Raw genomic sequence first — 109,673 nt, forward strand, 5'->3', positions numbered from 1 at the left:
AAACTGACCAGTGGGTCCTACCTGTCATAGACAGTGGACTAACAGAAGATTAAACTAACTAAATTTAGATTAGTTAACTACTGGACCCCACCTGTCATTGTCTAATCAACTAAACTAATTAGTTTTAATTACAGGATTAAGCGGTGGGGCCCGCACGTCAGTGGCCGGGGCCTGCCCAGTCAGCAGTTGACTGGGTCAACCTAGTCAACTGGGACCCACTGGCAGTGGCTCTGGGGTGGCCCCAGGCCAGCCACGTCGGCGGCCGGTGCCGGAGCGACTCCGGCGACCAAAACAGAGGCGGCCCCTCGCCGGAGTTGGCCGGAATCGCGCTACGGGGCTCGGGGAGGAGTGGGGCTAGGCTCATTCGAAGGCCCGCGTCGTGGCACATTGAATGGAGGTGGTGGCTTGGTCGGAGGAGGGCCGCAGCGTCGCCGGCGACGAGCGAGGCGGACGCCGGGGCTCGGGTGAGTTTGATGGCGAGGCTGCGGGGCTGGGCGCGTTCGAACGCAGAGACGAAGCCGCGCCGAACGGTAGCGACACCGTGGCCGGAGAGGCTGTGTAGCGACGGCGACGAGTGGCGCGGCGGACGCCGGCGTTCGGCCGCGAGAGGGAACGGCGGTGCCACGCGTTAATGGGCAAACGGGAGGGCTAGTCGGGCCCTACTCGACGCGGCGAGTTCAATGGCAACACGCCCGTGTCCATTTGGTCACCGAAGACTCGTCGGCGACGAGCTCCGCGGCGCTGCGTTCGGGCGCTTCGGCGGCAACTAGCTAGGGCGCACGAGAGAGAGAGAGAGAGGAGGAAGCAGGGGCTCAGCGAGCGGTGCACACGGTGGCCCTTGGGGGTTTAGTAGCTGCAGGGGCGCGGCCAGAGTTGGTGAAGAGCGGCGGCGGAGCTTGTCGGAGCAGAGGAGGAAGACGGCGACGTCGGGGAGGGGGGCGTTGCGGTGGCTCCGGTCTCCAACGGGCTGCACCAGTCGAAGCAGCGGGTGACGGCGGCCCTTGGAGACACGGTGGGGCGGTTTGGTGGGCACGGTGGCCGTGGCTAGGCCGGAGGCATGGCGGCGGTGGCGTTCGGATGCGAAGGGGAAGGAGAGGGCGAGGTGGATCCGAGGGAGGAGGGAGAGGCGCAGGAACCGAGGGCGAGAGTGGGGGCGATTGGGAGGCGTGATCGAGGGGCGGAGCGTGGCGGCCTTATCCTCCCCCGTCGCCGGCGAGGGGGTGCGGCGGGGACGTGCCCCTGTTCCGACCCCGGTCGGGGGAACAGGGAAGGGGGAGGGAGCGACCGAGCGAGGTGGGCCAGGCCGGCTGGATGGGCCGGCCGGTGGTGAGTTGGGCCGTCTGGTCCAATAGAGAGAGGGGGGGTCTTTTGTTTTAAATTTCACTTTTTCCTTTTATTTATTTTATTTTCTGTTTCAATTCAATTTAAATTATTTAGGCATTTTATAAAAATATGTTTTCTTTACTATAATTACCCTTGTAATATTCGGCACCCACCGAACATTTTGTTTCAATTTTGAAAAACTTTTATTGTTAATATTAATTTGAATTTGAATTTTGAAACGGTTTGACCTAACGGTAGATTAGCAACAGTAACTGTGGTGACGTGGCACCATTAGCGTGGGATTACTGTAGCTTGATTATCCGGGCGTTACAGAGAACATTGAAAGTTGGACATGGTTCTTGAGGCAGTTGAAAATATCAGTTGTGAAGGAGAAGCCCAATGTGTGCATCCTTCATGACAGGCATGTAGGTATACTCAGTGCGATAAGGACACTGACAAACCCAGGCCCTGAGGAACAAGTTCCATGGCAGGACTTGCAGAGCCGTTGGTGCATGCGCCATCCGGGGGCTAATTTCTTCTCGCAGTTTAGAAATAAGAACCTGATGAATCTGTTCAAAAAACTCTGCAGGCAGAACCAGTTATGGAGGTACAATTTGATACGCGACAGACTTAATGTGTGCACGCAGAGACACGTGAGGGACAGGAAAGCTGCAAGAGATGCAGTGGTGAGGGCACATGTTGAAGCAGTAGCTGCACAGTTGGCAACAGGAACAACGGCCGTGGAGGAGGAGCCTGTTGGGCTATGTGACCTGCCAGGCTTTGACCCACCTGGTACTAGGAGAAGGCTCGGGAGGTCGATTAAAACCTTCGAGCAGTGGATAGAGCATGAGCCTCTGGAGAGGTGGTCTTTGCTACATGACACACATGGAGCAAGGTACGGTGTCATGACAACGAACCTCGCGGAAACATACAACTTTGTCCTCAGAGGAAACCGGGCATTGCCACTTACAGCCATCGTTGAGGGTATTTTCTATGGCACCGTCAAGTATTTCAGAGATAGACGTCAAAAAGCAGAGCAGCATATCTTGAACAACCCAAATACACGGTACTGTGAAAGAGTCACGGAGTACATGGACAACAAGATGCAAAAAAGCTAGGTCACACTCTGTAGTCGCCATCGGTAATCAAGAAAGAAGGTTTGAGGTCCGCTTAGCCAACAACAAATTCGGATGTGCAAATGAGTTGAGGACGCATGAGGTGAAAATTGGCAATGAAGCCTGGCCAACGTGTGAGTGCACATGCAATAAACCGAAATTGCTTCACCTACCTTACTCACATGTACTTGCTGCTTGCGGGCAGCTTGGAATGGACGCAATATCGTTTGTGTCTCCATTTTTTCTGAAAGAGTCTGTCCTCAATACCTGGACAGGTGAGCTGATGGGTTTTCGATCAATGGGTAATTTCAACAGCGTCAACCCCGCCGAAAGGCGTTACATTCCAAACCCAGAGCATATGCGTACAAGTAGAGGCAGACGGCAGTGTCAGCGCATCCGAAATGATATGGATGAATCTGAAGCAGGAGGTCCGACTAGGCAATGCATTCTATGCAATGAATTTGGCCATAGGGACACTAATTGTCCCACTTTCGTCACTGGGCGTGGACGAGGCAACCGGGGAAGAAGAGGAGGTAGAGGCAGTAGAGGAGTAAGGGCGAGAGGAAGAAGCTAAGCTAGCAGTAGTATGTTCTGAATTTGTATTAAGTGTGGCACTATGTTCTGAATTTGTATTAAGTGTGGCACTATGTTCTAAATTTGTATTAAGTGTGGCACTATGTTCTGAATTTGTATTAAGTGTGGCACTATGTTCTGAATTTTTATTAAGTGTGGCACTATATTCTGAATTTGTAATAAGTGTGACACTATGTTCTGAATTTTTATTAAGTGTGACACTATGTTCTGAATTTGTATGCATGCGGCGCTTGAGAGGAGATTTGTATTAAGTGTGACACTATGTTCTGAATTTTGTATGTGCAGGAATGTCGGGATTGTGGTTGCTGAATGGGGACATTGATAGGGGTCATCGTGCTGCGATATGGTATGAGCGCAAGCTTGAGCCTCTGGTCACTCGCACTCCTAAGGAAAACTGGAAGATACACTCAGGATGGCTTCAGCAGTACATGCTTTATTAATTTGCACACTGACATGCATATTAATGGTTGAAATGGGAGACACTAACTGAAATGTTCTCTGATGAAGGTTGAAATGGGCCGGCCTTTTACCTTTCGCGCGTCTGGTTGAGTCTATCCCGGGTGAGAAACGCCTCACCATCGATGGGTCTTTGCTGAGTTGCTTAGTGGACCGTTGGAGGCCAGAGACCCACACGTTTCACTTCAGATGGGGAGAGATGGCTCCTACTCTGGAGGATGTGTCACTTTTGCTCGGACTACCGTTGGCAGGTCATGCCGTAGGACCGTTGGACGCACCGGCTGGTTGGGAGCGAGCTCTTACACAACGTTTTCATGGTGTTTTTCCGGATGCTCCGGATCCGGTATGGGAGCATCACGGACCTAAGTATGAGTGGTTGCTAAATTTCCGGGTAATTTCCCCTACCTATTATCTTCAAGTTATCGTGCATACAGTTTTACAGAAAATAATTGCGGCTTACTAAAACTTTCTCTTCGCTTAATGCAGATCCAGAACTTCCGGGCGCCGTTGACTGCGGAACAGATCACTCGGAGCCTGGAGGCCTACTTATTGTGGCTTTTCGGCAAGGTGATGTTCACGGAGAACCATGTCACCACTATTAGCGCGCTCTACATCCCTATGGCACTCGAGATAGCGAGCGCTCAGACGGCGGATCAGATCAGACAGAGGAGTTGGGGTTCGGCGGTCTTAGCGGCTACATACCGAGGTATGTGCAACGGTTGCCAGCTTACATCGAGAAAGCCAGCCCTTCTTGGATGCTCTCTATTCCTACAGCTGTGGTCGTGGGAGAGGTTCTCTATAGGGCGACCAGATGTACGTGTTCATGAGCCTATAGACGCCATGTTTGATGTTGACGGCATCGACATGCCTACTTTCGGTCTGTGTTGGACACGTCGCGAGGTATGCACCGTGTTGTAGTTTAATGCAACTTTTTTCTCCACAAGAGATAGTTCGATGCTAGCGGCTACTAATTTTTCTTCTCTGCAGAGACGATTTGCTAGTGATCAGACCAGGAAGGCATACACAGCATTGAACGAGCATTTCGATGCGTACACCGGGGTCATCTGGCAGCCCTACACGGAAGCAGCCATACAAGCGAAATACCCTGGTGGTATGTCTGTGCTATGCACAAGGGACCGAGATTACTGGATGACAAAATCTAAGATCATCTTCGATGTCTTCGTCGAGGAGATGGCACAACAGAGGGTTATGAGGCAATTTGGTCTTCTGCAGTTGGAGCTACCTCCCCCTATAGAGAACCCGGTGCCAGCACACATCCACAGGTATTAACCAGTTTTTCAATGTTGCATTATCTTTCATAGTACTCCATTCGAAGCTTTAGGTAATTGTTGAACACACACCACAATTTTAGGACGACAAGGAAGGGACCAGGACAACTGCTGACTGGCTAGTTAGACTAGAGCCGTATGTTATAGAATGGGAGACAGCAAACACAAATCTATGGCACGAGAATCACAATTTCGATCTCGATGAATTCAATCTCTATTTGCGGCGCTACATGACCGGAACACGGTTACACATTGTTGAGTATTCCCACCCAGAGGAGATACCGGATCCTACTCCGTCGGATATGTACCCGAGCTATGATACTTCGGGCTCTAGGCAGTACGCGGTAAGATATATTTTCTTTACGTAATGTTGTTACATACTTTGACGTGCAAGAGACAGACATTATTAATCGTCATGGAAATTTGCAGGCTACCTTGACACGCGAACTCTACGACGACGTGACCACCTTTGGACGATCACTATCGTCTGGACCTCTTCTTCAGCATCGTCCAGTGCTACAGCCCTTCTTGGAAAGAATTCAGAATAAGATACGGACTGTGTACGAGGCTATCACGTGCACCCGGAGAACCGATGTTGTTCAGCACCAGCAGGAGCAGCCGCGTCACTCCATGCACCGACATCAACCACGTCCACGTCTAGCACATCAGCCGACAACCAGGCCACCCCGTCCTGACCAACCTGGCAGTTCTACGTGGCACCCGCAGCACTATGGTCCCACGTCGAGCTTCGTGTTTTCTCCACAGCCACAGCAACACGGTCCCTCGTCGAGCTTCGTGTTATCTCCACAACCACAGCAGCACGGTCCCTCGTCCAGTTTCGTGTTTGAGCCAGAGCAGACGTCACAGCTAGCAGGTATGTGTCTTCATATTTATTGTTTTCAATATTAATTGACGCGACCTCATTCTTCATGATGAAACGTTCCATCGCGTAGGAGCCTACGGATATCAGGCGTCTATGTCGGCATCACATGATACGTGGGGGAGTGATCAACATCCCGAGGAGAACATACAGGCTTAGATGTCGCAGCACATCCAGTGGATGAACATGTTTTCGACTCCTCCACCAGGCCCCACACAGGATACACAGCATGACCAGGGAGAGTCTGAGATTCCTCCTCGTCACATTAGGGCACCCGACAGGTTGGGATGGTCGCCGCTTCCAGATCCGCCTCCCCGCCAGGCCAGACGTCGTCACTGACGCTTCTATCTATCAGTAGAGACATTACCATCTATTTCTGTGTGAGACTTATGTCTATTCTATGTATGAGACAAATGACTATGTACTTATGTACGAGACATATGCCTACTCTATTTTAGTTCTCTGTTATCCGAACTACAAGATCATATTTAGATAGAACATAATACTCATACAACGAGACATTACAAACAACTAGATAGAACTACATCTAAATTAAATGGTACGTAACTGAACTCACAACATACAGCATAAAAACTACATGAAGTCATCATCGTCATCCTCGATCGATGCAGAACTCTTGCCCTTCGACGATGAAGAACTCTTGCCCTTCGACGATGCAGAAACATTGCCCTTCGATGATGAAGAACTCTTGCCCTTCGACGATGCAGAACCCAGAAGCGGCGGCATGAAGATATCATCTTCGTCCTCGCTCTCCTCAGTCCATAAACATGGATTATTTGCTGCAATCCTTCTAAAAGTTTCACTCTTCGGCACCACTACCTTCTTCCACCTGTCATGCAACCTAAGAAGTTCTTTACGTACCTCCTCATAGGTCCTTTCAGGCCACCCAGACCTACGTAATTGGTGAGCCAACTCATTCATTATGGTGTCACTACCGGTGAGTTCGTCCCATGGAACTATCCTATTATCCATCCTGAAATCGGTAGCTAGCCTCAGAAGAGTCCTGCTCATCCCAGGGTGAAAACTACGATCGAAAGGATAATGGGACATCTCAACTACACTACACTGCAATGCTTATCCACCTCCGTCTGAAGGGGGTTTTATAGGTAGAGAGGAGAAAATGGCGGGAAAGAACGACTGCGGTATGGCGGGAAAGGGTTGGCGGGTAATGGGTGGCGGGAAACGGGTGGCGGGAAATAGTTGGCGCGAACATATGGCGGGAAAGGGTTGTGCGGAATACGTCATAGTTTTACAAAAAAACCAGGGATCGTTCGGGAAAAAAAATGGTGGCATGCACCAGTCGGCCCACAGCAGGCCAATTAGTCCTTGTCGGCCAACTGCAGGCCGACTGGACCCTGTCGGCCAACTGCAGGCCGACTGGACTTGATCTAGTGGCCGACAGCCCAATCGGCCAGCAGCAACCAGATGGGCCACCAGTCGGCCTGCTGTGGGCTGACTAGGCTCAGTCGGCCTGCAACGGGCCGACGGTGTATTATTTTTGAAAATTATTTTTTCAGCGTAATATTTCTGTAATTTAATAAAAAATGTATTATTTTAAAAAAATTAGCGATAACAACCGTATAGATATTAACCTAACCGCATCCGGAGCTTATATGGGCCGCAGATAGTACGACCCATTCTACATCTGTTCCTTTTTAAAAATTATTTGTAAAACGGAATTAAGAAAAGTTATGTTCAAATATTTGTGTGGTACAAATAACATTTAAATATACATCCGTGTATGATATAAAAAGTAGACATTTAGTAAAAATTATAAAATGTTTAATGAGTACATAAATACTCCATATTATACAACCGTGGCTCATATTTAAATTATACAAAATGAATATTCATATGAACAGTTTAAATTACAAATTAAGAATATTTTTATTATAAATTATGCAAACATTTCTATAATTCATAAATATTATTTAAATATATGAGTATTTTATATTAATATGTGAACAATATGCCAAAATAATTTATTCTGTTTTACGTAAAATATTTATAAAAACAAATATTCATTAGTTATCTTTATTACTAAGATTATAATTATTATAATTTATATACTTTGTACAGAAAAATTTAAAAAACTAACAGGTGCAAAACGGGCCGAAAGATCTGTAGCCCGTTTGACCTCCTCCTGCACGGATGTGACATACATAGAAGTAGTTATACAAATTTGGTAAATAGGTCGTGCTCGGTGGAGTTTTTTTAAGCATGTGTACAATACGGGTGTAGCAGTGTCCCTCGCATGAGTTAAACTCTCGTACATATTCTCCTCGAGCCTTTTTTTTTTGTTTCTCATTTTGTTTATTTATTTTTTGCTTTTCTGTTTTAATTTTTTAATTTGTAATTTTATGAACTTTTTGTAATTTGATTTCTCCTCCTTTTTATTTTTATTTTTTCCATTTTCCAGTTTGTGATATTTTGAGTATGCGAGCACTTATTAAAATAAGTGAATTTTAAATTTGTGACAATTTTTTGAATTTTGATTTTCCTAAATTCATTGGTATTTTTATAATATTTGAACACTTTAACAGTGTCCCATCTAAGTTGTGGTATGTCCGATCTATTTGTTGTATTTTTTGATCCAAATTCGATCTTGCTTAGTTTTTGTTGCACGTGTCCCGTCTCGTCGCAATGTCCCATTGTCGACCATTTTTGTTTGCCCTCTTTTTTTTCCTGGTCATTTTATGGTTTTTCTTGTCATTTGTTATTGGTCTGCTTTCTAGAGCGAAATAGGTAGGGTGCTCTCCTTGCTGTTCTTTTAATCACCTTTATTCTACGGCTGCTTTTCCTCTCTCTATTTTCTCTTTGTTTTGCATTAGTTTGACACCTTTTTTGTGCGGTCGTTTTTTGTTGTTTTTGCCTCAGTTGCAAGTCCACCCTCAACTTCCAATCGAACCAATCAATTTTTCTCCTTAATTGCAAGTTCACTATTAAATTGCAAGTGGGCCCAACCTCTTTTTTCTCCTGTTGCAAAATCCACCTTCGACTTGTAACTGGGCTTGATGTTTCCTTTGCATCAGCACTGATCCCGATTTTGTTTTGGCATCAGTTGCAAGTCCTACCTCAACTTGCAACTAGGTTAGTTTTTTTTCCGCCTCAGTTGCAAGTCCATCATCGACTCGCAACGAGGGGCTGAATTTTTTGGTCCCAGTTGCAAGTCAACCACCAACTCGCAACTAGGCCCGTCCTTTTTGTTATCTAAGTTGCAGGACAACTATCAACTCGCAATTGGGCTCTTGATTTTTTTGCTGCAGTTGCAAGTCCACCAACGACTCGTAATTGGACAAGTGTCTGTTTTTTCGTCCTAGTTGCAAGTCCATCATTCACATGCAACTCGGCTCTTAATCATTTCTTTTCCGCAGTTGCAAGTTCATCTTTGACTCGCAACTAGACTCGACGTTTTTTTTTGTCTTCAGCTGCAAGTCGACCTCGACTTGCATCTGGGTTTGATGTTTCTTTTGTGTCGCAACTGGGCCTGACTTTTTTATGCCTCAAATGCAAGTTCATTGTTGACACGCAACTGGACCAACCCGTTTTTGCCCGAGTTACAAGTCCACTAACTTGCAACTGGGTCCAACCTTTGTTTCTTCAGTAGCAAGTCCACATTCGACTCGTAACTGGCTCGATGTTTCCTTTGTATCACAACTGAGCCCGTATCTTTTATTTTTTCATCAGTTGCAAGTGCAACCTCAACTTGCAACTGGGTCAGCTTTTTCCATCTCAGTTGCAAGTCCACTGTCAACTCGCAACTAGGGTTGACTTTTTTTTGTCCCAGTTGCAAGTCAACCATCGACTCGTAACTGGGTCTGCCCCTTTGTTTATCCAAGTTGCAAGTCAACTATCAACTCACAATTGGGCTCTTGATTATTTTATTGCCGTTGTTGCAAGTCAACCAACGACTCGTAATTGGGCCAGACCCTTTTTTCCATCCCAGTTGCAAGTCCATCATTGACATGCAACTTGGCCCTTGATCATTTCTTTTCCCCAGTTGCAAGTCCATCATTGACTCGCAACTAGGCTTGTTTTTTTTTTCTTTTCAATAGTGCTCCTTCCAGCCCATGCAATGCAAGGTATGGTTGTATGTTGTTCGATCGATCCAGATCTATCCGTGTACGAATGCACACTGGGTGCATGCAGATGAAACAACAACTCGTGCCACTAGAAGAGCGCCTACATAACCTGACTGTCGTATGCATATCACGAGTCCGACGAATCATGCACCATCACTCGATGATAAACAACAAAGAAAGAAAACGCTACCTAGCTCGCTCATCATACGTGATGCACGTACAAGCAAACTGGGAAGATGAGAGGATTGGTGACATGCACGGTTGACTGTACGCATAAGAAAAAAAAACAAATATGAGGTGAGAGGGGTTACTTATAGGGGAGCTCTATGGATCAGACTACTCATATTTAGTTTCCCATCAGACTAGTAGTCCACCGTTGGATTGATGCATCCTGGAACGTGCGATTGGAGAGGTGGGTGTAAGTAGTTACTACAGTTTGCATGCAGCGCGCTAATTGCAATTTGTTTCCCGTCAACTACTCCCAGAAATCACGTTAGATCTACATTATTTTGGCAATAACCGCCTCCTTAGTTGCTTCATCGTACGTACTTTGAAATCTGCACTGAAGTACGAGAAACCGGTGCATCTGATGCATGTTGTTCGCTAGTATTCTTGACATGTAAGCACATAGTACAATATATGGAAACACGTTATAGCACTTGAGAAATTCATTTTGCATCTATTTCATAGCAAATTTGCTTCCATATCAACATGAGATTGTTTATCTGGTGAAAATTTTGTCTAGATCAACCATTTATTTTGTTTATACATAAGATATTGTTTGCTTCGAATTGACCATGGAACTGTCTCCAGTGTAACAATAAAATGCTTCCAACAATACCCACACACACACACACACACACACACACACACATATATATATATATATACCCTACCAGGTGCTATCGGAACCCTTGGTTGGCATCAAGATCCGAACTTATGTATGGATAAGGTTCTGAACTGTTGCATTATTGGAGATCACATTTACAGAAGAGGAAAGCATGTGGAGGGGGGGGGGGGGGGGGGTGTCTTTCTGGGCTGTTGACCGAAATGGCAAGCTAGGTTCTGAAAATGGCAGACTTATAACTGGAATTGGGGCAGCTGCTTTCCAGCAATGGTCAGCTACCATGCTCTATTTTGGGAAGAGCTATTGTCTAGGTTTTGTTGCTTTGCTGGCTCTCAAAGGTTCCATACATTTCGTAGTTTTTGTCTCAAAGGTTCGGCACCTTTTTGCTTCTCCTGCAAGCTGCTGCATTGGTTCCGGCTGTCCCTGTTGTCAGCATGTTATTTGTTCTGGTGTTGAAAAACACGAGTCATTGGGGAACTTGCAAACTATGCTAGCCACTGCCCGCTATGCATCCGAAAGGGCCATCTAATTCACGGAAAACAAAATTGTTCGTGGTCAAGATGGCCATTTATTTGGTTGCAGTGCCAGCCCGTAGCCATTACTGCACCCCTTAAGTTAGACTGCTTGAAACGCGAATACATACCGCTGCACCCTTTCCTCGGAATTGAACAAGCTGCATTCTGTACGATGGCAGGGCTGGGTGATGGAAAAGGTACCATTGGAGGATCATCCAGCATTATTTCTGAGGTTGAAGATCATTTTGGAGAGGGCATCATGCTGCCCTGTGATGTTCTGTTGCTGGACGAGGCGATGTTGTCCAGTGCAGCGACGTTCAGGTAAAGATCAACTTTATCTTTGGCATTTAGGCTCGACTTCGTACTAAACTGATGGATTTATGCAACATCTTGATCTCCCTAACAACCTTGTTCCTTTGACGGTAAAACAAATAACAATGCTCGCTCCTTGAACGCAATATGGAGGTGTGCTGAGTCTCCATGGGATGCCAACCAACACTGTAAGAAAAACATATACCATAAGCTTGCTCAGTTCAGTTCAAAATTGAAACTTTAAATATATAACGATGCCATTTCTTTATGAAGGGACGTTTCGTTGGTGTGATGCAAAATCGACATGAATTGGACAACGAAATTCTGTTTTTTTTTTAACATAGACGCTAGCTGCGTCCGGCTTTAACTTAATAAAGCCACCAGGCAGAATCCACACATAGAGTCTTACAAGCCAAATAAAGACAGTCAAACGAGCACATGGCTCAAGATATAGCTAAGGAGATCGCAGCCACAAGTTCGATATCACAAATGCGAAACATCAAGGCTAAAGCTAGCAAAACGAGGAGGTTCATGGTGCAGCCATCATCCCTTGCCGCGCCTTCATCATGGTTGTCTTGATCAGCTCCATAGTCTCTTTCATGCGCTCGATGTCACGCTTCTTCCCCAGCGGTGCCCATACCTGAAGGAAAATATGGCATTTGAAGATAATATCAGCGGGGTGGGCCGGGAACTTGTGTTCAATCGTAATTTTGTTTCGAACCGTCCAGAGGGACCAAAGTAGCGCCCCGACGCATCTCCACACAATCCTAGCATTGGCCCCTCTTTGCGCCGTTAAGATAGACAACATGTCGTGGCTAGATTGTGGGTTCCAATTTTGATTGAAGGCGTCTCTCACCGCACTCCACGCAAATCTAGCGAGCACACAACCAAAGAACACGTGGTTCGCGTTTTCCCCTAAACCGCAAGTGGTGCACGTGCCGTCCGCCGGCCCATTTCGTTTGGCAACGTTGTCCGACGTACGTAAGCGGTTGCGAAACATTTGCCATAGGAAAATCTTGATTTTGAGAGGAATGTCAGCCTTCCATAGCCCCCTCGCTATATCTAACGTAGTACCCTCAGATAGCTTGTCATATAGGGACTTGATCGTAAATCTCTTAGAAGCGGTCAACTTCCACGAGATCGTGTCCGCCCCATTACTACGGGTCAGCCCTCCCAAGTTAGCCGACAAAGCGTCCCAGCTAGCGGCCTCCCTAGTCTCTAGATTCCTAATGAAAGAGATGGCTGGAGGTTGGACGCGCAAAGCATCGGCCACCATGATGTTGGTGTCCGTTGCCAATTGGTACAGTTCCGGATGAGATTGCCATAACGGCTCCTGACCCCACCAGTGGTCGAGCCAGAAGCGTGTGGACTTGCCGTTGTTTACCCGGAACTGCGCACCTACTGAAAACGCCGGTCGAACCGCTTGGATCCCGTTCCAAAAGGCCGAGCCGTTGATTTTAGCCTTGAACAAATTCCCCTCCGGAAAATATTTAGCTCGGAGGATGTCTGCCCAGAGCCCCGACTCGTTTTGGGCAAGACGCCACCACCACTTAGTTAGCAGGGCCACATTCATGAGTTTAGAATTCGTAATACCTAGGCCGCCAAATTTTTTTGGCCTACACGCCGCTGCCCATTTCACTAAGTGGTACTTGCGCTTGGTCCCGGCTCCTTCCCAAAAGAACCAGGAACGAGGAGTATCGAGTCTTGTGTGAACCCCATCCGCTAGTAGGAACATCCCCATTGTGAATATAGGAAGGGACGATAAGCTCGAGTTGGTTAGGATGAGCCTCGCCGCCGAGGACATAAACCTACCCCTCCAAGGGCTCACTCTGTTAGCGACCTTCCCATACAGCGGTTCCCATTCCGCTATGGTAAGTTTCTTGGTCGATATCGGGAGGCCCAAGTATTTAATCGGAAAGCTCCCTAGCTTGCAATTAAGTAGATTCGCAACCCGCGAGCTAGCTAGATCATCCATCCCAATGGTGATCACTTCGCTCTTCAGAAAGTTGATCTTAAGCCCTGATAAGATCTCGAACGCAAGCAGAAGTAGCTTGGTGGTAGCTATGCTGTGGTCATCGGGTTCGAATAAGAGCATCGTATCGTCTGCGTATTGCAGATGCGTGACCCCACCCGGAATCAGATGAGCTACGAGCCCTTTAATGTGTCCCGCTGCCCTTGCTTTATTAATCATGGCCGCTAGGGCATCCGCAACAAAGTTAAAGATGAGCGGGGAGCTTGGGTCTCCCTGACGGAGACCACGCTTGTTACGAAAGAACTTGCCCGTTGTGCCGTTGATATTGACCGCCGTGTGCCCACTACACACGAGGTGCATGATGCGATGTACGAATCCTGCCTCAAAACCTTTTTTGAGGAGGACTTCTCGCACGAACTCCCAGTTAACGCGATCGTACGCTTTCTCGAAATCTAATTTGAGTAGCACTCCCTGTGCCTTGGTCCTTTTCAACTCGTGAACGATCTCTTGTAGCGCAATTGGTCCCTCGAGGATGTTGCGGTGTTTGAGGAAACCCGTTTGACTAGAGCTAATCACTCGTTGAGCGACCGGAGCCAAGCGCGAGGCATACGCTTTCGCACAAATTTTGAACGGTACGTTGATCAAGGTAATGGGTCTAAAAAGCTTAATGTTATCCGCCCCTTTCACCTTAGGAATAAGGCTAATGGCTCCATAGTTCAACCGGGAAAGGTCCACCGTGCCTAAAGCGAAGCCGTTGACAATATCGTAAAACAAGTGCTTAAGGCAGGGCCAAAACTGCTTAAAGAACTCCACCGGCCACCCGTCCGACCCAGGCGCCGTGCTCGTTTTCATGCCGTGTAAGGCCTGGTCTATTTCCTCAGGAAGGAAAGCAAGGGCTAACCTATCATTCTCTTCCTGCGAGACACGCTCCGCGGTATCCCACAAATCACCGCGCAGGCGTAAAGGTTTTTCAACGGCCGTCCCCAAAAGGCCTATGAAAAACTCGTAGATATGAGCCATGATTTGGTCCTGCGCCAACAGGACACCTTGGTCTGATTGGAGATGCAGAATGGTGCATTTCCTTTTCCTCCCGTTCGCATAGGCATGGAAATATCCTGTGTTTGCGTCTCCTTTCGTGACCCATTTGACTCCGCCCCTGCGTCGCCAATATTCCTCTTCCGCGCGCAAAATCGCCGTTACTTGATTTTCTAATGCGTACCTATGCGCCCACTCGGCCTCCGAGAAGGGCCGGCGATCTGCCTCCATATCTAACAACGCAATAGACTAAACTATGCGCGCGCGCTCTTTCTTGGACTCACTACCGTGGTTGGCGCCCCACCCTCGCAGGAAGGCACGCAGCTTGCCAGCAGCCGCGACCCAGCTCTCTGCTGGGCCGCGTTGGGGCCCCAGATGAGAACAAATCGCGCCCCAACGCTCTACCACCATCTGGGCAAATCCCTCTGCTTCGAACCACGCCGTTTCGAAGTAGAACCTAGGGCTACGGTGGATGAGCTCCTCCCCTGAGGAAAATATGAGCGGAACGTGGTCTGATCCGATGCGCGTCTCCGCCACGAGGGAGCACATGGGGAACAGTACCTCCCATTCCGGTGTAAAGAAGACCCTATCCAGCACGCTACGGACCGGCTGCATTTGCTTGTTAGTCCAGGTATATCTGGCACCAGTCCGTGCTGCTTCCCGCAATGCTGTTGCCGCAATGGCATTATTGAATAAGGACACCCTCGTCCAGTCAATATTAGCATTATTCTTATCCACCCCCGAGCGAATTAAGTTAAAGTCGCCCCCTACCACCACAAGGAGGTTGATTGCCCTTTTGGCCCCAACCAGGTTGGTCAGTTCTAACAGGAACGCTGGCGATCTGGAGTGGTCGGCCGACCCATAGACACAAACGACCACCCACGACAAACCAGAAACACGATGTTTAATAGTAGCAGATAAAAGGAAAACACCAACATCCCAATGCAGAACATCACATACATCCTTATTACAACCCAACAGAATGCCACCAGAATGACCGACAGAGGGAACCCAATGCCAAACAAAACGTTGTAGAGGATCATAAGCAAGCAATTCTCTGAAGGTAAAATCAGATTTAATCGTCTCTTGTAGCGCAACCACGTCAATATGTTCTTTGGCCATGTATTCTCTAAGCTGCGTGCGCCGACCACTGTGGCCACAACCACGGATATTCCAGAACATGTATCGCATCTAAATCACCCTGTTACGTAGGCGCACACCTCGAGAGGTCACCGCCTTCGCCACTCTCTTCCTAGCCGTCACTCGGCCATTAGAAGGAAGGACACCAGCTTCCCTAGCTGTCACCTCGTCGGGCACTCTCTCGTCACCAGCCTCTACTGGCACAATGGCTAACACGTTGTTGCTAGCACAGCGCACGGCAGCGGCCGCCAGCGCAGCCTGCGCCTCTTCCCTAGCGTGCACAAGTGGTATAATTTCGGACTGCGACCCTCGGGTCTCCACCCCACAGTCATCTAGAATGCTCACCAGGTGTTCATCCGAGAAGGCATTAAGAATGCGGAAAGATGGCAAGGGGTTACCTGCGGCGTCCATGTTCTTGTCGGCGATGCGGAGTTTGGCGCTCTCCAAGGAAGAGAGATCGCCGAGCTTGGCCTTGGCCCGAACGCTAGGGGCGCGCTGCACCACCGGGATCGCCTTGGTGCGCCTGGCCTTGTTGTTAGTCCCCGTCGTCCCTAGCGCTGCTCCCAACTCACCACCAAGGTCAGAATTCTCCACCTCCGTCACCACCGTCGCCTGCTTGTTCGCCGGTTTCCTCCCTGCCGTTTTCTTAGGTTGCCTGTCCCCGCTGTTGGAACCCCGACGCGGAGCAGGCGTAAGGTCAGCAGGCTCGATCACCACGCACCCAGAGTCCGCCCCCACGGCCACTGGAGAGGAAGAGGTTGGAAGAGAGGCAGCAGAGGAGACCCCGCCCGCGCCAGTCAGAGTCGCCGCCACCTGGGGCGGGGCAAGGTTGGTCCCGTACTCGTTGAAGGAGAGCTCCAGCGACCTGGCTAGCGGGGGCCCGCTCATCGCTGTGTCCTGAGTCGCCACCCCCATGGCACCAATCTCAGCCGACAGCGCACCCAACTTGTCCCAAGTTTTCGTGTCAATGGACGTGTCCTGGATGCTGTCGTCTTGATCCTCTCCCCTGTCTTGCATCTTGGTATCCTGGTTCTCCGCACCACGAGGGCCGCCCTCGCACCCTTGCGGTTCCTTGCCTGGTTCGGCCCTGCCGTGTTTTCCATGCCCAGCGTCCGAGCGCCCGGATTCGCGTCCTTGTCAGGAGGGTTGGCAGGGCCTGCTCCCAGCACGGCCCGCTCACCACCCCTTTTGGGAAGGGACTCGCGCTCCACCTTGATTTGGTATCCCTCGTGGTTGAACCACACCTCGACGACACCATTCAGCTTCTCCGGGGCTTTGCAAGCAAGCTTCATCCGAACAAGCCCGAACCTGAGAAAGTTCATCGACCACAATTGGCCGGCCCAGCATCCGGAACCCCTCCCTGATGCGATCTTCACGCCTATGTTTCTTTGGGATGCCATGGAGCCACACCCAAGTCTCCGGCATCACCATGGGCTGGACCTCCTCGTGTAACATGTCGCGCACCCGCGCAGTGATGTCATTGATGGACAGAAACAACTTACCACTAGACTTCGCCATGTGTAACAGATCTGCAGAAGGAAAGACCACCACGAAGTCGTCATCACCCAGTTGTGTTACCTGCCAATCCCAGTCTCCAGTCACCATGTGCTTCAGTTCTTGTTTGAGGATCCGAAGATTCAGCTTTCCCGGCTCCGCAGATAAGATGGCCGCGTTCTTGATGCGAGCATCGATGGGGGCTTCGGTCTCGTCCGCGTCCTCGAACTCTAGGCAGAAAAATCCTTCCCCAGATATGGCGCTTCCCATGATCTGAAGGTGAAGCTGCCGGCCCCTCGTCGGACAGTGAGCGGACGTGTGCCCTTCTTCCTTGCAGAGCACACAAAGGGGCAAGAACTTGCACTGGGATTGGAAGTGGCCGGGGCGCCCGCACTTGAAGCACTCCACGTCCGGTGCCACCTCCATTGGGATGGGTTCCTCCGCCGTACCCTTAGGTGCAGAGGGCAGCGCCACCGCCAGTGGATCTGCACGCGGCTTCTTGGCCATTGTGTCCCCGTGGCCCCCACCACAGTTGGGGTGCGGCTCATGCTTCCTCTCAAGCTCTCGTCGCCGCTGCTGAACCTTCTTTTTCTTCTTGCGCTCCTGCTGCTAGATCCACCACGGGGGAGGAGGACCCCAATCCCCCTCACGCCCGCCCTGGTCGCGAGATCCGCCTCGCTCTTCTCTGGCTTCGCGGCCACCCGAACGCTCGCGCATCACTCGCTTCGCCTTGTCACGTAGTTCCCGCTCCCTACGCCGTTCCGCCTCCGGATCTGACACCTCCATCGGCCGCTTGTCCGCACGCCTATCTCCCATCACCACCGCCGCGAAAGAATGGAGAAGGGGGGGAGGATGGGGGCAGATCTGGATCGTGCGGGCGGAGTGAGCAAGGCGCCGCACCTCGCGAGTGGTGGCTGGAAACCCTAAACGGGGATCCAGGCAACCCCTCCTCACCCACTTATATCCAGTGGTCGGGCCAGTGCCGGGCCGCGGCGCGTTGGGCCGTTGGGTTACCTGAGGTCGCGGGTCCGAGGTCGTCTCCAGTCCTAATCCCACTGGAGGGTCGGAGAACGCCCCAGCCTGTCCCCCCAGCCCAGGCCCAGAACCCTCATCCAGCCCCGCGCCCGACGCCAGCCCAGGAAGGGCCCCCACCAACGGCCCATCCGGCCCAACCCTAGGGCCCGGTGCCGAGCGCATCGTCTCCGGACCGCACGGCGCCCCCGCCGCCTCCGCCACCGCCGCCACAGGGGGCGCCGGCAGGCACGGCCAGTCCTCCCTGGACAGCTCCGTCTGCTCCACCATCAGGCTCGCCGCCGCCTTGGCTCGAATACACGTCGCCGCCCCCGACGAACCGCCAGCACCCGAGCCCGAGCTGTACTCCCGCGACGGCAGCCAGATGCGTGAGGCCATGGATCTGGAGCCACGGCCGCCCGGCGCGAAGCGTCTCCCACGCCCCGAGCGCGAAGCTACACCGCTCTGCTTCGCTGCCAAAGCCACAAAATCTCCAATCGACGGCCCTGCCGGCACCGCGCGCAGGCCCCGCTCCGGATCCAGCTCCCCGCCTTCGTCCTCCTCTTCCGAGTCCTCCGCCGCCAGCGCCCAGAAGCGGTTGTGGCGACCGCCGACCCCCGCTGCAGGTGAGCCGGCGCGGCCCTCCCGGCCGCTCACCTATAGTACGCTCGCGTTGCGCCGGACCACAGACCAGCCCTCCGTCCCCGCCACGGCTGGCTGCCACACCGCAGCAGGCGCGTCGCCCAAGCTGTCGCCCAAGCTCGTAACCATTTTTGTTGGGGTTCAGATCAGAAGACTAGTCCACTGATCTGCAAATCAAGCAAGGGCTACGGCCATGGATGTGTTGAGATGAACAGGATTTTATCCATACCTGTATGTTCTTCGAGCTCGAGCGCTGCGCACTGTTGAAGGAGCTCGAGTCGACTGGGTTCCGGCCGGTCGGCAGCCTTGCGTCGTCGATCGAGATTGGTGAGGCTCCGGGAGAAAGGGGATTCGGCTTGGCTTCGGGGGGAGAATGTGAGCTGTTGAGGAGAGACTGCTCAGTGCAGGGATGTAATAACGCTCTCTCACTCTGGTAGCAGCATGTTCCCCGGCCGCCCACCCAACCGCCCACCGGAGGATTCCCGGGCGTGATTGGACGGGTGGTGTAATGCTGGACTGGCTCCCTTCTGGTGTGCACGAACACGATGGCGAATAGAATACGAGCTCGCCACCGCCCAGAAGGTGGACTACCTCCAAGTTTTGCGCCAACGAAATTCTGTTTGACTTCGATGACGGTACAGGCAGGATTCAGGGCAGGATATGGTATTATTTTTAACTAATATTTTTTGTGTTAAAAGAAGGACCTTCCTTGGTCTGAACTAATCCACAAATCGCTGCTTTCAGGACGGTGGAGTCGGAGTTCATGCGTTCGGTGAGCACTGCTAAGTAATGTCTTTGGCTGTCTGCTGTTTTGTTCTTGCTATTATGATCGTTGTCACATTTACAGGATGTGATGTTCAATTTTCCCAAACGGGGAAATGGTGACTATGTTGTTCTGAATGGGGGTATCAGGGGTCGTACTCTTGACATGCACATACGCGTATACTCCGTAAGGTACGTTTGTTTTTGTAAGCTGTGACCACTTAGACAGTAATTCGCTCAAAATGTCGTTCATTCAGCTGCTCGTTTGATGTTCGTTCCTGCGATGCAATACGGAGGTGCTCTGTCCCTCCATGGGGTGCCAGTCAGTACAGTAAGAAAGTTACAGTATGAGGCAGCTCCCGCGACTAGGCAGCTAGGGTTCCCCCTCCTCTCCTCCCTCGACCGCCGGCCCTCCCGCCGCCGCCGGCCGCCGGCCTCGCGCCCCGCCTCCGTCCCCTTCAGCCCTCCCCCTTTCCCCGTCCAGATCCGCCTCACGCCGCCTCCCCGGGAGGTGGCCGGGGCGGAGCTCGAGCTCCTCACCCGCGGGCCCCCTCCTCCCCCGTCTTCCCCCGCCGCCGCCGGTGGTCGCCCCCGGCGCTGGCCCGGGTGGTACCGGCGGCGGTGGGCCTTCTTGTCCCCGCGCGCGCGTGCTCCCTTTCCGGGGCAGGGAGGCGGCGGCAGTGCAGCCCTGCTTGGCTGCGGTCCGGCGGCAGGCGTGGTGTCGGCGGCGCTCCTTGGCAGCGGGGCAGCGTGGTGGTGCTGGGTGGCCGACGTCGCGACCCCGGTCCAGATCTGGTGTAACACCCCGGATGTAACTTTCCATATTTGTAATTCCAACTCTTCATTTTCGGCTATGTGTTATGATATTCCCTCCGTGTTGGGTTTTGTCTTTCGTTTTGCAATTTGTTCATGTCATGCATCTCATATCATGTTATCATGCGCATCTCATTTGCATACGTGTTCGTCTCATGCATCCGAGCATTTTCCCCGTTGTCCGTTTTGCAATCCGACACTCCCACATGCACCGGCGCACCCCTCTTGTCTCTTTTCGTGAGCGGGTGTTAAACGTTCTCGGAATGGACCGAGGTTTGCCAAGTGACCTTGGTATACCACCGGTAGACCACCTGTCAAGTTTCGTTCCATTTGGAGCTCGTTTGATGCTCCAACGGTTAACCGAGTAACCGCAAAGGCCTTTTGTGTGTTGCAGCCAAACCCCCTCCAAACAGCCCAATAACACATCTAAGTCTCCTCCATGCTCTCGGTCGTTCGATCACGATCGTGTGGGCGAAAACCGCACTCCATTTGGAGTCTCCTAGCTCCCCTAGCTATAAATATGTCCTCCTCATCCAAATCCGGGTCCAAACCCTAGTCTTCCCTTCCTCCGCGCGCCGGACACGTCCGCCCGGCGCCGGACGAATCGCCGCGCCACATGGCTCCGTGCCGCCCCCGCCGCCGAAGCCCGTCGGGCCCGTCCACCGGCCCCTGCGGCCCGTACGTCTTCGCGCCTCCTCCCGCGCGCGCCTCCGCCCCGCGCGGCTCCCCGCCACCGCCGCCGTTCCCGCTCCTCGCCGTCTCGTCGCCGGCCGCGCGTGTGGCCGCCGCCGCCCGCATCGTCGCCGGTGCCGCCGTCCTCGCCCGTCCCCGCCGATCTCGCCGCCGGTGCCGCCTCCCCCGACCTCGCCGGCAACGAGCTCCGGTTGTCCTTCCTCGATCTCCGGCGAGCCGCCCCGCCTCGGCATCCATGCCAAGAACCCTAGATCTGAGAGAGCTTGATCCCGATTTTCCTCTTAAGTCTTTTCTTCTGTCATTTTATGTTGCCCTGTTGATCGCACCATAACTCATTGCATACTGCTTCGTTTTGCGTGCATGATATATCGAAATATTCATCATGAAATGATCTTCATTTTGTTCCATTGTTGTTGAGGATATAGACCTTAGAGTCACCCGCCAGGAGGGGCCGGGTTACTCGTAGGGTCGTTGCCAGAAGCCCGGAGCCAAGTTTCAAGATAATGGGCCAGAGATGGGCTGAGACCCAGATATGGCTTAAAGCCCGTAGTTATCATCATTGTTATAGTAGACTTGTAGTGTAAGGCAAGTATTGTTTAGAGTCCGAGCCGGACGCTCTTATGAGCCGGCCGGGACTCTAAGGGCTGCTGGGCGTCAGCCTCCCTATATAAAGGGAGGACCCGGCAGCGGCTTAAGGGGCAACAACAACCTCATCGAGAACCGGGCATAGCTGTTTAGCTCCCTGGCGATCGTAACCCTAATCAATAACACCTCGAACTGGACGTAAGCTTTTACCTTCACCGTAAGGGGCTGAACCAGTATAAACCTCGTGTTCCTTGTCCCGCATAACCCCTTCAAGCTTCCTAGTTGCGATGGCTCCACGACTAAGTCCTAGCTTAAGGACATCTGCCGTGACAATTCCACGACAGTTGGCGCCCACCGTGGGGCTAGCGCACGGTGGATTTGAGTTCTTGAAGGGCAGCTTCGAAGGGCTCAAGGGATACGCCGTAGGCCGGATGACCAAGAGTCGTCGCGGCAAGCTCTACATCGACGACAAGGACTGGGGCCCCGACGCCGGCTCAATTGAGTACGGGTACCGGGTCCCCTTTGGCGCAATTCATGTCTTCATTGGCAAGGTTGGTGAGCCGGGCCCCGAGCCGGATCTCTGCGCCGATCTCGTCGAAACGGCTCAGCGCGCACGACCCGCTCGGGCCCGGCCTGCCTTAAGGCGCGCTTTTGTGGGATGTATCCATGGAGGGGCCTCTGATCCTTCCGGGTCTCGTGATGAGGCGGCGGCCGGCTCTGACGGCGGGTCGGCCACCGATGAATCAAACTCGTTGTACCAACTCCAAGATAGCAGGCTCATGGGTTGTTCCGATGGCGACAGTATTCCGGACCTTTTTGAGCCGCCAAGTCAGGTTGGAGTTTTTATGGCCGGTGTGCAGCCTATTCAGAACCCCGCTGCTGGAGCGGGAAACCCGGTGCCTTCTCCGGCCCAGGTGCTGATGGATCTCACGGACAAGATGACGGCCCTGTTAACCGCCACGGTCGACCCGGCGGATCAAGCTCAGCATGATGCGGAGGTGGCGCAGTTAAAATTAGATCTGATAAAGGCTAAAGAGGATCTCGCAGCGGAAGGAATTAGGCTGGCTGCGGAGCGGGCGGCCCTCGATGCCCGGACTCAGCTAATTCAGGCGCAGTCCGTCCAACTAACGATGGACCAGAACGCGGCCAACGAGGTTATGAGAAGGAGGCATCAGAAGGCCCAGTCTCGACTCCCGCCGGTCTACGATCCGCGCAATCTCTTTAACACGCCGGGTGCAGGGTCTAGTAACCCGCCAGGAGTCATTGCGCCCGGGTCTGGACCCCTTATTCAGCCACGAATGATGGGGCCTCCCCAGGTGCCCCCTGCCCCGCCTCAGTATGTGCCAATACCCCCGGGTCATTATGATAACCCGCTAGAGAACATGGTGGCTGCAGCAGCACGACTGGCGGCTCTCCCAGTTGACGGCGATTCTCCGGCGGCCATCGAAACCCGCCGGGTCAGGGAACTCCTGCAGACGGCGCTAGCACAGCAAGAGGCATACTCCTACAGCCGGGACAGGATCCACTCAACCCCTCGTCCAGGCCAGAGCCCGAGTTACAGCCGGCACATGGTCTCAGCGACCGGCTCAAGTAATGTCCGACGCCACGACCCGCCCCCTGGTCATGGTCCGGCTCATAATGGAGCCTTCTACGCAACAACTCAAGCACGGCAAGAGGCGGAGCAGGCGCCTCAATTGACGGCCTATCAGACCCCCCGGCTTATCCGACGACGTCCGTTGATGTGGGAATTTCTACCAGGACTGGGGGAGTCCCTTGTTTGGTACCAGCCATCCGTAATGAACGTCTACCTAAGGATTTCAAGGGCCCTAGGAAGGTGCCTAACTATACAGCAGACTTACAGCCTGCAGCCTGGATTGAGAGTTATGAGATGGCTATGGAATTGCTGGAGGTCAGTGAGGCGGCCATGGCCAAATATTTCACCATGATGTTAGATGGAACTGCCCGCACATGGTTGAAAGGATTACCGCCGAACTCCATTGGGTCTTGGGCTGAGCTGAAGGCCCGGTTCATTCAAAACTTGAAAGATACCTGCAGGCAGTCTATGTCAATTGTGGATTTGACTAACTGTAAGCAGCAGGAGGGTGAGTCCATGACCCATTGGGTTCGCCGGGTCAAGGAGATCATACATTCATCAGATAAGATGGATGCTGGCTCTGCAGTCTTAATGTTGGAACAGAACTGTCGCTTTGTGCCTCTTAAGATGAAGCTTGGGCGGCTCAAGCGCGACTGCACCGACATGGGTACCCTAATGGCGGCTCTTGTCAAGTACGCCGATTCCGATGGTACCAAGGATCCCCCTTCAGATGATGAAAGGGCAGGGAAGGGAAAGAAGAATGGCAACGGCAAGGGTCCTCCGTTTAACCCGGGGTACCAAGGAGGAGGCAAGCGTAAGGCCGATGGCAACCTAGAGTTTGTGGCCAACACCAACTCTCAAGGTAATAACCAGCGGCGCAAGGGGAGGCCCCCTCCCCGAGGCGGCGGGTCAGGACCTTCTCTGGAGCAGCTATTGAACGAACCTTGCCCGAGACACGGCTCCAGAGAGAAGCCAGTGACTCACCTGTGGAAGGATTGTGCTATCATGAAGGCCTTTAAAAACTACAATGGACCGGATGGCGGTTCAGGCGCCGGCGGCTTAGGTGACGGCGGCTTTCATGGCCCGGGCGGTGGTTCAAATTCCGGTCCTCAGAACGGCCAAGGGGGCTTTAATCAACAGTCTGGTCAGGGTCATCAACAGCAGCAGGGGGGTTATCAGACCAACCCGAAGCAGCTTAGCGGTGGACAGTATCACGTGTTCACCACTAGCTTGTGCAAACGAGACGAGAAGCTTCACAAGAGGGCTGTTAATGCTGTTGAGCCGGCAGTTCCACGCTATTTACGGTGGTCTGAGCAGCCCATAGTGTGGAGTAGGGAGGATTACCCCCCCGGGTGGATAACCCGGGCCACCTGGCCTTAGTGGTGGCCCCTCAGGTGGGAGGTTATAAGTTCACAAAAGTACTCATGGATGGAGGCAGCAGCATCAACATCCTCTATTATAAGACGTTCCGTCGTATGGGGCTGGTCGATAAGAACCTCAGCCAGTCAAATACTATCTTCCATGGTGTGGTACCTGGTAAGTCGGCTTATCCAGTCGGCAAGATCGAATTGGAAGTGGATTTTGGTGATGAGAACAACTACAGGGCGGAGAAATTGACCTTTGAGGTGGTCAAGATACGAAGTCCATACCACGCTATATTCGGACGGCCGGCTTACGCCAAGTTCATGGCACGACCGTGTTATGTGTACTTACAGCTCAAGATGCCGGGTCACAACGGGACCATTACGGTTCACGGCAGCCGGAAAGTGGCTCTGGAGTGTGAGGAAGGTGACGCGGCTTATGCAGAGTCTGTTTGTGCCACAGAAGAGTTGAAATTTTATAAAGACAATGTTGACCCGACAGATATGACCTCTCTGAAAAAGCCAACCACAGAGAATGAACCAGAAATGAAATTTAAATCAGCTGATGGGACTAAGCTTGTTGATTTTGTTCCAGGTGACTCATCTCAGCAGTTTAGCATCAGTGCAAATCTGGACCCGAAATAGGAAAGCGCGCTCATCGAGTTCATCCGTGAGAATAGGGACATCTTCGCGTGGAAACCTTCTGACATGCCAGGTGTACCTAGAGAACTCGCTGAGCACCCTCTCAATATTGATCCAAAATTTAAACCGGTCAGACAGTTCCTTCGACAGTTTAACGAAGAGAGGCGGAAAGCTATCGGTGAAGAAGTGGCCCGGCTCTTGGCGGCTGGGTTCATTGTTGAGGTTTTTCACCCGGAGTGGTTGGCTAACCCGGTGCTCGTACTCAAGAAGAACGGCACCTGGCGGATGTGTGTGGACTACACGGACTTGAACAAGGCGTGTCCGGCTGATCCGTTTGCTCTCCCCCGTATTGATCAAATCATTGATGCTACGGCAGGTTGTGCACGCTTAAGTTTCTTGGATGCCTATTCCGGGTATCATCAGATTAAGATGGCAGTTAAGGACCAGGAGAAGACGGCGTTCATCACTCCCTTTGGAGCCTTCTGCTATGTGTCTATGCCTTTTGGACTCAAGTGTGCACAGGCGACTTACCAGCGTTGTGTGCAGAATTGTCTTCATAAACAGATCGGGCGCAATGTTCACGCCTACGTGGATGATATTGTGGTTAAATCCATTAAGGAGGAAACCCTGATAGATGATTTAAGGGAAACCTTCGATAATCTCCGGGTCTACAAGATGATGCTTAACCCAGCCAAGTGTGTTTTTGGTGTTCCGGCAGGCAAACTATTGGGCTTCTTGGTTTCTGACAGAGGCATTGAGGCTAACCCGGAGAAGATCAAGGCTATCACCTCCCTGGCTAAGCCGGCATGTATAAATGATGTTCAGCGTTTGGCGGGTCGCATCGCTGCTTTAAGCCGGTTTATAAGCCGTTTGGGTGAGAAGGCTATGCCCTTATATCAGTTAATGAAGAAAACTGACAACTTTGTCTGGAATGATGCAGCTAATACTGCTTTTGAGGATTTAAAAAAGCAACTGGCAGAGCCCCCCGTCCTTGCTGCTCCGATTGATAAGGAGCCCTTGCTACTATATGTAGCGGCAAATGCACGAGCTGTCAGCGTGGTTATTGTTGTGGAGCGCAAGGAGGCGGGTAAGGAGCATCCGGTTCAGCGGCCGGTTTATTATGTCAGCGAGGTGCTCATTGAGTCCAAGCAGCGGTACCCGCATTGGCAGAAACTCGTATACGGTGTGTTCATGGCGAGCCGGAAGCTCAAGCATTATTTTCAGGGTCATCCCATCACTGTGGTCAGTTCTGCCCCCCTTGGTGATATTATCCAGAACAGAGAGGCTACAGGGAGAATCGCTAAGTGGGCTATAGAACTTGGACCTCATGGCCTCAAATATGTGCCACGCACGGCTGTTAAATCTCAGGCTTTGGTGGATTTCATCAATGATTGGACAGAGTCTCAAGTGCCTGAACAAAAGCCGGATAACACTTATTGGACTATCCACTTTGACGGGTCCAGACAGTTGGAGGGCTCGGGGGCTGGTGTTGTATTGGCTTCCCCAAAAGGTGACAAGTTCCATTATGTGCTACGGTTGATGTTTCCTTGCACTAACAATGCGGCTGAATACGAAGCTTTGCTCCACGGTCTTCGGGTGGCTAAGGAGATGAGCTTAAGCCGGGTAAGATGCTTTGGGGACTCGGATTTGGTGGCTCAACAAGTGTCGGGCACCTGGGATTCTAAGGATCCTCTAATGGCGGCTTATCGCCGTGAGGTTGATGCCATTGCTGGGCACTTCCAGGGATACCAGGTGGAGCATATTGATCGCAGGAGGAACGAGGCGGCTGATGCTTTAAGCCGGTTAGGCTCTCAGCGAAAGCCGGTGCCGCCTAACACTTTCCTGGATGTCCTGTATAACCCTTCGGTCAAGTTGCCTACCGAGGAGGACTTGGCCATCCCTGACCCGGAGGCACGTCTGGTGGCGGCTCTTCATGTCATACCAGACTGGACAATGCCATATCTGGCTTATATAACCCGGGGAGAGTTGCCTGAGGATGAAACTCTGGCCAGGCAAGTAACCCGGTGGGCTAAGTCAATGGTTGTCATTGATGGCGAGTTGCATCATCGCAGTGTTTCAGGGGCGTTTCAGCGTTGTATCTCCCCTGAGGAAGGTCAAGAGATCTTGCGCCAGATCCATGAAGGGGATTGTGGCCATCATGCCGGTTCAAAATCTCTTGTAGCCAAGGCTTTCCGTCATGGTTTTTATTGGCTAACGGCTCACGCTGATGCGGAGGACTTGGTCAGTAAGTGTGATGGTTGCCAAAGGTTCTCACGACGGGCTCATGTGCCGGCTCAGGAGTTGAGGATGATCCCAATCACTTGGCCCTTTGCGGTCTGGGGGCTTGATATGGTTGGACCTTTTAAACGATCCAAGGATAAGAAGACCCACCTCTTGGTGGCAGTTGACAAATTCACAAAGTGGGTGGAGGCTGAGCCAGTTAGCAAGTGCGATGCAGCCACGGCGGTTCAATTTATGAAAAAGGTGATTTTCCGCTTTGGCTTTCCGCACAGCATCATAACTAACAATGGCACCAATTTATCCAAGGGCGCTATGGAAAAATTTTGTCAACGGGAGCATATCCGACTTGATGTTTCCTCAGTAGCTCATCCCCAATCCAATGGTCAAGCTGAGAGGACTAACCAGGAGATTCTGAAGGGCATCAAACCCCGGCTTTTGGTCCCTTTGCAACGGACGCCGGGTTGTTGGGTGGAGGAGTTGCCTTCCGTCTTATGGAGCATCAACACTACTCCTAACAGGTCTACTGGCTTCACGCCTTTCTTCATGGTTTACGGAGCAGAAGCAGTCCTCCCCAGCGACATCCGTCACGATTCGCCTCGTGTGGCGGCTTATGTTGAGACGGATAATGAACAAGCGCGCCAAGATGCTCTGGACTTGTTGGACGAACAACGTGATGTGGCGGTAGCCCATTCCGCGATTTACCAACAAGACCTGCGTCGTTATCATAGCCGCCGGGTCAAATCCCGGGTCTTCCAGGAAGGCGACCTTGTGCTCCGGCTCATCCAGGATCAAACTGATGCACACAAGTTATCCCCACCTTGGGAAGGGCCCTTTGTGGTCAGTAAGAACTTGCACAACGGGTCATATTATCTCATTGATATTCGGGAACATAAGGATTCGCGTAAATCTGAGGAGGAGACCCGTCGGCCATGGAATATAGCTCAACTTCGGCCTTACTACACTTGAGCTGCCGGCTCTCGTGGTGTACATATTTCAGACATGTATATATTATGATAAGCAATAAAGCAGGACCTTTGTCCTTTTTTCCTCCAATTATGTGTGTCATCTTTTATATACTAGTTTGAAAGGAGGATCTGGCTTATGATCGTATTCAAGTTTAGCCGTAAGCAGTAAGGTCACTTGGGGGCTTCCTGTTCACACATGGGTCGTATTCGAACCAAAGAGAACATAGCTGTCGATACCCATTTGATTGGCAAAGTGCCGAGCTCATTGGGAGGTTGCCTTTGGTCATATTTGAATCATAGTGTCACCCCTCTGAGAACCGACGTGGATCGTATTCGAATCAGCGTCGTTAAACAATTTTCAGAGTCACTTGGGGGCTTCCTGTTCAAACATGGGTCGTATTCGAACCAAAGAGAACATAGCTGTCGATACCCTTTTGATTGGCATCGCCACACCCACTGGGGGCTATATGATCGCATCCGAATCTTAGCTTAACCTCTTTGGACCGGGTTTCTGGTCGTATTCGAACCGGCCGCCCCAAGTTTTTATACTTTATCGCAAGTCTACTCTGCTCATGTCAAAATATGTACTGCCGGGTCTCTCTTGACCGGCTTATATTTGGTTTATCTTGTTAAGTTGAACATCATGGATGTCATCAAGACAGGTAAATTCGAGTTCAGGTACCAACCAGGCTACCCGGGTTATTTAAACCGGAGGTATGCTTACGGGCCGTTAAGTGTGTTATCACGGCTATGTTCAGAGTATAGTTAACGGCCAGTCTTTTTTGGTTCGTGTTCCGGGTTATCCATTTCAAACACCTGATTCTCAGGGCGGTAAGCCGCCTTGAGACTTGTGGTTTGCCTTTCTATGCAGATGCTTGAAGATACGTTTTAAGGGTTGAGAAGCACAAAGGATAATCATGACCCGGAGGAACATCAAAAGAATAACTTCAAAGGGTTTCAGCATTCATTACGTGCACGATGGCACGACAGAGATAAATTGTTGCACTTATTCTATTACAAAAATCCTTCAAAGTTTCAAGGGTGGAGTGTTGTTCGGTGAACCGCCAGCCGCTTTATGACGCCTGTTGAGTCGAAGTCCCCGGCTCATCTTCTGCTCCGGCTGATCCCAAGACCTCGAAGGTTGACGACTTCCAGTTGATGCCGCTGAGAGCTTCGAACTGGGCTTCTTCGTCAATTAACCCGGCCGGGTCAATCTCGGGGGCGAAGGTGTGTTGGCGAGCCGGAGGAAGCAGACTAAGAGCTTCATAGCGAGGGGTTGGAATCCTCTGATTCTCCGCGTTGTACCCCGGCTGATACTTGGTTAAGTCGGTGTCGTTCCCGATGATGGTGGCCACCGGGCGTACAACCTTCACACATGCCGCGAAGTCCTTCTGGTCGAAGGCGGAGCCGTCTTCCTTCAGGCTGGGGTAACCCAGGGCGATGTCTGCCGGGTCTAGCTCCGGCAGGAATGCTTTGGCCCGGCTCAGCGCGACAATTGCTCCGGATCTTGCGGAGGCTCGGCGTAGCTCCTGGATCCGCTGTGGCAGAACTGCGAGCCGGCGCAGGACTTCAGCCAGATGGGTTGGCACCTCGTTGGATAGGGCCACCACAGCTAAGGCGCACTGTGACCCGGTGTAGAGTTGTTCCACCAGGGTGTACACGGCCTTTAGCTTGGTGACCACGCTTTGGTTGAGGTTGGCACTCCTGGGACCTGTTTAATCAAGGTCAGACAAGCCGGTGACAAGGATGAATCATAACATATACAGACTTGATGAGAGCCGGTGAGGCGACTTACCGAAGATAGCAGCCACCATTTGGGACACCTAGCGCTTTAGGCCGGAGAGCTCAGCGGTCTTCTCAGTAAGGGCCTTCTCCGCCTGTTCTGCCCGGGTCACCAGTGCGGCTTTCTCCTCCGCCTAGGCCTTCCGCTCAGCGTCGAATTCAGTCTTCAGTTTCTCCTGAGCGGCGATGCTGGAGACAAACTTGGCGTTCGCCTTCCGGGAATCCATCTCTCGAGTCTTTAACCGGCTCTTGAGATCCGCAAGGTCCGACTCAAATTTCTTGCCAGTAGCCTGCATATATTTCCGGGTTATTAACAGTCATTATATAAGTCCCAAGCACTTTCCAAGCAAAGACACTTGGCACTTGGGGGATAATGCATATTGAACGTATCTATCTACGTACTGCCGGTTCAGTTAAGTAAGCCGGACTCTAAGTCTACAACATATTCAAGTATAAGTCATAGACTTGGGGGCTAGCATGACAAGGATCACTATGCGGAAAGTAAGAAGACAGCAGAAGGTTACCTCAGACTTTTGTTGGATCTGGTTGACCATGGCGATCTCGGCGTCCCGGCTCTTGTGAACCTGGCTGATGTAGCCGGAGACGAGCTCTCCAATGCTCAAGTCGGTGTAGCCAGAGAGATCCAGATTCACCCGGTGGGGTTGCAGCAACTCCCCCTTCGCGGAGCATTTGGCCAGCGCGGTCGGCCTTCCCGGCTCAACATACTCCGTCCGGGTAATTACCACGTCCGGGTCGTTAGCCGGTGGGGTTGAGCCGGAGGCCTCCGGGTTAGCTGACGCTTCGGTCGTTGTCTTGGTGGTCGGGGCAGGGGCTTCAGGCACCGTGTCCATGGGAATGGTGGCTTCGGAGGCGGCTGGCGGCTCTTGAGCCGTCGTCTCCGGCTCAGGCAAGTCTGGCACTCCGGCTGACCTGGTCTTCTTTGCTCTTTTGGTGAGCTTTGCCTGGGCACTGAAAAGACAGAAGTGTTAGGCATACAAAGAGTAAATACAGACAGATAATGTAAGGAGATTGTTATTACCCGGGTGCAGTTTTAAAGGCCGGCAGACTTGACTGCATGGAGTCACCCGAAGAGGGGGAGGTCTCCTGGTAATTGGAGTCAGAAGAGTTGAGTGGCTGACGGATGACACCCGCCAACGGATGAAAAGGGTACAGGTGAGAAAAAACCTCGGTACGACGCTTCCTTGTTGCGTCGGGTAACCCGGTGGAGAGTTCGGTATCCTTGCAGGCCCGGGTGTGACGCCGGCTTTCGTGAACCTGTTGCTTCAAAAGAAATTGAGGGTCTTGATGAGCTAATGGATGAGAAAAGCTTACTTTCCGGGTTACTCTTCGGACTTTCAGCTGTGGCAAAGGCTCCGAGTCGGAGGAAAGTGATGTTACCTCTTCAATCACCGGGTTACTGGCGCCGGTGTCGTCCTGTCAGTAAGCAAAAAGTTGATAAGACGGACAGTGGCAAACGACAAATATAGCAAGAGTTTAAAAGGGTTAAGGGTTACCTATGACTCGGAGCTGTCGCTTAACTGCAGCAACTCCGAAGCAGTGGGTCTGTTTCCCTTTTTGCGAGGGGCGGATTTCTTGGCGGCTTTCTTCGCCTTCCTCGCCTTCTTGGCCGCCTCATGGTCGTACTTGACCCGCCAGAATTTGTCATCAGCCTGAGAAATACAGTAATGAACTCTTAAAAAGGTTCAGAGCAAGGTGACATGTAAAAAAAAAGTGGAAAGGTTAAAGTCAGCGGCTTACCGCTGGGGCTGGATTGGTCTTGCAGAACGGGGCTAGCCCGGTTCTTCCACAGTCTGCCAGGCTCTCGTTTAACAGAGCCTTGGTCTCTTCTTCGGCAATGTCTTCTGGAAGATCATTGCGACTGTGCCTCTGCGGGTCATCCTTTCGCCCGGTGTACTCACACATTAAGCCGGGGCGGCGGCTCAATGGGATCACCCGCCATGAGATCCAGACCCGGACTAGATCAATTCCGTTCAGACCGTTGCCTAGCAGGGCCTTGATCTTGTTGATCGTTGGAAGCATGGGCTGGCGTTCCGCGGCAGTCAGTTTGTCGGATAATGGATGAGTCGGCTCCAGGCGCGTTGGGCGAAAGCCGGGCAGCGGGCTCTCATCAGCCGGGGATGTGTCTTGGCAGTAGAACCAAGTCATATTCCAGTCCTTGGGGTGACTTGGCGGCTCTGCGTAAGGGAATAGAAAGTGCCTGCGCCGTTGGATGGAGATGCCGCCTAACTCTAGACTTGGACCGTTTGCGCACTCATTTTGGCGGTTCAAATAAAACAGCTCTCTGAAGAGCAGCAGACTCGGTTCTTCTCCAAGATATACTTCACAAAAAACTTGGAAGTTGCAGATGTTGGATATGGAATTGGGTCCTATATCCTGAGGCCGAAGGTCAAAGAAGTTGAGCACGTCCCGGAAGAATTTTGAGCCGGGCGGTGCGAAGCCCCGGCTCATATGGTCCGCAAAGATCACTACCTCCCCGTCCCTCGGCTGTGGTCTTTTTTCTGACGGGTCAGGGGCACGGTAGGACATCACTTCCTTCTTGGGCAGATATCCAGACTTAACAAAGTTGGCCAAGGTTTCATCAGTGACGTTGGATCTCATCCAGTTGCAAGTGATGGGAGCCTTGGGAGGCATGGTGACGGTTGGTGGTCTATGAGGAAGAGAAAAGTGTCCGGGTTAATTATAAGCCGGGGATTATCATTCGAACTACAGTGACGGCTTATGAAGGAAACTAATGATATATATTGATATGGTGAGTTATCTAAGCCGTCGGGGCTAATCTAAGCCGTCGGAGTTTTCAGGATAAGTTGGTCATCTACGGCTTACTGCAGTTAAGTCGGAGGATTCTACAGTGCATGGTTCTCTTTAAACCGGAAAGTTCTACGGCGCGTGTTTTCTTTAAGTCGGAAGTATAAGCCGCCAAAATTCAAGGGTTGCAGTTTTTACTAAGTGTGGTAAAACAGATTTCACATATTGCAGTAACTTTTTCGGATCAAAATGGTCGGGCGAGGTGAAAATTTTCTAGACCTAAAAAACAGAGGCAGAAGAAGTTCTTGAGGTTGAACACAGTTCTTATGCAGTAAAAAGAGGGTTTCTTACAGATGAAATGGGTCTCAAACCTCTACCGCAGTGGTTCTACGCGAGGTTAAGGATCAACCAACTACAGTGGTAACAAGAACTACCGAGTTTGTGGGCAATGGTGACGAACACGAAGAACTGAAGGGACCCTACCGCAGATCTGTTCTAGCAAGGCAGAGAAGACTCACCAGAGTTGAGGAAGAGAGGAGGTCGTCGCCGTTATCTGGTCCGAGTCAGGGTGATGCAGCGGCCGGGTCGATGAAGATCAGGGGCGCGACGGCGGCGGCAGTGGCAGAAGCTCGGGCAGAGGAGCGACAGCACGAGGAAGAAGGAGAGTGTGAGAAGAGAGCGTTGGGCCGGCCTATTTATAAGGTAGAGTCATAAGTGGGCGCGGGATTCAAGGAGGCCACGGCGTGGTTATCTCCCCCTCACGGCGCCTCGATTCTCGGAATGACAGTAAAAGCAAAGATCCGTTGCGGATCTGGCGGAGTAAAAAATGGACTTAATGGAGGATGACGTCACGGCGGATTATCCGGAGTCCGGGGGATGACGTCACTCCGGGTTATGACCTTCTCATGAATGGTAAGCCGGAAATTTTTTCTGTCTGCAGAGCTGAAGATTGACGAGAGCCGGCTCAAATCAATCTGGGGCCTAATGTTGAGGATATAGACCTTAGAGTCACCCGCCAGGAGGGGCCGGGTTACTCGTAGGGTCGTTGCCAGAAGCCCGGAGCCAAGTTTCAAGATAATGGGCCAGAGATGGGCTGAGACCCGGATATGGCTTAAAGCCCGTAGTTATCTTCATTGTTATAGTAGACTTGTAGTGTAAGGCAAGTATTGTTTAGAGTCCGAGCCGGACGCTCTTATGAGCCGGCCGGGACTCTAAGGGCTGCTGGGCGTCAGCCTCCCTATATAAAGGGAGGACCCGGCAGCGGCTTAAGGGGCAACAACAACCTCATCGAGAACCGGGCATAGCTGTTTAGCTCCCTGGCGATCGTAACCCTAATCAATAACACCTCGAACTGGACGTAAGCTTTTACCTTCACCGTAAGGGGCTGAACCAGTATAAACCTCGTGTTCCTTGTCCCGCATAACCCCTTCAAGCTTCCTAGTTGCGATGGCTCCACGACTAAGTCCTAGCTTAAGGACATCTGCCGTGACAATTCCACGACAATTGTGCCATGCTAGTTTGAGTCCATCTTGATGCCCAAATGTCTGGTGCAAGAGTGCTATATGATGTTTACTGCTGTTACTTATCAGAACTTGATGTTTTGTTATTTTTGTTGCATTTGATGTGTGCATCTTATGGGCATGAGCTCGGTGTCTCTTTTCGTGAGCGGGTGTTAAACGTTCTCGGAATGGACCGAGGTTTGCCAAGTGACCTTGGTATACCACCGGTAGACCACCTGTCAAGTTTCGTTCCATTTGGAGCTCGTTTGATGCTCCAACGGTTAACCGAGTAACCGCAAAGGCCTTTTGTGTGTTGCAGCCAAACCCCCTCCAAACAGCCCAATAACACATCTAAGTCTCCTCCATGCTCTCGGTCGTTCGATCACGATCGTGTGGGCGAAAACCGCACTCCATTTGGAGTCTCCTAGCTCCCCTAGCTATAAATATGTCCTCCTCATCCAAATCCGGGTCCAAACCCTAGTCTTCCCTTCCTCCGCGCGCCGGACACGTCCGCCCGGCGCCGGACGAATCGCCGCGCCACATGGCTCCGTGCCGCCCCCGCCGCCGAAGCCCGTCGGGCCCGTCCGCCGGCCCCTGCGGCCCGTACGTCTTCGCGCCTCCTCCCGCGCGCGCCTCCGCCCCGCGCGGCTCCCCGCCACCGCCGCCGTTCCCGCTCCTCGCCGTCTCGTCGCCGGCCGCGCGTGTGGCCGCCGCCGCCCGCATCGTCGCCGGTGCCGCCGTCCTCACCCGTCCCCGCCGATCTCGCCGCCGGTGCCGCCTCCCCCGACCTCGCCGGCAACGAGCTCCGGTTGTCCTTCCTCGATCTCCGGCGAGCCGCCCCGCCTCGGCATCCATGCCAAGAACCCTAGATCTGAGAGAGGTTGATCCCGATTTTCCTCTTAAGTCTTTTCTTCTGTCATTTTATGTTGCCCTGTTGATCGCACCATAACTCATTGCATACTGCTTCGTTTTGCGTGCATGATATATCGAAATATTCATCATGAAATGATCTTCATTTTGTTCCATTGTTGTTGAGGATATAGACCTTAGAGTCACCCGCCAGGAGGGGCCGGGTTACTCGTAGGGTCGTTGCCAGAAGCCCGGAGCCAAGTTTCAAGATAATGGGCCAGAGATGGGCTGAGACCCAGATATGGCTTAAAGCCCGTAGTTATCATCATTGTTATAGTAGACTTGTAGTGTAAGGCAAGTATTGTTTAGAGTCCGAGCCGGACGCTCTTATGAGCCGGCCGGGACTCTAAGGGCTGCTGGGCGTCAGCCTCCCTATATAAAGGGAGGACCCGGCAGCGGCTTAAGGGGCAACAACAACCTCATCGAGAACCGGGCATAGCTGTTTAGCTCCCTGGCGATCGTAACCCTAATCAATAACACCTCGAACTGGACGTAAGCTTTTACCTTCACCGTAAGGGGCTGAACCAGTATAAACCTCGTGTTCCTTGTCCCGCATAACCCCTTCAAGCTTCCTAGTTGCGATGGCTCCACGACTAAGTCCTAGCTTAAGGACATCTGCCGTGACAATTCCACGACAATTGTGCCATGCTAGTTTGAGTCCATCTTGATGCCCAAATGTCTGGTGCAAGAGTGCTATATGATGTTTATTGCTGTTACTTATCAGAACTTGATGTTTTGTTATTTTTGTTGCATTTGATGTGTGCATCTTATGGGCATGAGCTCTATAGGTGTTTTGATCTATGCCATGCCGTCTTTACAGAGGTTTATGCCATGTATTTTTGTGATCTATGTGGTGACTAGCACAAGCATGTAAACTATGCTTCGTGATGTTTCTGTTTTCAGGGACTTCGGTTTTTGCTGTCTTTTACTTGCTGTTATTTTGTTGCCATGTATCCATGTGGCTACAGTGAGATCCATGCTTATTTTGAGTATGTTCAGTAAGGATGTTTTGTAGATATAGTTGTGATCTATCCATCCATGCCCATGTTTGCAATTATAGAGTACCCTAGCATGTCTCAATCTTGCTCTACGTTTGCTATAAAATGTTCCTGGCAGAATGTTAACATGATATTTCATTTTGCCAAGGTTGTTGTAGTTGGTCCGTACATGCTATGAACTTGCTCTTGCCATGGTTAGCTTCATGAACATGCCATCTTGCTGTAGGTATGCTTGTTTTGTCATGCTTTTTTTGTGATGAGTGAATCGAGCTCACCAAGATGCCTTCATAATTCTGTTAATGCCATGCTCTGTTTTCTGCCAAATCTGGAACCTGTTAACGAAACTTGCTATGTTTACATGTGTGACATCATATCTTCTGTGCCTTTTTGGCTCAAGGTCAGTAAGGGACTTTTGTTATATGCATTTAGTAGATTCATGCCATGCCTTGGTTTGCTATGTTAAGTTCCTGTAGCATGTGTTTTTCTTACTCTGAACATTGCTACCTGATGCTGTTTCAGCCATGTTCAGTATTTTCACCAAGTCTGTGAAGCTGATATCTCTTGCACTTTTGCCATGCTTGTTTGAACCTGTTATATTGTGATCTAGCCGTAGCTCAGTGTTCATCTTTTGTCAAGCATCTCCTGTAGATCACTGCCATATGCTTTTTTGCTATGTTGGGGTGCTGTAGCATAGTTACTTGATGTATTCTAAGTGCTATCCGGCTGTTAATCGCAGAATTATGTCATTCTTGTTTTGCTTGCCATTTGCAAACCGTGCATCCGTTTCCGGTGATCTTTATATCGATTTCGACCGAAATCATCTCATCTTTCCAGTGGCATACTTGGTTTGCCATGTTGCTGCCTTGTTCATCCTTTTTCTTCCGGAGCACGCATATGCATCGCATATCATATCCCGCATATCATGCATGTTTTGCATCATGTTGCTTGTGCGTTTCCCGTGATTGATTGTGGTTCCATTGCTTGTGTTCTTGCTGTGGGTAGAGCCGGGAGACGAGTTCGTGTACGAGGAACCTATTGAGTACGCTTACGAGGATCAAGCTTTCGACAACTCTGAGAACCTTGCAGGCAAGATGACCATACCCTCGAAATCACTTCTATCTTTGCTTTGCTAGTTGTTCGCTCTTTTGCTATGCTGCGCTACCTACCACTTGCTATATCATGCCTCCCATATTGTCATGTCTAGCCTCTAACCATCTTTTCCTAGCAAACCGTTGTTTGGCTAAGTTACCGCTTTTGCTCAGCCCTTCTTATAGCGTTGCTAGTTGCAGGTGAAGTTGAAGTGGGTTCCATGTTGGAACATGGATATTTTGGAATATCACAATATCTCTTATTTAATTAATGCATCTATATATTGCGTAAAGGGTGGAAGGCTCGGCCTTATGCCTGGTGTTTTGTTCCACTCTTGCCGCCCTAGTTTCCGTCATACAGGTATTATGTTCCTTGAGTTTGCGTTCCTTACGCGGTTGGGTGATTTATGGGACCCCCTTGACAGTTCGCCTTGAATAAAACTCCTCCAGCAAGGCCCAACCTTGGTTTAACATTTGCCTACCTAAGCCTTTTCCCCTTGGGTTTTCGCGAGCCCGAGGGTCATCTTTATTTTAACCCCCGGGCCAGTGCTCCTCCGAGTGTTGGTCCAAACTAGAGCACCGTGCGGGACCGTCCCTTGGCAACTTGGGTTACGTTGGTACCTGTACGCTTAGCTTATCTGGTGTGCCCTGAGAACGAGATATGTGCAGCTCCTATCGGGATTTGTCGGCACAGCGGATGGTCTTGCTGGTCTTATTTTACCATTGTCGAAATGTCTTGTAAACCGGGATTCGGAGACTGATCGGGTCTTCCCGGGAGAAGGTTTATCCTTCGTTGACCGTGAGAGCTTATAATGGGCTAGGTTGGGACACCCCTACAGGGTATTATCTTTCGAAAGCCGTGCCCGCGGTTATGAGGCAGATGGGAATTTGTTAATGTCCGGTTGTAGAGAACTTGTCACTTGAGTTAATTAAAATACATCAACCGTGTGTGTAGCCGTGATGGTCTCTTTTCGGCGGAGTCCGGGAAGTGAACACGGTTTGAGTTATGCATGAGCGTAAGTAGTTTCAGGATCACTTCTTGATCATTTCTAGCTTCGCGACCGTTGCGTTGCTCCTCTTCTCGCTCTCATTTGCGTATGTTCGCCACCATATATATATGCTTAGTGCTTGCTGCAGCTCCACCTCTTTACACCATCCTTTCCTACAAGCTTAAATAGTCTTGATCTCGCGGGTGTGAGATTGCTGAGTCCTCGTGACTCACAGATTCTACCAAAACAGTTGCAGGTGCCGACGATACCAGTGCAGATGACGCAACCGAGCTCAAGTGGGAGTTCGACGAGGAACGTGGTCGTTACTATGTTTCGTTTCCTGATGATCAGTAGTGGAGCCCAGTTGGGACGATCGGGGATCTAGCATTTGGGGTTATCTTATTTTCATTTGGATTTGACCGTAGACGGTCTATGTGTGGATTTTGGATGATGTATGAATTAATTTATGTATTGTGTGAAGTGGCGATTGTAAGCCAACTCTCGTTATCGCATTCTTGTTCATTACATGGGATTGTGTGAAGATGACCCTTCTTGCGACAATACCTACAATGCGGTTATGCCTCTAAGTCGTGCCTCGACACGTGGGAGATATAGCCGCATCGTGGGCGTTACAAGTTGGTAATCAGAGCCATCCCCGACTTAGGAGCCCCCTGGTTGATCGAATCGCTGGCGTTGTTGAGTCTAGAACAAAAATGTTTTGAGTCTTAGGATTATATATATCGGAGAGTAGGATTGTTTTTACTCCTCAGTCCCTTCGTCGCTCTGGTGGGGCCTCCTGACGTAGAAGTTTTTACTCTTCTCTCCTCAAATTTCACTAAATTTTTTTAGGATCACGCGGGTATCTTAGAATCGTTCCGATGGTTTTGTGACGAGAACATTGTTCTTGGTGCCTCCTGACATTTAGGGGTTGTGGTAGTGTCCCGGGGAGTTGAGCTCTGAGGTGTTGTCGTCACAATTTTATCGTTGCAGTTCTGGAATACCTGAGTTTCGCCGACATCGAAAATCTCTTTTATGCAGTTGTTGGTGAGATCACCTCGACGCCACCCAGTACTGGGGCGGGAGTTCGGGAGTATTGCCATAACTCGTATAACGGATGCTTTTCGAAGGTTTAGGTACACGATTTCCGAAGGTTTCTTGGTTATGTGTTGACGGATGGATACAGCTGGATCTAGGGATTGCTAGTTTGGGTGATATATTTTGTGTCCCCTGTATTCCCAACACCAGATTGCATAACCAAAAAATTTCGGGAGTTTATAGGTGGGATTCAAGTAGCTCTTAGCATTTCTTCCCGTAGATACTTGGCTTGTGATTGGGTAATCCTTACCATTTATTTGTTCCAGTTGCACCTTGTTATTTTATTCATCAATCCTTTTATCAAGTGGCTTCTCATCTTATGGAAGTGTGATGATTTACTATGGAATTCATTCGTTCATCCTCGTTCGAATTTTTATTGTGAAGACTATATGTTGCACTTTCTATCCGTTGATTCAACTTGTTTATTTGTCTATCAAGATGCTAACGGATGTCACCCTCTTCAGGATGGCTCCGCCAACGCGTCAGAATCCGGAACGCAATGAGGGGAGTCAGGCGAACCCTCCGCCACCACCTCCACCTCCGGAGGCATGGCAAGCTATCATGGCAGCCACCAACGCCAATGCTCAGATGATTTTGCAACTCTTGCAAGAACGCACCCAAGGGCAAGGCAATCAAGGAAATCAAGGCCAAGGCAACAATCAGCCTCACTTCGCTACCCTCAACCAGTTCCTCGCAAATCAGCCGAAGTCTTTCAGCTACTGTGCCGAGGCCACAGACGCCGATGATTGGCTCGTGGACATCAACAAGCATTTTGAATGTAGCAATGTCAGGCCTGAGGACTTTGTCAAGTTCGCTTCTTTTCAACTTAAGGATCAAGCTGCCGAGTGGTATCAACAATACAAAGATTCCAGAGGAGGTCGTGTGATTACCTGGGATGATTTCCGCCGACACTTCAAAGCTCACCACATTCCACAAAGTGTTGTTGAGAGCAAGCGTGAGGAGTTCCGCAATCTCAAGCAAGGCAGCATGTCCGTGTATCAATACAATACCCAGTTTCAGAAACTCGCTCGCTTCGCTAAGCAAGACGTTCCTGATGAAAAGAGCATGATCTATCAATTCAGAGGTGGCCTTAGAGAAGATCTGCAATTACCTCTCGTGCTTTTTGAGCCGACCAAGTACGATGATTTCTACAACATGGCACTGAAGCAAGAGGCTGCTCAGCTCAAGTGTGAGGCTTCTAAGAAGAGAGTCAGGGACGCAGTTCAGTCTTCTTCTTCCTCACTAGTGGCTGCTAAGCAACAGAAGTTCTGGTTGCCTCCTCCTCCTCCGTTTCGTCAGCCTTTCCAGCAGAAGAACAAAGGTGGCCATGGTTCTTCCCATCCACCCAACCCTGGCTATCAGAACAAGTCTCAGAATCAAGTTCCAAAGTCGAATGCTCCTTATCATCGTCCACTCCCAGAGGTGACTTGCAACAAGTGTCAGCAGAAAGGTCACTATGCTAACAAGTGCTTCAACGAAAGGCGCCTTCCGCCTCCTCCTCCTGTGAGATCTTCCAGCAATGCAATGGTCAAGCATAATCCCAAGTCTGCAAAGGTGAACATGATGAATGCAGCTCAAGCGGAGGAATCTACTGATGTGATAATGGGTAATCTTCCTGTTAATGACTTTCCTGCAAAAGTTCTTTTTGACACTGGTGCATCGCATTGCTTCATGTCAAGATCATTTGTTGCAAAGCATGATTTCATTTCGGAAATCTTGGAAAAACCCATGGGAGTTGTTTCTCCGGGCTCTTCTATGAGGGCTACCACAATGATTCCGGAGGTTTCTATCAAGATGGGCAACTATAAATTTCTGTCTAAACCTTTTGTTCTTGGCGACTCTGATATTGATCTAATTCTCGGCATGGACTGGCTTTCTAAGCACAAGGCTCAACTTGATTGTGCTGCCAGGGAAATTAAATTGACACACTCTTCTGAGGATGTTATCATCTATGCCACTCATGATGAAACCATTCGGTTGTTTTCTCTCAATGAGAAGGGCGAGTTGGATGCTATTTCTCAAATTCCAGTCTTTTGTGAGTATCAAGATGTCTTTCCAGAAGAGCTTCCGGGTATGCCTCCTCACCGGCCAGTTGAGTTCGTTATCGATCTTGAGCCTGGCACGGAACCCGTTTGCAAGCGTCCTTACAAGCTTGGACCCAAGGAGTTGAAAGAATTGAAGAAACAGCTCGATGAACAAGAGCGTCTGGGTTTGATCAGACCGAGTTCATCTCCATGGGGTTGTGGTGTTCTTTTTGTCCAGAAGAAGGATGGCACGGACCGATTTTGTGTCGACTACCGCCCATTGAACAAGAAGACAATTAAGAACAAGTATCCACTTCCCAACATCAATGAGCTATTCGAGCAACTTAAAGGTGCTAAATTTTTCTCCAAGCTTGACCTCCGTATGGGTTATCATCAGATTCGCATTCGTGAAGAAGATATTCCCAAGACAGCATTCAGAACAAGCTTTGGTTCTTATGAATATACTGTCATGTCTTTCGGCCTTGTCAATGCTCCTCCAACATTCTCTCAAATGATGAACTTCATCTTCAACCCCTATACCAATGAATTCGTCCTGGTGTATCTCGATGATATCTTGGTTTTCTCCAAGAATAAGAAGGATCATGCCAAACATTTGTGATTGGTGCTCGACAAGCTCACAGAGTACAAATTCTATGCGAAGTTTTCCAAATGTGAGTTTTGACTTGATGAAGTTCTTTACCTTGGTCATATCATCTCTGCCAAGGGCATCGCTGTTAATCCCGAGAAGGTGTCTGCAATTGTGAATTGGGAACCTTCTCAGAATGTCAAGCAGCTCCGCAGTTTCCTTGGTCTTGCAAGCTATTGCTGAAGATTCGTTGAGAATTTCTCTAAGATTGCAAAGCCTCTTTCCAACCTCCTCGAGAAGCATGTCAAGTATGTCTGGACTCCTGAGTGTGACGTTGCTTTCAACACTCTCAAAGAGAAACTCGTCACAGCTCCTGTCTTGACTCCTCCTGACGAATCCAAGCCATTCGAAGTTTTCTGTGATGCTTCTCTTCAAGGTCTCAGTGCTGCGTTAATGCAAGAGAAGAAAGTTGTGGCCTATACCTGTCGTCAGTTGAAGCCCAACGAAAAGAACTACCCCACTCACGATCTTGAGTTGGCGGCAGTTGTCCATGCATTAATAACATGGAGACATCTCTTGTTGGGAAGAAAAGTGGACATATTCACCGATCACAAGAGTCTCAAGTACTTCTTCACTCAGCCAAACCTCAACCTTAGGCAAACTCGATGGGTCGAAATGATTCAAGAGTACAATCCGAGTATTGAATATACTCCAGGCAAGGCCAATGTCATTGCAGATGCTTTGAGCAGGAAGGCTTATTGCAACAGCTTAATTCTCCAGCCCTTCCAACCGGACCTTTGTGAAGCTTTCCGCAAACTCAATCTCCAAGTTGTTCCTCAAGGCCTTCTTGCCAACCTCCTAGTCTCTCCTACTTTGGAAGATCAAATTCGTGAGGCACAACTCCTAGATACCATGGTGAAGAAGGTGAAACGTGGTATTGACAAGGGTCTTTCCAAATACAAGTGCTATCGCATTGATGACAGAGACACTTTATTCTTTGAGGACCGGATTGTGGTTCCTAAAGGTGATCTAAGGAAAGTCATTATGAACGAGGCGCACAATTCTCTTCTTTACATTCATCCTGGAAACACGAAGATGTACCATGACCTCAAGCAGTCGTATTGGTGGACTCGAATGAAGCGAGAAATCGCTCAATTTGTGAATGAATGTGATGTCTGTCGAAGGGTGAAAGCAGAACACCAACGACCAGCTGGTCTCCTCCAACCTCTTGCTATTCCAGAATGGAAGTTTGATCATATCGAAATGGACTTCGTGACTGGATTTCCCAAGTCCAAGCGCGGAGATGATGATATCTTCATTGTCATCGACAAGCTTACTAAAGTGGCTCATTTTCTTCATATCATGCGTCTGTCGGAAAGATATCCTAGGAGCTACTTGAATTCCCACTTCTAAACTCCCGAAACTTTTTGGTTATGCAATCTGGTGTTGGGGATACAGGGGACACAAAATATATCACCCAAACTAGCAATCCCTAGATCCAGCTGTATCCATCCGTCAACACATAACCAAGAAACCTTCGGAAATCGTTTACCTCAACCTTCGAAAAGCATCCGTTATACGAGTTATGGCAATACTCCCGAACTCCCGCCCCAGTACTGGGTGGCGTCGAGGTGATCTCACCAACAACTGCATAAAAGAGATTTCGATGTCGGCGAAACTCAGGTATTCCAGAACTGCAATGATAAAATTGTGACGACAACACTTCGGAGCTCAACTCCCCGGGACACTGCCACAACCCCTAAATGAAAGGAGGCACCAAGAACAATGTTCTCGTCACAAAATCATCGGAATGATTCTAAGATACCCGCGTGATCCTAATTTTTTTTAGTGAATTTGAGGAGAGAAGAGTCAAAACATCTACGTCAGGAGACCTCACCAGAGCGACGAAGGGACTGAGGAGTAAAAAGAATCCTACTCTCCGATATATATAAACCTAAGACTCAAAACATTTTTGTTCTAGACTCAACAACGCCAGCGATTCGATCAAGCAGGGGGCTCCTAAGTCGGGGATGGCTCTGATTACCAACTTATAACGCCCACGATGCGGCTATATCTCCCACGTGTCGAGGCACGACTTAGAGGCATAGCCGCATTCAGGTTTTGTCGCAAGAAGGGTCATCTTCACACAATCCCATGTAATGAACAAGAATGGGATAACGAGAGTTGGCTTACAATCGCCACTTCACACAATACATAAATATAATTCATACATCATCCAAAAACCACACATATAGACCGACTACGTTCAAAACCAAAAGAAAATAAGATAACCCTAAATGCTAGATCCCCGATCGTCCTAACTGGGCTCTACTACTGATCATCAGGAAAAGAAACATAGTAACGACGACATTCTTCATCGAACTCCCACTTGAGCTCGGTTTCGTCACCTGCACTGGCATCGTCGGCACCTGCAGCTGTTTTGGTAGAATCTGTGAGTCACGAGGACTCAGCAATCTCACACCCGCGAGATCAAGACTATACAAGCTTATAGGAAAGTATGGTGTAATGAGGTGGAGCTGCAGCAGGCACTAAGCATATACAGTGGCTAACATATGCAAATGAGAGCGAGAAGAGAAGCAACGGAACGGTCGTCATCTAGTAATGACCAAGAAGTGATCCTGAACTCCTACTTACGTCAAACATAACCCAGAAACCGTGTTCACTTCCCGGACTCCGCCGAGAAGAGACCATCACGGCTACACACGCGGTTGATGTATTTTAATTAAGTCAAGTGACAAGTTCTCTATAACCGGACATTAACAAATTCCCATCTGCCTCATAACCGCGGGCACGGCTTTCGAAAGATAATACCCTGCAGGGGTGTCCCAACTTAGCCCATCATAAGCTCTCACGGTCAACGAAGGATAAACCTTCTCCCGGAAAGACCCGATCAGTCTCGGAATCCCAGTTTACAAGACATTTCGACAATGGTAAAACAAGACCAGCAAAGCCGCCCGATGTGCCGACAAATCCCGATAGGAGCTGCACATATCTCGTTCTCAGGGCACAACGGATGAGCCAGACGTCGGGTTGGCATAGACCCTGGTTGTCCAGGGGGCGCCGGACATCGCTCGGTTTGGGCCAGCACTCGAAGGAGCACTGGTCCGGGGGTTTAAATAAAGATGACCCTCGGGCTCGCAAAAACCCGGGGGAAAAAGGCTTAGGTGGCAAATGGTAAAACCAAGGTTGGGCCTTGCTGGAGGAGTTTTATTCAAGGCGAACTGTCAAGGGGTCCCATAAATCACCCAACCGCGTAAGGAACATAATACCGGTATGACGGAAACTAGGGCGGCAAGAGTGGAACAAAACACCAGGCATAAGGCCGAGCCTTCCACCCTTTACCAAATATATAGATGCATTAATTAAATAAGAGATATTGTGATATGCCAAAATATCCATGTTCCAACATGGAACCAACTTCAACTTCACCTGCAACTAGCAACGCTATAAGAAGGGCTGAGCAAAAGCGGTAACTTAGCCAAGCAATGGTTTGCTAGGAAAGGATGGTTAGAGGCTTGACATAGCAATATGGGAGGCATGATATAGCAAGTGGTAGGTAGCGCAGCATGGAAAATAGAGCGGACAACTAGCAAAGCAAAGATAGAAGTGATTTCGAGGGTATGGTCATCTTGCCTGCAAGGTTCTCAGAGTTGTCGAAAGCTTGATCCTCTTAAGCGTACTCAACAGGTTCCTCGTTCACGAACTCGTCTCCCGGCTCTACCCAAAACAAGAACACAAGCAACGGAACCACAATCAATCACGGGAAAATGCACAAGCAACATGATGCAAAACATGAATGATATGCAAGATATGATATGCGATGCATATGCGTGCTCCGGAAGGAAAATGATGAACAAGGTAGTAAATTGGCAAACCAAGCATGCCACTGGAAAGATGAGATGATTTCGGTCGAAATCGATATAAAGATCACCGGAAACGGATGCACGGTTTGCAAATGGCAAGCAAAACAAGAATGACACGAATCTGTGATTAACAGCATGATAACACTTAGATTGCAACAAGTAACAATGCTACCGCACTCCAACATAGCAACAAAGCATATGACAGTAATCTACCGGAGATGCTTGACAAAAGATGAAAACTGAGCTACGGCTAGATCACAACATAACAGGTTCAAACAAGCATGGCAAAAGTGCAAAAGATAACAGGTTCACAGACGGTGAAATTACTGGACATGCCTGAAACAGCATCAGGTAGCAATGTTCAGAGCACGAAATCAACATGCTACAGGAACTTAACATAGCAAGACAAGGCATGGCAGTATTTTACTAAATGAATATGACAAAAGTCCCTTACTGATCATAAGCCAAAAAGAACCAGAAGATATGATGGCAACCATGTAAACATAGCAAGTTTCGTTAACAGGTTCCGTAAACAGAGCATGGCAGAAACAATAATATGAAGGCATCTTGGTGAGCTTGATACACTCACCACAAAGCAATGCATGACAAAACAAGCATACCTACAGCAAGATGGCATGTTTATGAAGCTATCCATGACAAGAGAAAATACATAGCATGTATAAAACAACTACAACAAGCTTGGCAAAATTGAATATCATGCTAAGAATCTGCCAGGAATATTTTATAGCAAAAGTCGAGCAAGATTGAGTCATGCTATGGCACTCCATAATTGCAAACAAGGGCATGAATGGATCAATTACGACAATATCTACAAAACATCCTTACTGAACATCACCAAAATAAGAATGTATCTCTCTGTAGCCACATGGATACATAGCAACAAAATAACAGCAGTCACAGACTTGGTAAAATTACTGTCCCTGAAATCAGAAACATCACGGAGCCTAGTTTGCATGCTTGTGCTAGGCACCACAGAGATCACAAAAATACATGGCATAAATCTCTGTAAAGATGGCATGGCATTCATCAAAACACATGTAGAGCTAATGCCCATAAGATGCACATATCAACAGCAACAAAAATAACAAATCCTCAAGTTCTGATAAGTAACAGGAGATAACTGCAACTAGCACTCTTGCATCAGCGATTTGGGCATCAAGATGGACTCAAATAAACATGGTGCAATTGAACAAAATGAAGAGCATCTCGAGACGAACATTTCGATATATTATACGCACGAAGCGGAGCTATATGCAAGGAGATATGACCCGATGAACAGAGCAACATATTGTAAGAAATTCGGGACTTGGAGAAAAACGAGGGGGAATAGAAGTCAACCCTAGGTCTCTCAGATCCAGATCGGTCTCGAGGATCGAGGCAGGGCCGGTGAGCTCTCGCCGGAGCTAGCGAGGAGGAAGCCGCCGGAGAGGGTCGGGGTCGGCCGGGGCGCCGGATCCGGCCGGTGGAGGCGGCGGCCGGGCGAGACGGGGACGCGGGGCGGCGGAGGCGGGCCGGCGCAGCGCGGGCACGCCGGCGGCGGGGAGCGGTGGCACGCCACGTGGCAGCGTGGGATTGGCTGGCGCGGCGGCGGGATCCGGCGACGGCCGGACGTGTCCGGTGGCGACGGGAGGAGTTTCCTAGGGTTTCATCTGTGGTTTGGACGGGGAAGGCACATATATATAGCTAGAGGGAGCTAGGAGAGTCCAAATGGAGTGCAGTTTTCGCCCACACGATCGTGATCGAACGACCTAGAGCATGAAAGTGACTTAGAGGGGTTTTGGGCTGGTTAGAGAGGGGTTTTGCTGCAACACACAAAAGGACTTTCCGGTTGCCCGGTTAACCGTTTGAGTACCAAACGACCTCCAAATGGAACGAAACTTGACCGGTGGTCTACCGGTGGTATACCAAGGCCACTTGACAAGACTCGGTCCATTCCGAGAACGTTCAACACCCGCTCACGAAAAGAAACAAGAGGGGTGCGCCGGAGGAGGTGGGAGTGCCGGATTGCAAAACCGACAACGGGGAAAATGTTCGGATGCATGAGACGAACACGTATGCAAATGCAATGCACATGATGAGATGCATGACGAAAACAAAATGCAAAACGAAAGACAAAACCCGACCACGGAGGGAATATCATAATACATAGCCGGAAATGGCAAGAGTTGGAGTTACAAATATGGAAAGTCACATCCGGGGTGTTACACATTTCCTTTGGCATGAAGTGGGAAGATTGTCTTCCATATGCCGAGTTCTCCTACAACAACAGCTTCCAAGCGAGTTCAAGCAAGGCCCCATTCGAGATTCTATATGGCAGAAAGTGCCGTACTCCTCTCAATTGGTCAAAGACTGGTGAACGCCAACTTCTTGGCAATGACTTAATCACAGAGGCTGAAGAAAGTGTGTAAAGTCATCCGTGAAAATCTCAAAGCCGCGCAATCGCGCCAGAAGAGTTACTATGATAGCAAGCACCGTGACTTGGCTTTCGAGATCGGAGACCATGTCTACCTTCGCGTCTCTCCAATGAAAGTCACTCGTTGCTTCGGTATCAAAGGGAAGCTTGCCCCTAGATACGTGGGTCCTTTCAAGATCATTGGCAAAAGAGGCGACCTCGCCTATCAACTTGAGCTTCCCTCCAACTTCGCGAACGTGCACGATGTGTTCCACGTGTCACAGCTTCGCAAATGCTTCAAGACTCCTGAGAGCGCCATCAACTTCGAAGAGATTGACCTCCAAGAAGATCTGTCTTATCATGAGCACCCCGTTGCTATTCTTGAAGAAACTGAGCGCAAGACTCGCAACAAGTCAATCAAATTCCTGAAAGTGAAGTGGTCGCACCATTCCGACCGAGAAGCCACCTGGGAACGCGAGGACCACCTCCGTTCCGAATATCCGGAATTCTTTCAGTCCTAGATCTCAGGACGAGATCCTCTCGTAGTGGTGGAGTGTTGTAACACCCCAGAAGTAACTTTCCATATTTGTAACTCCAACTCTTGCCATTTTCGGCTATGTGTTATGATATTCCCTCTGTGGTTGGGTTTTTGTCTTTCGTTTTGCATTTTGTTCATCTCATGCATATCATATCATGTTATCATGCACATCTCATTTGCATACGTGTTCGTCTCATGCATCCGAGCATTTTCCCCGTTGTCCGTTTTGCAATCCGACACTCCCACATGCACCGGCGCACCCCCTCTTGTCTCTTTTCGTGAGCGGGTGTTAAACATTCTCGGAATGGACCGAGGTTTGCCAAGTGGCCTTGGTATACCACCGGTAGACCACCTGTCAAGTTTCGTTCCATTTGGAGCTCGTTTGATACTCCAACGGTTAACCGAGTAACCGCAAAGGTGTCGTGGAATTGTCACGGCAGATGTCCTCAAGCTAGGACTTAGTCGTGGAGCCATCGCCGCTAGGAAGCTTGAAGGGGTTAACGGGACAAGGAACACGAGGGTTTATACTGGTTCGGCCCCTTACGGTGAAGGTAAAAGCCTACGTCCAGTTGAGGTGGTATTGATTAGGGTTTCGATGACCAGGGAGCTTAACTGTTATGACCGGCTCTCGATGAGATCTCTCTTGCCCCTAAACCGCTGCCGGGTCGTCCCTTTATATAGGGAGACTGACGCCCAACAGCTCTCAGAGTCCCGGCCGGCTCATAAGAGTGTCCGGCTCGGACTCTCAACTATTCTTACCTTACACTACAAGTTCTACCATAAGGATGGTTGTAACTACGGGCCTTAAGCCATATCCGGGTCTTAAGCCCATCTTTGGCCCACCGTCTTCAAGCTTGTCGCCGGGCTTCTGGCGATGACCATTATGAGTAACCCGGCCCCTTCTGGCGGGTGACTCTAAGGTCTATATCCTCAACATTAGGCCCCAGATTGATTTTGAGCCGGCTCATGTCAATCTTCAATTCTTTCGATAGAAAATCTCTGGCTTACAATTGGGTGAAGGCCATAACCCGGCGTGACGTCATCCTCTGGACTCCGGATAATCCGCCGTGACGTCATCTTCCATTAAGCCCATTTTTTATTCCACCAGATCCGCAACGGATCTTATCTTTACTGTCGTCCCGAAAATCGAGGCGCCTCTCGAGCGAGATAACCGCGCCGTGGCCTCCTCGTTTCTCGCGCCCATTTATGAGTCTGGCCTTATAAATAGCCCGACCCTCGGGTCTTTCTCATTCTCCCCCTTCTGTCGTCTCCTTCCTCTCGCTGCTCCCGTGCTGCTCGAGCTCCGCCGCCGTCGCCGCCGCAACAGAGCTCCGCGTCCTCGTCGTCCTTGGCCGCTGCATCACCCTGAACCGTCCAGAGAACCGCGGCGAACCCCTCCATCCGTAAGTTCCTTCCTCCTCGTAGGATAGATCTACGTTAAGCTTCTGCTGTTCTTCCCGTGTTCTTCGCCGTCGTTCAGGAGTTCTTGGTAGTTTTCATTTTTACTGCCTCTTCTTGATCTTAAGATAGTATAGAACCAACGCGGCGGCTGTTTAGCACCCATTTCAAATGCAAATAGATGTCTTTTCTCTGCATAAAGGCTCCGTTCGAGCCCAAGAACTTCCTTTGTATCTGTTTTTAGGTCTATACACTTTCCTTTTAGCCGACCGTTTTGATCCAAATTATTTACTGCAACGTGTGAAACCTGTTTTCACCACACTTAGTAGAAAACTGCACCCGTTGAGTCACGGCGGCTTACATTCCGGTTTAAAGAAACCACGTACTGTAATAAATTTCCGGCTCATTTGCAGCAAGGCTGTAGATAATTGAATTGCTCTCAATACCTCGGGCGGCTTAGATAACCCGACGCACCTAGATATATGTCATTAGTCCCCTCCATAAGCCGCCACTTTAACATTGAACTGTAAATTTCCTCCGATTTATAATTAAACCGGGCATGTTTCCTTTTATCATAGGCTTCCGACTTTCACCATTCCTCCCAAAGCTCCTAAAGCATCCATCACTTGCAATTGGATGAGGTCCAATGTCATCGACGAGACCTTAGCGGATTTTGTAAAGTCGGGTTACCTGCCTAAGAAGGATGCCATGTCCTACCGTGCCCCTGACCCGTCAGAGGAGAGACCACAGCCAAAGGATGGGGAGGTAGTGATTTTTGCGGATCACATGAGCCGGGGCTTCGCACCGCCCGGCTCAAAGTTTTTTAGAGATGTGCTGAACTTCTTTGATCTGCGGCCACAAGACATAGGACCCAATTCTGTGTCCAATATATGCAACTTCCAAGTGTTCTGCGAAGTCTACCTTGGAGAAGAGCCCAGCTTGCTGCTCTTCAGAGAGCTTTTCTACCTGAACCGTCAGAACGAGTGCGCCAACGGGCCAAGCTTGGAACTTGGTGGCATCTCCATTCAGCGACGGAGAGACTGCCTTTTCCCTTACGCCGAGCCGCCAAGCCACCCAAAGGACTGGAACCAGACGTGGTTCTATTGCCAAGACACGTCACCGGCTGACGAGAGTGCGCTGCCCAGCTTTCGCCCCTCACGTCTGGAACCAACACACCCTCTGTCAGACAAGCTGACTCAAGCGGAGCGCCAACCTCTGCTCCCCACCATTAACAAGATCAAGGCTCTCCTGGGCAATGGTCTCAATGGAATTGACCTGGTCCGAGTCTGGATCTCCTGGCGGGTGATCCCATTGAGCCCCCGCCCCGGCTTAATGTGCGAGTACACGGGCCGAAAGGATGACCCCGTGAGACACAGCCGCAACGATCTTCCTGAAGACGTTGCTGAGGATATGACCAAGGCTCTTTTGAACGAGAGCTTGGCAGACTGCGGGAGGACCGGCTTAAGCCCCTTCTGCAAGACCAACCCGGCCCCAGCGGTAAGCCGCTGACCTGAACATCTTATTTTCACCTGTAGACAACTTTCATCCGAACCTTAAGAAATCGTATTGTATTTTTCAGGCTGATGATAAATTCTGGAAGGTCAAATATGACCATGAGGCGGCCAAGAAGGCCAGGAAGGCGAAGAAAGCCGCCAAGTGAGCCGCTCCCCGCAAGAAGGGAAGTAGGCCTACTGCTTCAGAGTTGCTGCAACTAAGCGACAACTCCGAGTCAGAGGTAACCCCTGAGCCTATAAACTCTTGTTGTACTTGCTGTCTATTTCTGTCCACCTTATCAATACTGTTCATCAACAGGATGATACCGGAGCAAGTAACCCGGTGGTTGAAGAGGTAATGATACTTTCTCCGACTCGGAGCCCTTGCCAAGGCTGAAAGTCCGAAGGGTAACCCGGAAAGTAAGATTTTCACATCCTTTAGCTTATCAAGATCCTCAATTTCTTTTGAAGCGACAGACTCATGAGAGCCGGCGGCACACCCGGACCAACAAGGACGCTGACCTCTCCTCCGGCTTACCTGATGCGTCGAGGAAACGCCGGACCGAGGTTATCTCCCTCTTGTACCCTTTTCATCCTTTGGCGGGTGTTATACGTCAACCGCTCAATTCTTCTGATTCAAACTATCAGGAAACCTCACCCTCCTCTGGTGACTCGATGCAATCAAGCCTGCCGGCCTTCAAGACCGTACCCGGGTAACAATGATCATCTCTTTGTTGTGCTTATCTTTGCTCATACCTTTGTACTAACCTCTTTGTCCTTTTAGTGCCCAAGCAAAGCTCACCAAGAGGGCGAAGAAGAACAAGCCGGTCGAAGAGCCGGACTTGCCTGAACCGGAGGTAGCAGCTCAAGAACCGCCAGCTGTCTCCGCTCCCGAAGCCACCGCTCCAACCGACAAGGCAACTGCAGAGGCTTCTGCTAACCCGGAGACCTCCAGCTCGGCTCAGCCGGTCAATGACCCAGACGTGGTAATCACCCGGACGGAGTTTGTTGAGCCGGGGAGACCTACTGCACTGGCCAAGTGCTCCACCAAGGAGGAGTTGCTACAACACCGCCGGGTTAATCTGGACCTCACCGACTACGCCAATCTGAACATCGGAGAGATTGTCTCCGGCTATGTCAGCCAAGTGCACAAGAGCCGGGATGTAGAGATCAGCATGGTGAACCAGATTCAGCAGAAGTCTGAGGTACTACTCTTCTTTCTTCTTGCTTACTGCATAGTTATCTTGTTATTCTTACCATACTCTAGCCCCCAAGTCTACGACTTACGATAGAATATGTTGTAGACTTAAGTTCCGGCTTACTCGCTTGAACCGGCAATTTGTAAATAGAAACGTTCGATATGCATCAGCCCCCAAGTGCCAAGTGTCTTTGCTTGGAAAGTGCTTGGGACTTTAAAATTGCATAATAACTGTTCATCCTATAACCCGGAAATTATGCAGGCTGCTTGCAAGAAGTTTGAAACTGACGTCTCCGATCTGAAGACCCGCCTGAGGACGCAAGAAACTGAGACCCGGAAGGCCAATGCCAAATTTGTGTCCAGTATTGCTGCGCAAGAAAAGCTGAAGACGGACTTTGACGCTGAACGGAAAGCTTGGGCCGAAGAAAAGGCTACTCTGGTGAACCGGGCCGAACAGGCGGAGAAGGCTCTGACAGAGAAGACCGCCGAACTCTCCGGCTTAAAGCACCAAGTGTCCCAGATGGTTGCCGCAATCTTCGGTAAGTCATTTCACCGGCTTTCATCAAGTTTATAATCTTTATATCTCATAACTCATCCTTGTCGGCGGCTTATCTTATTCTGTTAAACAGGTCACAGAAGCGCCAACCTCAACCAAAGTGTGGTAACTAAGTTGAAGGCCGTGTACACCCTGGTGGAGCAACTCTACACCGGGTCACAGCGTGCTTTGGCAGTGGTGGCCCTATCCAATGAGGTGCTGACTCACCTGGCGGAAGTTCTTTGCCGGCTCGCCGTTCTTCCTCAACATGTCCAAGAGCTGCGACGGGCCTCTGCAAGAGCCGGAGCTATCGCCGCTCTGAGCCGGGCCAAGGCGTTCCCTCCAGAGTTAGACCCGGTGGACATTGCCCTCGGCTATCCCAGTTTGAAGGAAGACGGCACACCCTTCGACCAAAGGGACTTTGCAACCTGCGTGAAGATCGTGCGCCCGGTGGCCACCCTCATTGGAAACGACACAGATCTGACCAAGTACCAGCCGGGCTACAATGCAGAAAATCAGAGGATCCCCACTCCGCGTTATGAAGCTATCAGCTTAGTCCCGCCAGCTCGTAAGCACACCTTCGCCCCGGAGATTGACCCAGCCGGGTTAATTGACGAGGAAGCTCAATTTGAAGCTTTGAGCGGCATTGACTGGAAGTCGTCAACTTTCCAGGTCTTGGGAACAGCCAGAGGAGAGGAGAGGGATGAGCCGGAGACTTCAACCCAGCAAGCATCGTAACTCTGCAGGCGGCTTATTAAACAATGCTTCACCCTTTTGGACTCGATGAGTCTTGTAATAGAGTAGGACCAACACTTTAACTTTGCCGTGCCATCGTGCACGCGTTGAATGCTGAAGTCCATTGAAGTTGTCTCCTTTATATTTCCCCGGGTCATAATCGATCATTCATTTTCCTTAAGCTCAAATAGTTGCCTTTAACTATCCTGCATAGAAGGACAAATCACAAGTCTCTAGGCGGCTTACCGCACTGAGAATCATAGTTTTAGACATATAACCCGGAATATGAAAAAAAGACTGTAGCTCAATTATGTCCTTGATATAGCCGTAAGAACACACTTACCGGCCTGCATGCACACTTCCGGCATATATAACCCGGGTAATAAGGTTGGTACCTCAATTCCGGTTTACCAGTCTTAATAACACCGATTGTATTCGACTAGTACTATAAATCAAAGTTCAGTCGGCAAAGTGAGACCCGCCGTGCACACTTGAAATAATCTGAAGAGCTCGCTATAAATCAGAAGAACTGAGGGGCTTCTGGTTCGAATACGACCAGAGACCCGTCCCAAAGGGGTTATGCTAGGATTCGAATGCGATCATATAGCCCCCAGTGGGTGTGGCGATGCCAATCAAGAGGGTACCGACAGCTATGTTCTCTTTGGTTCGAATACGACCCATGTTTGAACAGGAAGCCCCCAAATGACTTTAAGAATTGTTTAACGACGCTGATTCGAATACGATCCACGTCGGTTCCCAAAGAGGTTAAACTATGATTCAAATATGATCAAAGAAAACTCCCCAATGAGCTCGGCACTTTGCCAATCAAATGGGTATCGCCAGCTATGTTCTCTTTGGTTCGAATACGACCTATATTTGAACAGGAAGCCCCCAAGTGACCTTATTGCCTACGGCCAGATTCGAATACGATCATAAGCCGGATTCTCCTTCAATTTATCATGTGATCTTGCCATGGAAATAACGCGTTCACATTTGTAGGAGAAAAAAGGACAGAGGTCCTGCTTTATTGCTTATCATAATATATACACGGCTTAGAGAAATATGTACATTACGAGAGCCGGTGGCTCAAGTGTAGTAAGGTCGAAGCTGAGCTATATTCCACGGCCGACGGGTCTCTTCCTCCGACTTACGTGAATCTTTGTGCTCCCGAATGTCAATGAGGTAATATGACCCGTTGTGCAAATTCTTGCTGACAACAAAAGGCCCTTCCCAAGGCGGGGATAGCTTGTTCGCATCTGTTTGATCTTGGATGAGCCGGAGCACGAGATCGCCTTCCTGGAAGACCCGGGATTTAACCCGGTGACTATGATAACGGCCCAGGTCTTGTTGGTAAATCGCCGAGCGAGCTGCTGCCACATCACGCTGTTCGTCCAACAAGTCAAGAGCATCTTGGCGTGCCTGTTCATTATCCGCCTCAACATAAGCCGCCACTCGAGGCGAGTCATGACGGATGTCACTGGGGAGGACTGCTTCTGCCCCATAAACCATGAAGAAAGGCGTGAAACCTGTAGACCTGTTAGGAGTAGTGTTGATGCTCCATAACACGGAAGGCAACTCCTCCACCCAACAACCCGGCGTCCGTTGCAAAGGGACCAAAAGCCGGGGCTTGATGTCCTTCAGAATCTCCTGATTAGCCCTCTCAGCTTGACCATTGGATTGAGGATGAGCCACTGATGAAACATCAAGTCGGATATGCTCTCGTTGACAAAACTCCTCCATGGCGCCTTTGGATAGATTGGTACCATTGTCAGTTATAATGCTGTGCGGAAAGCCAAAGCGAAAAATCACATTTTTCATAAATTGAACCGCCGTGGCTGCATCACACTTGCTAACTGGCTCCTCTTCAACCCACTTGGTAAATTTGTCAACTGCCACCAAGAGGTGGGTCTTCTTATCCTTGGACCTTTTAAAAGGCCCAACCATATCAAGCCCCCAGACCGCAAAGGGCCAAGTAATTGGGATCATCCTCAGCTCCTGAGCCGGCACATGAGCCCGTCGCGAGAACCTTTGGCAACCATCACATTTACTGACCAAGTCCTCCGCATCAGCATGAGCCGTCAGCCAATAAAAACCATGACGAAAAGCCTTGGCTACAAGAGACTTTGAGCCGGCGTGATGGCCACAATCCCCTTCATGAATCTCACACAAGATCTCTTGACCTTCCTCAGGGGAGACACAACGCTGGAACGCTCCCGTAACACTGCGGCGATGCAACTCACCATTGATAACAATCATTGACTTAGACCGCCGGGTTATTTGTCTGGCCAAAGTTTCATCCTCAGGCAAATCTCCCCGGGTCATGTAAGCCAGATAGGGCATTGTCCAGTCCGGTATGATGTGTAGAGCCGCCACCAGTCGTGCCTCCAGGTCAGGGATAGCCAAGTCTTCCTCTGTAGGCAACTTAACAGAAGAGTTAAGCAGGACGTCCAGGAAAGTATTAGGCGGCACCGGTTTTCGCTGAGAGCCCAGCCGGCTTAAAGCATCAGCTGCCTCGTTCTTCCTGCGATCGATGTGCTCTACTTGGTAACCCTGAAAGTGCCCAGCAATGGCATCAACTTCGCGGCGATAAGCCGCCATGAGAGGGTCCTTGGAGTCCCACTTTCCTGATACTTGTTGAGCCACCAAGTCTGAGTCGCCGAAGCACCTTACCCGGCTCAAGCTCATCTCCTTAGCCATCCGAAGACCGTGGAGTAAGGCCTCGTACTCAGCTGCGTTGTTGGTACAAGGAAACATCAATTGTAGCACATAATGGAACTTATCACCCTTGGGGGAAGCCAATACGACTCCAGCCCCCGAGCCCTCCAACTGCCTGGACCCATCAAAGTGAATAGTCCAATATGTGTTATCCGGCTTTTGCTCGGCCACTTGTAGCTCTGTCCAATCATTGATGAAATCCACCAAAGTCTGAGATTTAACAGCAGTGCGTGGCATATACTTCAGACCATGAGGCCCGAGCTCTATAGCCCACTTAGCCACTCTCCCTGTGGCCTCTCTGTTTTGAATGATATCTCCAAGGGGGGCAGAACTGACCACGGTGATGGGGTGACCCTGGAAATAATGCTTAAGCTTCCGGCTTGCCATGAACACACCATAAACAAGCTTCTGCCAATGCGGATACCGCTGCTTGGACTCAATGAGTACTTCGCTGACATAATAAACCGGCCGCTGAACCGGATGCTCCTTACCCTCTTCCTTGCGCTCCACCACCACGGCCACACTGACGGCTCGTGTGTTAGCAGCCACATAGAGCAATAAATGCTCTGTAACGCCCGGGGAATCAAGCTACAGTAATTCCCCGCTAATCGTGTGTTAACCGTGCGATGATCCAAAACCGTTTCAAAATTCAAATTTAAATTAATGCCGACAAAAAAAGTTTTTCAAAAATTGAAACAAAATGTTCGGTGGGTGCCAAATATTACAAGGGTAATTATACTAAAGAAAACATATTTTTATAAAATGCCTAAATGCTTTTAAATGAATTAAAACAGAAAAGAAAATACAAAAGGGGAGAAACAAACAAAAAAAGGAGGAAGAAGCCCCCCCTACTGGACCCTGGCCCAACTGGGCCGACCCCCCAGGCCCAACCGGCCGGCCCACCCCTCTCACCTTATCCCCTCACCCCCACCCACTCACCGACAGCCACCCGCCACTCCCCCCGAAATATCTCCTCCTCCCTCCCCCGATCCAGAACGGGATCGAGAGGAGACCACCGTCGCCAACCGCCCCGTTGTCGTCGCCGCCCGGAGCTCGCCCTCGCCGGAGCACCCCCCCACCGGCCTGCTTCCTCCTTCCCCCGCCGGCCTTCTTCCCCTCCGCCGCGACGTCCTCGACCTCTTCCCCGAGCCCCACTGCCGTGACCCTACACCCCCGGTGAGGCCACGGCCTCGTCCTCCTCTCTCCCTCGCCCCCCCCCCCCGCTCACCGTGGCCCTCGCGCCCGTTGGCCGCGCCTGGGCTCGCCCTGGTCACGCCCCCGACCGCACACAAGCGCCCGCACGGCCATCGCCCGCGCGCCCGCGTCGGCCACGCCCCGCCTGCCCCCCCTCGTCGCGCTAACCCCCGCCGTCGCCTCAGGCCCCTACGCGCCGTGCCTCCGCCCGCACACCGCACCGTCGCACCACGGCCGTGCTCATCGCCGTCGTTTGCCTCACCTCCACAGATCTCCGCCCCGTCGCCACGGTGGCCTCGCCCCTCTGCACCACCTCCGGCGGCTGGCCCCGCACCACCGCGGCCTCGCCCCGCTCCGGCCATGGCCGGCGCCGTGCCCCGCCGTGGCCGCCAGCGCCCACGCCCGCGTGCCCCTGGGCGTGCGCCCGAACGGGGCGCGCCCGTAACCCGCACCCGCATCGCCCCCCTGGGTCACTGCCAGGTGGGCCTCCCCCCCCTTAGCCACTGCCCCTGGGCCCGAACCCCGTGGGCCTATGACAAACGGGGCCCAGCCTAGAGAACGTGTTAAAAAAATGAAATGATAAAAAAATAATAATAATAATAATAATAAAAACAATAAACTAGTTAATAAAAATTAATAAATAGTTAAATGAATAAATAAATAAATAAAATTAATAATAAAACAAATAATAAAAATAAATTTAATTAATTAATTAACTAAATTAATTAAGTTAATTAATCCTGTTTAAATTAATCTAATTAATTAGTTAGTTTAATTAAACAGTAAATATTTAGCTAACCCTAATTACCTAATCAGAGAATGACAGGTGGGTCCCACTGGACCCACATGTCAGTTTGACTTAGTCAACCCCAGTTGACTGCTGATGTCAGCGTGACATCATGCTGATGTCATAAATCCATTTTCGAATTAAATTAAATAATTAATTAAATTCCAGAAATTAATAAAATCTTTAGAAAATCATATCTTTTAATCCGTAACTCGGATTAAAATATTTTCAACATGAAAGTTGCTCAGAACGACGAGACGAATCCGGATACGCAGTCCGTTCGTCCACCACACCTCCCTAACCTATCGAACTCGCAACTTTCCCCCTCCAGTCCATCTGTCCGAAAACGCAAAACATCGGGAATACTTTCCCGGATGCTCCCCCCCTTCGCCGGTACCACCTACTGTCGCGTTAGGACAAACCTAGTACCGCTCGTTGTCATGTCACGCATCGTCATGCTTATGTTTGCATTGTATTTACTGTTTCTTCCCCCTCTTCTCTCCAGTAGACTACGAGACCGACACTGCTGCTGCCCAGTTCGACTACGGAGTTGACGACCCCTCCTACTTGCCAGAGCAACCAGGCAAGCCCCCCCCCTTGATCACTAGATATCGCCTATTCTTCTTTATACTGCTTGCATTAGAGTAGCGTAGCATGTTACTGCTTTCCGATATCCTATCCTGATGCATAGCCTATCCTTGCTACTACTGTTGTTACCTTTACCTGCAATCCTACATGCTTAGTATAGGATGCTAGTTTTCCATCAGTGGCCCTACATTCTTGTCCGTCTGCTGTGCTATACTATCGGGCCGTGATCACCTGGGCGGTGATCACGGGTATATACTTATATACTATATACATGACACATGTGATGACTAAAGTCGGGTCGGCTCGTAGGAGTACCCGCAAGTGGATCTTTGTGGCGGAGCGACAGGGCAGGTTGAGACCGCCTAGGTGAGAGGTGGGCCTGGCCCTGGTCGGCGTTCGCGGTTACTTAACACGCTTAACGAGATCTTGGTATTTGATCTGAGTCTGGCCATTTGGTCTATACGCACTAACCATCTACGTGGGAGTAGTTATGGGTATCCCGACGTCGTGGTATCAGCCGAAGCTCTTTTGACGTCAGCAACTGAGTGGCGCGCGCCGCATTGGACCGTAAGCTCACGCTTGTATTAAGGGGGCTAGGTCTACTTCCGGCCGCGTACGCAACGTGCAGGTGTGCATAGGGCGATGGGCCCAGACCCATGCGCGCATAGGTTTAGACCGGCGTGCTGACCTCTCTGTTGATCCTAGCTGGGGCTGCGACGTGTTGATCTTACGAGGCCGGGCATGACCCAGAAAAGTGTGTCCGGCCAAATGGGATCGAGCGTGTTGGGTTATGTGGTGCACCCCTGCAGGGAAGTTTATCTATTCGAATAGCCGTGTCCCTCAGTAAAAGGACGACCCGGAGTTGTACCTTGACCTTATGACAACTAGAACCGGATACTGAATAAAATACACCCTTCCAAGTGCCAGATACAACCCGGTGATCGCTCTCTAACAGGGCGATGAGGAGGGGATCGCCGGGTAGGATTATGCTATGCGATGCTACTTGGAGGACTTCAATCTACTCTCTTCTACATGCTGCAAGACGGAGATGGCCAGAAGCGTAGTCTTCGACAGGATTAGCTATCCCCCTTTTATTCTGGCATTCTGCACATCAGTCCACTGATATGCCCCTTTACACATATACCCATGCATATGTAGTGTAGCTCCTTGCTTGCGAGTACTTTGGATGAGTGCTCACGGTTGCTTCTCTCCCTCTTTTCCCCCTTTCCTTCCTATCTGGTTGTCGCAACCAGATGCCGGAGCCCAGGAGCCAGACGCCACCGTCGACGACGACTCCTACGACACAGGAGGTGCCTACTACTACGTGCAGGCCGCTGATGACGACCAGGAGTAGTTAGGAGGATCCCAGGCAGGAGGCCTGCGCCTCGTTCGATCTGTATCCCAGTTTGTGCTAGCCTTCTTAAGGCAAACTTGTTTAACTTATGTCTGTACTCAGATATTGTTGCTTCCGCTGACTCGTCTATGATCGAGCACTTGTATTCGAGCCCTCGAGGCCCCTGGCTTGTATTATGATGCTTGTATGACTTATTTATGTTGTAGAGTTGTGTTGTGATATCTTCCCGTGAGTCCCTGATCTTGATCGTACACATTTGCGTGCATGATTAGTGTACGGTCAAATCGGGGGCGTCACAAGTTGGTATCAGAGCCGACTGCCTGTAGGAATCCCCCTTTCCACACTCCTTGGCCGAAGTTGAGTCTAGACATTACAAAACTTTTACTAACATGGCTGTGTGTCTTACGGGCCCACGTCGCCATTGGGTGGTACTAGGATCTTTTACTCCTCGACCTTTACTCTAGGACTCTGAACTCTCTTCTACTCGGGTTAAACGAATTTACTAACTCTAACACTAGGATCCCGTGACCGCATTCACCCCAAAGTTGGATAAGCCATAGTTGTTTCTTAGAATAGTAATTTTGAACAATTCACACACTGTCATTTGACTCCTTCGAAACGTCTTTGCTTTCAGATGGAACCCACGAGGCAAGTCGTGCGTCACACGACGGCCATTGGTGCCTCGGGATCACCGGCTGTGCTAGCTGAGATGATGACCTATCTGGGTTATCGCTGGCACCCTGAGTACACCGTCTACGAGGAGTACCAGGACTTTAACCAGGACCAGTACCGTGCCATCGTCCACCTCTACTCTCGGGAGTATGACTCCACTACTGTGCTGCACACCGCACATGGTGTTGGTGTGACCATCGATATGGCTGTCCACGATGCTGCCTATGCTGCTCTGACACGTCTTCGTGGAGAGTATCGGGAGTTGGACACCTCCCCTTTCAGGCACATTGCTATCGCATCTGATGTTGGTGCGGAGGGATACTATACTGCTGCCTACTCCACTGTCACCCGAGAGCCATTCTACCATCAGAACCTGGTTCTGCATGCTGATGGGCTGGATCGAGCTAACCGAGCTCTTCGCCACGAGATGTACACCACCCGTCAGCACCTTTACCGTGCTCTGACGCTGCTGCACCCCTTTGTCCGGTCTGGACAGCTACCGCGTACTGCGATCTACCCAGCCAGGACCGTGATGCCCCACGGTGTCGGTTGGCCAGAGGTGGGAGGCTACTCTCCCGCACTTGATCCTCTTCTGCCACCTGAGCGTCGGGCTCTACACCTGAGTATCCGCGGCCCCCAGTCTGCTGACGTGGAGGGCTATCCGTTGCCTCACTACCAGCTGTCGGGCTACGATTACCTCCACAGTACCTCTTGGGACTGATGTAGTCTTGCTTAGTTAGTATTAGTTGCATTCGTCACGAGCCTATGTGCCGCCTATGTTGTCTTAGACTGTGTACTGAACTCTATGCATGACCCCTGTTGTAAGTTATGCCGACTACTATGTAGTAGCTATCGTGCTCCTTTCATTATGCATGTTTCATCATGAATGATCCTTGTCTTTGCAAATTTCTCAATGCTGAACCCCTGTTATATATTAGCAGGATGGTTAGACCAGGTGGTCGTGGTAGTGGTGGCAATGCCCCACCACCACCTGAGTACATGGCTGGTATGATCCAACAGTTCGAACTGAACCGCCAATTCATGGAAAATATGATGGCACAGTTTCCTCGCCCCAATATGGACCAGCAACCAACCCCAGTAACTCTGCAGGAATTCATGCGCCTCAATCCAACTGTGTACCGCAGCTCAACTCAGCCTCTGGATGCTGATGACTGGCTCCGTGACATCACCTATGAGATGGAGTCTGCCAATGTAGCCCCTGCCAGCTACGTCAACTTTGCTTCCTTCTTTCTGAAGGCTCCTCTGTTGGGTCAACGTTGTCTTTGTAAAACTTCAACTCCTCTGTTGCACAAACAGATTCTGCATAAGCTGCATCGCCTTCCTCACACTCCAGGGCCACCTTCCGGATGCCGTGAACCGTAATGGTCCCATTATGACCCGGCATCTTGAGCTGTAAATACACGTAACACGGCCGTGCCATGAACTTGGCGTAAGACGGCCGCCCAAATATGGCATGGTACGGACTTCTTATCTTGACCACCTCAAAGGTCAATTTTTCCACCCTGTAGTTGTGCTCATCTCCAAAGGCCACTTCCAACTCGATCTTGCCGACTGGATAAGCCGACTTACCAGGTACCACACCATGGAAAATAGTGTTTGACTGGCTGAGGTTCTTATCAATCAACCCCATACGACAGAACGTCTCATAATAGAGGATGTTGATGCTGTTGCCTCCATCCATGAGCACCTTAGTGAACTTATATCCTCCCACCTGATGAGCCACCACCAAGGCCAAGTGACCCGAATTATCCACCCGGGGAGGGTGATCCTCCCTACTCCACACTATAGGCTGCTCAGACCACCGCAAGTAGCGTGGAACCGCCGGCTCAACAGCATTCACAGCCCTCTTATGAAGCTTCTGATCTCGCTTACACAGACTGGTGGTAAACACATGATACTGTCCACCGCTAAGCTGCTTTGGATTGGTCTGATAACCCCCCTGCTGCTGTTGATGACCCTGGCCAGACTGCTGATTAAAGCCCCCTTGACCGTTCTGAGGATTAGAATTTGAGCCGCCGCCCGGGCCATGAAAGCCGCCGGCGCCTGAGCCACCGCCCGGGCCATTGTTGCCGTTAAAGGCGTTGGAATTCTTAAAGGCCTTCATGATTGCACAATCCTTCCATAGATGAGTAGCTGGCTTCTCTCTAGAGCCATGCCTTGGACAAGGCTCATTCAACAGCTGCTCCAGCGTCGGGCCTGACCCGCCGGCTCGGGGAGGGGGCCTCCCCTTGCTTCGCTAGTTATTACCCTGTGAGCTGGCGTTGGCTACGAACTCTAGGCTGCCATCGGCCTTGCGCTTGCCACGTCATTGGTTCCCCGGGTTATGCTGAGGACCCTTGCCATTGCCGTTCTTCTTTCCCTTCCCTGTCCTTTCATCATCTGAAGCGGGGTCCTTGGTACCATCAGAATCGGCGTACTTGACGAGAGCCGCCATCAGTGTACCCATATCATTGCAGTCGCGCTTAAGCCGCCCGAGTTTCATCTTCGGGGGCACGAAACGACAATTATGTTCCAACATTAAGACTGCAGAGCCGGCATCCATCTTATCAGAGGAATGTATTATCTCCTTAACCCGGCGAACCCAATGTGTCGTAGACTCACCCTCCTGCTGCTTACAGTTAGTCAAATCCACAATTGACATAGACTGCCTACAGGTATCCTTGAAGTTTTGGATGAACCGGGCTTTCAGCTCAGCCCAAGACCCGATGGAATTCGGTGGTAGCCCTTTCAACCAAGTGCGGGCAGTCCCATCTAACATCATGGTGAAGTACTTGGCCATTGCCGCTTCATTGACTTCCAGCAGTTCCATGGCCATCTCGTAACTCTCGATCCAGGCTGCGGGTTGTAAGTCAGCCGTGTAATTAGGCACCTTCCTAGGGCCTTTGAAGTCCTTGGGTAGACGTTCATTGCGGAGAGCTGGCACTAAACAAGGGACACCTCCAATCCTGGTAGGGATACCTACGTCGACGGAAGTCGTCGGATAAGCCGGGGGAGTCTGGTAAGCCGTCAACTGAGGCACCTGCTCCGCCTCTTGCCGCGCTCTGTCTTGGTCTGCTGCGTGAAAGGCTCCGTTATGAACCGGGCCATGGCCAGGGGGCGGGTCATGGCGTCGGACATTACTTGAGTCGGTCGCTGAGACCATGTATCTGCTATAACTCGGGCTCCGGCCTGGACGAGGGGTCGAGTGGATCCTGTCCCGGCTGTAAGAGTACGCCTCTTGCTGCGCCAGTGCTGTCTGAAGGAGTTCCCTGACCCGGCGGGTTTCAATAGCCGTCGGAGAGTCACCGTCAATTGGGAGGGCCGCCAGCCGTGCTGCTGCGGCAACCATGTTCTCCAGCGGGTTAGCATAATGACCCGGTGGTATTGGCACATACTGAGGCGGGACAGGGTTCACCCGGGGAGGCCCCATCACTTGTGGCTGAACAGGGGTCCCAGACCCGGGCACTATGTGTTGGAAATATGCCCTAGAGGCAATAATAAATTGGTTATTATTATATTTCCTTGTTCATGATAAACGTTTATTATCCATGCTAGAATTGTATTGATAGGAAACTCAGATACATGTGTGGATACATAGACAACACCATGTCCCTAGTAAGCCTCTAGTTGACTAGCTCGTTGATCAATAGATGGTTACGGTTTCCTGACCATGGACATTGGATGTCGTTGATAATGGGATCACATCATTAGGAGAATGATGTGATGGACAAGACCCAATCCTAAGCCTAGCACAAGATCGTGTAGTTCGTTTGCTAAGAGCTTTTCTAATGTCAAGTATCATTTCCTTAGACCATGAGATTGTGCAACTCCCGGATACCGTAGGAATGCTTTGGGTGTACCAAACGTCACAACGTAACTGGGTGGCTATAAAGGTGCACTACAGGTATCTCCGAAAGTGTCTGTTGGGTTGGCACGAATCGAGACTGGGATTTGTCACTCCGTGTAAACGGAGAGGTATCTCTGGGCCCACTCGGTAGGACATCATCATAATGTGCACAATGTGACCAAGGAGTTGATCACGGGGTGATGTGTTACGGAACGAGTAAAGAGACTTGCCGGTAACGGGATTGAACAAGGTATCGGGATACCGACGATCGAATCTCGGGCAAGTGACATACCGATAGACAAAGGGAATTGTATACGGGATTGATTGAATCCTCGACATCGTGGTTCATCCGATGAGATCATCGAGGAGCATGTGGGAGCCAACATGGGTATCCAGATCCCGCTGTTGGTTATTGACCGAAGAGTCGTCTCGGTCATGTCTGCCTGTCTCCCGAACCCGTAGGGTCTACACACTTAAGGTTCGGTGACGCTAGGGTTATAGAGATATTAGTATGCGGTAACCCGAAAAGTTGTTCGGAGTCCCGGATGAGATCTCGGACGTCACGAGGAGTTCCGGAATGGTCCGGAGGTAAAGATTTATATATGGGAAGTCTTATTTTGGTCGCCGGAAAAGTTTCGCACTTTATCGGTATTGTACCGGGAGTGTCGAAAGGGGTCCGGGGGTCCACCAAGGGGGTCCACCAGCCCCGGGGGGCCACATGGGCTGTAGGGGGTGCGCCTTGGCCTATATGGGCCAAGGGCACCAGCCCCAAGAGGCCCATGCGCCAAGAGATAAGAAAAAGGGAGAGTCCTAAAGGGGGAAGGCACCTCCGAGGTGCCTTGGGGAGGAAGGACTCCTCCCTGGCCGCACCCTTCCTTGGAGGAAGGGCCAAGGCTGCGCCCCCCCCTCTCCCTTGGCCCTATATATAGTGGGGGGAAGGGAGGGCAGCGATACCTAAGCCCTGGCGCCTCCCTCTCCCTCCCGTGAGACATCTCCCTCCTCCCGCAGCGCTTGGCGAAGCCCTGTTGGAATCCCGCTACTTCCACCACCACGCCGTCGTGCTGCTGGATCTCCATGAACCTCTCCTCCCCCCTTGCTGGATCAAGAAGGAGGAGACTTCGCTGCTCCGTACGTGTGTTGAACGCGGAGGTGCCGTCCGTTCGGCGCTAGGATCATCGGTGATTTGGATCACGACGAGTACGACTCCATCAACCCTGTTCTCTTGAACGCTTCCGCTCGCGATCTACAAGGGTATGTAGATGCACTCCTTCCCTCTCGTTGCTAGTAAACTCCATAGATTGATCTTGGTGATGCGTAGAAAATTTTGAATTTCTGCTACGTTCCCCAACAGTGGCATCATGAGCTAGGTCTATGCGTAGTTTCTATGCACGAGTAGAACACAAAGTAGTTGTGGGCGTCGATGTTGTCAATTCTTCTTGCCGCTACTAGTCTTATCTTGTTTCGGCGGCATTGTGGGATGAAGCGGCCCGGACCGACCTTACACATACGCTTACGTGAGACAGGTTCCACCGACTGACATGCACTAGTTGCATAAGGTGGCTAGCGGGTGTCTGTCTCTCCCACTTTAGTCGGAACGGATTCGATGAAAAGGGTCCTTATGAAGGGTAAATAGAAATTGGCATATCACGTTGTGGCTTTTGCGTAGGTAAGAAACGTTCTTGCTAGAATCCCATAGCAGCCACGTAAAACATGCAACAACAATTAGAGGACGTCTAACTTGTTTTTGCAGGGTATGCTATGTGATGTGATATGGCCAAAAGGATGTGATGAATGATATATGTGATGTATGAGATTGATCATGTTCTTGTAATAGGAATCACGACTTGCATGTTGATGAGTATGACAACCGGCAGGAGCCATAGGAGTTGTCTTTATTTTTTTGTATGACCTGCGTGTCATTGAATAACGCCATGTAAATTACTTTACTTTATTGCTAAGCGCGTTAGCCATAGAAGTAGAAGTAATCGTTGGCGTGACAACTTCATAAAGACACAATGATGGAGATCATGATGATGGAGATCATGGTGTCATGCCGGTGACGAAGATGATCATGGTGCCCCGAAGATGGAGATCAAAGGAGCAAAATGATATTGGCCATATCATGTCACTATTTGATTGCATGTGATGTTTATCATGTTATGCATCTTATTTGCTTAGAACGACGGTAGTAAGTAAGATGATCCCTCACTAAAATTTCAAGAGAAGTGTTCCCCCTAACTGTGCACCGTTGCGAAGGTTCGTTGTTTCGAAGCACCACGTGATGATCGGGTGTGATAGATTCTAACGTTCGAATACAACGGGTGTTGACGAGCCTAGCATGTACAGACATGGCCTCGGAACACATGCGAAACACTTAGGTTGACTTGACGAGCCTAGCATGTACAGACATGGCCTCGGAACACAAGAGACCGAAAGGTCGAACATGAGTCGTATAGCAGATACGATCAACATGGAGATGTTCACCGATGATGACTAGTCCGTCTCACGTGATGATCGGACACGGCCTAGTTTGACTCGGATCATGTATCACTTAGATGACTAGAGGGATGTCTATCTAAGTGGGAGTTCATAATCAGATGAGCTTCATTATCATGAACATAGTCAAAAGGTCTTTACAAATTATGTCATTGCGCTTTAGTTCTACTGGTTAAGATATGTTCCTAGAGAAAATTTAGTTGAAAGTTGGTAGTAGCAATTATGTGGACTGGGTCCGTAAACTGAGGATTGTCCTCATTGCTGCATGGAAGGCTTATGTCCTTAATGCACCGCTCGGTTTGCTGAACCTCAGCGTCGTCTGTAGATGTTGCGAAACATCTGACATACACGTTTTGATAACTACGTGATAGTTCAGTGCGTAATGCTAACGGTTTAGAATTGTGGCACCAAAGACGGTTTTGAAACGTCGCAGAACATATGAGATGTTCCGAAGACTGAAATTGGGATTTCAGACTAGTACCCACGTCAAGAGGTATGAGACCTCTGACAAGTTTCTTAAGCCTGCAAACTAAGGGAGAAAAGCTCAATCGTTGAGCATGTGCTCAGATTGTCTGAGTACCACAATCGCTTGAATCGAGTGGGAGTTAATCTCCCAGATGAGATAGTGATAGTTCTCCATAGTCACTGCCACCAAGCTAGTGGAGCTTCGTGATGAACTATAACATATCAGGGATAGTTATGATGATCCTTGAGCTATTCGCGATGTTTGACACCGCGAAAGTAGAAATCAAGAAGGAGTATCAATTGTTGATGGTTAGTAAAACCACTAGTTCTAAAAGGGCAAGGGCAAAAGGGATACTTCATGAAACAGCAAATCATTTGCTGCTCTAGTAAAGAATCCCAAGGTTGAACCCAAACCCGAGACTAAGTGCTTCTGTAATGAGGGGAACGGTCACTGAAGCAGTACTACCCTAGATACTTGGTAGATCAGAAGGCAGGCAAGGTCGACAGAAGTATATTGGATATACATTATATGAATGTGTACTTTACTAGTACTCCGAGCAGCACCAGGGTATTAGATACCGGTTCGGTTGCTAAGTGTTAGTAACTCAAAATAAAAGATGCGGAATAAATGGAGACTGGCTAAAAGTGAGATGACGATGTGTGTTGGAAGTGTTTCCAAGGTTGATGTGATCAAGCATCGCATGCTCCCTCTACCATCGAGATTGGTGTTTGCGTTGAGCATAAACATGATTGGATTATGTTTATCGCAATACGGTTATTCATTTAAGGAGAATAATGGTTACTCTGTTTATTTGATACCTTCAATGGTCTTGCACCTAAAATGAATCTCGATCGTAGTGATACACATGTTCATGCCAAAAGATATAAGATAGTAATGATAGTACCACATACTTGTGGCACTGCCACATGAGTCATATTGGTATAAAACGCATGAAGAAGCTCCATGTAGATGGATCTTTGGACTCACTCGTTTTTGAAAAGATTGAGACATGTGAACCATGTCTATTGGTATATATGCATGAAGAAACTCCATGCAGATGGATCGTTTGGACTCACTTGATTTTGAATCACTTGAGACATGCAAATCATACCACATGGGCAAGATGACTGAAAGGCCTCATTTTCAGTAAGATGGAACAAGAGAGCAACTTGTTGGATGTAATACATTTTGATGTGTGCAGTCCAATGAGTGTTGAGGCATGCAGTGGATATCGTTATGTTCTTACTTCACAGATGATTTGAGTAGATGCTGAGTGTATTTACTTGATGAAACACAAGTCTGAATTATTGAAAGGTTCAAGTAATTTCAGAGTGAAGTTGAAGATCGTCGTGACAAGAGGATAAAATGTCTGTGATATGATCATAGAGATGAGTATCTGAGTTACGAGTTTGGCACACAATTAAGACATTGTGGAAGTGTTTCACAATTAATACCGCCTGGAACACCATAGTGTGATGGTGTGTCCGAACATCATAACTGCACCCTATTGGATATGGTGCATACCATGATGTTTCTTATCGAATTACCACTATCGTTTATGGGTTAGGCATTAGGGATAACCGCATTCACTTTAAAAGGGGCACCGCGCAATTCCGTTGAGACGACACCGTTTAGAGAAACCTAAGTTGTCGTTTCTTAAAAGTTTGGGGCTGCGATGCTTATGTGAAAAAGTTTCAGGCTGATAAGCTCGAACCCAAAGCGGATAAATGCGTCTTCATAGAATACCCAAAAAATAGTTGGGTATACCTCCTATTTCAGATCTGGAAGCAAAAGGTAATTGCTTCTAGAAACAGATCCTTTCTCGAGGAAAAGTTTCTCTCGAAAGAATTGAGTGGGAGGATGGTGGAGACTTGATAAGGTTATTGAACCGACACTTCAACTAGTGTGTAGCAGGGCACAGGAAGTTGTTCCTGTGGCACCTACACCAATTGAAGTGGAAGCTCATGATAGTGATCATGAAACTTCGGATCAAGTTACTACCAAAAACCTCGTAGGACGACGAGGATGCGTGCTACTTCAGAGTGGCACGTGATCCTGTCTTGGAAGTCATGTTGCTAGACAACAATGAACCTATGAGCTATGGAGAAGCGATGGTGGGCCCATATTCCAACAAATGGTTAGAAGCCATGAAATCCGAGATAGGATCCATGTATCAGAACAAAGCATGGACTTTGGTGAACTTGCCCGATGATCGGCAAGCCATTGAGATAAATGGATCTTTAAGAAGAAGACGGACATGGACGGTAATGTTACCGTCTATGAAGCTCGACTTGTGGCAAAGAGTATTTTCACAAGTTCAAGGAGTTGACTACGATGAGATTTTCTCATCCGTAGCGATGCTTAAGTCCGTCGGAATCATGTTAGCATTAGCTGCATTTATGAAATCTGGCAGATGGATGTCAAAACAAGTTTCCTTACCAGTTTTCGTAAGGAAAGGTTGTATGTGATACAATCAGAAAGGTTTTGTCGATCCTAAGGATGCTAAAAGGTATGCTAGCTCCAGCGATCCTTCCATGGACTAGAGCAAGCATCTCGGAGTCAGAATATACGCTTTGATGGAGTGATCAAAGTTTTTCGGTTTATACAAAGTTTGTTAGAAACTTGTATTTACAATAAAGTGAGTGGGAGCGCTACAACATTTCTCATAAGTATATGTGAATGACATATTGTTGATCCGAAATGATGTAAAATTTCTAGAAAGCATAAAGGATTGTTTGAAAGGAGTCTTTCAAAGGAAGACCTGGATAAAGCTGCTTACATATTGGGCATCAAGATCTATAGAGATAGATCAAGACGCCTGATGATACTTTCAAAGAACGCACACCTTGACATGATTTTGAAAGAGTTCAAAATAGATCAGCAAAGAAGGAGTTCTTGGCTGTGTTACAAGGTGTGAGTATTGAGTAAGACTCAAGACCTGACCACAGCAGAAGAGAGAGAAAGGACGAAGGTCGTCCCCTATGCTTTAGACGTAGGCTCTATAGTATGCTACGCTGTGTACCGCACATGTAGTGTGCCTTGCCATGAGTAGGTCAAGGGGTACAATAGTGATCCGGGAATGGATCACATGACAGCGGTCGAACTTATCCTTACTATCTAGTGGACTAAGGAATTTTCTCGATTATGGAGGTGAAAAGGAGTTCGTCGTAAAGGGTTACGTCGATGCGAACTTTGACACTAATCCGGATGGCTCTGAGTAGTAAACCGGATTCGTATAGTAGAGCAGTTATTTGAAATGGATCCAAGTAGCGCGTGGTAGCATCTACAAGATGACATAAATATTCGTAAAGCACGCACGGATCTGAAAGGTTCAGACCCGTTGACTAATAACCTCTCTCACTAGCATAACATGATCAAACCAGAACTCATTAAGTGTTAATCACATAGAGATGTGAACTAGATTGTTGACTCTAGTAAACTCTTGGGTGTTGGTCGCATGGTGATGTGACCTGTGAGTGTTAATCACATGGTGATGTGAACTAGATTATTGACTCTAGTGCAAGTGGGAGACTGTTGGAAATATGCCCTAGAGGCAATAATAAATTGGTTATTATTATATTTCCTTGTTCATGATAAACGTTTATTATCCATGCTAGAATTGTATTGATAGGAAACTCAGATACATGTGTGGATACATAGACAACACCATGTCCCTAGTAAGCCTCTAGTTGACTAGCTCGTTGATCAATAGATGGTTACGGTTTCCTGACCATGGACATTGGATGTCGTTGATAACGGGATCACATCATTAGGAGAATGATGTGATGGACAAGACCCAATCCTAAGCCTAGCACAAGATCGTGTAGTTCGTTTGCTAAGAGCTTTTCTAATGTCAAGTATCATTTCCTTAGACCATGAGATTGTGCAACTCCCGGATACCGTAGGAATGCTTTGGGTGTACCAAACGTCACAACGTAACTGGGTGGCTATAAAGGTGCACTACAGGTATCTCCGAAAGTGTCTGTTGGGTTGGCACGAATCGAGACTGGGATTTGTCACTCCGTGTAAACGGAGAGGTATCTCTGGGCCCACTCGGTAGGACATCATCATAATGTGCACAATGTGACCAAGGAGTTGATCACGGGATGATGTGTTACGGAACGAGTAAAGAGACTTGCCGGTAACGGGATTGAACAAGGTATCGGGATACCGACGATCGAATCTCGGGCAAGTGACATACCGATAGACAAAGGGAATTGTATACGGGATTGATTGAATCCTCGACATCGTGGTTCATCCGATGAGATCATCGAGGAGCATGTGGGAGCCAACATGGGTATCCAGATCCCGCTGTTGGTTATTGACCGAAGAGTCGTCTCGGTCATGTCTCCCTGTCTCCCGAACCCGTAGGGTCTACACACTTAAGGTTCGGTGACGCTAGGGTTATAGAGATATTAGTATGCGGTAACCTGAAAAGTTGTTCGGAGTCCCGGATGAGATCCCGGACGTCACGAGGAGTTCCGGAATGGTCCGGAGGTAAAGATTTATATATGGGAAGTCTTATTTTGGTCGCCGGAAAAGTTTCACACTTTATCGGTATTGTACCGGGAGTGTCGAAAGGGGTCCGGGGGTCCACCAGCCCCGGGGGGCCACATGGGCTGTAGGGGGTGCGCCTTGGCCTATATGGGCCAAGGGCACCAGCCCCAAGAGGCCCATGCGCCAAGAGATAAGAAAAAGGGAGAGTCCTAAAGGGGGAAGGCACCTCCGAGGTGCCTTGGGGAGGAAGGACTCCTCCCTGGCCGCACCCTTCCTTGGAGGAAGGGCCAAGGCTGCGCCCCCCCTCTCCCTTGGCCCTATATATAGCGGGGGGAAGGGAGGGCAGCGATACCTAAGCCCTGGCACCTCCCTCTCCCTCCCGTGACACATCTCCCTCCTCCCGCAGCGCTTGGCGAAGCCCTATTGGAATCCCACTACTTCCACCACCACGCCGTCGTGCTGCTGGATCTCCATGAACCTCTCCTCCCCCCTTGCTGGATCAAGAAGGAGGAGACGTCGCTGCTCTGTACGTGTGTTGAACGCGGAGGTGCCGTCCGTTCGGCGCTAGGATCATCGGTGATTTGGATCACGACGAGTACGACTCCATCAACCCCGTTCTCTTGAACGCTTCCGCTCGCGATCTACAAGGGTATGTAGATGCACTCCTTCCCTCTCGTTGCTAGTAAACTCCATAGATTGATCTTGGTGATGCGTAGAAAATTTTGAATTTCTGCTACGTTCCCCAACAGTATGATCCCTGGCGGGTTACTAGACCCTGCACCTGGCGTGTTGAAGAGGTTTCGAGGATCGTAAACCGGAGGGAGTCGAGATTGGGCTTTTTGATGCCTCCTTCTCATGACCTCATTGGACGCGTTCTGATCCATCGTGAGCCGGAAGGACTGCGCCTGGATCAACTGAGTTTGGGCGTCGAGAGCCGCCCTCTCCGCAGCCATCCTGATCCCTTCCGCTGCCAGATCCTCCTTAGCTTTCACTAGATCTAACTTTAACTGCGCCACCTCCACATCATGCTGAGCTTGATTCACCGGGTCAACCGCGGCGGTCGGGTCGTCATCTTGTCCGTGAGATCCATCAGCACCTGAGCCGGCGAGGGCACCAGGTTTCCCGCTCCAGCAGCAGGGTTCTGAACAGGCTGCGCACCGGCCATGAAGATTCCAACCCGGCTTGGCGGCTCAAACGGGTCCGGAATACTGTCACCATCGGAACAACCCATGAGCCTGCCATCTTAAAGTTGATATAACGAGTTTGACTCATCGGTGGACGACTCGCCGTCAGAGCCGGCGGCCGTCTCATCACCAGATCCAGAGAGCCCTCCATGGATACATCCCACAAAAGCATGCTTTAAGGCAGGCAGGGCCCGGGCGGGTCGTGCATGCTGAGCCGTCTCGATGAGATCGGCGCAGAGATCCGGCTCATGGCCCGGCTCACCAATCTTGCCAATGAAAACATGAATTCCGCCGAAGGGGACCCGGTACCCGTACTCAATTGAGGCGTCGTCGGGGCCCCAGTTTGCATCGTCGATGTAGAGCTTGCCGCGACGACTCTTGGTCATCCGGCCCACAGCGTATCCCTTGAGCCCTTCGAAGCTGCCCTTCAAGAACTCAAATCCACCGTGCGCTGGCCCCACGGTGGGCGCCAACTATCGTGGAATTGTCACGGCAGATGTCCTCAAGCTAGAACTTAGTCGTGGAGCCATCGCCGCTAGGAAGCTTGAAGGGGTTAATGGGACAAGGAACACGAGGTTTTATACTGGTTCGGCCCCTTACGGTGAAGGTAAAAGCCTACGTCCAGTTGAGGTGGTATTGATTAGGGTTTCGATGACCAGGGAGCTTAACTGCTATGCCCGGCTCTCGATGAGATCTCTCTTGCCCCTAAACCGCTGCCGGGTCGTCCCTTTATATAGGGAGGCTGACGCCCAGCAGCTCTCAGAGTCCCGGCCGGCTCATAAGAGTGTCCGGCTCGGACTCTCAACTATTCTTGCCTTACACTACAAGTTCTACCATAAGGATGGTTGTAACTACGGGCCTTAAGCCATATCCGGGTCTTAAGCCCATCTTTGGCCCACCATCTTCAAGCTTGTCGCCGGGCTTCTGGCGATGACCATTATGAGTAACCCGGCCCCTTCTGGCAGGTGACTCTAAGGTCTATATCCTCAACAAAAGGCCTTTTGTGTGTTGCAGCCAAACCCCCCTCCAAACAGCCCAATAACCCATCTAAGTCTCCTCCATGCTCTCGGTCGTTCGATCATGATCATGTGGGCGAAAACCGCACTCCATTTGAAGTCTCCTAGCTCCCCCTAGCTATAAATATGTCCTCCTCATCCAAATTCGGGTCCAAACCCTAGTCTTCCCCTTCCTCCGCGCGCCGGACACGTCCGCCCGGCGCCGGACGAATCACCGCGCCACGTGGCTCCGCGCCGCCGCCGAAGCCCGCCGGGCCCGTCCGCCGGCCCCCGCGGCCCGTACGTCTCCGCGCGCGCGCCTCCGCCCCGCGCGGCTCCCCGCCGCCGCCGCCGTTCCCGCTCCTCGCCGGCCGCGCACATGGCCGCCGGTGCCGCCGTCCTCGCCCGTCCCCGCCGTCTTCGCCCTTCCCCGCCGATCTCGCCGCCGGTGCCGCCTCCCCCGACCTCGCCGGCAACGAGCTCCGGTTGTCCTTCCTCGATCTCCGGCGAGCCGCCCCGCCTCGGCATCCGTGCCAAGAACCCTAGATCGGGGAGAGGTTGATCCCGATTTTCCTGTCTTTTCTTGTGTCATTTTATGTTGCCCTGTTGATCGCATCATAACTCATTGCATACTGCTTCGTTTTGCGTGCATAATATATCGAAATGTTCGTCACGAGATGATCTTCATTTTGTTCCATTGTGCCATGCTCGTTTGAGTCCATCTTGATGCCCAAATCTCTGGTGCAAGAGTGTTATATGATGTTTACTGCTGTTACTTATCAGAACTTGATGTTTTGTTATTTTTGTTGCATTTGATGTGTGCATCTTATGGGCATGAGCTCTACAGGTGTTTTGATCTATGCCATGCCGTCTTTACAGAGGTTTATGCCATGTATTTTTGTGATCTATGTGGTGACTAGCACAAGCATGTAAACTAGGCTTCGTGATGCCATGCCGTCTTTATAGAGTTTTTGCCAAGTCTTTTACCTGCTGTTATTTTGTTGTCATGTATCCATGTGGCTACAGAGAGATCCGTGCTTATTTTGGTGATGTTCAGTAAGGATGTTTTGTAGATATTGTTGTAATTGATCCATTAATGCCCTTGTTTGCAATTATGGAGTGCCATAGCATGACTCAATCTTGCTCTACTTTTGCTATAAAATATTCCTGGCAGATTCTTAGCATGATATTCAATTTTGTCAAGCTTGTTGTAGTTGTTTCATACATGCTATGTATTTGCTCTTGTCATGGATAGCTTCATAAACATGCCATCTTGCTGTAGGTATGCTTGTTTTGTCATGCATTGCTTTGTGGTGAGTGCATCAAGCTCACCAAGATGCCTTCATATTATTGTTTCTGCCATGCTCTGTTTTCTGCTAAGTCTGAAACCTGTTAACGAAACTTGCTATGTTTACATGGGTGCCATCATATCTTCTGTGCCTTTTTGGCTCAATGTCAGTAAGGGACTTTTGTTATATGCATTTAGTAGATTCATTTCATGCCTTGTTTTGCTATGTTAAGTTCCTGTAGCATGTGCTTTTCTTGCTCTAAACATTGCTACCTGATGCTGTTTCAGCCATGTTCAGTATTTTCACCAAGTCTGTGAAGCTGATATCTCTTGCACTTTTGCCATGCTTGTTTGAACCTGTTATATTGTGATCTAGCCGTAGCTCAGTGTTCATCTTTTGTCAAGCATCTCCTGTAGATCACTGTCATATGCTTTGTTGCTATGTTGGGGTGCTGTAGCATTGTTACTTGTTGCATTCTAAGTGCTATCATGCTGTTAATCACAGACTCGTGTCATTCTTGTTTTGCTTGCCATTTGCAAACCGTGCATCCGTTTCCGGTGATCTTTATATCGATTTCGACCGAAATCATCTCATCTTTCCAGTGGCATGCTTGGTTTGCCAAGTTACTGCCTTGTTCATCATTTTCCTTCCGGAGCACGCATATGCATCGCATATCATATCCCGCATATCATGCATGTTTTGCATCATGTTGCTTGTGCGTTTCCCGTGATTGATTGTGGTTCCATTGCTTGTGTTCTTGCTGTGGGTAGAGCCGGGAGACGAGTTCGTGTACGAGGAACCTGTTGAGTACGCTTACGAGGATCAAGCTTTCGACAACTCTAAGAACCTTGCAGGCAAGATGACCATACCCTCGAAATCACTTCTATCTTTGTTTTGCTAGTTGTTCGCTCTTTTTCTATGCTGCGCTACCTACCACTTGCTATATCACGCCTCCCATATTGCCATGTCCAGCCTCTAACCATCTTTTCCTAGCAAACCGTTGTTTGGCTAAGTTACCGCTTTTGCTCAGCCCTTCTTATAGCGTTGCTAGTTGCAGGTGAAGTTGAAGTGGGTTCCATGTTGGAACATGGATATTTTGGAATATCACAATATCTCTTATTTAATTAATGCATCTATATATTGGGTAAAGGGTGGAAGGCTCGGCCTTATGCCTGGTGTTTTGTTCCACTCTTGCCGCCCTAGTTTCCGTCATACCGGTATTATGTTCCTTGAGTTTGCGTTCCTTACGCGGTTGGGTGATTTATGGGACCCCCTTGACAGTTCGCCTTGAATAAAACTCCTCCAGCAAGGCCCAACCTTGGTTTTACATTTGCCTACCTAAGCCTTTTCCCCTTGGGTTTTCGCGAGCTCGAGGGTCATCTTTATTTTAACCCCCGGGCCAATGCTCCTCCGAGTGTTGGTCCAAACTAGAGCACCGTGCGGGACCGTCCCTTGGCAACTTGGGTTACGTTGGTACCTGTACGCTTAGCTTATCCGGTGTGCCCTGAGAACGAGATATGTGCAGCTCCTATCGGGATTTGTCGGCACAGCGGGTGGTCTTGCTGGTCTTGTTTTACCATTGTCGAAATGTCTTGTAAACCGGGATTCCGAGACTGATCGGGTCTTCCCGGGAGAAGGTTTATCCTTCGTTGACCGTGAGAGCTTATAATGGGCTAAGTTGGGACACCCCTGCAGGGTATTATCTTTCGAAAGCCGTGCCCGCGGTTATGAGGCAGATGGGAATTTGTTAATGTCCGGTTGTAGAGAACTTGTCACTTGACTTAATTAAAATCGTCAACCGTGTGTGTAGCCATGATGGTCTCTTTTCGGCGGAGTCCGGGAAGTGAACACGGTTTGTGTTATGCATGAGCGTAAGTAGTTTCAGGATCACTTCTTGATCATTTCTAGCTTCGCGACCGTTGCGTTGCTCCTCTTCTCGCTCTCATTTGTGTATGTTAGCCACCATATATGCTTAGTGCTTGCTGCAACTCCACCTTATTACACCATCCTTTCCTACAAGCTTAAATAGTCTTGATTTCGCAGATGTGAGATTGCTGAGTCCTCGTGACTCACAGATTCTACCAAAACAGTTGCAGGTGCCGACGATACCAGTGCAGATGACGCAACCGAGCTCAAGTGGGAGTTCGACGAGGAACGTGGTCGTTACTATGTTTCGTTTCCTGATGATCAGTAGTGGAGCCCAGTTGGGACGATCGGGGATCTAGCATTTGGGGTTATCTTATTTTCATTTGGATTTGACCGTAGACGGTCTATGTGTGGATTTTGGATGATGTATGAATTAATTTATGTATTGTGTGAAGTGGCAATTGTAAGCCAACTCTCGTTATCCCATTATTGTTCATTACATGGGATTGTGTGAAGATGACCCTTCTTGCGACAATACCTACAATGCGGTTATGCCTCTAAGTCGTGCCTCGACACGTGGGAGATATAGCCGCATCGTGGGCGTTACATCTGGGTCCTAGCGGGCCGGCCCCCCGGCGTGGCCTCGTTGTCTGCGGCGCGGTGAGGAGGGGGAGCAGCTCGGATATGGGGCGTCGGCGCCGACGGCGTGCCGGCAGCAGCGCGAGGGCGGGAGCTTTACGGGCCCACGAGGGCTCGGCCGGGCCTGTGGGCCCACAGGCCTAGGGTGCTCCTGCTATTGCGTCTGGACGGCTACCGTCGTGGACGGTGGAGGTGGGGCCCTCCCACGTGCCGACGGTGCTGATGCCCTAGTCCCGGATCTGATTCTTCGCCGCACTGTCCTCACTTCACGGTGTCGTGGTGAGATGGTGTGGGGGCCTCATGACCGTGCTGGTGCAGGGTGGTGGTTGGTTTGGTGGCTGGATCCGGAGCGCCCGAGGTGCGGGTTGGGATCGGGGTAACCCATGTCGGCGTGGCCGACACCGGCGCGGTGGCGCCTATAGGTGCCACCTGACCTTCCGGGAGGGCGTCGGGGGCTACCCTTCCTCTTGCCTTGTATCGGGGGAAACCCTTGGCAGTAGCGTCGTCATCGTCGCGATCCTTCTTGGAGGTGTTGATAGGTGCCGGCGCTTCGGAGTCTTGGAGCCTAGTGAAAGATCCCGGTGGGCGCAGCGATTGCGAGGCTTCTTCGTTTTTGTTGATCCGCCGTTGTCGGCATTTGTTTCTTTTGCTCTTTCTCTGTCGTTTCTTTTGGGCGTGACTGTGCTGCTTCCGCCCCAGCACCTATCCCTGTATGGTTCGGTTGGATGCTTTGTATACAAAGCGGGGGAAAAACCCTTTTTCGGTAGAAAGTTACAGTATATATTATTCACATACGCTTTAACATTCTTCTGCAAAATAAATAGTCTATCGGTTGTTTGGTTGAGCGGCGTTGAGAACTGCTTCGCCTCTACGCCGGCCCTTCCAAAAAGAAGTGAAATGTGCATAAACAGAGTAATGTTCAGCCTTCCTTTCCATCTATATAGGTACATAAAGAGCAAAATGTCATCTCTAAACTTGGTAGTGTCAGGGTTGCTTTCGGAATGACCAGCGCTCAAAATGGTCGTTGAAATCAATGCCAATGGCTGGTATAGATCGATGTTAGTAAAGTCCAAACCTAGTCTCCTCCCTGTTTCTTGAAGGTGAGTACCACAGATTTCCATTTTAGTCCATACTAGTTTAATGCCCGTGCGTTGCCACGGGAAGCAAAGCCGTGAATGTCAAAGTGTCAAACATTTTTTTTCCCATATACCATCGCTCTCTTTCTACTCAAATGCTTGGTTCACGGTTGTCATGCTTCATTCAGTGATTTTAACCCGTTCTGTAGTATCTGTAGAAGCTTTGCCTGATAAAAAATAATTTGAATTTCCTTTGCACATGTTAATACAACTGAATTAAAGGGCAAAGAAGGTAACTTCCTAGAGAATCCATCAATTAAACATCATTGGATGTAACTTCACTGAGAATGTATCCTTTGTGCATATTAATATTTTGAATGTAACTTCACTGAGAATGTATCTAATAAACCATCACTTCCTTACCATAAACCGACCAAATCATAGAAATAAACATGGAATAGTTGCCATAAACAAGCACCAACTTGATAAACAACGATGTGAAGACCACAACTTTACCACCAGAATCAACCATGAATTATGCTTGATCCATACCTGGAGGTCTTGACCAGCAGCGACTTAGCGCAGAAGCAGGCAGTCTCTCCTTAGTGTTGCTAGGCTGCGTCATCGCCCAACCAGTCATGATATTGTCTACATCGTCCATTTCATGAATCATTAGTTCAAGGGGAAAAATTAAGAACTAACATCCAACGACTAATAAGACATAGAAGGGCCAGCCACCAATTGGACTTTGCATCATCAGATATAAGCTGATAGCTCCCCATCTTCTTCTTCAAAACTCAGTTTTAGTACTAATAAAAAATATATTGATAAAAAATGTATTCCTGGCTCTACTTGAAGAAAAGAATATACAGATGTTTCCAACTCAAATAGAGCATGCGATTTGTTTAGGGAAAAGGCAGGGGTACACATCTTCTATGTTATTAGAATATTCTAATATATTCCTAACTATATGATATGTTTTTGAAGGGAAAATTAATTAAAAAGACATTTCGTTCTCCTGCTATGCACAACAGATTTCCAACCTCGTAGAGAGAAGTATGTGGAGTACATAACTTTTGAGAGAACTTAAATATTATTTAAGCTGCAATATACATGAAGAATGGAAATTTGGGGCATACTACACAGAGGAAGAGGCATATACTTTATCAAAACCATGTAGTATGTATATACTTTTGTCCTAAAAGGAGTGTGATTAAGGTTTTCATGTACCAAACCAATCTGCATGACATTCAGTAAAATCTGCAAACACCATGAAAAATGAAAAATCATACTCATCAAGACACAGCTCGCCTGCAGCCATCATGGTCCTAATATTCCAGAATTAAGATTACCTTTGAGGTTTCTTCCCTTGTGCAGCTAATTCCCTCCCTATAGGGCATTGTTGTGATATAAATCTAGATGTATATACAACCCTAACTTGATCTGAATAAACAAACAAAGTTGATGGAAACTTTAGGATAAAAGCATACATCACATGTATGAGAGGACAAGGACTGAGAGCTAGACATGTTGGATGTACTATGTTCTGCTAGCTCCATAAATACAGATGGGATTTCCTATCGTGATGGCTATCTTTTGAAAGTAATTAATGTAATCTGGTAAGTAAGCTAAATTATTACCTGGACCCCAAAACATACGACACGTCATCGCTACCTCCAAACATGATGCAATTATTCAATATCCATCCATCCAATTAAAAATATATTCAGTTCGAGGCATCAAATGAAGTCTTCCTGAAATCATTTAAACTGCAGAGCACACGTAACGTTGGTCTCTAACTGCCACCACTCTGGCTTCATCAATTCGCTTGCAAAAATCCGATTGAAGAAATGGCCTGGAAAGAAAACAGCACACTGGTTTCACATGGCTTGCGAAAACACAGCAGGGTACTCGAGGACAGTACACATAATTGCAGACTAACCCATAGGAAGGAAAAATTAGACTCAAGAACGGAACATCCTTCCTCGATAAGCTGAACGAAGGTATCCTCATTGCTGAGGCGGACGATGAACTGAGAGCACACACTAAACAATCAGAATTGCACATACATTACAAAAGGCAGCAACTATAATCAGGGGTCGAGGCGGGAGCCGTGGGCCGGCATCGCGTGGACGGAGGTGCGGCCTGGGTGAGGAGGAGGAGGAGGGAGCCGGGGAGGATACGTCGCAACCACGAGAGCCAGCGGCGGCGGGGCCGCACACCTACTGATCGCCGGTGGGAGACATGGATTGGCCACGCGAGGCATGCCGCGGCGAATTGAGAATAGTGGTCAGGTGATTGGGGTTCGAATCTGGGCGGGAGCGGAGGGCTGGTTGGGTTCAGGTGACGGCGGCCGGCGAGACGATGTGTCGTCCATGGCACGCGGAGGCGACGGGAAGAGTGCAGGGGCAGAGCAAGGAGATTTCTCTCGGGAGGGAGGGGAATGGCGACGAGGTCGTCTGGGGAGATTGGAACGTGGGACGTGCGTTAGTGGGGTCGTGGCTATTTCTGTTTTCCCTTTTATTTCGCCGGCTCCTATTTCTCTCGCTGTTTTTCCTTTAATAATAGAGACTAATGGTTCTGCCACCTGTTGCTCGACGCTAAATGAAAATGAATGTAATTAGTTGTTATCATATGTAACTGTCACAAATAATGGTGCACTGAATAAGTTTTTTTTTTCAAAATGATGCATTGAATAACCTTGGTGTTATGCAATGACGATTTTGGTTCTTGTAAAAAGGTTCGGTTGCTTGGCCAAATGTTGAGGCGTTCTAACAATACTGATTCAGAGTCGCTTGTTTTGGCAATGCTTTGTTTGCCCATGCCCTAGGCACGGCAGCAGCTCTAGTTCGGATTGGAACGCGAGGAGTGTCGGTCGTGGCGTCGTCTAGCCCCTGGTAGCTCTTGGGTAGCGCCTCTTCTGCGATGGCACACCCCTTCAACTTCCTCTCTTTTTACTTAGTAGGTTAGTAGGTTGCAGGCGTCTCTTTTTAGTTCTTTTAAAATTTACATGCAGAGTGGGTTTTGCAGGCCTCTCTTTCCATATGTGCAAGTACACTAAGGATTTTTTTTTTCCTGTCAGCTATCTGGTTTTGATAATAAAACAGTCAATTTTTTATCTGGTATATATACCCGGTGCAACTTGGCAATGTTCAGGCCTTATAGGAAGGTTTTAACCTTTTTTCCCCTATGGATTAAAGACATCATTAAATTCAGTCGTACTATTTGCCAGTACCCATTGAGTATAGTCTAGAGTGACGTTTTGGCTCCTGGGTGTAGATACACCTACTATGAAATATGTATAAAAAACGCATTTCAAAATGTTAAAAAAAATTGAGTAAAAATCCCGCATGTACATCCGGACATCATATTTTCGCACGCAAAATTTGGGTGAAAAGGGACTTTTTTGTGGCATGTATAAAAAAGATAAAAAAAATGCCTCATGAATAGCTGTAATTAAGCATCGAAAATTGTCTTTTTTACACAAGCCACAAAAAATGTCCTTTTTCATTGAAACTTGGTGCACGCACATATAGTGTCTGGATTTACACGTGGGACTTTTTCTCGAATTTTTGAACTTTTTAAAATGTGTATTTAGAGAATGGGTGCATATACACCTATGAGCCAAAGTGAATTTCCGAGTTTTAACCTTTTACCCCTCTGTTATAATGTACTCTGTCCGGAAATACTTGTCGTACAAATGGATACAAATGAATGTATCTAGAACTAAAATACATTTAGATACATCCATTTCTTGGACAAGTATTTCTTGACGGAGGGAGTATGAGAGTATCCCATACTTTTGTTTTAAGTCTATACTAGTTGTTCCATTGACCCGCTGCTCGCCCATGAGGGTTATAAACAATGGCACGCTATTAAGGTGTATTAACTGGCGGACCATCAAAATCTGCAAAGTTGTGTAGGTCACACATGCGTCCATGTAATCAGTCAAGGCAGCTTGCTAACAGGAGATCCAGTGGCAGCTGGTAGAGAGGTGGGGCTCGGTCAAGTAAAAAGAATGCACTCTGATTGTGCAAGGTTTGGACAACGGAAAGTGAAAGTTCCGGTGTCATTTTGATGATACAGAGATACTAGACCACCGTAAAGGGTATAAGTTTCATGTTTCACTCACAGTTGTTCGTTCATAATTGGTGTATCCTTTTACGCCAACTCTACAAATATATATTTTGAGGGCGTTTAACCACGTGTGAAGTGTTGGTGCCAACAATACATTCTAATCCATCTATCCCTAACAAACACACACACACACGCTCGCGCGCGCGCACACAGAGAGAGAGAGAGAAGGGAAGAGAGAAAGGTCGGGAGTATAGGGAAGAGAGAAAGGTCGGGAGTATAGGGAAGGTGAAAGGTGGCAAACGGAGCTGCCCGACCAAGGTGGTGCACCGAAGGGTATAATGTTAGAGGTATAAAAGGTGCCCGGTCCAATGAAAAGAGTGCACACATACGATGTGCAAGGTTTGTGGCCAGGTTCGGTTCGGCACCACATTCGTCCATCACCTGCTCGACTAGGGTGGTGCCCCGAGGGGTATGAAAGGAGCCCGATCCAGTAAAAAGAGTGCACTCATATGATTGTGGAAGGTTTGCATAATGAAAAATGGAAGTTCCTGTGTCATTATGACAATACAAGGATACGAGATCACCGTGAGGGGTATAAATTTCATATTTCATTCCGAGCTGTTCATCCATAAATTGTGTGTCGTCTTATGCCAACTCTACAAAATATATATTTCGAGTGGGTTCAACCACACGTCAAGTGTTGGTCCCAACATTATATTCTAATTCGTCTATCCATTAACCAACACGCGCGCGCACGCACACACACACACGGAGAGAGAGAGAGAGAGAGAGAGAGAGAGAGAGAGAGAGAGAGAGAGAGAGAAGGGAAGAGAGAAAGGTCGGGAGTATAGGGAAGAGAGAAAGGTCGGGAGTATAGGGAAGGTGAAAGGTGGGAACCCTACAAATATATAATTCGAGTGGGTTTAACCACTCGTCAAGTGTTGGTGCGAACATTACATTCTAATCCATCTATCCATTGACCAACACACACACACACACACAGAGAGAGGTTGGGTGTATATGGATGGTCGGAGGCGGCGGTGGACCATCAAAGGGAGCTGCTCGACAAGGGCGGTGTGTCGAGGGGTATAATGTTAGAGGTATACAAAAGGTACCCGATCCAATAAAGAGGGTGCACACATTGGATGTGCAAGGTTTGGGGACAAGTTTTGTTTCGTGCCCCCGCCGTCCACCACCTAGTCGACTAGCTAGGGTGGCGCCCTGAGGAGTATGACCTTCATGGTATGAAAGGTGCCTGATCTAGTAAAAAGAGTGCACTCATATGAGTGTGCAAGGTTTGGGTAATGAAAAATGAAAGTTCATGTGTCATTATGACGATACAGGGAGACACGTGAGAGAGAGGTTGGGTGTATATGGATGGTTGGGCGGTGGACCGTCAAAGGGAGCTACTCGACGAGGGTGGTGGTGTGTCGAGGGGTGTAATGTTAGAGGTATAAAAGGTGCCCGGTCCAATAAAGAGGGTGCACACATATGATGTGCAACGTTTGGGGACAAGTTCTGTTCGGTGCCACCGCCGTCCTCCACTTGGTCGACTAGCTAGGGTGGTGCCCTGAGTAGGACCTTGATGGTATGAAAGGTGCCCGATCTAGTAAAAAGAGTGCGCTCATATGATTGTGCAAAGGTTTCGGTAATGAAAAATGAAAGTTCATGTAGCATTATGATGATACCGGGATACTAGACCACCCTGAGGGGTATAGTTTCATACTTCATTCACAATTGTTCATTCATAACTGGTGTGTCGCCAAACACACACACACACACACACACACACACACGTGAGAGAGAGGTTGGGTGTATATGGATGGTTGGGCGGTGGACCGCCAAAGGGAGCTACTCGATAAGGGTGGTGGTTTGTCGAGGGGTGTAATGTTAGAGGTATAAAAGGTGCCCGGTCCAATAAAGAGGGTGCACACATATGATGTGCAACGTTTGGGGACAAGTTCTGTTCGGTGCCACCGCCGTCCTCACCTGGTCGACTAGCTAGGGTGGTGCCCTGAGTATGACCTTCATGGTATGAAAGGTCCCCGATCTAGTAAAAAGAGTGCGCTCATATGATTGTGCAAAGGTTTCGGTAATGAAAAAATGAAAGTTCGCGTGTCATTATGATGATACAGGGATACTAGACCACTGTGAGGGGCATAGTTTCATACTTCATTCACAATTGTTCATTCATAACTGGTGTGTCGCCAAACACACACACACACACACACACACACACGCACACGCATGCACCCAAACACACACACACACAGGGGGAGAGAGAGAGGTCGCGTATATATGGATGGTCGCAGGTGAAAGAACATGTGGTGCCCCCATGTTTGGTTTTGGTAATTGACGACAATCTCTATGGACTAATGGTTGCCTTGAGTTATATTTGAAGGTTTTGTCCATAGGCTTTTCTTGGAGTACATGTGTTGGTTTCAAGGAGAGTTTGTGTTGACCAAGGTGCTATTAAGGAATTATCCAAAGATTGGTCATGTGAGAGTTGAGCTTATTGCAAGCATGTCTTGAAGAAGAAGATTGTGTGATCATTCATGTTTACCTTCACGACATCATCCAAATGAAGAGAGTTGGAAAGATTCTAGGTTGATCAAGACTAAGTCAAGAGTGAATCAAGTTGATCAACTCACAAAGCATAGAAGATGTACCGAGAGGGATCAAGTGATCCCATGGTATGGTAAGCATTTTCCATTGTGCTTTGTGTACTAACCCATGGTCTATGTGAGAGTTCTATGTGGGGTTAGGTACGTGTTCATGGGCTTGCGTCAAGAGGAAGATATCACTCAACCCATGAAGAGGATGACATCAAGTGGTGATCGTCATCAAGATTGCCGTGTGCAAGTTCAAGTGGAGAATCACGAAGAGATCAAGTGCTTGAAGCTTGCCGTCCATTGTGGTGACAATGGACTTGTGAAGATGTGCCGGAGAGTGGCTCACCCATAGTGGACTATGGGGGAGTAATCATCTAGTCTTTATCGAGCCAACGCAATCAAGAAAGGTGTTCCAACTTGAGGGAGTCAAGATCGTCATCATCTAGCTCAATTGGACCATGTGCAAGGCAAAGGTTTGCCCTTAATAGGTTTTCTATTTTACCGGTCTCATGGTGGTAGTTGGGAGACCGGGTTATAGGATCGATAGCCGTACTATCAAAGGGGGCTCTCAAGTGAGTAGCTTGATCGTATCGTTCGTCGAGAGATCAAACCATTGCATCCTTGCATCATGTTTCTTGGTTCTTGTTTGGTTCTCTTTGTGAGTCTTAGAGCTTATGGTTATCTTGATGACAAGCTTTGTGAGTCTTCTATGATGTTTTCGATGTTGGAGGTTTTACCGGTCTTATCCGAGGAAGGGTTCTCAACATTTTCTTTTGTGCCTTTTCTCATTTGCTTCTTATTGGTATTTCTATCAAGTTTGCGTTAGACCTTGTCGCTAGCTTTCCAACAAACTTGGTTTCGTCGAATTCAGAGTCCGTTTGCAGAAGTTGTGTCAGTTTTGGTCTTCTGAAAAGGCTGCAGCGGTACTACCGCGGACAGGAGCGGATGTAATTTTTTACTACCGCTCTTGGGAGCGGTACTACCGCTTCGAGCAGTACTATCGCGGCCACTTCCGTGGCTACTTCCGCTCGGGACCAAAAACTCATCACAAGTCCAGCGGTGGTAGGCACGAATGTAATTTTTTAGTACCGCTCGAAGCAGTAGTACCGCTACCCTTAGCAGTAGTACCGCTACCCCTAGCGGTAGTACCGTGAGGTCAAGCGGTACTACCGCTCCGACGGTTCTTCTGGCTTTTTTGCCTCCTCGCTATTGTGTTTCAAAGGGCTACTACCGCCCTAGCGGTAGTACCGCTCCTTGGAGCGGTAGTACCGCTCGGTGCGGGTTGTGACCATAACGGTTGGATTTTTCCCCACCTATAAAAGGGGGTCTTCTTCCCCAATGAACCTTATCCTTTGAGCTCGTGTTCTTCCCCCATTGTTGACCTTCTTCGAGCTTGCTAACTCTCAATCCCTCCATGGATTCTTGCTAGTTTTTGAGGGAAAAGAGAGAGGAGATCTAGATCCACATTTCCACCAATCACTTTCTCCTCTATGTGAGGGGAGCCCCTTGGATCTAGATCTTGGAGTTCTTGGTGTTCTCCTTCTTGTTCTTCCTCTCATTTTCCTCCCTAGCACTAGTTGCTTCGGTGGGATTTGAGAGAGAAGGACTTGGGCACTCCGTGTGCCCTTGCCATTGCATTTGGTGCATCGGTTTGAGTTCTCCACGGTGATACGTGGAAGTTACAAGTTGAGAAGCTTATTACTCTTGGGTGCTTGGTACCCTTGAGCTTGTTCCTCTTCGGTGCTTGGGCGCCCTAGACGGTTGGTGGTGTTCGGAGCTCAATCATTGTGGTGTAAAGCTCCGGGCAAGCGTCGGGGTCTCCAATTAGGTTGTGGAGATCGCCCCGAGTAATTTGACGGGTTCCGGTGACCGCCCCCAAGGGTTGCCAAAGTGTACGGGTTCGGTGACCGCCCCCAAGGGTTGCCATTTGTACGGGTTCGGTGACCGCCCTCAAGGGTCCCTTAGTGGAATCACGGCATCTTGCATTGTGCGAGGGCGTGAGGAGATTACGGTGGCCCTAGTGGCTTCTTGGGGAGCATTGTGCCTCCACACCGCTCCAAACGAAGATTAGCATCCGCAAGGGTGTGAACTTCGGGATACATCGTCGTCTCCGCGTGCCTCGGTTATCTCTTACCCGAGCCCTTTACTTATGCACTTTACTTTGTGATAGCCATATTGTTTCTTGTCATATATCTTGCTATCACCTAAATAGTTTTTCTTGCTTAGCATAAGTTGTTGGTGCACAAAGGTGAGCCTAATTTTTGTAGGTTTTGTGCTTGACAAATTAACCGCTAGGTTTATTCCGCATTTGTTCAAGCCTTAACCGTAATTATTTTAAAGCGCATATTCACCCCCCCTCTAGGCGACATCCACGATCTTTCAATTGGTATCAGAGCCTCGTCTCTCTTTGTTAGGCTTAACCGCCTAGAGAGTAAAGATGTCGACTAGGGGATTAGGATTCTGTGACACACTTAGTTTCGATGGCACAAATTTTGATGTTTGGGTAATTCACATGCTTAATCTCTTTAGGGTCATGGACCCAAATTTAGAGCGAACTGTAGATATGGGGTTTTCTCCTCCAAAAGATCCCCAAAGATTATCTTTAGAGGATGAGAAAAACTCTTATCTCAATGCTCAAGATTCTAATATGCTTTTCGATGCTTTAAGCCATGTAGTTATATTTCAACTCATGCCTTTCCGGGATGCTCATGAGTTGTGGACAAAGCTTCAAGATAAATATGGCGTGTCCAAGTTTTGTGGGGATGATTGTTCTCCCTCCACCTCCGGTCGTGTTGTGTTCTCAACTTCTTCTACTTCACCTACATGTGGTTTGCCACAAGGTAATGACATGGTGAGTAGTGGTGTTCATTGCAATGATGATAGTGGGCTTAGTTTTGATAATCCTTCATCACTTTCTTGTTGCGATCCTTCATCTTTGGACTCTAGCACTTCGAGCCCTCCAAATGTTTCACATGCTTGTGTTGATAGTCCTTGCATATCATGTACAAATTGCTTGACTAACTCTCATGATGATATGCTTGTTATGTCTTGTTGGCATGATAAAAATGCATGTATTTCCTCGAGTTGTTTTGCTAACAATGTAGAGGAAACCCAACACTCCATGGAACAAGATGTGGTCTTGAATGGTGCTTCAAGGAATCCCACATCATCATCTATTGCTTTTTGCCTTATGGCCAAGGCTTCAAAGGTATCTCCCACTTTGAATCCCAATATATCTTTTGATAATATTGATGGTGGCAAGAGTGATGATGATGTCGATTATGATGAAGAGAATGATGATGTTGCCTCCTTAAAAGTTAAGGGGGAAATAATTTTTAAAGCTCTTCTTAAGAATAAAATTGCTCGTTCCAACTTCATGGAAATCATGTCTATTGCTATTGAGGGCAAGAAATATATTGATGAGTTGGAATCTCGTCTTGAGGAGCATGAGGTCACCATTGATAACATGGAAGGTCATGAGCGTGATTACGCTAATGAGATTGCGGACCTCTCTCAAGCTCTTGAACTTGAACAAACCACTAAGGAATCTCTTGAGGAGACTTTTGCTCTAGAATTATCTAGAGTGAAGGAATCTCATGATAGAGCTCTTGAGGTGGCCAATGTTTTTGAAACTAAAAATTCTAAGCTTGAAGTTGCTCATGCTAGACTCCTTGAGGATTTTGAGCACCTCGAAAATGGATCAAGGGTCATCAAGGGTGAGCTCATCAAACTCACTGAGTCTCATGCTCAACTTGAAGCTTCTTATTTAAAAGAGCTTGCCAAGTTGCCTTCTCCTCTTGTTGTTAATGATGATGCTTGTGCTACTAACTCTATTTCTTGTGAAGCATCCATTTTAAAGGAGAACGTTGAGCTACAGGCTCAACTTGAGTTGCTATCTAGCAATTATGGGAAATTGGAAGAAAGCCATGAAAAGCTCCCAAGCTCTCATGATGATCTTCTAGTATCCCATAATGTGCTAAAGATAGCTCATGAGGCCATGATTGCTAAGGTAACATCTAGTGAGCCTCATGTGGACACTAGCACTACTTTTAGTCAAAATGCTATATTGCCTTGTGCTAGTCCTCGCGATTCATCCATACATAACGTTGGTACATCTTGTGATGAATTGCTTTCCTTGCCTTGTTGCTCTAACGATGAAGCTTATACTTCCTCTAGTGCTTGTGTTGAGACTAACCATGTAGAGGAAATCAAAAAGCTCAAGGCCCAAGTCACTTCTCTGAAGAAAGACTTGGAAAAGAGTCATGAAGGGAAATTTACACTCAACAACATCTTGAGAGTGCAAAAATCCCCCAATGACAAAGGTGGACTTGGATTCAACTCCAACGTCCAAGATGAACAAAAAGAAGGGCCAAGAACAAGTCAAGAATTCGGCCAAGATTGTTTGCTTCAAGTGCAAAGTAGAAGGGCATCATGTTAGATCTTGCCCATTGAAGAAGGCCATTAGTGACAAGCAACAAGGGAAGCGGCCACAAGTTCGATATCATGCTCAACCACAAGTTGAAGAAAGTCCTCTTCCCAAGAATCCTCAAGCTAATGCTTCTCAAGTTGAGAAATCAAGTGAGAAGAAAGTGAAGAGTAGACGTTGCTACTTATGTCGTGAGAAAGGTCACCTCGCCTCTTCATGCACTAGTGGTAACTTATCCAACCCAATTATTATTGATGATATCTATTCTCTTGGGAAGGATAATGTTGGCCATGTGTTTGCCAAATTTGTTGGTGCTCAAAGTGGTGTCAAGAAAAGAACCATTTGGGTAGCCAAGCCTATTGTGACTAACCTCTTAGGACCCAACTTGGTTGGGGACCAACTAGCTCAAACTTGATCAATAGGTGTTGTTGGAGGGCATTGGAGACTTGGCTACATTATGAAGATTTAAGGGGACTTCATCATTCTTATTGTCTCAAGCCAAGTCAATTGGGTTATCAAGTTTCTATTCTAGATCCAATGTGCCTCCTTCAGGTAACTTGTACTTAAATTGTTTATATCGAAAGTTACTTGCCCCTTTGCATGTTTTGGTTTTGTTCCTTGCATGTGGTTGTATATGTTGTGCCTCCAATTTGCTTATCTTGAGTAATCAAGTATGTGTGCGTTGGTTTGCACATCATGTACGTGTGTGTAGTGCGTTGAGCCTTTGCGCATCTTGTTTGTATGTTAGTTGGATCTTGTGAGAGATTAATGGAACATCCCATTTTGGGGGAGTGATGTGCTTTGTGCACCTCACGGTCCCATAAATGTGTTTACATGAGTAATACCACCTAGTATTGATATTGCAAGCTTATCTAGTCACTATGTGGTATGTCTTCTCATGAGAAATTCAAATTCTAAATAGTCCATTAATTATCTCTTGTTGGATCCTCTTTTTGCCTCTTGTTAAGTTTTCTTTAATTGGTATCACATTATGGGGGAGTAATATGCTATGTATATTACTAGCCTAGAAAATGTGTACATTTGAGATATTGTCACCTAGAATTGATATTGTAAATTATCTTGTTCCTACGTGGCATGTTAGCTCTACAAGTTGTAATTTGCTTGTGTTTGGTGTGAAGATGATGTCGGATATCCTTGCCATCTACCACCGGGAATTATTTCCAAATACTTCTTGTCTTTTGACAATTGGTACTCACCTATGTGTGGTAGAAATTATTGATCATCTTCACGTTGGCGTTTGCTTTTTATTTGCCTTATCTCTTGCAAAGTTTGTGTCAACTCCCATTGCCTTCCGTGCCACTTGAGGATCTTGTTGTTTTCTTGATCTTGTCTAGTGTTTTCCTTGATATAGTGAATGTGGTGATCCTACCTTGTGCATTTTGTATTCAAATGCAAATTCTCTATAATGCACAACTCGTGGAGGAGCTATCCTATTTTCTATAAAACACTAAACTTGTGATCCATTTTAAGTGTATGTTGGTGGACGGCAAGCCGTTTCTTTTTGGTACTTGTGCCATCATGAAACTTTGTAGAGAGCTTGGTTTGTTTGGAACCATCCTCTCTTTTGGGAGTTTGATATCATTTTGTGGGTTCCCATGGACATCTCATTCCTTGATGTATCTTTTAATGATATCTTCCAAGTGATGATTTCTCCATTTGGTATTCTTTTCACTTGGTATTTCCTTGTATTTTGGTATCGGTTCTTGAAAGTCTTGAGCATGCATATTAACTTCATGTAGTTTCCGTGGCATGCTTTCTCTCTTTGACCCAATATATAGGGGAAACTCCACCAAGTCTCAAATTGGATGAGATGTGCATGAATTTCATTTCCATATCTATATGCACATACTTATGTGGAGTTTGTCCTATGTATTGTTGGTGTTTCTAACTCTTTGGTCCCAATGAGTTTGGGTACCATTTTGTTTGTGTTGTTGTTCTAGGAACAATTGGAGATGCATTGGATGCTCGGCTCACTCACAAGGAAGGTGTTGTCACCATGTGCTTTTTGGAGTCAAGCTAGGATGATCAATGAACTACTTTGTACCTTCAATTGGTATCTACTACATCCTTCCAATGTTAACTCGGTAACAAGTATCTTCATATACTTCATGCACACATTTCTTGCATCAACCTTGTGTAGGTTGTATCATGGCATGTTATTCATTCTCTCTTGTGATACTTGTTTCCTTCTCAAAGCATCCCAACAATGATCTCTTGTTGCTAGTTCTGATGTCTTTGATGGTTGTGTGGTAGGAATTCATTTATGTACAATAAGACCATATCTAGCCATGTGCTATGCTTCCAAGCAAATATCTTATTGGTATATCTATGACTTCCTTTTGGATATCTTGTTCCTTCGTGTTGTAACTATTTCGGGTGTACATCCTTCTTTGTAGATATATATCATCATGATCTCATCTACCTAGAACCTTATACACTTGAGAGAAATTACATCTCTAGATGATATCCTTTCCTTCACGTCCACCTTGTCTTTCTTGTTATTTCTTTGGTGGCTCCGTGAAAGCTTTTGCCTTGAGTGCATGTCTTATCTCGGTGCATCTTGATGCACTCCTGTGTGGTGAAGATTATTTTCCTCATGCTTATCTCTACGAGGCTTTTGCCATCTTAATTGGTATTCCTTGTCTTGATGAGGCTTTCATCTTCTATCTTCACCATGGGTTGTCACAAGTGTTGGTTATTCATTTTGCATTTTTAGTGTGCTTGTGAACCCTTTTGCTTGGTGTGTGTGGGGAGGACATGTCATGCACCTTGTATCTCCACTATCCAAGACTATGTTGATGCTTAATGCTCATTCGTACATTAGTCTTCTCAAGTGCTTTGCCATGACTCGCACACGTCATTTTGGTTGAGCCTACTCTTAAGTTGCCTCTTTTATATGTTGCTCAACCATTTGTTTGTTGCAAGTGCTAGGCTTTGTTTTCTATATGCTCACTTGCACTTGTTGTGAGTTTCTATTGATTTTCTGTGAGTGATGATCCTATTTTGTGCACTCGGTATCCTAATGCAAATATTGTAAGAAGTGCACAAATCATGGAGAGCTTCACTAGTGTCTTTAGAACACTCTGTTGCTCTCTTGCACTTATCATGAGGTTCTATTGATTGGGGGAGTGACGATCCTATTTTGTGCTCGTTGTATCCAGTTACAAAAATAAATTGTGCACAAATCATGGGGAGCTTCTCTAGTTTCTCTAGAACACTCCTTTGCTCATATCATAATTTATTTCATTCATGTGGCACGTAGGATCATTGGTCTAGTTGGCTCAACTGATATCCGTTGATTGCTTGCTTCAATTGGTATCTTTTGATTGCTTGTTTGCTTGTTTCTCTCTTTCTTATGTCTTTGTGGCATATCTTTCTTTTGTAAACTTTGGGCCTAAATATAGTTTGTTTTCCTCCTAGTATTTACCGTCAAACTTGTGTATTGCATTCCACTCTCTTGTTGAGAAATACACAAATTATGAAGGAACATAATTTATATTGGCCTTCTAAGCTTTTCTCCCATTTTGGCAATCGATGCCAATGGGGGAGAAGTTTCATAGAGTTTTGTGGAGAAGTTTAGAGAATTCTCTCCTCTTCCTTTGGTTTTGTTCCTAAGCATTTGCATCTCTTACTCATGCATCATTGGTTGTTGCATTGCATGGTGATGCATAATTCCTTATATAAACTCTCTTGAAAGTGATTGTCATCAATTACCAAAATGGGGGAGATTGAAAGAACATGTGGTGCCCCCATGTTTGGTTTTGGTAATTGACGACAATCTCTATGGACTAATGGTTGCCTTGAGTTATATTTGAAGGTTTTGTCCACAGGCTTTTCTTGGAGTACATGTGTTGGTTTCAAGGAGAGTTTGTGTTGACCAAGGTGCTATTAAGGAATTATCCAAAGATTGGTCATGTGAGAGTTGAGCTTATTGCAAGCATGTCTTGAAGAAGAAGATTGTGTGATCATTCATGTTTACCTTCAAGGCATCATCCAAATGAAGAGAGTTGGAAAGATTATAGGTTGATCAAGACTAAGTCAAGAGTGAATCAAGTTGATCAACTCACAAAGCGTAGAAGATGTACCGAGAGGGATCAAGTGATCCCATGGTATGGTAAGCATTGTCCATTGTGCTTTGTGTACTAACCCATGGTCTATGTGAGAGTTCTATGTGGGGTTAGGTACGTGTTCATGGGCTTGCGTCAAGAGGAAGATATCACTCAACCCATGGAGAGGATGACATCAAGTGGTGATCGTCATCAAGATTGCCGTGTGGAAGTTCAAGTGGACCATCACGAAGAGATCAAGTGCTTGAAGCTTGCCATCCATTGTGGTGACAATGGACTTGTGAAGATGTGCCGAAGAGTGGCTCACCCATAGTGGACTATGGGGGAGTAATCATCTAGTCTTCATCAAGCCAACGCAATCAAGAAAGGTGGTCTAACTTGAGGGAGTCAAGATCATCATCATCTAGCTCAAGTGGACCATGTGCAAGGCAAAGGTTTGCCCTTGATAGGTTTCCTATTTTACCGGTCTCATGGTGGTAGTTGGGAGACCGGGTTATAGGATCGATAGCTGTACTATCAAGGGGGGCTCTCAAGTGAGTAGCTTGATCGTATCGTTCGTCGAGAGATCAAACCATCGCATCCTTGCATCATGTTTCTTGGTTCTTGTTTGGTTCTCTTTGTGAGTCTTAGAGCTTATGGTCATCTTGATGACAAGCTTGAGTTCATCGAAAACGGAGTTTGCATGCGTCTTCTATGATGTTTTCGATGTTGGAGGTTTTACCGGTCTTATCCGAGGAAGGGTTCTCACCATTTTCTTTTGGGCCTTTTCTCATTTGCTTCTTATTGGTATTTCTATCAAGATTGTGTTAGCCCTTGTCGCTAGCTTTCCAACAAACTTGGTTTCGTCGAATTCGGAGTCCGTTTGCAGAAGTTGTGTCAGTTTTGGTGTTCTGAAAAGGCTGCAGCGGTACTACCGCGGACAGGAGCGGATGTAATTTTTTACTACTGCTCTTGGGAGCGGTACTACCGCTTGGAGCAGTACTACCGCGGCTACTTCCGTGGCTACTTCCACTCGGGACCAAAAACTCGTCACAAGTCCAGCGGTGGTAGGCACGGATGTAATTTTTTAGTACCGCTACCCTTAGCAGTAGTACCGCTACCCCTAGCGGTAGTACCATGAGGTCAAGCGGTACTACCGCTCCGACGGTTCTTCTGGCTTTTTTGCCTCCTCGCTATTGTGTTTCAAAGGGCTATTACTGCCCTAGCGGTAGTACCGCTCCTTGGAGCGGTAGTACCGCTCGGTGCGGGCTGTGACCATAACGGTTGGATTTTTCCCCACCTATAAAAGGGGGTCTTCTTCCCTAATGAACCTTATCCTTTGAGCTCGTGTTATTCCCCCATTGTTGACCTTCTTCGAGCTTGCTAACTCTCAATCCCTCCATGGATTCTTGCTAGTTTTTGAAGGAAAAGAGAGAGAGGAGATCTAGATCCACATTTACACCAATCACTTTCTCCTCTATGTGAGGGGAACCCCTTGGATCTAGATCTTGGAGTTCTTGGTGTTCTCCTTCTTGTTCTTCCTCTCATTTTCCTCCCTAGCATTAGTTGCTTCGGTGGGATTTGAGAGAGAAGGACTTGGGCACTCCGTGTGCCCTTGCCATTGCATTTGGTGCATCGGTTTGAGTTCTCCACGGTGATACGTGGAAGTTACAAGTTGAGAAGCTTATTACTCTTAGGTGCTTGGTACCCTTGAGCTTGTTCCTCTTGGGTGCTTGGGCGCCCTAAATGGTTGGTGGTGTTCGGAGCTCAATCATTGTGGTGTAAAGCTCCGGGCAAGCGTCGGGGTCTCCAATTAGGTTGTGGAGATCGCCCCGAGCAATTTGACGGGTTCCGGTGACCGCCCGCAAGGGTTGCCAAAGTGTACGGGTTCGGTGACTGCCCCCAAGGGTTGCCATTTGTACGGGTTCGGTGACCGCCCTCAAGGGTCCCTTGTGGAATCATGGCATCTTGCATTGTGCGTGGGCGTGAGGAGATTACAATGGCCCTAGTGGCTTCTTGGGGAACATTGTACCTCCACACCGCTGCAAACGGAGATTAGCATCCGCAAGGGTGTGAACTTCGGGATGCATCATCGTCTCCGCGTGCCTCGGTTATCTCTTACCCGAGCCCTTTACTTATGCACTTTACTTTGTGATAGCCATATTGTTTCTTGTCATATATCTTGCTATCACCTAAATAGTTTTTCTTGCTTAGCATAATTTGTTGGTGCACATAGGTGAGTCTAGTTGTTGTAGGTTTTGTGCTTGACAAATTAACCGCTAGGTTCATTCCGCATTTGTTCAAGCCTCAACCGTAATTATTTTATAGCGCCTATTCACCCCCCTCTAGGCGACATCCACGATCTTTCAGCAGGCGGCGGTGAACCGTCAAAGGGAGCTGCTCGATAAGGGTGGTGCGTCGAGGGGTATAATGTCAGAGGTATAAAAGGTGGCCGGTCCAATAAAGAGAGTGCACACATACGATGTGCAAGGTTTGGGGACAAGTTTTGTTCGGTGCCACCGCCGTCCACCACCTGGTCGACTAGGGTGGTGCCCCGACGGGTATGATCTTCATGGTATGAAAGGTGCCTAATCCAGTAAAAGGAGTGCACTCATATGATTGTGCAAGGTTTGGGTAATAGAAAATGAAAGTTCCTGTATCATTATGAGAATATAGGGATACTAGACCATCATGAGGGGTGTAAGTTTCATATTTCATTCATAATTGTTCATTCATAATTAGTGTGTCGTCTTATGCCAACTCTATTCTTTTTGGTGCAACCGCCGTCCACCACAACTCTATTCTTTTTAGTGCCACCGCCGGCCACCACGTGGTCGACCAGGATGGTGCCCCGAGGGATAAAATGTTAGAGGTATAAAAGGTGTCTGGTCCAATAAAAAGTGTGCATGTTTTTTTTTGGCAAGGTAAAGTGATTGTGTAAGGTTTGGCCAATGGAAAAAATAAAGGTTCATGTGTCATTGGAACCGTACAAAGAAGCTTACATCCGTTCGTTGATAATTGTTGGTTTTGGTTCCTAGACTTCAAAACACAGTGCAGGCGCCATCCTTATGGCCACCATGAGCACAACAGCATGGGCGCAAGTCAAAGTCTTATTCAGTGACCGGCCGCACCTGCTGCAACTTTCCAGTTTGCAGAAAACCAGGCAGCCTCTGTCTAGCAACTGATACCCAGCATGAGCCTCTGTCTCGCTGCTTAGGAGTTTCATGGCAATGTGGAATCAATTTGTACCGGAGCTGCCTGTTAGAGTAGTCATTATGGTATACGACTTCTAGTCCAGTCAATTTTGTATCCCTACTCCAAGTCGGTTTGTACCCTTTTATATACTTTTGTATGCCGCACAAAATCATCAATAAGCAACAGTTTTATTCAGCTTTCATGGTATCAGATACCGGTCTCAGGGTTTAGGGTATGGCTCCGCCAACGCCACCGCCGCCGCCGCCGCCCGGCTACTTCGAGCGCCGGGCCGCACTCATCGCCAAGGCTGCCAACGCCGCGGCCGCTTCTCTCTCGGCCCTCACCATAGCTCCACAAAACTACACTGCACCCATCCTCGCCGCACCAATATCTCTTGCTGACACAATCTCCGACGTCAGCCCCTACATCCCCATAGTTCTTGATCTCGCCGCCCACAACTACTACCATTGAAGACATCTCTTCGATCTCCACCTCGGCCGCGGCAACCTGCGCTCGCATGTCGCCGCCAACTGTCTTCCCCGCCCCGACGATCCGCAATGGTTGAAAGACGATCTCGCGATCGTCCAGTGGTTCTACACCCGCATCACCACCGAAATCTTCAACATGCTCGATCACGACGGCGCCACTGCTGCCAACATCTGGCACTCCGTCCGTCAGCTCTTCCAAAGCAACACCGACGCTCGGAAAAACGCTTTCCACACCGAGCTTTGCAATATGGTGCAAGGAGACGCCCCGGTGAACCTGTTCTGCCAGCGCGTTAAGACCATTGGTGATGAGCTCCGCGAACTCGGCGATACAGTTAGCGACTCACAGCTAATCAATATCGTCGTCGTCGGCCTCAGCGAAGACTTTGACAAGCAAGCCTCGTTCATACCGATGATACGGCCCCCTCCTACCTTCGCTGAAGTTCGTTCCTTGCTACAACTCGCGGCGGAAACACAAGCTCACAAGGACTCTCGCCCCAAGGTCTTTCATGCTGTGGCTCATCCTCCTCTGCTGTCTACACCAGCGCCGCCTTCCAGGCCGGCTCCTGCCGCCGGGCCGTCCGCATCGTCATCTGTTCAACCGCCCCCAGGCTGGCGTCCTAGTCCGAACTACCGCGGCAAAAACCCTATCTACAGGCCGCCGTCGACTCTTCGGTTCCGCCTACGACATCACCAGCACCGAGTCCTGCACCACCCACCAGTGCTCCATCTGCGGTTGCATGGCGGCCTCCTCATGATCCTTGGACGGGGCTTGTTCAAGCATGGCCCATGCCCTGGTCCGCTCCGTCCACCCTCGGTGCTCCGCCGGCATACTCAGGTGCGTGGCAACCCGGCCTTCGGCCGCCTACTGGTGCTCCCGGGGTTCTCAACCCCCGACAGCCGGCCAATGCCTATCACGCCGCCCCGACGTATGCTCCTTATGGTCATTACAGCACCGACGGCGGCGCCTACTACACACCTCAGCCGGCCGTGCTCCCGACGCCACCCCCACCACAGCCGGCCAATGCCTACTACACTCCCCAGCCGGCCCTACTGCCTTCACCATCGTATCCGCCGGCACTGCTTCCGACGCCACCCTCACCTGCGACGCCGAGCTGGGATCAAGCTGCCTTGCTCCAGGCCATGAATAACTTTGCTGCACAAGGAAACTCAGGTACGGATTGGATCTTTGATTCAAGGGCCTCTAGTCATATGTCTGCATCTAGTAATTGGTTATCTTCTTGCACTAAATCTTCTTTCCCTTCCATTATCCTTGAAGATGGATCATCTATTCCTATATATTGTGTTGGTCAGGCTCAACTTCCCTCTTCCACCAAACCTCTTTTACTTCGCGATGTTCTAGTTACACCCGCCCTCATTAAAAATCGTATCTCTGTTCGCCAATTTACTTGCGACAATCTAGTTTCGGCTGAATTTGACACTTTTGGTTTATCTGTGAAGGATTACCTGACCAAGGCCGAGATCGCTCGCTTCAATAGCTCCGGTGATCTTTATTCTCTTAATGGAGTTCCTGCCGCCACCCCTCCAACATCCATGCTGGCCTCCGTCGATCTCTGGCATCGTCGCTTGGGCCATCCCAACCCCGCCGTCTTAGCTTCTATGCTTAGTGAATTTACCATACCATGTAATAGGGACTCTCATAATTTTGTGTTTTGCGAGTCTTGTCAATTAGGCAAACATGTGCGTCTTCCCTTTAGTTCCTCTAGTTCTTCTAGCACTTATCCCTTTGAATTAATACATTGTGATTTATGGACCTCTCCCATTGCAAGTGTTTCGGGTTTTAAATACTACCTTGTTATCCTAGATGATTTCACCCACTTTGTCTGGACTTTTCCTCTACGCAACAAATCCGAGGTCCATTCTCTTTTCCTTAATTTTCAACGCTATGTGTCTGTTCACTTCTTCCTCCCAATTCGCTTTATCCAATGTGACAATGGTCGCGAGTTTGATAACATTAAAAATCATACTTTCTTCTTACAACATGGCATCCTGCTTAGGTTCTCATGTCCCTACACCTCCCCTCAAAATGGTAAAGCAGAACGCTCTCTTCGCACCCTCAATGATATAGTTCGCACTCTCCTCATTCAATCATCTATGCCTCCCAAGTTTTGGGCTGAAGCCCTACACATGGCCACCTTCCTTCTAAATATTCGACCTTCCAAAACTAAACCCAACACTACTCCCTATTATTCCCTCTTTCTTTCCCACCCCGACTACTCCGCGGTTCGTGTTTCCGGCTGTCTCTGTTTTCCCAATGCCTACGCCACTTCTGCAAATAAATTGTCACCACGCTCTATCCCATGTGCTTTTCTCGGCTTCTCTGACGAGCACAAAGGCTATCGCTGTCTCGACCTTCACACCGGACACGTTCATGTCTCTCGTCATGTCACGTTTGCTGAGCACATTTTTCCTTTCTCACAACGCACTACTACACCATCCAACACCCCTAGCTCCGCAAACACCCCCTCTCCCCGTCCTTTCCAACTATATACTCCCCTACCTGCCGAACACAACTTATCACCACCACCATTAACACCCACCATAGCCAATCCCAACCATACACTCATCCCACCCGAGACGTCCCTAACACCCCCGACCCCTGCTCCCTCCCCAACACCCCCGGCCCCTACTCCCACTCCACCACCCAGCCCTGCTCCCACTCCACTACCCAGCCCTACTCCTTCGTCCGACTCTTCCGCTGCGCCGGACTCACCAGTACCCACCTTACCCCCTCGTGCTATTCCTACAGCAGCCCCGATTAATGATCATCGCATGCGTACTAGGGCCAAATCAGGATTTCATCAACCCCAAGACCGCCTAAACCTTCATACCTCCGTATCTCTCACTTCTCTTCCAAAGAATTACAAAACTGCTCTACTTGATCCCAATTGGGCCGCTGCCATGCAAGAAGAATATAATGCTTTACTTCAAAACAACACCTGGCAACTTGTTCCTCGTCCTCCCAATACAAATATTGTTTCTGGCAAATGGATTTTTCGCCAAAAGTTCCACTCCGATGGGAGCCTCTCACGATATAAAGCCAGGTGGGTTTGTCGTGGCTTTTCTCAGCAACAAGGAATTGATTACGAAGAAACCTTCTCTCCTGTTGTTAAACCTAGCACCATTCACACCGTTCTTAGTGTTGTTGTCTCCTCTTCATGGCCCATTCACCAACTTGATGTTAAAAATGCTTTCCTCCATGGTTCCCTTCAAGAAACTGTCTACTGCCAGCAACCTCTGGGTTTTGAAAATCCATCCTTTCCAACTCATGTATGTCTTCTTCAGAAATCTCTCTACGGTCTTAAACAGGCCCCACGAGCTTGGTTTCAACGCTTCTCCTCCTTCATTCAAACAATAGGCTTCACTCCATCTCTCTCCGACACCTCTCTTTTTGTGTATCATCAAACTTCTGACACTGCCTATTTACTTCTCTATGTAGATGATATCATTCTTACCGCCTCCTCTCAAAAGTTCTTAGATCATATTGTCTCTCTTCTTAGATCTGAATTTTCTATGACTGACCTAGGACTCCTTCATCATTTCTTAGGCATTGCTGTTGTTCGAGATTCCTCCAGCCTTTTTCTTTCCCAACGCCAGTATATTCTTGATCTTCTTAATCGTGCTGGTATGCTTGACTGTCAATCATCTTGCACTCCTGTCGATACTAGTTTTAAACTTTCGGCTACCGGTGAACCCTTTTCCGATCCTACTCTCTATCGTAGCCTAACAGGTGCTCCCCAATATCTCACCATTACTCGTCCTGAAATCTCTTTTGCTGTTCAACAAGCATGTCTCTATATGCATGATCCCCGGGTTCCTCACTATAATCATGTTAAACGCATTCTTCGTATTTAAAAGGAACTCTCAATCATGGTCTCCACCTCAATAATTCTTCTCCAAACTCGCTTACCGCATACTCTGATGCAGACTGGGCTGGTTGTCCTGACACTCGAAGGTCCACTTCCGGTTTTTGTGTTTTTCTTGGTAACAATTTGATTTCTTGGTCTTCAAAAAGACAGGTTACAGTCTCACGTTCGTCGGCCGAGGCTGAGTATCGCGCTGTGGCACATGCCGTTGCAGATACAATCTGGATTCGGCAGTTACTCTCCGAGCTACACAGGCCTATTGAGCAGGCCACTATTGTCTACTGTGACAACATATCAGCAGTCTACATGACCAGCAATCCAGTTCAACACCGACGCACAAAGCATATTGAGATTGATATTCATTTTGTTCGTGAAAAGGTTGCTCTTGGTCAGGTTCGGGTGCTTCATGTTCCCTCTACGGCTCAGTTTGCTGACATTTTCACCAAGGCACTGCCTACTAAGCCGTTTCAAGATATCTGTTTCAGTCTCAACGTCGTCGAGCCTGCCGTTGATACTGCGGGGGGATGTTAGAGTAGTCATTATGGTATACGACTTCTAGTCCAAGTCAGTTTTGTACCCCTACCCCAAGTCGGTTTGTACCCTCTTATATACTCTTGTATGCCGCACCAAATCATCAATAAGCAACAGTTTTATTCAGCTTTCACTGCCCATGTCGACCTGCTCATCTGTCATCGAGCAGGAAGGCTGAAAAAGTTGAAGCCTGCATGCATCTACTCCCTCCGTTTTGCTACATGGAGTAATCTACACTCTAAACTACGTCTATATACATCCATATATAGTTCATATTAAAATCTCTAAAAAGACTTATATATTTAGGAACAGAGGGAATATACTAGTAGATGGTATTTTCCCTGAGGAAACACAAAGAATTTGCGTTTCTTTTAAACAGAAAGAGAGTTTAGTACTACAAGCCTCCGAGGAGGATTACAGAATCAACATGAAAGAAATTAGTGGACGACGTCCCATGTCGTCTGTAGGACAATGCCTGGTCACTTTGCTGTGCGTTTTCACCTTGATCTAAACTGTGCTATATTGAATATTTTTATTTGCTCTTCTATGAAATTATGAATGGCCCCACCAATCATCATATTTAATGTAATACTACATGCCAGCAACATTGGCAGTCCTGATGAGTGATGGTTACAACAGCTGTAAAATAGATGGGGTTACATGCATGTTTATTCACGAGTCAATTACACTGATGGTGCCAGAACTTGGCACAAACGTTCACTTCAATGCTAGAACTTGCGGTATACATTGAATTGATGCAAAAACTTGGCTTGAGCGTGCAAATATGGTGCTAATCGCATTTGTATACACTGATGACGCTGACAGACATGACTGGATGGCATAGGGCCCGCTGTCATTGACGCATGGTGGAGTCAGGGCGTGTGGCATACTCCTTTTGCGAAAACCCTCTGATTTTTTTTCAATTTTTTCCGAAAAGGACCCTGTAGGTGTACACTACCTGCATGTGTGGCGAGCAAACATCACAAATTTTTTTCAGAATGAAAAAAAGCAGGCCACCTAGAATTTAAACCGGTAATAACCTCAAGATAACTCACATGCGTAGATATTTAAATTTCAGAAAAAAAAAACACGGCTGAGGTGTTTCGAACAAGCGACGCGAGAGATACTAGCAGGAGGACTACCAATACAACCACGGGCTTTGTGTGCGGGTTTTGTATATTTGAAGGAAAGATTTTTGGCATCTTTTTTTTTTTTTGAGCGAAAGGATTTTTAGCAGCTACGACTGGCCGCCCGCTGGGCTACAACAGACTGCAGTTAGGGTGTCCCATTTTCAACATGTCAGTTTTTTCTTTTCATTTTTCCAAATTTAGAAAAGATATTTAGATTGTAACTATAGTTATAATTGTAAATATGTATTCGTTTGAGAATCCGTAGTCTGGAGGCACACTATTAACATATTATTTCCATACATATATTTATATTTATTTAAAATACATTTGTTAATAAAACACACAAACTTTATTGAAATGCATGAACACATTTAAAACACCATGAAAATTAAAGCATAATTTCTTTTATATACAACATGCATATTTATTAAAACACGCTAATTTTTGAACTTATATGATAATTTGTTTAAATATATTTTCTAAATTAATTTTTATATGGAAACACTTTTTAAAATTATACAAAATAATTCATTATTTTATTTGATGGATTTTCTAAATTATGTGTGATCATTTTTAGTATAATTTATTTTTATGTATATTATTTATATTACAATTTACTTTTTTTTATAAATTATGAAAATGGGAAAAACTAACAGAAATTGTAACCCATGGGCACGTTATGTTATAAACAAATACTTCAACAATTCTATGGAGACACGAGATTCCATTAGTTGGAGTGGCACGCCCTTCTTCTTTTACTCGTGTCGCTCGTTTGAAACCCCAAGGGCGTAAGTTTTTCTCTGGACTAATTTTTTTAATTTATGTTGTTTAATGCAAGATATAAAGTTCGCCTATGCGTGTAAGTCATCAACCAAACTTAGGGCGGGTGGCTAGCCGCGCGTGCGTGTTAGACCGATGTCACTTGTTTGAATACCTCGGTGCACCCTGTTTTTCATTTTAATAAAATTTGTGATGGTTTTCTGACAGGTGGGACACACCTGATGCGACACATGCAAATTACTATATACTTGATAGGGGGTTTTTCAAGAGAAAAATGAAAAATAAAAAAGGGTGTTTTGTAAAAATGCACGCCACAGGCACATCTTCACAATGCAGTCACTGACAGCGGGCCCTACACCATGCTGTCATGGCCTGTCAACATCGCCGGTGTATACAAACGCAATTAGCACCGTACGTCCGAGCCAAGTTTTTGCACCACTCTAATGTATGCCGCAAGTTCTAATACTAAAGTGATCGTTTGTGGCAAGTTCTAGCACCACCAGTGTAATTGACTCTTTATTCACAGCATATCACATGCACCATGCGCTAACAAACGTGTGAAAGTATGGGGATAAATAAGCTATAAAAGCGAGGCTTCGTGAATTTTAATCTTCAAAGTACATGAGTAATAGTTTGTCCATCTGACATGTTCTATTGAAATGCTCTATCCTGCAATGAACCACTAATTAATCATAATGGATTCCAATATTCTAATCAAAGAAATAAACTGGCAACACCCTTTGGGTATAGAAAAACATATAAATTCATGAAGTCATACATGAACATGGCATATATTTTATAAATTGTCTAGTTACGCATGCATTTTTGTCCTTAGAGCAAGCAACCTAGTGGCTTCAGTAGCTAGGATGGCAATTGGAATGAAGTGGTCTATAAGAAAAACTAAACGATTATAAGTTAGTTATGGCCCAATACTGAGTCATCGACATGTAAAAAAAAAAAGCTGAATGTAGAAAAAAAAAGCAGAAAGCTGAAGAAGCTAAGCAAACCATTTCCAAGTCATGCATACATAACTCTGTATTTCCCCCGAAAATGTAGTGGAAGGCGTAAAGGAACAGATTAGGCATGCTAAAATATTAAAAATTATGGTTATCTACTTATCTTTCAGTGAAACAATTGCATTCAGATAACCCATGGTATTTAGAATATGAATATGGTGTCAGAAAATTCTAGAAAACATAGATTAATGATACACAGACTGCATGCCAAAAGGTGTAAATGGTTTGTGCCATGATTTGCTGTTCTAGATTCACTCAGGGTATGCTGTTGAATAAAACACATAGCAAAGACCTGCCATGCCCATCCTGTAATTAGTTAATCAGATCAGATGGAAGAATAGTCGCTAAAAAAAATGAAAGCATGGCAGTGTAACATGTTAAAACACAAATTGCACCTAAATTTATGGGATCACAATATCGAATGGGCACACAATATCAACAACTTAACAGAGGCTTTCACAATTTTGGACAATCTTTCAGCAGCAAAAATGACAGTTTTCATAGAAACCAGCATGAAACAACATGGAGCTGAAATTACGACCCTAAAAATTGTATGGTATAAGCCTAGCTAAATTACGCTACTTAGAACAACGCAGCATTCAATGAAGACTAAAATGAATATCATTGGTCTTATTCTTACCAAATGAAGCACCGACCTTGAGCTCACTAACTGACTTGATAATTTTACATTGTTTAGGAAAAGGTACAAAATGGACAAAACAATTCAATCTTTTGTTAAGATCAACATACGCAACGTATGAGATGTCAGGATACGTAATACCCACTAATTGTTGCTCCTAGTACGTACACACATTGCAACAGAAAACACAATAAACAATATAATAAATAAATTGCAGTGGGAATGATTGGAGAGCGACACCTCTTGATGGGCTTGAGATCCATGCCGGTGAAGTCAACAAGCTGATGATATCACCAACGCACAGAATACAACACTGTCGCACCTGCCTCACCATATATGTATCTCTCCCTTGCATCATAGCCAGCCATACCTCACCCTCCATGCCATAGAAGTCACCACGCAGCACCACCATCTCCTTTCCTTGTGCTCCATACCACAGAAGTCACCACGCAGCACCACCACCTCCTTGTGGCTGAGGTTCTACTGTTCGGTGCTGCATTGGACCAGGCAAAACACATCACAAAGATGAAAGAGTTCCTCAATAATCAGACTACCGACTTGATGATCCTCACCAGCACACAGGTTTGCCCTCGCAAGTGTTAGAAGGGAGAGAGGGATTTGATGGAATAGTTCATTGTATTGCTTGAGCCTCGTGGGCATATATATAGGAGTACATGATCTACTTGAAGTACAAGGCAAGCCAGAATATTTTCTAGTCTAACCTATATTTTCTAATACAATCACGTTACTCAACATCCCCGCAGTCACAACGGTAGCGACGCAGACGATGAGACTAGAGAAGAATCCGAAGGCAAGCCGACGGAACCCCCCCCCCCCCCCCACGGTCGTAACGGTCGACACATCGCAGAGTCGTGGCTGGAGTGGAAACTGACGAGGTTGCTCAAGCAGGCGGTAGCCCTTTGTGCCGTTTGTCGATGTAGCGGAGAGCGCGGGTGGTGGAGCCGTGGTCGAGGTAGCCGTGCGAAGAATGCCGTGGTCGATGTCGAGTCGGCGTAGCCGGTGTCGAGGAAGTCGCCGTGGAGCCGCGGGCGCAAGGGGGCGCCGAGTTAGCATGGGCGCAGTGGTGTCGAAGTAGGGGTGCGCTGAGAAGAAAATGTTGTTGACGACGCGTCGCGGCGGGTTTGCCAAGCCCGGGGACACATCGTGGACGAAGGCACGCACCAGTGTTGCCAGCACCGGGCATGCGTAGATGGACGAAGACGAAGTTGACGAAGCGCCGACCAGGCTTGCCAGGCCCGGGGACACGTCGTGGATGAAGGCACGCATCGGTGTTACCAGCACTGGGCATGCGTAGACGAGGGACCTGCACGAGCTGTACGCCATGTCGGAGAAGTCGGAGGGGCCAGCAGAGAAGAACTCGACGACGATTGCGGCGTCCATCGGCGCGGGGCCGATGTCACCAACGGTGGTCGGAGTAGACGAAGTGGCCGGGGTAGATGACGGCAATGCTGGCGACGGGCTGGTGCTTGCACGAAGACGAAGGGGGTGGACGGGCGGCGGCGGCGGCTACGAAGGTAGCGGCGGCCAAAGAAGAGCGGCGGCGGCTACGAAGGTAGCGGCGGCCAAAGAAGAGCGGCGGCGGCGGCTAGGTTAGGAGTGCGGCGGCGGTGCTCGAAGTAGGCGAAGAACCTTGATAGCGTGACGAAGACCGGCGCGGACGGTGGCGTTCCCGCGTCAAGGGAGACGGCGCGGCGCATACCACGGGAAGTCGACGCGCGGGGACGGCGGTGGACAGCGGGACGCGGCACTACGTCCCGAAGGGGCGACGTAGCGGCGAGGGGCAGGTCGAGGCGACGGCGGAAGACCTCAGGGCGGTCGCAGGGACCGCGGGCCGCGGCGCTACAACCCGAAGGGGCGGCGCAGCGGTGGAGCGCGGGTCGGTGCAACCGCGGGGACGGCCTCGGGACGGCGGCGTGGACCGCGTGCCACGCTCGCTACGGCCCGACGGGGCGACGCAGCGGCGGCGCGAGGGTCGGTGCAACCACGGGGACGGCCTGAAACGGACGGCCCCGGGGCGGCGGTGGACCGCGGGCCGCGGCACTACGGCCCGAAGAAACGACGCAGCGGTGACACGGGTCGGTGCAGCCGGGAGAACCACGGGGCGGCGGCGCTGCGGCCCGACGGGGCCACGCAGCGGCAGCCCGATGCTCGATCGGTGAAGAGGCGCGCTATACTCGGTGATGATCTTCATGGATCCAGTGGAATTGCGCGCACACGGTTGATCAGACCGGACATGGCTAGCCAGATCAAGAAGACGTGAACGAACTCGACGAGGTATGGGAGACGTGCATCACACGGCTGTACAAGAGTGTTAGGTATGCAAGCATACATGCAAGCAACCAACTCATGCACGCCGTGACGGGCTAGCAAAAGAGCAGCCACGCCGCGAGCGGCCACCACAGCTGGTGAGCAGCCCAGTCGGCCTCTGATGTTGTGATGCAGTCGTTCTTGATGGATGGTGAAGATATCGATGAATGACGATGGCCGGCGGAGAACATCATGCGGACGGACGCGCGGACCTCAAGCGTCCCTGAGACACCACATCTCGTTTCAGCCGAAGGCTGCCGGTGTTGGCGCCACAAGGTTGGAGTAGAGGCGTGGGGGTTGACTACGACGGCGGGCGACGCAAACCGATCTAAGACCGGAAAACCAAAAAAGAACCGTCGATCAAGATGACCGACGGGAGAGAGAAAACCCGGAGCAAGGGCTCGGGGAAAAGACTCTCCAGGGCAGCCGGTCAACACGACTGGCGGACGAACCCTAGGTAAGGGCGGCGCGGCCTCCGGCGGTGGTTATGGAGGCCGACCGCTCCGGGGCGGCGCGCGGG

The 109,673-nt window shown here is 48.8% G+C and overlaps 2 long non-coding RNA genes across 4 annotated transcripts; both read right to left on the minus strand.

The window, feature by feature from the left end:
- Positions 1-10,416: 10,416 nt before the first annotated feature.
- LOC109787239 (uncharacterized) lies at positions 10,417-82,471 on the minus strand. Of its 3 annotated transcripts, none has more exons than XR_012204429.1 (5): positions 81,922-82,471; positions 81,620-81,834; positions 81,332-81,422; positions 80,532-80,627; positions 10,417-11,620 (listed from the first exon to the last, which is right to left on the minus strand). It is a non-coding gene; the product is annotated as an uncharacterized lncRNA (long non-coding RNA). The 3 variants fall into 3 exon arrangements; XR_012204426.1 differs by lacking the exon at positions 10,417-11,620 and adding an exon at positions 79,947-80,206 and having other exon boundaries at positions 81,922-82,468; XR_012204427.1 differs by lacking the exon at positions 10,417-11,620 and having other exon boundaries at positions 80,379-80,627; positions 81,922-82,468.
- LOC120971716 (uncharacterized) lies at positions 11,744-19,234 on the minus strand. The gene is made up of 2 exons (XR_012204430.1): positions 18,958-19,234; positions 11,744-12,074 (listed from the first exon to the last, which is right to left on the minus strand). It is a non-coding gene; the product is annotated as an uncharacterized lncRNA (long non-coding RNA).
- Positions 82,472-109,673: the final 27,202 nt, after the last annotated feature.

Source organism: Aegilops tauschii, chromosome 1, assembly GCF_002575655.3.
Source record: "Aegilops tauschii subsp. strangulata cultivar AL8/78 chromosome 1, Aet v6.0, whole genome shotgun sequence".
In the NCBI taxonomy this organism is placed as follows: domain Eukaryota; kingdom Viridiplantae; phylum Streptophyta; class Magnoliopsida; order Poales; family Poaceae; genus Aegilops; species Aegilops tauschii.